Source organism: Zea mays, chromosome 4 (assembly GCF_902167145.1).
Source record: "Zea mays cultivar B73 chromosome 4, Zm-B73-REFERENCE-NAM-5.0, whole genome shotgun sequence".
In the NCBI taxonomy this organism is placed as follows: domain Eukaryota; kingdom Viridiplantae; phylum Streptophyta; class Magnoliopsida; order Poales; family Poaceae; genus Zea; species Zea mays.
This window is the reverse complement of record NC_050099.1, coordinates 61,552,725-61,696,903: the sequence shown is the minus strand read 5'-3', so window position 1 is coordinate 61,696,903 and position 144,179 is coordinate 61,552,725. Positions and strand designations below refer to the sequence as shown.

Genomic DNA, 144,179 nt, shown 5'->3' with positions numbered 1-144,179 from the left:
TCCCACAAAATGCGGAGAAAGCCCTCTCGTGCAAGCCCGTCAGTGTGGGACAGTGCATTTCCGTCATCTGAGGATCCGTGGGAAGTCATCTGTGTACGGTTAAGTGTAAGTAAAAGAAAAAGAATTATAAAAAGAACAAGAAAAATAAGACTCAGCCTTTCTCAAGTTAAATAAATTGGTACTGGGGACTTAGTTGGTCATCATCTTGTTTTTATGTTTTTACTCAAATATCCATTTGTTTAATTTAAGAATGCATGCATGCTCGTCCTGAACGACCTCACCAATATAAAGGGGATAGGGAAGAACTCCCATCCTTTAAGGTGGCCTGTAGGGCCTAATCACTTAGCCACCTAGCTACCCTTCTATCATCCTAAGGCTTCACGTCCTAGGTCTATCCTGCTCGTCCTACTATCTATCCAACATTGTTTCTATCAAGTTTTATTTTGGAAAATGATGGTATTACATTTTATTGATTCCTCTGTGGTGGTACAAGCTCCGATACCAGCTGTGGCGGAACTGCCCGAATTATTCCAACTTAAGTGCCTAAGCCCCGCCCTAGAGGCTAGACCACACTGAAAGGGAATTAGGCTTACACCTAGTTCCTATATAATTTTGGTGGTTGAATTGCCCAACACAAATCTTTGGACTAACTAGTTTGCCCAAGTGTATAGATTATACAGGTGTAAAAGGTTCACACTCAGCCAATAAAAAGACCAAGTTTTGGATTCAATAAAGGAGCAAAGGGGCAACCGAGGGCACCCCTGGTCTGGCGCACCGGACTGTCCGGTGTGCCACCGGACAATGAACAGTACCTGTCCGGTGCACCAGGGGACTCAGACTCCAACTCTTCACTCTCGGGAATTCTCGGAAGCCGGCGCGCTATAATTCACCGGACTGTCCGGTGTGCACCGGACATGTCCGGTGCTCCAAGGAAGCTCGGCCTCCTGAACTCGCCAGCCTCGGGTTCGCGCGGCAGCCGCTCCGCTATAATTCACCGGACTGTCCGGTGTGCACCGGACTGTCCGGTGTGCCAGCGGAGCAACGGCTCCCTGCGGCGCCAACGGCTCCCTGCGGTGCATTAAATGCGCGCGCAGCGCGCGCAGAAGTCAGAATCGCCCATACCGGTGCACCGGACATCAAACAGTACATGTCCGGTGTGCACCGCACACCCAGGCGGGCCCACAAGTCAGAAGCTCCAACGGTCAGAATCCAACGGCAACGATGACGTGGCAGGGGGCACCGGACTGTCCGGTGTGCACCGGACTGTCCGGTGCGCCATCGAGCAGACGCCTCCAGCCAACGGTCATGTTTGGTGGTTGGGGCTATAAATACCCCAACCACCCCACCATTCATTGCATCCAAGTTCTCCAACTTCTAACCACTTACAAGAGCTAGGCATTCAATTCTAGACACATACAAAGAGATCAAATCCTCTCCAATTCCACTCAAGCCTTTAGTAACTAGCGAGAGAGATTTGCCGTGTTCTTTTGAGCTCTTGCGCTTGGATCGCATTCTTTCTTTCTCTTGTGCTCTTGTGATCAACACTCGATTGTAACCGAGGCAAGAGGCACCGATTGTGTGGTGGCCCTTGCGGGGAAGTTTTGTTCCCGGTTGATTGAGAAGAAGGAAAGCTCACTCGGTCCGAGGGACCGTTTGAGAGAGGGAAGGGTTGAAAGAGACCCGGCCTTTGTGGCCTCCTCAACGGGGAGTAGGTTTGCGAGAACCGAACCTCGGTAAAACAAATCCGCGTGTCACCCTCCTTATTTGCTTGCGATTTGTTTTGCGCCCTCTCTCGCGGACTCGTTTATAACTCTAACGCTAACCCGGCTTGTAGTTGTGATTATTTTTGTAAATTTCAGTTTCGCCCTATTCACCCCCCCTCTAGGCGACTATCAATTGGTATCGGAGCCCGGTGCTTCATTAGAGCCTAACCGCTCGAAGTGATGTCGGGAGATCACGCCAAGAAGGAGATGGAGACCGGAGAAAAGCCCACTACAAGCTACGGGAGCACTTCATCGGAAGAGTCCCGCACCAAAAGGAGGGAGAAGAAGAAGAGCTCCTCCAACAAAGGGAAGGAGAAGAAATCCTCTTCTCACCACAAAGAGAAGAAGGAAAAATCTTCTTCCCACAAGCCGCATCGGAAAGGCGATAAGCACAAGAGGATGAGGAAGGTGGTCTACTACGAGACCGACACTTCATCAACTTCTACCTCCGACTCCGATGCCCCCTCCGTCACTTCTAAGCGCCAAGAGCGCAAGAAGTATAGTAAGATCCCCCTACGCTACCCTCGCATTCCTAAACATACACCTTTACTTTCCGTCCCATTAGGCAAACCACCAACTTTTAATGGTGAAGATTATGCTATGTGGAGTAATTTGATGCGATTTCATCTAACCTCTCTCCACAAAAGAATATGGGATGTTGTTGAGTATGGTGTACAGGTACCATCAATAGGGGATGAGGACTACGACATGGACGAAGTGGCCCAAATCGAGCACTTCAACTCCCAAGCCGCAACCATCCTTCTTGCCTCCCTAAGCAAGGAGGAATACAACAAAGTACAAGGATTGAAGAACGCCAAGGAGATTTGGGACCTACTCAAGACGGCGCACGAGGGTGATGAACTCACCAAGATCACCAAGCGGGAAACGATCGAGGGGGAGCTCGGTCGCTTCCGTCTTCGCCAAGGGGAGGAGCCACAAGACATGTACAACCGGCTCAAGACCCTGGTGAACCAAGTGCGCAACCTCGGGAGCACAAAATGGGATGACCACGAAGTGGTTAAGGTTATTCTAAGAGCTCTTATTTTCCTTAACCCCACTCAAGTACAATTAATTCGTGGGAATCCTAGATATCCACTAATGACCCCCGAGGAAGTTATCGGGAATTTTGTGAGTTTTGAATGCATGATTAAGGGCTCCAAGAAGATCAACGAGCTTGACGAGCCTTCCACCTCCGAGGCGCAACCAGTGGCCTTTAAGGCAACGGAGGAGAAGAAGGAGGAGTCTACACCAAGTAGACAACCAATTGACGCCTCCAAGCTCGACAATGAGGAGATGGCCCTAATCATCAAAAGCTTTAGGCAAATCCTCAAGCAACGGAAGGGGAAGGACTACAAACCTCGTTCCAAGAAGGTTTGCTACAAGTGTGGTAAGCCCGGTCACTTCATTGCAAAATGTCCTATGTCTAGTGACAGTGACAGGGGCGACGACAAGAAGGGAAGAAGAAAGGGGAAGAAGAAATACTACAAGAAGAAGGGCGGCGATGCCCATGTTTGTCGGGAGTGGGACTCCGACAAAAGCTCAAGCGACTCCTCCGACGACGAGGACGCCGCCAACATCGCCGTCACCAAGGGCCTTCTCTTCCCCAACGTCGGCCACAAGTGTCTCATGGCCAAGGACGGCAAAAAGAAGGTAAAATCAAGGTCCTCCACTAAATATGAAACATCTAGTGATGAGGATGATGGCAAAAATGAGGAGGAAAACTTGCGCATTCTTTTTGCTAACCTTAACGTGGAACAAAAGGAAAAATTAAATGAATTAATTAGTGCCATCCATGAAAAGGATGATCTCTTGGACTCCCAAGAGGACTTCCTAATCAAGGAGAATAAGAAACATGTTAAGGTTAAAAATGCTTATGCTCTAGAAGTAGAAAAATGTAACAAATTATCTAGTGAGCTAAGCATGTGCCATGACACTGTTGCCAACCTTAGAAGTGAAAATGCTAAATTAATTGCTAAGGTAGATTCTCATGTTTGCATTGATCCTAGAAATGATAATGTTGATTTACTTGCTAGGATTGATGAGTTAAATGTTTCCATTGCTAGCCTTAGAAATGAGAATGAGAAACTAATTGCTAAGGCTAAGGATTTTGATGTTTGCAATGCTACTATTTCCGACCTTAGAACTAAAAATGATATGTTGCATGCTAAGGTTGTTGAACTAAAATCTTGCAAACCCTCTACATCTAATGTTGAGCATATTTCCATTTGTACTAGATGTAGAGATATTAATGTTGATGCTATCCATGATCACCTAGCCTTAATTAAAAAACAAAATGATCACATAGCTCAACTAAATGCTAAGATTAGAGAGCATGACTTAGAAAATGAAAAATTTAAATTGGCTAGAAGCATGCTCTATAATGGGAGACGTCCTGGCATCAAGGATGGCATTGGCTTCCAAAGGGGAGACAATGTCAAACTTAATGCCCCACCTAAAAATTTGTCTAACTTTGTTAAGGGCAAGGCTCCCATGCCTCAGGATAACGAGGGTTACATTTTGTACCCTGCCGGTTATCCCGAGAGCAAAATTAGGAGAATTCACTCTAGGAAGTCTCACTCTGGCCCTAACCATGCTTTTATGTATAAGGGTGAGACATCTAGCTCTAGGCAACCAACCCGTGCCAAGTTGCCTAGAAAGAAAACTCCTAATGCATCAAATGATCATGCCATTTCATTTAAAACTTTTGATGCATCTTATGTGCTTACTAGCAAATCCGGCAAGGTAGTTGCCAAATTTGTTGGGGGCAAGCACAAGGGTTCCAAGACTTGTGTTTGGGTACCCAAAGTTCTCATTTCTAATGCCAAAGGACCCAAAACCGTTTGGGTACCTAAAACAAAGAACTAAACTTGTTTTGTAGGTTTATGCATCCGGGGGCTCAAGTTGGATACTCGACAGTGGGTGCACAAACCATATGACAGGGGAGAAAAAGATGTTCTCCTCATATGAGAAAAACCAAGATCCCCAACGAGCTATCACATTCGGGGATGGAAATCAAGGTTTGGTCAAAGGTTTGGGTAAAATTGCTATTTCACCTGACCATTCCATTTCCAATGTTTTTCTTGTTGATTCATTAGATTACAACTTGCTTTCTGTTTCCCAATTATGTCAAATGGGCTACAACTGTCTTTTTACTGATATAGGTGTCACTGTCTTTAGAAGAAGTGATGATTCAATAGCATTTAAGGGTGTGTTAGAGGGTCAGCTATACTTAGTAGATTTTGATAGAGCTGAGCTCGACACATGTTTAATTGCTAAGACTAACATGGGTTGGCTCTGGCACCGCCGACTAGCCCATGTTGGGATGAAGAATCTTCATAAGCTTCTAAAGGGAGAGCACATTTTAGGACTAACCAATGTTCATTTTGAGAAAGACAGGATTTGTAGCGCATGCCAAGCAGGGAAGCAAGTTGGCACTCATCATCCACACAAGAACATAATGACGACTGACAGGCCACTGGAGCTCCTACACATGGATCTATTCGGCCCGATCGCTTACATAAGCATCGGCGGGAGTAAGTACTGTCTAGTTATTGTGGATGATTATTCTCGCTTCACTTGGGTATTCTTTTTACAGGAAAAATCTCAAACCCAAGAGACCTTAAAGGGATTCTTGAGACGAGCTCAAAATGAGTTTGGCTTAAGGATCAAGAAAATAAGAAGCGACAACGGGACGGAGTTCAAGAACTCTCAAATTGAAGGCTTCCTTGAGGAGGAGGGCATCAAGCATGAGTTCTCCTCTCCCTACACGCCACAACAAAATGGTGTAGTGGAGAGGAAGAATCGAACTCTATTGGACATGGCAAGAACCATGCTTGATGAGTACAAGACACCGGACCGGTTTTGGGCCGAAGCGGTCAACACCGCCTGCTACGCCATCAACCGGTTATATCTTCACCGAATCCTCAAGAAGACATCATATGAACTCCTAACCGGTAAAAAGCCCAACATTTCATATTTTAGAGTTTTTGGTAGCAAATGCTTCATTCTTATTAAAAGAGGTAGAAAATCTAAATTTGCTCCTAAAACTGTAGAAGGCTTTTTACTTGGTTATGACTCAAACACAAGGGCATATAGGGTCTTTAACAAGTCCACTGGACTAGTTGAGGTCTCTTGTGACGTTGTGTTTGATGAAACTAACGGCTCTCAAGTAGAGCAAGTTGATCTTGATGAGATAGGTGAAGAACAGGCTCCATGCATCGCGCTAAGGAACATGTCCATCGGGGATGTGTGTCCTAAGGAATCCGAAGAGCCTCCAAGTACACAAGATCAACCATCCTCCTCCATGCAAGCATCTCCACCAACTCAAAATGAGGATGAGGCTCAAAATGATGAAGAGCAAAATCAAGAAGACGAGTCACCTCAAGATGATAGCAATGATCAAGGGGGAGATACAAATGATCAAGAAAAGGAGGATGAGGAAGAACCAAGACCGCCACACCCAAGAGTCCACCAAGCAATCCAACGAGATCACCCCGTCGACACCATCCTCGGCGACATTCATAAGGGGGTAACTACTCGATCTCGGGTTGCTCATTTTTGTGAACATTACTCTTTTGTTTCCTCTATTGAGCCACACAGGGTAGAGGAAGCTCTCCAAGATTCGGATTGGGTGGTGGCGATGCAAGAGGAGCTCAACAATTTCACGAGGAATGAGGTCTGGCATTTAGTTCCACGTCCTAACCAAAATGTTGTAGGAACCAAATGGGTCTTCCGCAACAAGCAAGATGAGCATGGTGTGGTGACAAGGAACAAAGCTCGACTCGTAGCCAAAGGGTATTCACAAGTCGAAGGTTTGGATTTCGGTGAAACCTATGCACCCGTAGCTAGGCTTGAGTCAATTCGCATATTATTGGCCTATGCTACTTACCATGGCTTTAAGCTCTATCAAATGGACGTGAAAAGTGCCTTCCTCAATGGACCGATCAAGGAAGAGGTCTATGTTGAGCAACCTCCCGGCTTTGAAGACAGTGAGTATCCAAATCATGTCTATAGGCTCTCTAAGGCGCTTTATGGGCTCAAGCAAGCCCCAAGAGCATGGTATGAATGCCTTAGAGATTTCCTTATTGCTAATGGCTTCAAAGTCGGCAAGGCCGATCCTACACTCTTTACTAAAACTCTTGAAAATGACTTGTTTGTATGCCAAATTTACGTTGATGATATTATATTTGGGTCTACTAACGAGTCTACATGTGAAGAGTTTAGTAGGATCATGACACAGAAATTCGAGATGTCGATGATGGGGGAGTTGAAGTATTTTCTAGGATTCCAAGTCAAGCAACTCCAAGAGGGCACCTTCATTAGCCAAACGAAGTACACTCAAGATATTCTTGCTAAGTTTGGGATGAAGGATGCCAAACCCATCAAGACACCCATGGGAACTAATGGGCATCTCGACCTCGACACGGGAGGTAAGTCCGTGGATCAAAAGGTATACCGGTCGATGATTGGTTCATTGCTTTATTTATGTGCATCTCGACCGGACATTATGCTTTCCGTTTGCATGTGTGCAAGATTTCAAGCCGACCCTAAGGAATCACACCTTACGGCCGTAAAACGAATCTTGAGATATTTGGCTTATACTCCTAAGTTTGGGCTTTGGTACCCTCGGGGATCCACATTTGATTTAATTGGTTATTCGGATGCCGATTGGGCGGGGTGCAAAATTAATAGGAAGAGCACATCAGGGACTTGCCAGTTCTTGGGAAGATCCTTGGTGTCTTGGGCTTCAAAGAAGCAAAATTCGGTCGCTCTTTCCACCGCCGAAGCCGAGTACATTGCCGCAGGACATTGTTGCGCGCAATTGCTTTGGATGAGGCAAACCCTGCGGGACTACGGTTACAAATTAACCAAAGTCCCTTTGCTATGTGATAATGAGAGTGCAATTAAAATGGCCGACAATCCCGTCGAGCATAGCCGCACTAAGCACATAGCCATTCGGTATCATTTTCTTAGGGATCACCAACAAAAGGGGGATATCGAGATTTCTTACATTAATACTAAAGATCAATTAGCCGATATCTTTACCAAGCCACTTGATGAACAATCTTTTACCAGACTTAGGCATGAGCTCAATATTCTTGATTCTAGAAATTTCTTTTGCTAGCTTGCACACATAGCTCTTTTGAATACCTTTGATCATATCTCTTTTATATGCTATGACTAATGTGTTTTCAAGTCTATTTCAAACCAAGTCATAGGTATATTGAAAGGGAATTGGAGTCTTCGGCGAAGACAAAGGCTTCCACTCCGTAACTCATGCTTCGCCATCACTCCGAGCAACTCTCTATTCCTTGGGGAGAAATGAGCATCAAAGAAAAGGACTCTATCCTTGGGGGAGAGAGTAAAAGCTCAAAAGCAAAAGGACCGTACTTCATCTTTGGTATAATCTTAACTCATTTACTTATGACCAAAGAGGAAGATAGTACTTCGAGGGCTCTATTGATTCCGTTTTTGGCGATTCATGCCAAAAAGGGGGAGAAATGAGCCCAAAGCAAAAGGACCGCACCACCACCACCAAATTCAAAAACTTAGTGCTTTCCAAAAGTCTTTATCATTTGGTATCCTATTGTGTTCAAAAGGGGGAGAAAGTAGTATTTCAAAAATGGTATATCAAAACCCTCTTGAACACTAAGAGGTGGATCTCTTTTAGGGGGAGTTTTGTTTAGTCAAAGGAAAAGCATTTGAAACAGGGGGAGGAAATTTCAAATCTTGAAAATGCTTTTGCAAACTCTTATTTATTTACCTTTGACTATTTGCAAAAGATCTATGAAAAGGATTTACAAAAGGTTTTGCAAAAACAAAACAAGTGGTGCAAACGTGGTCCAAAATGTTAAATAAGAAAGAAACATTCCATGCATATCTTGTAAGTAGTTTTATTGGCTCAATTCCAAGCAACCTTTACACTTACATTATGCAAACTAGTTCAATTATGCACTTCTATATTTGCTTTGGTTTGTGTTGGCATCAATCACCAAAAAGGGGGAGATTGAAAGGGAATTAGGCTTACACCTAGTTCCTATATAATTTTGGTGGTTGAATTGCCCAACACAAATCTTTGGACTAACTAGTTTGCCCAAGTGTATAGATTATACAGGTGTAAAAGGTTCACACTCAGCCAATAAAAAGACCAAGTTTTGGATTCAATAAAGGAGCAAAGGGGCAACCGAGGGCACCCCTGGTCTGGCGCACCGGACTGTCCGGTGTGCCACCGGACAATGAACAGTACCTGTCCGGTGCACCAGGGGACTCAGACTCCAACTCTTCACTCTCGGGAATTCTCGGAAGCCGGCGCGCTATAATTCACCGGACTGTCCGGTGTGCACCGGACATGTCCGGTGCTCCAAGGAAGCTCGGCCTCCTGAACTCGCCAGCCTCGGGTTCGCGCGGCAGCCGCTCCGCTATAATTCACCGGACTGTCCGGTGTGCACCGGACTGTCCGGTGTGCCAGCGGAGCAACGGCTCCCTGCGGCGCCAACGGCTCCCTGCGGTGCATTAAATGCGCGCGCAGCGCGCGCAGAAGTCAGAATCGCCCATACCGGTGCACCGGACATCAAACAGTACATGTCCGGTGTGCACCGGACACCCAGGCGGACCCACAAGTCAGAAGCTCCAACGGTCAGAATCCAACGGCAACGATGACGTGGCAGGGGGCACCGGACTGTCCGGTGTGCACCGGACTGTCCGGTGCGCCATCGAGCAGACGCCTCCAGCCAACGGTCATGTTTGGTGGTTGGGGCTATAAATACCCCAACCACCCCACCATTCATTGCATCCAAGTTCTCCAACTTCTAACCACTTACAAGAGCTAGGCATTCAATTCTAGACACATACAAAGAGATCAAATCCTCTCCAATTCCACTCAAGCCTTTAGTAACTAGCGAGAGAGATTTGCCGTGTTCTTTTGAGCTCTTGCGCTTGGATCGCATTCTTTCTTTCTCTTGTGCTCTTGTGATCAACACTCGATTGTAACCGAGGCAAGAGGCACCGATTGTGTGGTGGCCCTTGCGGGGAAGTTTTGTTCCCGGTTGATTGAGAAGAAGGAAAGCTCACTCGGTCCGAGGGACCGTTTGAGAGAGGGAAGGGTTGAAAGAGACCCGGCCTTTGTGGCCTCCTCAACGGGGAGTAGGTTTGCGAGAACCGAACCTCGGTAAAACAAATCCGCGTGTCACCCTCCTTATTTGCTTGCGATTTGTTTTGCGCCCTCTCTCGCGGACTCGTTTATAACTCTAACGCTAACCCGGCTTGTAGTTGTGATTATTTTTGTAAATTTCAGTTTCGCCCTATTCACCCCCCCTCTAGGCGACTATCACACACTTAAATGGGAATAACCCGTCAATCCCTCGGATCTAGTCCGACACGGCCACTGACAGGATCAAGTACCACAATCTCACTCGATGGTGAGTCACAGAGCAAATACAATAAAGCACAAAGCCATGCATTAAAGAGTATTAAATTATTACATCATCATCGGAGTTTTTGCAAAAGTAGTCATCATTGTTCGAAGTGCAGCGGAATAAAACTAACGGTAAATAAACAAAGAGATGGGGAAGCCTGTCCCATCACTCCTCATGCTCCTCCTCAGCCGAGGTGGGGTCCCACTCCACAGTCCAACCCGGTGGCAAGATGGACGGCCAAGTCACTCCAGCAACCATGTCCTCCAGAGAACCTGTAAAATTATGCCACAAGCAAGGCTGAGTATACTAATACTCAGCTAGACTTACCCGGTGTGAGGAGTCTACTCCTCTACCTCTAGACATGCAGCTGTTTGGCTGTGGGGTTTGGTTGCCAAAAGCACTAGCTGAGTTTCTAAGTCAAGTTTTAACTTTGCCAGTTTAAGTGTGACTCCCTTAAGGCTAAATGTGTACTATCTACTCATACATAGTAGCAAGCATTATTAGCAATCAACATCTTATATCAACTCATCATATTTCCACTTGTTACTCAATGCAGTACAATGGATCAAGCAGTCTCATTAGCTGCGAGAAGCACACGATTCGAATCGAGTTTTTATCCTTGCAAGGTAAACCTAAACACATGACATGTAGGGGCACTCCGTCCCCACACACATCAACTGTCCCCATCGATTCCCCGTCAACAGATCAGGGCTCACCGCCTTGGCGTATAATGCCTCACTGACCCCGACTGCCGTCGTGCAGTGACCGCACTTGTACCCACCATAACCGGAATGGGAGACCACGTCTCAGGTCGCGTGAGGGGATATGTCCACTGCAAGGTTCACTCAGCTACTAGGCTTACCGATTTACTATATTTCTCGGCATGTGCTTAGTACGTTCAAACGCTTGACACAGGTATCCGCACGTTAATCCTTATTCCAATTTCACCTCGTAGACCACGCATCCCCATGGATTCCGTGTCCACAGACCAACATCAGTATGATATGAAAGTGGGTACAATCAATGACCTGACCTCGCGCGAGTGCTAGAAAAATCACTCGACTTCTACCGAGATCCCTAATTAATAAAGCAACTACTCGACCTAGCATACTAGTATTCATCTCAACAGGATTCCTGAGATCATGCAACTAGGGTTTCAAACAACTCCTACACTTAAATGCACATTCAATCCTACAAACATTAAGTTAGTAAAATAGCATATATAAACGGTTATGCATAAAACCGGGGCTTGCCTTCCAAAGCAGTGGCACGCAGATCCTCTGGTGCAGGCTCTGGTGCTGGATCTGGGACTACCTCCTGAGCAGCTCCTTGCTCCGGCACGAGGATGTACTCTCCGTCAGCGAGGTTACAGTCTATCGAAATGTAATGAACATGTATGTCATGATTATGCAGGATTTAATAACATTATGCTAAAGAAGAAAACTAATTTAAGGAGTAACTTAGGGTTTCTTGGTCATGCGGGGCTTTTAGTGGTTTATGCTTATCACTCTAGGTTTAGGTCTTTGTTGAGGGTAAACATAGGGAATTGGTATTGCCTTTATATACTTCAGTGGACAAGTTATTAAGAATTTTAGGATGACACTAATTTCCTATTATTCACTTTTCCTTTTCTTTATTTTCTACTTATGGTTTCTAGTGTAGGTTTGAACTATGACAGTGGTTTAATATTTTCCAAAAATTCTGTAAAAATTACAGTGGGTTGCCATTTGCTATTCTAGCCTGTTTTAAGAATTTGAGGCTTAAAATATAAAGGCTATGCTTTAAACCAAAAATAACAAGAGTTGTGTAAAATAGGCCACTTTACACTACATCTCTTGATTAGGGGTGGGTTCTGTCCTAAAGGTTATTTTTGCTGGCAACTAATAGCAATAATAGGCTTCTGTGCCAAAAAGCACAGAAGGCTAAAGGATGGTCATTTAGTTATGATTTTCTAAAGTTAAATGCCAAAAAGGCACTTTCTACTACATTGTTGTTTGAAAAAATGTCAAACAGCAGATTTCATATTTTTCCTAAGTTCTTATTAACAAAACATTAGTTATCCCAAGGGTTGGGGTGTTTTCACCTTGGGGTTATTTTTGTAGGGTTTTTCTAAGTTTTCCTTGTTTTATTAAAATAAAAGGTAGCCTACTTATTTTATACTAAACTAGGGTATGATAGATTTTTCCAGTGAACTACATTGAATAAGTACCCTAACAAAAATAGGGGTGCCCTCTGGTTCATTATTTAAATTACATTTTCTATTTTCTTTAACCTTAAGCATATTGTAAAATAAGTGGTAAAAACTAACTTAATTGGGTTGACAGAGAGGTTTAGCATTTTTAATTAGGTCAGTAGGTGGACATAAACTTCTCCAAATTTTTCTAACCCTAGCCAAATAGTACAACTATTTTTCTTTCTATTATTGAGCTTTTAGCCAAAACTATAATTAAATCAGAACCTTAAAGTTTTCTATAATACATAGGGGGTTTTATATTTTTATTAAGTAGGTCACCTTATTTAGAGTCTAACAAAATTGGTTTGACCCAATTTGGATGAACTAAACAGAAGTTATGGATTTTCAAAGTTTCTGTTCAAATTTAAAATCAGGTTTAATAAGGTTTTCTGAAAAAGCAGTTTGCACCGAGGTCCCTGGGTTAAAACTAAATCAACCCACTCAAATCTACCCCTGTGCCACTATTCCCCTGAGTCGCTGACAGTTCAAAAAGCCCCCTGACTTTCTCTTCCTCTCACCCGCGGTCCCTCTCAGGTGTAAACAGTACCCGCAGAGAAGAAAGGGGTGGTGCGGCTTATCGGCGACGAGAGAAGTCCGGCGAGGGGTAGGGTTAGCTCGGGGAGGTTCTGGCGGTCACAACGACGTACGGCTCGCCGGCGGGGATGGCCGGAATCGCTCGGTCCACGTGCGCAGGCGGTTGTCCTCGTCAGCGGCGGGTGTGCCGGCCAAATCACGGCGATCTAGTTCAATCCAAAGGCACGGTGAGCTTCACGGGGTGACGTAGAGGCTGTGTGCACAAGGAATCGGAAAATGGTTCAGTGGATTACCCGGTCCACGCACTCCGGTGGGGTTGTGAACTCCGGCGACCGTGGACTGGCCTCTCCGGCGAAGCAGGCTTCGATTCCTCGCTCGGGGAGCTTCACTGGGGCGTGCACACTCATCTCCAAGGATCGGACGGGGTTGGGAAAGGCTGGGCTGGCCGGTCTACGGCGGCAGTGGCTCGGGTGGCCACGGACACGCCGCGTAAGGGCAAACGGCGGTGAACTGAGCTTCGGTGAGGTTTGAGCGTGCGCGGAAGAGTGTGGTCGACGCCTGAGTGGGCTTTATAGGCGCGGGCGCGGGCCATGGCGTCGGCTGACCGTTGGCGCGACGCGGGGCGCGCGCGGGCGTGCTCTGGCGCACACAGAGCGCGTCGAACACGTGGAGCTTTCCTTCTGCCCGTGTTCAACAGCTCGCCCAAGTCGCAAACGTGCGAATCTTGGCAAAAATCCGGCGCGAGTTTTTTCCTGGCAACTAGGGCTGTCTCTCATTCGTGAGCTGCCATGATAGATATGGCCTAGGTAGGGAGATCTTCGGTCGCCAAATCGGGTGTGTCACACTGCCCACCTCGCGACAAAAACCATGCCAAGGCATGTCAAACGTCAAGGTCTTGGGCTTAGCTTTTTCCAGTGGGTGCCCTAGGTGGTATGCCACATTTTTGGTATAGAACATAGGTGGATTTGGTGCCAGCTTCGAGGTGAACACGGCTAATCTTTAGTGTAGGTATAGTTTTTAACTTAGAGAGAATTAGAGAGCTCTAGCTCTCTCTCTACTTAGGGATTGGATTTGGGGTTTCTCCAGGGGTCTTTTTGCAATATTTCCTTCCCCTAATTGCTGGTTATAAGGTTACTTAAGGTTTGGTTAAAGATTACTCATGTTTTGCATACTTGCTCACCCTCTCCCTCCTCTTATCCATGGCTTTGGGAGATAGGGTTCAAGAGAGGTCTAGGGTTTCCCCCCCCCCTTGTCCAAAGTGATAGTTGCACTCAATTAGGGTAATGCTTTTGGTCATTCACATCTCTTGGTTAAAACCTAGTTTCCAAAGCCCTTACACTATTGCTCCTTAAGTTTCTTCCACATGTGATCATAGTCCTTAGCACCAAGTGTGCTCTAGCCATGGTAACACCTGAGGTGTTACAGTGATGAAGAGGTTCTTGGTACAACAGCGACCGAGACCTATAAGGCCTTGATTATGCAACGAGCTTTGAGTGCCACAGCTGGTGACAACGACAACAGACAGCGCCACAACCTATTCAACATGTTCCTCATCGTCAAGGACTACCGTGTACATACCATCATTGGCGGTGGTAGCTGCAACAACTTGGTGAACGTTGAGGTGGTCAAGAAGCTTGGCTTGACCACATGAGAGCATCGCCATCCTTATCACATTCAATGGTTTAATAACAGCGGTAAGTTCAAGGTAACAAAAACAGCAAGGGCGCATTTTTCTATTGGCTTTTACCATGACTTTGCTGATTTCGATGTGGTGAGTATGGATGCTTGCTCTCTTTTATTGGGACGTCCTTGGGAGTTTGATAATGATGCTATTCACCATAGTAGATCTAATAAATATACTTTCATGCATAAGGGAAAGAAAATTGTGTTGCTTCCTATGACTCCCACTGAAATTGTCCACTTTGAACATGAGAAAAAGACTAATGCTAAGCAAAAAGGTGTTTTGAACTCTGAAAATCAGCAACCTATTAAGTTAAAAACTCCTACTTTGCTAGCTACTAAATATGATCTTGATGAGTTACATGCCTCTGTTGGACTTTGCTATGCCTTAGTGTGCAAAAATGCTTTCTATTCCATTGATGATACGTCTATTGCTTTGCCACCGGCTATTGCTAACCTTTTGCAAGAGTATATGGATGTGTTTCCCTCTGAGATACCCCCTGGATTACCACCTGTGCGAGGCATTGAGCACAAGATTGATTTAATTCTAGGGGCGAGCTTGCCCAACCGTGCTGCCTACAGGACCAACCCCGAGGAGACTAAGGAGATTCAGCGCCAGGTCCAGGACCTTCTGGACTGCGGGTACATTTGTGAGAGCCTTAGTCCTTGTTCTGTTCTTGTTCTTTTGGTCCCTAAGAAAGATGGCACTTGGCGCATTTGTGTTGATTGTAGAGCCATTAATAACATCACAATTTGGTACCGATATCCTATTCCTAGAATGGATGACATGCTTGATGAATTAAGTGGTTCTATTGTTTTCTCTAAAATTGACTTGCGTAGTGGATACCACCAGATTCGTATGTCTTTAGGTGATGAATGGAAAACTGCAATTAAAACTATGTTCAGTCTTTATGAGTGGTTAGTCATGCCTTTTGGGTTAACTAATGCGCCTAGCACTTTCATAAGATTGATGAACGAGGTTTTACGTGCTTTCATTGGTAAATTTGTGGTGGTATATTTCGATGATATTCTTATCTATAGTAAGTCTCATGATGATCATATTGAACACTTACGTGCTGTTTTTGATGTTTTGCGTGATGCACGTTTATTTGGTAACCTTGAGAAGTGCACCTTCAACTTTGATCATGTGTCTTTTCTTAGATATGTTGTGACATCGCAGGGCATTGAGATGGATGAGGCAAAAATTGTTGCCATCACGAGCTGGCCACTTCCGACCACGGTCACGCAGGTTCGAAGTTTTCTTGATCTTGCAGGATTCTACAGGCGATTTGTGCGGGATTTCAGCACCATTGCGGCACCTCTCCATGAGTTGACAAACAATGGAGTGTCGTTTCGTTGGGACCAGCACAACAAGAAGCTTTTGATGCCCTCAAGTTGAAGCTCACACAAGCACCACTGCTGCAACTTCCTGATTTTGACAAGACATTCGAGCTCGAGTGTGATGCGAGCGGCATTGGGATTGGAGGAGTGCTTATTCAAGGAGGTAAACTTGTTGCTTTCTTTAGTGAAAAATTGCATGGTCCAACTCTGAATTATTCTACATATGACAAAGAATTATATGCTTTAGTACGAGTTTTACAAACTTGGCAACATTATCTATGGTCTAAAGAATTTGTCATACATCTGGATCATGAATCTTTGAAGTATATTAAGGGACAATCTAATCTAAACAAACGACATGCTAAATGGATTGAATTCATAGAATCATTTCCTTACATTATTAAGCATAACAAAGGAAAGGATAATGTGATTGCTGATGCTTTGTCTACACATTATACTATGTTGTCCCAACTTAATCATAAATCTTTGGTTTGGAGACTATAAAGGAATTATATGCTGCTGATTTGGACTTCAAAGATGCTTTTGAAAATTGCAGAGAGGGAAGAACGTGGCAAAAAATTGTGCTGCGTGAAGGCCTTCTCTACCGTGCTAACAAGTTGTGTGTTCCAGCTAGCTCCGTTCGTCTTCTACTCTTGCAGGAAGCTAATGAAGGTGGCTTGATGGGACATTTTGGTGTTAAGAAGACCGAGGATGTGTTGTCTACTCATTTCTATTAGCCTCGGATGCGGCGTGATATTGAGCGCTACGTCTCTCATTGCACCACGTGCAACAAAGCTAAGTCCCGACTTAACCCCCATGGTCTTTATTTGCCTCTTCCTGTTCCTCGTGCACCTTGGGAGGATATTTTTATGGATTTTGTTTTGGGATTGCCTAGAACAAAGAGGGGGAGTGATAGTGTTTTTGTCGTTGTCGATCGTTTTTCAAAGATGGCACATTTTATACCCTGTCACAAAACTGATAATGCTTCACATGTTGCTGATTTGTTCTTCACTGAGATTGTGTGTTTGCATGGTGTGGCAAATACTATTTTATCTGATAGGGATGCTAAGTTTTTAAGCCATTTTTGGAGAACCTTGTGGTTTAAATTGGGAACAAAGTTGTTGATTTCTACTACTTGCACTAGTAGAGATCTTATCATCGATGACGTTCGTAGTGCGTCACTGCATGTGTATATATCGTCACAGATAAAGGTTTGTGACGAATTTGTGACGAGTTCGATTTGGTCATAGGGGTCGCGTCACATTTGTTGTGTTGTGACGGACTACCCAGTTTCGTCATCGATGTGTATACATTCTGTGACGAAAGCCGCGTTGTCATGGAAGTGAATTCATTCTATGACGATCAGTTGTGGTTATAGAGGAAGGCACTTTTCCATCATAATTCGTCGTCTACCCGAGCAAACTGACGGCGTCGTTAACGCCGTTTGGTTTCTGTGACGGTACGGTATCGTCACAGATAGAGCCGTGGTTTGGTCATTAACAGCCGTTTGGAAGGTGCTGATGCGTATGACGTCAGCGCTGACGTGGCTAGTGACGTGGCAGCTGACGTCAGCGCTGACGTCAACGCTGACGTGGCTAGTATAGTGGCAGCTGACGTGGCATATGTTTTATTATATGCCACCAGTTTGGTCACAGATGTGCAGAGAATAATTTAATTGGAAATTGCAAAATATACTAGAACAGAGGAATGAGCACACAATTCCATATTCCATAGATGAATACAACTAGTATTCCAGTGCGCATACAAACTAAGTGGACAACACTAAACTCAGTTCACAGCATCACCACTTGACTTCACATTTCAGTTGAGTTTGCACAAACATAACATCATATAATCAAAAGTTGACACCCACGAGCAACTAGAGTTTTTGGGTACCCTCATGTCAAAGAACAGGCCAAAAACAGCAGCTCTGACTAGCAGCCCTCATGTCGAAGAAGAGTTACCATGCAAGGACAAGAGCTTCTTGATGAGCACATTGGTCTCCTCCATCTCCTTGTTGTTCTTCTCTGTTATCTTCTTGTACTCCTCCAACTCCCTTTGTGTCCTCGCCTGCTGTTCCTCAGCTTCTTCACATTTCTTCCTGAGCTGGTCGAGTTCACCTTGAACAGCAGCCGTCGCTTCAGCTGCAAGTTGTTCCCGAAGCTCACTATGATTTGATGATGATGCCTTGGAGGTTGCCGATGTTTTGATGTCGACGCTTTTCAGGAATTGGTGTGAGCTGCTCTGGGACAGCACATTCGACACAAGGTGCACACTGGATGTTGGCATCTCACCTTCAGCAACAGGTTCAGCCCTCAAAGCCTCCATATGAGACTGAAATATCATGGACAGAAACAGTAACATGTTAATGCTAATGAGCAACAGCAAGATGCTAACAATAATGTGAAAATAGTGACTTTCATTTCTAGTGCACATTATAGCAGATTATAGCAGTTACAAATTATAGCCTACAAGGCATTAACAAAGACTATGAAAAATAGACTGACAGACTCAAAAAGCTATACATTTGATGGCAAAATATAGCAGATTATAGCAGTTACAAATTATAGCAGATTTGCTTAAAAGCTATACATTTGATGGCAAATTAAAAGATATACATTTGAAAGACTCTATAAATAGACTATGAAAAATAATGTGAAAACAGTTACAAATTATAGCAGATTTGCTTAACAAAGACTCTAAAACCTATACATTTCTAGTGCACGGGTCCTACAAAAAATAGACTATGATATTTACTTTCATTTCAGAAATTTGATGGCAGACAAATGGCAGACAAAATAGACTATGATCTGAACTCCCCTGGGATGGGACAGGCGATCTCACTCATCGATCTCACTCCCCTTCGTTCCATCGACCCACAGCCAGCCTCCCTCATATGATCTCATAAAAATTACACTAAATAAAGCAAACAAATGAACTTACAAGTGCTTCTCTTGCCGGTTCACTCAGGCCACGTTTGGAGCTGGTATGACAGGTCTTGAAGGCGTCCACCGCATCTAGTTCTTCAGTCTGATCTAAGCTGGGTTCTTCTCGGTTTCTCTTCTGCTTCTATTTCGTGGATAAACAATCACAGCGAAGTTTGCTCAGATCAAATGCAATAGAAGTTGAGTGCAAAAGTGCAGGTAGTAGTACAAGGTAATAGTTACTTACATATGCATGTAAGTGTGCCACATAGCAGCGAGAACCCGTAGCCTGATGAAACTTGACTTGACTGCGGTTCTGCTTGTTCTTTTCACTTATTTCCTACAAGAGAATGAACATGTCAGATTAGATCATAGGTTCAATATGCGAAGATCCTTTGCAAACGTATAGTGAAAGAACAATATATGACAAGATACCCATACCATGTTCTTTGGATCAGACCACTTTGCAACTAATGCCCTCCACTGTTCATCAGTCATGTAAGATACAGGAGAAGTTGTGCTAATCTCATTTGCAGGTACACCATTGAAGTATTTCTGCTTGAGCCGATAACGCTGGTTTTTTACCGCAGAGCGTAGCATATCGATGCAAGCTTCCTTTGTTGCCTTGTCCTCAGTGTTAACGGACAAGCGCCCCTATGCATATGACAATTCCATAGTTAGTCAATTCAGGTTAAGCAGTATACAAGTGAACCATAGAATCAGTAATGCACTTACATTTAGCTGTGACACAAAGCTGTTGTAGTATTTCTGGTCGTCCTTGTAATCTTTCCAACGAGTTAGGATAGGCATGGTTTCCCGAATAATGATGCCAGCCTCTGATGCAAACTTGGCAGCTTGAACAGGTTCATGTGGCCTTTTTTTGCCTTCCTCAACAGCTATGGGCAGTCTCCTTTGCATAACTTTAGTCATCCTGTCCAGTTGTTTTCCCTTGGTTGTTGCCCTGGGTCTCCTTGGTGCTCGCTGTGTAGGAGCTACAAAATATAATTCGCTTTTATTGAATAATGAAATTGTTTTGTTTCATGCAAATCAGCAAAAGAGATGCCTTATTTGACTGAAAAAATAGAACTTGCCTTCAGTTTCTTCATCTCTAGCTACATTGGCTTGAGCATCGCCTGTACTGTCATGAGCAGCAGATGCCATGTCTTCCTCTTCAGCTCTGCTGAAATGATCAGCAAGTCCAGGTGTAGTACGGCTGTTGCCTTCAGCATCACTTGTACTGTCATGAGCAGCAGATGCCATGGCTTCCTCTGCAGCTCTGCTGAAATGATCAGCAAGTCCAGGTGTAGTATGGCTGTTTGGTATGTGATCATTTCCATCTGTTGGTTCCTGTACATTGTGGCCATCTGTCTCTGTAGAGTGAAGCCTTTTTGAAGATTGCTCCTCTGGTTGTGCACCTGCCCTCACTCTCTTGCTGAACCTAATGCCTGGAGCCATGTTGGGGTCTATCTTCTTCTTTGAAGCAAGGGTTGTGTTTCTACCTCTTCTAGGATACTCTCCACAAAAAAATAGTCATGTGCATTTAAAAGCAAGACCATATATTAATTAAGAGGTATGAAATAAAGAAGATGAATCTAAAAGCATGAGCATATATTAAACACCAGATTAAAAACATTGAAATGCAATGCAACTATTTGGCATCCACTACTTTGAAGATAGAAGGAGCACCTTCATTGCCAGGGGTTTTGGCTGCTCATAATATTCACTGTCATCATCAGTATCTCCTTGATCATCATCGTCAAGGAGATAGAAAGAGACATATGAATCCGAATCTGAACTATTATTTATCTTGTTTGCTGCATGTTTCCCCTTTGTTGATGCAGATGGTGAGACAGAATTATTTAGAACAGAAGTATATTTGTTCAGACCCAAATCTTGCATCTTCTTTATATTCTCCTCCACTTGTTTATCCCGTCTTCTCTCATAAGCAGTTCGCTCATGTTGAACTACTTGCAAGATAGATAAGAACAAGCATACTGTGTGTATTAGATAATGTAAAGGATTTTACTAAAAGCTAAGAGGTACTACTATTTGCAGGGAAGGATTTGACTAAAAGCAAATAGATACGATGTGTAGATTCAGTCATTATGAAGCTTGGTTATGATTGTGCAAGTTCATAATTGTGGTTGCACTATAACTGTAGTGTTTCCCCTGTTTGGTTGTGGAAATCTTTATGCAGGCTTAAACAATGTTCAAAGTACTAGCTAGTACATTGATTAGGCGATGTAGATTTACACAAGCTGATGAACAAAAAAAGTGAAGATATTCTCATCTCTTTCTACCAGCAAGGTTCAAGAAAGCACTAAGCGCTGAGCGAGCGGTATGGTGGTGAAAATGCTTAAGCGTGATTAATCGTGCTTAATCATTTTTGTTAAAAAGAGAAAAAAATACATGATATTGGGCCACCCTGCAGCAGCCCTTAACCCCCACCTCCTCTCTTCATGAGTCTGCAGCCCACTAGGCCCACCTGCCAGGAGGCTCAACGCAAAACCCCTCTCCCGTGATGACCTAGTACTCTGCTGCCTCCTTCCACGCCCCGCGCCGCCGCCCTGTGCTCTCCGCCTCCCTCTCCCGAAGCCTATCCTCCTCCGTGCCGTACGCTCTCCGGCTCCCTCTCCCGAAGCCTCTCCTCCCTCGTGCGATCTTCACCTCTACCGCAAAGCCGCTCCGCCTCTCTCTCACCAATCTGCTGCCTGCAGCCATCGTAGGTCCGTCCGCTCTCTCTCTCTCGTTGATCTGTCGATTTGCTGCCTGCTGGATTGACCCCGGAGGTGTTCCTCCTCTTCCTCTCCCTCCTCTTCTCCCTTAAACATGCCGAATGGGCACGATTAAGCAGGGCCAGCGCTTAATTGCCCGCTTAGTAGGTAAGCGATGCGTTGACCCTCTGCTCAGCGCTTAACCGCGCCTAATCGCACGCCTAATCGCGCTTTCTTGAACCTTGTCTACCAGTACTAGAAACATAAGTTCTCTACTAAAACATGGATGTGACTGCATATAACACAATGTAAGGAACCAAACACAACTGTATCAGTGCACAATGATTACATAAATCAATTTACAATATCTCTGATAACAACGAATGAATAATTAAACTAAATCTAGCGATGGTTAGGGTTTAGGGGTTGGACCTTTCTGACTTCTGTGCCTCCTTTTGTTCACCATCAAGGTCGTCTGCGATGACCCAAATCCAGCGATGTTAGGGTTTAGGGGTTAGCGAGAGCAATGTGGATGGGGCGTGTTAGGTGGAAGGGGCGAGAGAAATGCGGATGGCAATGAGATAGAGCGGGATGCGGCGAGTGAAGTCGGCGACGATGCAGCTCATCGACGCGATGAGAGGTAAGGGGGCGGCGGTGAGGTACCTGGTCGAGGGGGCAGGTCGTCGACGGCGGATGTGTCCCAGCGGCGGCGGTGAGGTACCTGGTCGAGGGGGCAGGTCGTTGACAGCCGTCGTGTCTCGGCGGCGGCGATTAGGTTTGGAGAAGTGGGGGAGAAAGAAGAGTGGGGGAGAAATAAGAGGAGTGCGGGAGATAGAGGATGAGAGCGGAGTCTGTTTTAGTGACAACGGCGAAAATGTTTTTGGCGCCCAATGTGTTTGGCAATGCGGAGTCTAATGCGTTTAAGTATACTAGCGCTGGGTATATATCACAAACATGTGCATAGCTCAATGGTTTGACCAGCTAACTATAAGATTGAGCTCCTAGGTTCAAGCACCTGCAAGGAGACTTTTTTGTGTTTTGCCTACCATTTTATATTAATTCTTTGTTTTTTATTTATCTCTATGTTTTTTTGCAATTATCTATTCATGGACACATTAGTTTGGTTTATGATCATGTTATAATATTTTGAAATATTTTTGACATAGTGGTACTATACATCTCTCACTTGCAATAGCATCTCTCACTTAGTAATTAGCCTTATATGAGAGATGTATGCCTTTCTTAGGATGTGTGTCACCACTTTGTCCGAATGAGTTGAAACTATTTTGTCAACATTGTACACCAAAATGAATGGTCCATGCAAGTTTTTTAGATTTTTCTAGCTAGGTTATGGTATTGTAACAAATATCTTTACGAAATACAACAAATAATTACAGTAATTAGTAAACTAGGTCTGAAAAATGCATAACTGCACACAACATCATAGGTTGGTTCAATAAACATGCCATTAAAGTTTAAAATGGTTTGGAGAAAGTGGTAGTATAGATCCATCACAAGCATGAACATCTCTCACTTAGTAATTAGCCTTATATGAGAGATTGTATGCCTTTCTTAGGATGTGTGTCACCACTTTGTCCGAATGAGTTGAAACTAATTTGTCAACATTGTACACCAAAATGAATGGTCCATGCAAGTTTTTAGATTTTTCTAGCTAGGTTATGGTATTGTAACAAATATCTTTACGAAATACAACAAATAATTACAGTAATTAGTAAACTAGGTCTGAAAAATGCATAACTGCACACAACATCATAGGTTGGTTCAATAAACATGCCATTAAAGTTTAAAATGGTTTGGAGAAAGTGGTAGTATAGATCCATCACAAGCATGAACATCTCTCACTTAGTAATTAGCCTTATATGAGAGATGTATGCCTTTCTTAGGATGTGTGTCACAACTTTGTCCGAATGAGTTGAAACTATTTTGTCAACATTGTACACCAAAATGAATGATCCATGCAAGTTTTTAGATTTTTCTAGCTAGGTTATGGTATTGTAACAAATATCTTTAGTAAAATAACAAATACTTACATTAATAGTTAAACTAGTTCTAAAAATTGCACCGGCACAAAACATCATGGTACACCTCCATCAACACCCCAAAAAAGGTTGTAATGATTTGGAGAAACTGGTGCTATACATGTAAATAAATAAAAGAAAAATACAAAAATGATTGAAAAATGTAAACAAAACCAAAAAAACCTACCTATCCCAAGCTCGAACACAGGACACAAGGGTTCACAGTAGCAAGGAGTTACCATTGGACTAGTCACATTTGTTCATTAGTAACAGAGAGCAGTTATATGTAAGCATAAACTGTTCTCTGTCCAGGATGTAACCGAGCGCCCAGTTCAGATTTCTGCATTTTTCTACCCAGTAACAGAGCGCACAGTAGCAAGGAGTTACCATTGGACCAGTCACGTTTGTTCATTAGAAGCATAAACTGTTCTCTGTCTAGGATGTAAGCATAAACTGTTCTCTGTTCACAGTGGCAAATTATAGCATTTTCAGATTGTAAACTTCCCAGTTCAGATTTCTGCATTTTTTGTTATGCCCAGTTCAGAGATCTGCCCAGTCCATAGTTAAGCATCAACTGTTGACAGTAATGCCCAGTTCAGATTGTAAACTTCCCAGTTCAGATTTCTGCATTTTTTTGTTATGCCCAGTTCAGAGATCTGCCCAGTCCATAGTTAAGCATCAACTGTTGACAGTAATGCCCAGTTCAGATTGTAAACTTCCCAGTTCAGATTTCTGCATTTTCAGATTGTAAAGTGCCCAGTTCAGATTGCTGGGTGTTCTGAGTAAACTCTGCTGCCCAGTTCAGATTGCTGCCCAGTTCAGATTGCTGCCCAGTTCAGATTTCTGCATTTTCAGATTGTAAAGTGCCCAGTTCAGATTGCTGGGTGTTCTGAGTAAACTCTGCTGCCCAGTTCAGATTGCTGCCCAGTTCAGATTGTAAACTCTGCTCAGTCCAAAGTTCAAAGTTGCCCAGTCCAGTATCAAATCAAAGGATCAACTGGCACTGGTGCTTTTGCTAAAGTATACAAAGCCACTGTTGACAGTAATGCGGAAGAAATGGTTGCCTTTCATAGTTTGGTCCACTTTTAAACACTGTTCATTATATGCAGATTCAGAATCCCTCATTTACTTTGGAATTTTACATGTATCGCCAACTTGATCTGCGTATATCTGATGTCAAGGTACATAATTTATGTTAAGAGCAGCCTCAACATTCTTTCATAAAGCACAATAATATTTAATAATATACATTGTTTACTTCCAGAGACCAAGCTATCTTGATCTGCGTATATCTGATGTTGGTTATCTATTTTAATGAATATGTAACTACAACCAGTCGATGTTGCTAACATGTAATGAGATATAAATCAAGCCTTCTGCAGGATGTTAAGTGTTCAGTAATAACCATGCAATCTTTTAGTCTGTTACCACTTTATGTCTCTCTATACCATATTGCCATATTGCCATACCATTACTGTTAGTCTGTTACCACTTTAGTCTGTTGCCATATTGCCATATTGCCATACCATTACTGTTAGTCTGTTACCCGAGGTAGCTATACCATATTGCCATTACTGTTAGTCTGTTACCACTTTATGTCTCTCTTTAGCAGTATCAGTAATAACCATGCAATCTTTTCTCTGATATTAAGTGTGCAGATGTTCAGTTCTGAAAATACAGAAAATACAGAATACACATTCAGTTCACCACAAGTTCAGTTCACCCCAAATTCAGTATTTCAGACACACATTCAGTTCTGAAAATACAGAAAATACATTGTATCATCTAAACATGAACTGAATTTCAGACACACATTCAGTATGTTGTACTAATATGAACTGAACAATTCATAAATCAACTATCAATACTAGAAATCCTCATCTTCATCTTCTATGGACATGTCATCATTGTTGTCGTCGCCACCATCATTAAAATATTGAAACATTGTATCATCTTCCTCCTCATCCTCACTATCTTCAAGAATAATAGCAGCTTCCTTCTTTTTTCTTATTAGTTCCTCTAAATTGCCTTCAATTAGACTGGCTTCTCCACCTTCAACATTGTGCAGAACCTGATTATCATCACCTTCTTGCACTATATGCTCTGTATCAGAACAATAATCATCCTGATGCACATCATTACTGCCCTCATATTTTTCAGCCACATCATAAATATTCCTATGTTCAAATTTCTGCACAACTCGGAAATCTTTACATTGTGGAGTTGTGTCTTGCAGGTAAAATATCTTTTTCGCTTGGTCTGCCAGGATAAAAGGATCGGACTTGTACCAAAATGACTGCACATTGGTGGATTTGAAATGGCTGTCATCTCGAATGCCCACAGTCTTTCCTACTTGGTTGTACCAATCGCATCGAAATACAACCACCGACCGACGAACTTGATAATTCGAGTTATATTGTAACTCAATTACCTCTTTAAGGGCACCATAAAAATCTATGTTCTCCCCATTATGTTCACCTTCAGTCATTACACCACTATTTTGTGTCTGCATGAACTTCTCACGATCCACTATGCTAAACCGCACTCCATTAATCTTGCAAGTTGTACTAGTCTTAACTCGCCGAGCTGGGCCACATGACAGTGCCCACAGTCCTTCGCTAACCAATTCTGGATTCTCATTACGCTTCTTCTCAACCTGTTGGAACAAAATTACTCAGCTGAGCAATTACATATGCATACCCAAAACTTTAGTAAACCTATAACATAAAAGTTTAGTGACTTACATGGGACATAAACCACTTTGCAAATCCTTGTTGAACCATTCGATCAACATCATTTGGACGTGCACCTTGCTGCGATAGCTCCTCCCTGTACAGACTGCATGGCATACTTTATTCATAAGCATATTTTCAAATTTAATAAACATAACATAAATTATGTAGCACATACCAAACTAACTTACGTCAAATATTCCTGTACTTCATCAGCATTATGTAGCACATACCAAACTAACTTATTCATGATAGCATCATCAATGTACTCAGTCTTAGTAGCTCCAACAAGAGTAGCACCATGCTTAAAAACAGACATGTCATTAGGCAATGGCATCTCTGTACCACTATCATCATCCTGGTTAAATCTAGTGTCAACATCCTTCATGTACCTAGAACAAAATGTTAAGGTATCACTTGCCATATATGCCTCAGCAATTGATCCTTCCGGCCTAGCCCTGTTCCTTACAAAATTTTTCAAAGTGCCTAGTCGCCTTTCTATTGGGTACATCCATCCATACTGAACAGGTCCTCTAAGCATTGCCTCATCGGGAAGATGGACACTCAAGTGCACCATGACATCAAAGAAGGCAGGTGGAAAGATTTTCTCAAGCTTGCATAGGATCAATGGAATATCTCCTTTTAGCCGTTGCACAACATCTATCCGTAGATTTCTACTACATAGTTCCCTGAAGAAGGTCCCCAGCTCTGCAATTGCTTCATATACATCCTTCCTCACCAGTCCTCTAAGGCCAGCGGCTATGATTCTCTGTAGGAGTATGTGGCAAGAATGTGTTTTTAGTTTTCCAACCACCTTTGAACCATCTTCACTTATGTATCTTGCTAGGTTATCCGCAAATCCATCAGGAAACTTGATACCTTTGAGGAACTTGCAAAACTCGACTTTCTGATCCTTCCCCAACACATATGGAGCAGGTGGAGCCCTGCAGGCCGAGTTGCCATCTTGTTGCAAGTGCAGTTCAGGTCTTATGCCCATATCATACAAATCTAGCCTTGCATTATGTGTGTCCTTGGACTTGCCTGGTATACTAAGTAGTGTGCAAAGAATATTTTCACATACATTTTTCTCTATGTGCATCACATCGAGATTATGTGGAAGCATCAAATCTTTCCAATATGGCAATTGCCACAACCCAGATTTCCGGCTATAAATCTTTGGACCGTCACTACTACGCTTCCTTTTATTTCCAGTAATGTCAGCCTGCTTCCCTGGCCTGACATCTTTCACCTTCTCTAGCTCTTGTAGGACCTCATCCACAGTGAACCTGCCAGGCACAACTTTGTTTTCACGCTTACCATTGAAATCCAAGCTATTCCGCCATGAATGTGTCCTTTTAAGGTAACGACGATGTCCAATGTAGCATAACTTGTTCCTTATTGCCATAGACAATGGATTCTTGTCGCAATAAATACATGCATAATACCCTTTTGTTGTTCGCCCAGATAACGTGGCCAGCGCTGGATAATCATGTATACACCATAGTACAGCAGCACGAAGGTCGAACTTCCTACCAGTACATGCATCATAGGTCTTGACACCCTTCCATAGCTTCAGCAGTTCTTCAATTAGGGGCTCAAGGAACAAATCAAAATCCTTTCCTGGACATCTTGGACCTGGGATGAGTAAAGACATAAAGCAGTTTGTTGGATTCACGCATTCCCATGGTGGGAGATTAAGCGGTGTCACAAGCACTGGCCACATACTGTACTGGGTACTCATGTTGCCAAAAATGGATTGAATCCATCGGTAGCTAAGGCTAGCCTCAGGTTCCTCGGATCATTTGCAAAACCTGGGTACTTTCGGTCAAAGTCCTTCCACGCTTCCCCATCAGCTGGATGGCTCATCACATTGGCGACTGGCTTCCTCACTTTCTTGTGCCAAGAACTCCTGCAAATCATGGCTCTTCTCCATCAGCCTCTGCCGCTGCAAACAGTTCACCGATCATCTCAGGTACTCCATGATCATCATCGTAAACATCATCGTCCACATCCATATGTATCCCAAAGTCATTATCATATCCTTCGACATCCTCCTCTATACCCTCAACTTCTGTATCTGCCGACTCCCCATGATGAATCCACCTCGTGTATGTAGCTGACATTCCATAAATGTGTATATGAGTTTCTACTTCACTCTGAGGTCGCAACCTTTGATTAAGACAATTCACGCATGGACAACGAATGTCTGTGTCTTCTGGGTATCTTTCAGTAACAAAATTCATGAACTCTTCAACTCCTTTCACATATGCAGGTGTGAATTGTTTCCCATAAACCCATCTTCTATCCATCTATTTTGACAATAAATTAAAACTTGCATTAACTCCATAACTATGACTACATTGAACAAAATTGAAAACCACATCAAACACATGCATATATGAAATAAAATTCAAACGCACATAGAACCTTATTGTCAAAAACACAACACATCAAACCTTATCTTTTCTCCCCGCCCTGCCGCTGTTCTGTCCACGCCCGCCGTAGCTATGCGCAAGACGCCGCTGCTTTGCCGCGCCCGAAGCTTCTCTGCCTCGCTGTTTGCAGACGACGCCGTTCTTCCAACACAGTTGGATCAATGGATCAGGCGACAAGATCGCTCGTTCGCTGCGACGCTACCCAGTTGCCGATCAAGCGGACGACGACAGACGCCAGCGTCATTGTGTGCCGTAACCTGACGGCCGATCGCAGAAGCGCAGATCGCAGCAGGAAAAAATCAGAACAGGCGAACCATGCAGATCGCAGAATGGCGGCTGGGAAAACCTGTTAACATAACGACAGATGGGAACACCTGTTAACAGACGGATAGTTTCTTTATATACACGAACAAGTGCGTAGTCTGGTGGTAGCAACGATTTAACGCAAGTCGCAGGTCCCTGGTTCGAAGCTCCGCGGGCGCACCTTTTTTGCCAAATAACTAACTGCCGCTTCGTACTGGGCCGGGTCCGCGTCGCCAGGTGGGGGCTGTGTCCCAAAAAACTGCGGCCCATGTAGGCCAAGGATCCCACGCCGTCAAGTGTTGTGTACATGTGGGCCGTTTTTTACTAAAACTCATCTGTGACCAATTTATTTCATCATTCCGTCAGCCGATCAAGCCAAATTAATCTGTGACGTTCCTTTCATTTTCGTCTATGACGTTCCTTTCATTTTCGTCTTTAATATTCAAGTCTAATCTTCGTCCCTTGTAATTGTTGACGAAGATGTCAATTTGGTCATAGAAATGTATCAATCTATGACTGAAGTCACCAGCGTCACTCGAAAATCGTCACTGATGATCACATTCTTACTAGTGTTGTCATCCCAAACTGACGGGCAAACAGAGGTTGTAAATCGCACTTTACCTACCATGTTGCGGGCTGTTTTGAAGGATAATTTGAGGTTGTGGGAGGAATGTTTGCCACATATTGAGTTTACTTATAACAGATCAATTCATTCCACAACCAAGCTTAGTCCATTTATGGTAGTATATGGTTTTAATCCTCGTGCTCCAATTGATTTGCTACCTTTACCAACTTCTGAAATAGTGAACTTGGATGCTACACAGCGTTCTGAATTCATTCTTAAGTTACATGAAACAACTAAGTTGCAAATTGAAAAGATGAATGAAAAGTATCGTATTGCTGCTAATAAAGGCAGGAAGGAAATGAAATTGGAACCTGGTGACTTGGTGTGGGTTCATTCGAGAAAGGATAGGTTTCCTGATTTGAGAAAGTCTAAACTCATGCCACGTGTTGCTGGTCCTTATAAAGTTCTTGCAAAAATTAATGATAATGCATAAACACTTAAGTTGCCAACAGATTTTGGGGTTAGTCCCACCTTTAACATTTCAGATTTGAAGCCATATATGGGTGACGAAGATGAGATCGAGTCAAGGACGACTTCAGTTCAAGAGGGGGAGGATGATGAGGACATCACTTCAATACATACAATGAATGGACCGATAACACGATCTCGTACACGACAGCTAAATCTCCAGGTACGTTCTATCCTAGTCAATTGTGTTTCAGAGCTTACGCTAGGGGCCATGGATGTTTTGATGATTAGGAACCTTGGAGAGGACCAGCAAGGACTTGGGAAAGGCCAAGGTGTTGAGGAGGAGGAGCAAGGGCGCCCACAACGGGAAGGAGATCAAGTCTGACTCGGTTGCGACTCCATCTCGGGTTCCAGGACCAATCTGCACTAAAATGGACACCCAGGACGCATCCAGACTCCGATTGCGACGGACTTGATATGGTTGGAAATATAAAGAGATTATCTAACCAACCCAACTAGTTCCACCTTAAAATTCATCTGGAGTCAACGGGAATCGTCGAAACAATTCAGTGTTCAAATTTTATTTTGGTGCTGCGTCACCGTCTGTTGGGTCGTTGGGCTGTGTATCACGTCGGAGCCCATTAGGGGCGAGACCAGGGGTCACACATGCCCTAATACTCTATTTATTCAGCAGCCACCGCCACATTAGGTTTTGGGTTTTGCTTAGATCAATCTGTCATCGAATAGTGTCGCCGTCATCGGTTTGTGAGACCCCATCCCATAATCAATACAATTTTGGTTGCGTTTCTTTCCAGTTCTTGCTTGTGTTCTTGATTGCACTTGCAGGGATAAGCCTTCGTGGCGAGGTCACTCGTGTATCACGGATGATAACCAACGGAGCCGTGGTGTAGTGATTGCGAGGAACCGCTCGCTCGAAGCCTTGGATCATCAACGTCGAGATCTCCACTCAATCAAGTTATCGTATCTCACGGAAGATCGGGCCTCGTTTACTATCAGGAGGTTTCCGGGTTGATTTTGCTGAGATGGTGATCAGACGGGGGATTCCTGCATTACTCTTCCTAGAAATTGTAGCGGGTTTTCTGAAGCTAGTGGAACTTTGTAAAGGCCTTGTAGTGTTACCCTGCCTCGCTTCCTTGGTAGAGGTCTATGGGAGTCGCGATCCCTTGGCAGATGGGTAGCATGACTTGTGGGTACAACGTACAACCTCTGCACAGTGTAAAACTGGTATACTAGCCGTGCTCACGGTCATGAGCAGCTCAGGACTCTCGCATGATTAAACTATGGTACTAAATTCAATTTGTCATTTGCATTGCATGGGATTTATTATTAATTTTGATTTATTATTATTATGGTTTGGTATTTACTTACATTTAGAACTGCTAATAAAATCTGACCAACTTATTAAAAGCAATGTTGAGCTTTAACCCCTATTATTGATCAACCTTACACTTCACATGAACTCCCACCTTTAGTGAGTTCATGCACATTATTCCCAAAACTTGTTGAGCTATGATCTTTTGTGAGCTCACATTTACGATATATAAACCCTCCCCCCACAGGCGAAGAGCAGGTGGTTGAAGAGGAGCCGCCCTATAATGAAGCATACAAGTTGATCTAGGTGGCGTCTCCCATTCGACTTTATGGCGCCATGGATGGACATTAGATCGCTTTATATTTATCATTTATTTTTGTAAGACTTTCGCTATGTAATAATTACTTTTATGATATTGTGACATTTATCTCTATACACTCTATTATTATATGTGTTGTTCTTCCTTGGCGCACATATGAGACACACCCGACTTTATCCCTTAAATCCGGGTGTGACAACAGGTAGTTAAAGCAAATTGAGAAAAAACACTTCTAGGCTCGAAAACAGGCATACTACAAATCGATGTGGTTCCAAGTGAAAAAGGTATGCTCCTAACACTTAGTCAATTGTTTTAGATACTAATCATATTTGTCTAAGTGTTAGGGATGATGTGAACTTGAGTCAGAAGGAGCAAAAGAGAATTGGCATGAAAAAGGAGCATCTAGACTGTTCTACGTAGCACCGGACGGTCCGGTGCCACCCACCGGACATTCCAATGTGCACATGACAGTCTGGTGCACAGTTCGGCCAAACAGAGTGCTCTCGGGAAAAGTATACTTCCTCGGTTATAACTCATCGGACGGTCCGCGCAGAGCGCCGGACAGTCCGATGTGTCAGCCGGTCAATGGCTACTTGACACATCAGCCACAGCCAACGGTCAACAGGAGCACCGAACAGTCTGATGCCCCCACCGGACAGTGTGATGCCCTAAGAAGCAGAAAGTAGTCAATCAAGTGATTCGTAGCTGTTGCACTGTGCAGTGTCCGGTGTGCACCGGATAGTCCGGTGCACCCGCGGATACAAGACAACTAGGGCCTTCCAAATGGAGCTCCAACAGCTCCTAGGTCCCTTGGGGCTATAAAAGGACCCCCTAGGCACCATGGAGCAGCATACAAGGACACCTTGAACACACTACAACTCTAAGACTCCGCGACCACATTGTTGATTCATTAGAGAGCGCTGTCGTTTTGATTCTTGCGCTCTATTCTTGGCTTGTGTGCGTGTTGTTGCTACGATTGTGTTCTTGTGTGTGTTTCTACTTCCATACTCCTTTTTGATTGTAAACAATTGTGTAAGGCATGAGAGACTCCAATTTGTGGAGATTCCTCACAACGGGATTTTGTATATAAGGAAGATATTATGGCACTCAAGTTTGATCTTTGGATCACTTGAGAGGGGTTGAGTGCAACCCTTGACCAAAGGAGGTCACCACAACGTGGAGTAGGCATTGAACGAACCACGGTAAAAATTGCTATGTCACTTGTCTCTTTATTTATTGTGATTACTATCTTCTTGAGTTCTCTACTCTCTTACAATATTTCTCCTAAGTTTAATACACATCTTAAAGGAGCAATCAAGAGAAGAGTCCTCTCTCCATCTCTCTACTCATACTGACTTGGTTTTAGTTCTCACTAACACTCATTATGAACCAAGTTTGTGTTGTTTAGAGTTGATTTTTGCAGGATCACCTATTCACCCCCTCTAAGTGCTCTCAATTGGTATCAAAGTCGTTCTCTTCATCAAGGGACTAACCTCTCGAAGAGATGGATCGTGTTCAGATTTTATTTTGGTGCTGCGTCACCGTCTATTGGGTCGTTGGGCTATGTATCGCGTCGGAGCCCATTAGGGGCGAGACCAGGGGTCACACACGCCCTAATACTCTATTTATTCAGCAGCCACAGCCACATTAGGTTTTGGGTTTTGCTTAGATCAATCTGTCATCGAACAGTGTCGCCGTCATCGGTTTGTGAGACCCCATCCCATAATCAATACAATTTTGGTTGCGTTTCTTTCCAGTTCTTGCTTGTGTTCTTGATTGCACTTGCATGGATAAGCCTTCGTGGCGAGGTCACTCGTGTATCACGGGTGATAACCAACGGAGCCGTGGTGTAGTGATTGCGAGGAACCGTTCGCTTGGAGCCTTGGATCATCTACGTCGAGATCTCCACTCAATCAAGTTATCGTATCTCACGGAAGATCGGACCTCGTTTACTATCAGGAGGTTTTCGGGTTGATTTTGCTGAGATGGTGATCAGACGGGGGATTCCTGCATTACTCTTCCTAGAAATTGTAGCGGGTTTTCTGAAGCTAGTGGAACTTTGTAAAGGCCTTGTAGTGTTACCCTGCCTCGCTTCCTTGGTAGAGGTGTATGGGAGTCGCGATCCCTTGGCAGATGGGTAGCATGACTTGTGGGTACAACGTACAACCTCTACACAGTGTAAAACTGGTATACTAGCCGTGCTCACGGCCATGAGCAGCTCAGGACTCTCGCATGATTAAACTATGGTACTAAATTCAATTTGTCATTTGCATTGCATGGGATTTATTATTAATTTTGATTTATTATTATTATGGTTTGGTATTTACTTATATTTAGAACTGCTAATAAAATCTGACCAACTTATTAAAAGCAATGCTGAGCTTTAACCCCTATTATTGATCAACCTTACACTTCACATGAACTCCCACCTTTAGTGAGTTCATGCACATTATTCCCCAAAACTTGTTGAGCTATGATCTTTTGTGAGCTCACATTTACGATATATAAACCCTCCCCCTACAGGCGAAGAGCAGGTGGTCGAAGAGGAGCCGCCCTATAATGAAGCATACGAGTTGATCTAGGTGACGTCTCCCATTCGACTTTATGGCGCCATGGATGGACATTAGATCACTTTATATTTATCATTTATTTTTGTAAGACTTTTGCTATGTAATAACTACTTTTATGATATTGTGACATTTATCTCTATACACTATGTTATTATATGTGTTGTTCTTCCTTGGCGCACATATGAGACACACCCGACTTTATCCCTTAAATCCGGGTGTGACAACAGGTAGTTAAAGCAAATTGAGAAAAAAACACTTCTAGGCTCGAAAACAGGCATACTACAAATCGATATGGTTCCAAGTGAAAAAGGTATGCTCCTAGCACTTAGTCAATTGTTTTAGATACTAATCATATTTGTCTAAGTGTTAGGGATGATGTGAACTTGAGTCAGAAGGAGCAAAAGAGAATTGGCATGAAAAAGGAGCATCTAGACTGTTCTACGTAGCACCGGACGGTCCGGTGCCACCCACCGGACATTCCAATGTGCACATGACAGTCTGATGCACAATTTGGCCAAACAGGGTGCTCTCGGGAAAAGTAGACTTCCTCGGTTATAACTCACCAGACGGTCCGCGCATAGCGCCGGACAGTCCGATGTGTCAGCCGGTCAATGGCTACTTGACACATCAGCCACAACCAACGGTCAACAGGAGCACCGAACAGTGTGATGCCCCCACCGGACAGTGTGATGCCCCAAGAAGCAGAAAGTAGTCAATCAAGTGATTCGTAGCTGTTGCACTGTGCAGTGTCCGGTGTGCACCGAACAGTCCGGTGCACCCGCAGATACAAGACAACTAGGGCCTTCCAAATGGAGCTCCAACAGCTCCTAGGTCCCTTGGGGCTATAAAAGGACCCCCTAGGCACCATGGAGCAGCATACAAGGACACCTTGAACACACTACAACTCTAAGACTCCGCGACCACGTTGTTGATTCATTAGAGAGCGCTGTCGTTTTGATTCTTGCGCTCTATTCTTGGCTTGTGTGCGTGTTGTTGCTACGATTGTGTTCTTGTGTGTGTTTCTACTTCCATACTCCGTTTTGATTGTAAACAATTGTGTAAGGCATGAGAGACTCCAATTTGTGGAGATTCCTCACAACGGGATTTTGTATATAAGGAAGATATTATGGCACTCAAGTTTGATCTTTGGATCACTTGAGAGGGGTTGAGTGCAACCCTTGACCAAAGGAGGTCACCACAACGTGGAGTAGGCATTGAACGAACCACGGTAAAAATCGCTATGTCACTTGTCTCTTTATTTATTGTGATTACTATCTTCTTGAGTTCTCTACTCTCTTACAATATTTCTCCTAAGTTTAATACACATCTTAAAGGAGCAATCAAGAGAAGAGTCCTCTCTCCATCTCTCTACTCATACCGACTTGGTTTTAGTTCTCACTAACACTCATTATAAACCAAGTTTGTGTTGTTTAGAGTTGATTTTTGCAGGATCACCTATTCACCCCCTCTAGGTGCTCTCAATTGGTATCAAAGTCGTTCTCTTCATCAAGGGACTAACCTCCCTAATAGATGGATCCTAAGGGAAAGGGGATTGTGATCAACGACAAGGAGAAGAAGACCTTCAACAACAATGAGCCAAAAGGAGACAAGCCCATCGACTCAGGCTCAAACAATAAGAAGGAAGGGAAGAAGAAGAGTTTCATCAAGAAGATAATCTACCACGATAGTGACGCCTCCTCATCTTCACCAAAGGACGACGATGATGAAGATTCTTCTTCAAAGAAAAAGACCGTTAATCAAAACTATTCCTTTTATTATTCTCGTATTCCATACAACTCCAATGCTCATTTATTATCCATTCCTCAAAGCAAGCCCCCTCACTTTGATGGGGAAGATTATTCTTTTTGGAGTCATAAAATGCGTAGTCATTTATTTTCACTTCATCCTAGCATTTGGGAAGTAGTAGAAAATGGAATGCAATTTGATAGTAGTGATAATGCCATAATTATTAATGAGAAAATTCATAAAAATGCCCAAGCTACTACTGTTCTTTTATCATCTCTATGCATAGATGAATACAACAAGGTTAGTGGTTTGGACAATGCCAAGCAAATATGGGACACCCTCAAGATCTCTCGTGAGGGTAATGATGCTACAATGGTCACCAAGATGGAGTTGGTGGAAGGCGAGCTGGGGAGATTCGCCATGAAAAGGGGAGGGGAGCCAACTAAAACATACAACAGGCTCAAGACCTGGTGAACAAGATTCAAAGCTATGGAAGCACAAGATGGACGGATCATGACGTTGTGCGCCTCTTGTTAAGGTCATTTACTGTTATTGATCCTCATCTTGTTAATCTTATTTGTGAAAACCCCAGGTATACTAAAATGTCGCTCGAGGAAATTATTGGTAAGTTTGTAAGTGGACGCATGATGGTAAAAGAAGTAAGGTACGTTGACGACATCGCCAACGGACCTCTTCCTCTCTACGAGTCACAACCCGTTGCACTCAAATCAATGACCAGCAAGGAGGCGCTCCCAACAAGGTGGCGCAAGTGGAGGCGGCTGGACTTAATGAGGAGGAAATGGCGCTTGTAATCAAGCGCTTCAAGACAACATTGAAAGGACGCAAGGACTACCCCAATAAGAACAAATCAAGGGGAAAGCGCTCATGCTTCAAGTGCGCTAAGACTGGTCATTTTATTGCTCAATGTCCCGATAGTGAGAATGACCAGGTACAAGACAAGAAAGGGAAGGAGAAAAAGTTCTATAAAAGACAAAGGGTGAGGCGCACATCAGCAAGGAATGGGACTCGGACTACTCTTCATTTGACTTCGATGATGAAGACTTGTTGCCTCCACCTTCGATAAATCCTCCCTCTTCCCCAACGAGCATCACACTTGCCTTATGGCAAAAGAGAAGAAGGTACATACACGCGATACTCCTAAGTATACCTCTTCTAGTGATGAAGAATGCAATGATGATGTAGACTATAGCAATCTTTTTCAGGGCTTAGATAGATCTAAGGTAGATAAAATTAATGAATTAATTGATGCTCTTAATGAAAAGGATAGATTGATACAAAAACAAGAGGATCTGCTTTATGAGGAACATGATAAAGTAGTAGAAGTAGAAAAATCTCTTGCTTTAGAAATAAAGAAGAATGAAATGCTTGCTTTTGAATTGTATTCTTGACATTTCTCTATTACTAGCCTTAAGAGTTTAAATGATGATTTGAATGCTAGAATAGAGAAACTAAGTGTTGCTAGTTCATCCATTGAGCATGTTTTAATTTGTGCTAAATGTAAAGGCCATGATTTTAATGCTTGTAGTTATCATGCCTCTACTATTGCAAAGTTGAATGATGAAATTGTTCAACTTAAAACTTGCAAAAATGAAGTAGAGAAATTTAAATTTGCTAGGGATGCCTTCACCATTGGTAGACATCCCTCTATTAAGGATGGACTTGGTTTCCAAGAGGGAACCAAGAACATTAAGAGCCAAAAACTCCCCAACTTCACAAAGGAGAAGGGGAAGACACCTATGGCTAGTAGATTGCATTATGTTCAAGAAAAGAAAAACCATGCTTATTTGTATTCTCATGTCAAGAATGCTTCTCATAATTCTTATCATGATACTTGCAATGATAGTTTTACTCCTTGCACTATGTTTGCTTCATCTAGTGATTCAAATAGGAGTAGAACTAGGCGCCATGATCCTCATGTTGTTTCTCATGTGCCTAAGGATAGGAATGCATCTCATGGACCTTCATTCTATTTCACACTTCTTTTGCATCATATGTAATTCATTGTAAAATGATAGAATTGTTGCTACAAATGTGGGACCAAAATGCAAGAAAGGTAAGACTTGCATTTGGGTTCTAGAAACTTATGTAACTAACCTGACAGGACCCAACACAAGTTGGGGACCTAAATCCCAAGCCTAAATACCTTGTAGGTTTATGCATCCGGGGGCTCAAGCTAGATCGTTGATAGTGGATGCACAAACCACATGACGGGGGAGAAGAACATGTTCACCTCCTACGTCAAGAATAAGGATTCCCATGACACGATCATCTTTGGAGATGGGAACCAAGACAAGGTAAAGGGGATAGGTAAAATAGCGATTACTACCGAGCATTCCATTTCTAATGTATTTTTGGTAGAATCGCTTGGATATAATTTGCTTTCCATTAGTCAGTTATGTCACATGGGTTATAATTGCTTATTTACAAATGTTGATGTAACTGTCTTTATACGAAGTGATGGTCCATTAGCATTTAAAGATGTATCTGACGACAAGCTTTATTTAGTAGATTTTACTAAAGAAAATGACGATCTAAATGCATGTTTACTTGATAAGACCAACATGGGCTGGCTTTGGCATCGCTGTCTAGCACATGTTGGGATAAAGAACCCTCATAAGCTTCTAAAGGGAGAACATGTGTTAGGACTAACCAATGTCTATTTTGAGAAAGATAGACCTTGTGCAGCGTGTCAAGCAGGTAAACAGGTGGGAACAAGTCATCTAAGCAAGAACGTGATGACAACATTAAGACCTTTGAAACTTCTCCATATAGATCTCTTCAGGCCTGTTGCTTATCTTAGCATTAGTGGAAGTAAGTATGGTCTAGTAATTGTTGATAACTATTCCCGCTTCACTTGGGTATTCTTTTTACAGGATAAATCTGAAACCCAAGAAACTCTCAAGCACTTTCTAAGATGGGCTCAAAATGAGTTTGAGCTGAAAGTAAAGAAGATTAGGAGCGACAATGGATCTGAGTTCAAGAATCTTCAAGTGGAGGAATATCTTGAGGAGAAAGGCACCGAGCATGAGTTCTCCGCTCCCTACAGGCCACAACAAAATGGTGTAGTGGAGAGGAAGAACATGACGCTAATCGATATGGCAAGGACGGTGATAGCAAAATACAAGACGCCGAAATGGTTTTGGTTGGAAGCTGTAAACACGACTTGCCATGCCATAAATCGTCTCTATCTTCATCGCCTCCTCAAGAAGACTACATATGAGCTACTCACTAGTAACAAACCCAATGTTTCTTACTTTCGTGTATTTGGGAGCATATTCTACATCTTGATCAAGAAAGGTAGGCATTCAAAGTTTGCTCCCAAAGCCGTTGAAAGGTTTTTCCTTGGTTATGACTCAAATATAAAGGCATCTAGGGTCTTCAACAAATCTTTAGGTTTAGTTGAAGTCACTAGTGACGTTGTATTTGATGAGACTAATGGCTCTCCAAGAGAGCAAGTTGATCTTGATGACATAGATGAAAACGAGGTTCTGATGGCTGCAATGAGGACTATGGCGATAGGCGATGTGCGACTACAGGAACAACAAGTGCAAGATCAACCTTCTACCACAACAATGGTGCAGCCCCCAACTCAAGATGAGGAACAAGTACATCAAGATGATGGCATGGATCAAGGGGAGCACAAGAACAAGAAGGAAGGGAGGAGGAAGGAGTACCACAGGCACCTCCAACCCAAATCCGCACCAACATTCAAAGGGATCATCTGGTGGATCAAATTCTTGGTGACATTAGCAAGGGAGTTACAACTTGTTCACGTATTGCAAAATTTTGTGAGCACTACTCTATAAAATGGACGTGAAGAGCACTTTCCTTAATAGGACAATCAAGGAGGAGGTGTACGTGGAGCAACCCCCTGGCTTCGAGGATGACAACAGGGTGATGACATAGAAATTAGAGATGTCCATGATGGGAGAGTTGACTTACTTCCTCGGATGTCAAGTAAAGCAACTCAAGGAAGGGGCATTCCTCTCATCCAAGATATACTAAAGAAGTTTGAGGTGAAGGACGCAAAGCCTGCTAAGACGCCAATGGGAACTGATGGACACTTGGACCTCAACGCGGGTGGCAAGTCAGTAGATCAGATATTATGCTTTTTGTTTGTATATGTGCTATATTTCAATCTGATCCCAAGGAATGTCACCTTGTGGATGTGAAGCGTATTCTTCAATATTTAGTTCATATGCCTTACATCGGGCTCTGGTATCATAAGGGGTCTACCTTTGACTTAATTGACTATTCAGACTTCGACTATGCTGGGTGCAAGGTTGATAGGAAGAGCACATTAGGGACTTGTCAGTTTCTGGGAAGGTCCCTAGTGTCTTGGAGTTCAAAGAAAGAAACATCTGTTACCCTATCCACCGCCGAGGCCGCGTATGTTGCCGCAGGCCAGTGTTGCGCGCAACTACTTTGGATGAGGAAAATCCTCCTGGACTTTGGCTACAATCTGAGAAAAGTCCCACTCATATGTGATAATAAGAGTGCAATCCGCTTGATGGATAATCTCATTGAACACAGTCGCTCTAAGCACATAGACATCCGACATCACTTTTTGAGAGATCACCAGCAAAATGGAGATATCGATGTTTGCCATATTAGCACCGATCACCAGCTAGCCGATATCTTTACCAAGCCTTTAGATGAGAAAAGGTTTTGTAAGTTGCGTAGTGAGCTAAATGTCTTAGATTTGCGGAACTTGAATTGATATATATCATACATGTCTTTCTATGTATTGATCATGTTATTTTAAGTTTAATTATGTATTTTGGTGTTCAAGTTGTAAAGCATCATCCCCGGACCTCACAAGTCCATGTGCAAATGATGCATATGTTTAGGGGGAGGATACACTACAACTTGGCCCTTTGAGACTAACATGTTTGCTTAAGTGGTCTTGGTATAGTCTTAAAGGTGAATGGAAAGGGAAATGGTGAACTTGAACAACGAACAAGGCTTCCACTGCATAATGATATCATGTTCAAGTTGCCCTTGGCGTTCATTGCCTTCTTGCTCTTAATTCAAATTTTTGGTGAGGCAATGAGGTTTAGGGGCCACTAGTTTTTCTGTTTTGGTGCTTAATGCCAAAGGGGGAGAAATTAAGGCCAAAGCAACTGGATCAACTACTAATTGCGAATTTCAAAAACTATTGTGTTAGTACTTGTCTTTTGATCAAAACTCTCTTATTGCAAAACTACTCTCTTGTGGGGGAGAAATCTTAATTATGGGAAAAGGGTGAGTTTTTGGCTTTTGATCAAAACTAGTCTTGAAAATGTTTTGATTTGCTAAAACTAAGTGTTTTTGACATAGAAGTAAGAAAATAAATTTGCTTTGCGAAAATAAACCAAGTGGTGGTAAAATGATACAAATATGCAAAATTCTAGAATTATTCTATTGGTGTTTCATTTGACTTCAATTTGCAAAAGTTGACTCATATTCAATCATGTTAGTACCTCTTTTGTTGCTTTTAGGAGTGTTGGCATAAATCACCAAAAAGGGGAGATTGAAAGGGAAATGTGCCCTTAGGCCATTTCTATTTTATTTTGGTGATTAAATGATCAACACATTGTTTTGGACTAACATCATCTTGTATGAGCATGAGAACAGGTAGTTAAAGCAAATTGAGAAAAATGCACTTCTAGGCTAAAAAATGGGCATACTACAAATCGATGTGGTTCCAAGTAAAAAAGGTATGCTCCTAGCACTTAGTCAATTGTTTTAGGTACTAATAATATTTGTCTAAGTGTTAGGGACTATGTGAAGTCGAGTCAAACGGAGCAAAAGAGAATTGGCATGAAAAAGGAGCATCTGGGATGTTCTGCGTAGCACCAGACGGTCCGGTGCCACCCACCGGACAGTCCGGTGCACAGTCCCGCCGAACGGGCTGCTCTCAGGAAAAGCATATTTCCTCGGCTATAATTCACCTGGCGCACGCCTGCTCGCGCCACCCACTGTGTGGCTCCGCCTCGCGTGGCTCGTGCCCCCGCAGCTCGCGTGCCCGCGTGGCTCTGCCCCTCTACGCGACTCGTTCCTAGCCACACGTTGGCTCCTCCCAAAACACGTGGCTCCCTCTGCACCACACAACATTAAGTCATTCTTGTTTTCAGTCATTGTTCATTCCAAGGAACATTAAGTCATTCTGGAGTCTAGATATTAAGTCATTCTAGTAAACATCTAGGTAACATTAAGTCATTTTTAGTTTGGAGTCATTTTTCATGTTTTCTCAGACATTCCTTTGTTTTTTAGTTCAGTCATTCTTGTTTTTCAGGGAAATATCAAGTCATTTTTAGAAAACATTAAGTTTTTTTGTTTTCAGTCATTTTTCAGAAAACATTAAGTCATTTTTTGTTTTAAGTCATTCCCCATGTTTTCTCAGACATTTCTTATTTTTTCGGTCATTCCAAAATCTAGAAAACTAAGTCATTTTTGTTTTTTCAATCATTTTTCATGTCGATTGGCTAGGTCGGCTCGATCGGGGCGGGCGCTACGGCTCAGGCAGTCGGCTTCGGGCACGGGCGTCGGCTGGCTCGGGCGGGCGGGTGGGCACGCCAACCGGCACGAGGCTGGTTCAGAGGGGCACGTAGGGTGGTCCAGTTGATGGACCGTTGGGTCCATCACTTAGGGTGATGATAGAGGGACTCCAAGTATTACTAACCTAGGTGGTGTTGATTGGGATGAAAACGATGACACGTAAATTGCAACATACCCGACGTAACCAACAAAAGGAGATGTTGTAGAAGATGAGGGACGAGATCTTCAATGCAACACATCCATTTTTCCTCCATTGAAAAATGCACCAAAGCCTGTAGTCCAAGAGAAACCGACCAAGCTGGTTTGGAATCGTCTAAGCTGATCCTGGTTACCCCTATATGCAAAACCAGCTTAGAAGGTTTGGAACTAACTAATCCAGTTCTTCAGCCCGCATCTTCGCCACCTCAAGAGTGACCAATGCACTCCTAGGTAATTTAGCCCATGTTATTTCTTCTATTGTTTCTCCTGTTGTATTTGGAGTTTCTGAGGAGCCACGAGATAATTTGGATGAGGAGATGGTTGATCATGAACTATCCCCATAGCGTTTGGACATCAATATGGTTTATTTCTCATATGAGGGTGATCTTATTGGATATGATGACAGGATGGCTCAATTTAATTTTGCTACTCAAAGTGCTGGCTTCAACAAGTTTGGAGGCACACACTAGCACTTAACATGTTGGTGAATAGAACAATATTGAAGTTTAAAACTTGATACCATATTATCTTTATAAGAAGCTTGGTGGCACAAATGCATAACTAGTCAAGACTAATATGTTGATCAACAACATTGGAAAAGGTGAGCCATTTTTTTTTGTTAAGATCGTTGCATCGATGGAGCTTTACTGTTGGAACATGGCCTGGGTTACCACTGTTTCTTAGTACCGAGGTGCAAGGAAGCTACAACTTCATTTTTTGGCTTTTAGTCGTATTGTTTCTTTATGCTAAGTTGCTAACTATTGTCAAATGTTTTATTCATTTAAAACTATTAAACATACATTAATTTACTATATATATCTAGTGTATTTCTAAATTTATAACAAAAATAAATATCTAAAATAGTTAAAATACCTTCAATTTAGGGTAAAACAAATTTTCATTCCAACCTTATCTCCTCCTGTCCGTACTACTAGCGGTCATTGTCCAGCCATCCTCAGGCAGCTTCGAGTTCCACGACGAGAGCACCGGCAGCCGCACACGCGTTTGTCTCCTCGCCGGACCTTCCCGGCACCGCCGCCGGCTCTCCCTCACGGTCCACTACACTCCACAGCACCGCCGTCGCACAACGACATGGCCTCCTCCGCTACCTATCTCATGCTCGCCAGCGCCCACGCTCCCCTCGCTCCTCTCATAAGGCCACCGCCGATGGCCCTTGTCGCGAGAACCGCCGCAACCTCCATCACTAGGCGCGAAAGAGCCAGTGTCCCTCTGTTAGTCAACCCCGCTGCGTGCCGGCCGGGACTGCGGCGCCGTGGCTGGGCCCATATCTGCAGAGACTCGTCCCTCCAGGGCCCTTCGGGCGCCGATTCTCCTGCTCAGGAGCAAGAGGATCTGAAGAAGAGCGAGGCGGTGTCAGAGGCTGCGGCTCGGATTGCCGGAGGCACTGGCGGGACGTTAAGCGACTGGAGCACGTCGGTGCTCATCTTCGGGATCTGGGCGGGACTCATGTACTACGTCTTCCTGCTCGCGCCTAACCAGACACCAGTACGGGACAATTGCCTGCCTGCTTGCTTTCTGTTATGCTGCTGTGAATGTGATTTGGAATTCGCTTGCTAATTTGTAATTCTTGCTTCCACTCTGGCTGCAGTACCGAGACACATACTTCTTGCAGAAACTTTTAAATCTGAAGGGCGACGATGGCTTTCGAATGAATGATGTTCTTGTTTCTCTATGGTACATTATGGGCCTCTGGCCACTAGTCTACAGTATGTTGCTCCTTCCTACTGGTAGAAGGTAAGAATCAGTTTGTATCGGATCAGTTTTTTGCCCCCTAGATATAAACATGAAATTTTAGGAATTTGGGAAGTATCGGATCAAGATTCAAACAACTTCAAATTGTTTTTTTTAAAATTTGGCATCATTTAACTAGAAATACTCTCCAAACTATTATGCATCACAGATTTATATAACACCAGTGAAATTAACACATCACAGAAGTAGAGCAGGGTTAATACGGTGAACTGATGGTAGGTAATTGGAATGAATTTGAAGACATTTAGGGCTTTGGTGAGCCTAGTGGACAGTGGCGGATCCATGATTCACTGAAGCCCTGGGCCAAATCTATGTGACAAACGTACAATAGAAAATAACATAGTTCAAACATTAAAAATAGAACATGGTGACCTAAATTGGATGCAGATCGGCAGATAAATAAATACTAACCGCGAGTATAAGCCGGGACTGAACAAATTCGTCCATATCATGAAGGCCAGTAACTTTAGTCACCAAAAAGAGCATTGGTGATGTCACCCTGCACTTGAATAACACCTTCTATTGGGGCCATTTGTTGCAAAACAGTTGTGATGATGAGAGGAAGGTGGCCTTCCCTAGTAGCATAACACAACCGAACCAAGAAGAGAAAAACAAGGCCACAAGATATCCACAATATGGGGGGCCATTTTAGTGTGGTTTGGTGTAATTTTAGGGTGGAAGGTGAATTCAACCGAATTTTTTTGGCTGACACAAAAAACCCGAACACCAGTAAAAAAAGAGAAATTTTGCCAAAATTGTGAACTCTACTCAGCTCATGCTTTATGAATGTTTTGTAGGAAACTAGTGATGATGGTTGTGGCCTACTTTCTTGCAGTTTTTAGTTTATTTGTCTGATCCTGAAGCTTTGCGTTAATCTTCTGGATAGTTCCTAAACACAAAGATAGTCTTTGCGTTTGTATCTGACAAAAACTGACCAGCAACAACAACAATGCCATCCCAAGCAAGTTGGGATAGCTGATAGGTGGTGTTGAGCACAAAAAATGACGTGCGGACGGTCCGGCCTTGAGGCTAGACAGCCGTTCGCCGTGGCGGCGTGGACCGTCCGCGCATGCGCATAACCAGTTAAGGTTCCAGATTTCTTGTGAGATATGTTAGGTAAACTGCGGGATTAACTCGAGAATCGACTTGTAATGGGTCCAGACCTCCTCCCTTTATATAGATGAAGGGTTACGGCCGATTAAACTCTCCACAATCGATTCAATCAACTCTACTTATCGTTTTTACCTTATGCATTAGGAGTAGCCTTAGTTTAGCCTCCCTCTACCTCGAATCTTCACCTCTCTTCGGCTCTACGTCGACTAGAGGCGTCTTGGGTGGCCTGCTGACGCCAAGACACACTCTAGGATCTCTCTCTGACGTGCTCCCTCACGGGAGATGAGATCTAGGTCTGCTGCGAAGAAGACGACCCTCTGCGCCACCGCGGACCGTTCGAGCCCTAGGCGCGGACCGTACAAAGGAGCTGCTCCTGTGCCCAGATCGTGGGTCGTCCGGCCCTATGCCGCGGACCATCCGCGCCTCCGTAGAGAGCACCTCCAGGCGGTTCATCTCCCAGTGATTAGCGCCCAGATCGGCGCCAACACACTTTTTGGCGACTCCGCTGGGGATCCAGGTGTCTAGATCTGCTAAAAATCTGGCCCTCAAATGTCTGGTTCCAAAGATCACACCGATATCTCCCCAATCAATATCCGGAAGTCAGCTGTTGAAAGCCTGACGACCAATGAGCAACAACAATACGAAGACTACATGCGTCAAGCGAAGGAGAAATTCTTGTCACAATACACGGTGGATCGCCACCAGAAGGTTGTCAAACATGGAGAGATCGATGTCGCATCTCTTATAACTTCGCTTCAAATACCCAACATAAGTAAATTCGACGACATTCAATCTATTAAACAGTATGTAGATCAGCAGCAGAATCAAATGAAACAACAGATTGAAGGGTTAGAAGAGTCAATTAGAAAACTAACACGTCCGTTGGAGAAATATGTTGCTCCTAGTTTTCCATCATTTGAAACTAATAATAGGATGTCTATGTCTAATAAATCGGCAACAAATAGGGATTCGCAACCCCAGCCATTATATGGTATGCCGATGGACTCATATCCAGGTCAAATACCACCACCGCTGTCCCTGCTTGGCAGATTGGCGCCCTTGGACATGGTTGGATCGTCCGAGCCTTTGCTCGGATCGTCCCGCTTTCCTTGTCGGACAGTCCGGGGCTGCACCAGGACTACCACGTGGCGTCTCGATAGTAGCGAATACAACCGGGCAGTCCGGATTTACCATCGGATAGTCCGGCATCGTGTCGGACCGTCCGATCGCCTGGGCCGGACAGTCCGGATACACATACACTGAACCTACTGTTGCACACTATGCACCAATTTATTACATACCACAACAACAATACATTCCACCCCTTACATATTTAAACCACAACACATCATATGATCACAGGCCGATCAATATTATCGATTGGTCACAGTAAGAAGGTCGACATAGCAACGCCCGACCGAATGAGCCCCACAACCCAGGGTCCAGTGGTCTACCACCGGACGCAATGGAGAAAATTAGGGAAGAGATGGTTGAACTATTTAGAGATAGGCTCTGAGTTAGTGTAGCCAAATTTGGACAACATATCAAAAGCTATATGATCACCGGTTCGACACTGTCCCATACTTGCAAGGGGCAAGGATATCAGAGTTTTCCAAATTTTTTGGTGAAGGTGGTAGAAGCACACACGAACATGTAGGCCAGTTCCTAGCACACCTAGTAGAATTGGCCGATGGGAAAGCCTTTTTTGTGTTCGTTTATTTTCATTATCCTTTACTGGTACCGCTTTTGCATGGTACGCCGTCCTGCCTCCTAATTCTATTGATTCCTGGAATGATTTAGAAAGTAAGTTTCATGAGCATTTCTTTTTCGGGGAATATGAATTAGGGTTGGCTGATTTGGCTTCAGTCCGACAAGGACACGAAAAATCGGTTAATGATTATATCTGAAGGTTCCGGGACACTAGAAACCGATGCTTCCAAATCCATGTCGCAGACAAAGAGCTAGCAGGGGTGGCTTTTAATGAATTGCTATGCTACTTAAGAGACAAATTGGATGACACTCAGTTCTTTTCAGTAGCTTAGCTACATCAGCGGGCTTTGGCCTATGATAGTCAATGTAAAGAGACATTAAAATCAGCCGGCCATACTATACATCTGGTGGAGCCTGATAATTTGAATGTCGAATCCGCAGATATATGTACCGCTAAACTTATTTGGCCAACAAAGGCCAAACCTTTACCTTGTTCTTCTTTACAGTCGGTTCAAAGGAATCGACAAGAAGTTAAATTTACTTTTATTGTTGCTAAGTGTGATAAAATATTTGACGAACTAGTGAAAAGTGGCAACATTAAAGTAACTCATAAGCTTCCTCTAGCTGAATTAAAGAGACGTGCTTACTGCAAGTGGCATAATTGTTTTTCCCATCCCACTAATGATTGTAACGTTTTTCGTCGATAGATACAATCGGCCATAAACGAGAGTCGGTTGAGATTTCAGGAGATGTAAGTAGACACACAACCATTTACTGTCAATGTAATAGAACTAGCAAGCAAAAAAGTCTTGGTTCGGCCGGAAGTGGCCGATAAAGGCAAAGACAAAAACATTGTCATTGGTGATACTCGCACGTCAAATCTGTCACAAGGAGGGATTGCTCGAAAAGCACCGGACAGGAAGACTAACAAGTCCAGAGGCGACGGGGGGCAAGCTCAATCAAGCAACCGAGTAAAGCTCCCTGACTCGAGCATCGTGGACGGTCCGACACTTGCGCGCGGACGGTCCGGTGCTCAAGCAGACGGTCCGGCTGACTTAGTTGGACAGTCCGCCCATGGCCAGGGGTGTCGGCCTCCACACAAAGCGCAAAAGGGGACGTAGGGGCAAAGTACATATAATGCACATGGTTGGCTGGTCAAAGCTGGTCCTACTTTTGATCAATTGCTCTCCAAATATTTTAGCAAGAAGGCCATTCTATGCGATCGGCCAACAAAGAAACCCCAATCACCCGCTAAAACAAAACAACCGAATAAAACAGCCCGAAGGGCGACACAGCAAGCATCACCTATTCATCCAGTGATGCCAGGATACTTTCCACCCGTCTACTCATCGTCGATATATTGTCCTGTTCAAATGTGGAATGGTACGACGATGAAACTGTGGTACATTTATAGTCCCTTTGCCTATTCAGGCTGGAGGCACCTCCATTCTATACCTTTTGACCCATTTATTAGATGGTCATGGCCGAGAAAGATGCAATCCGAAACGGCTTGAGCTCTTTTGAATGATCACCGTATTGGATTGAAAAGCCGATGACTTGCATTAGGCTTAGTTGTTACTTCGAGAACAAGATGACTTGTGAGATCTATTGTTTCCCAAAGAGTGCTGGCAGTGCATATGCTTTTGGTTCGTCAACCTCCACCAAAAGGGGGGGCATATGTTGAGCATAAAAAATGATGTGCGGACGGCCCGTGGTCCGGACCGTTCGCCGTAGCGGCTTGGACCGTCCGCTCGTGCGCAGAATCAATTAAGGTTCTGGATTTCTTGCGGGATTTGTTAACTAAACCTGCGCAATTAACTCGAGAAGGTATTGACATCCTCCCTTTATATAGATGAAGGGTTACATCCGATTAAACCGCCCACAATCGATTCAATCAACTCTACTTATCGTTTTTACCTTATACATTAGGAGTAGCCCTAGTTTAGTCTCCCTCTACCTCGAATCTTCACCTCTCTTCGGCTCTACGTCGACTAGAGACGTCTTGGGTGGCCTGCCGACGCCAAGACACACCCTAGGATCTCTCCTACCCGACGGGGTCCATCCCGGGAGACGAGATCTAGGTCTCCTGCGAAGAAGACGACCCTCTGTGCCATCCCGAACCGTCCGAGCCTCAGGCGCGGACCATCCGGACATACACAGAGAAGGAGCCGCTCCTACACCTAGGTCGCGAACTGTTCGACCCTGTGCCGTGGAGAGCACCGCTAGGCGGTTCATCTCCTAGTGATTGACGCCCAGTTCGGCGCCAACAGGTGGTCTGACCAATGATGATCCTAACCATGAAAATTTTCTGTAGTTTCTTTTGCATGCTACAATAATGGCACCTTGTACTGTAAGATGATTTAAAAAATTATCTTGTGTGCAGACAGTGATACGTGACGTCTTCTTTATTTTGTGTAAATAACACAACAATGAACAAAGTTTTTGTCCAGCATGTTGTTGAACTAGTCTACAGTGTGTTGCTTTTTCCATTGAAAGAAGGTAAATCAATCTGCGAATTTGTAATAAACAAAATGTTCACTTTATTTGACTGCTAAAGTTGTACAAAAGCACCACATAATATTTCATCTATTGAAGGGAATGGCTCGCGCCTCCTCGGGTCCTGCGCGCGACCCTTCGTCTCCCGCGCGCGACCCCTCCACTGCCCACAGCACCGCGCCTCCCAACGGTCCGGTTGCCTACCACCCAACTCCGGCCGCCGTACACTCCATAAACGGCGGCGCCGCAGCCCCCCTCCGCCCGGAATCGTCAACCTCCGCCACCCAGGCACGTTCGGTTGGCCGCCATCCCGCTCCGGCCACCATCCACACCATATACGGCGCCGCCACTGCATCTCTCCGCCAGGTCGCCTCACCATCGGCCCCTTCCTCCCCTTTCCCAGAATCGTCAACCTCCGCCACCCAGGGGCGATCCAAGTTCCAGAGATGGAATGAAGGTGCGGCGGGTTCCCCAGACGACGGTCTGCAGCCACGTTCTTGGGCTGGCCGGCCTCTGTTCAGTGATACTCTGCTTCACCCGCGGGTTCCTCTTGTTCCAGCACTGACTGCTTCGTCTCCAAGGGAGCCCTCCCCACTTGAGACCGGGACGTTGAACCCTCATCACGAGCATCAACATCACTGGTTTCGTGGGTTGGAGAGTGCGCCGGAGACAACACTTGGTGGTTGGACCAGAGTTGAATCAAGGAAGGCGAAGAAGCGTCGCCTTCGTGCACTGCGGGCACGTCGCCCGGTGCCAAATGACTTGAAAGGTCGCTGTTTCAATTGCTTCGCGGATAATCACCTCGCTGCTTTCTGCCACCTTGAGCCAAGGTGTTTTCGTTGCAAGACAGTTGGTCATCGCTCCTACTACTGCCCCGGGCCTGTGAAAGCTGACAGGAAGGTTCCTGTACATCGACGGCTGTTGAGAGGAACGGTTTGGAACAGACTTTCGACAGTTGAGCCAACGATCGCTGATCGTGTTCCGCAGTATCAGTTGCCTCGGGTCCCGGTCTGGAAGAGACTTCAGCCTTCTGTGCCCCTTTCATGCAAGAAGAAGGTCTGTATCTGGCGTAGAATCTCCCCTCCAGGCATTGAGAAGGGTCCAGCACATCACATGATGATAGCAGGGGGAGTGGATGCACATGGTTCTGATTCTCCACCCAGGGAGGTTGGAGCTGCGGCTAGGTCGGCTTCGCTGGGCACCCTCCCGCCTCGCCCGCGACGCAGGCGCCATCGGAAGCGCAAGTCATCTTCTAGGGGTGGTTCTGATCCGGGTTGGATGCAATCTGATCAACCCGGAAATGACGAGGCCCCTCTGACTGAAACTGGGTCAGCGCATCATCAGCAACCTTGTGTGATTGGTTGGAACAGTTTGATGGAAAAAGCAGAGGAGGACTTGAAGTTCGCAGTATCTATCTTTGTGGTCAGTGATGTGCCTGTGTCAGATGCTGATATTGCAGATGCGGTTGCTCAAAAGCTTGAAGTCAGTTCTGATTCGCTAATTCTGAGGAAACTGGCTCATGGACATTTCCTACTCATGCTTCCCTCCCTGCAGTTTGCTGACCAGTTGACAGTGAGATGGAACACTATTCGTGCAGGCGCTTTTTCCCTGCATTGTAAAAAGTGGTCCAAGTTCTTTGGGTCTTCGAGTGCAAGTTTGCCTATCCCCGTGGAATTTGAGCTACGTGGCATTCCAATACATGCCTGGGAACTGACCACTGTCCAACAACTTTTAAATCCTTTTGCTTGGGTCCAGGAGGTGCATGATGATACTTTACAACTCAAGAATTTGGATGTCTTTCGTTGTTACGGTTGGTGTTATGACCTGGCTTTAATCCCTCAGACTAGAGACCTCTGGATTACCGAACCTCTGGGAATTGGACCAGGTGTTGGTAGGCTAGCTCTTGCCTATCATGTTCAGATTAAAGTGTTGGTGGGACAACGTGCTGTTCCAGATCCCACCCAGGTCCCTTCTGATTTGGATGATTCTGCACGGCGGAGGAGGCGCTTCCGTTCACGTTCGCCACCTGGGGACCGTGATGGTAGGAGGGGCTCTGCAGATGACGGTGTGCATAAGGGCAGACGATCTGCTCTTCAACGTCTAGGCCCAGGGTCTGCGGTTCAGCCTAGGGAAGAAGACTTGGCTGCTGTTCGGGCATATTCAGTGCTTGGTTCCTCCCCACCTCAGGCGAGCGCGGACCATCACCTTGCGGTTCTTCAGGCCTTGGATGTGGAAGTCCCATGGACTCCATCTGAGGCCTTATTATTGTCTCCTCCGGTTGAGGCTGTCATGTCTACTACTGCTATGTTGGGGGCCATGGCTCCGGGCCCTGAGCATATCCAGGGTCCCTTGGACCCTGTTGATGAGCCAGGGACCGTGGAGCAGCTGGCGCCCAGTACTGAGGATTCTATAGCTGTCACCTCTATTCCTTCCACGAATTTACCTCTGCTTACTTGGGAAGAGGATAGACTTGGTGCTGCTGTGGTTCCAGACATTGTGTCTAACCAGGGTATTCCTCACCCTGTTGAGAGGCATAGGTCTGTTGAGCCGCAGGATGCTGCCATTAATCGCAGAGGTGGCCTCCCTTCCAACCTTCAGGTATATTTTAGGCGAAAGCGTCACTCTAAGAAATGTTCTGCGCCGGATGCGCCTGCTGTTTCTTTCAATGACCTGGAGAAAATCATCAAGCCAGTGGTACAGCTGCTGCCCATGCCGGTTGCCAAGATTAGAAGCAGTAAGACTGTTGTTGTTGTGCCTCGTCGGAGTAGGAGGGTGGCTGGTGTCAAGCCTTGTTCTCCAGGTCCGATCATCACTGAAGCCCAAAAGAAAGTCATCAGGAGTCTGGGTCTCGCAGCCACGGAAGAAGCCATTGATCAAAAAGCTCAAGACAACTATTTTAAGCTGTTCGAGGGGCGCCTCACGGACTCTCATCTTGCTGCACTTGCTGCTATTTTTGGCTGGCAGGCTGAGCGATTTGATGATTCCAGCAGCCCAGTTCTCCTGGCAGGCTGTTAATTCCTGCTGTCCTTGGTCGTGTTTATTTGTTTTTCAATGAATCTATCAAACATTCTTGTATGGAATGCCCGTGGCCTTAATAATAAGGCTAGGCGAGATTATGTAAGAGACACAATTCTATCCTCCAAAGCTGATATTATTTGCCTCCAAGAGACTAAAGTGGCGTCGTTTTCTTCCCATCTGCTCCTATCTGTGTGTGGTTCAGATTTTGATAAGTTCTTGACCCTGCCTGCTGTTGGTACTCGTGGTGGCATTCTAATTGCATGGAAGGGAGCAGTTTGTCAAGTCATCTCCTCTCGTATTGATAATTTCTCGGTTTCAGTTCAGTTTGCTGGGATGGATGGTATGAATTGGTGGTTCACTGGTGTTTATGGTCCGCAGGAAGATGATAGAAAAATTCAATTCCTTCAGGAGCTTCTTGATTTCAGAACCCTCTGCAGTGGTCCTTGGCTGTTGACTGGGGATTTTAACATGATCTATCAAGCTGCTGACAAAAATAATGCTAACCTGAATAGAGCTTTGATGGGCAGATTTCGAAGGTTTCTTGATGACTGCCTTCTTAAGGAAATTCCACTGCATGGTCGCAAATTTACATGGTCAAATGAAAGGTCTTCTCCAACTCTTGTACGACTTGATAGGGTGTTCTGTTGCAATGATTGGGAAGATTTCTTTCCTAATTCGTTCTTGCAAAGTGCATCCTCGGGGGTGTCGGACCATTGTCCTCTTATTCTCAGCCTTAATGTCCAAACCCATAAGAAGAGGCGTTTTCACTTTGAAAGTTATTGGCCCAAATTGCCGGGTTTCCTTGAGGCTGTCAGCCATAGCTGGAATGCTCCGGTCTCCACTGCTTGCCCTGTTGAGGGTATATTCTTAAAACTGCAGCGACTTAGCAAGGGGCTGCAAAAATGGAGCCATCACAAGGTTGGTAATGTAAAGCTGCAACTTGCTACTGCTAAGGAAATTCTGCACCGCCTTGAGATTGCCAGGGACAATAGAGTGCTCTCACCCGGGGAGGAATGGCTTAGAAAAAAATTGAAACTGCATTGCCTCGGTTTGGCATCATTGGAACGCACTATTGCGAGGCTTCGCTCTCGCATTTTGTATCTACAAGAGGGTGATGCAAATACTTCTTTCTTTCATCAGCAAGCCCGCTACCGCAAGAAAAAGAACTTTATTGCAAAATTCCAGGTTGAGGAACGTATTGTCACCTCACAGGAAGAAAAACAGCAAGCAGCCTTGGATTTTTATGATAACCTGCTAGGTACAGCTGAACATAGGGACTACACCCTGGACCTGCACAGCCTGGGCATTCAACAACATGATTTGGGGGATCTTGAGCTTGTTTTTTCTATGGAGGAGGTTTGGTCAGTTGTAAAAGATCTGCCTTTGGACAAGGCTCCTGGGCCAGATGGTTTCACAGGTCGTTTTTATAAGGTTTGCTGGGATATCATCAAGGAGGATATGATGGGTGCTTTGCTTGCTGTGCAATGTGGGCATGTCTCCAAACTCAAACTCCTCAACACGGCTTTTATCACCCTCCTGCCTAAGAAGGTGGATGCCCTGCTGGTCAAGGATTACAGGCCAATAAGCCTTGTTCACAGCTTTGCTAAGTTGGTGACCAAAGTGCTAGCAGCTCGGTTGGCACCCCACCTGCCAAGTATGGTCTCTATCAACCAAAGTGCCTTTATCAAAGGAAGGAGTATACAAGACAATTTCCTACTGGTGCAGCAACTTACCAGATCATTACACCACTCAAAAGAGCCTCACATCCTGCTGAAGTTGGATATTTCAAAGGCCTTTGACTCGATATCCTGGCCATTCCTGCTTGACATGTTACAACACTTGGGTTTTGGTCGAAGCTGGTGCAACCTTATTAGTCTGTTGCTTTGCACTTCCTCTACACGGATCCTTGTCAATGGCGAGCCTGGGGAATACATTCTGCATCATAGGGGTCTTCGGCAAGGCGATCCTTTGTCCCCCATGCTGTTTATCCTTGTCATGGAGGCTTTGAATGCTATGGTCAGTTATGCTTTCAGGGAACATATGCTGCAGCCGATTGCAAATCAACATGCCAAACATTGTATCTCCTTTTATGCTGACGATGTTGTTTTGTTCATGCGGCCCTCTCATCAGGATATCTCAGCAATTATCAGCATTTTAGACATCTTTGGTCATGCTACTGGGTTAAAAACGAACATCTCCAAAAGTTCTGTTACACCCATTCAATGTGGAGCGAATGAGCTGACCACCATTTCTGCCTTATTACCATGTGCTACAAAAAATTTTCCCTGCACTTACTTGGGGATTCCTCTATCAATCCATAGGCTTGCTAACTCTGATCTCCTGCCGCTTGTTGATAAAGTTGCTGATAAACTTCCAGGATGGAAAGCTAATCTTCTCAGCCGGGCTGGTCGTCTTGTCATGGTTAAGACAGTGTTGTCTTCTGTCCCTATCTATCTTATGCTTGCTTTAGAACTCCCTAAATGGGTTTTTAAGGCAATCGATAAGAGGAGACGAGGCTTTCTTTGGAAGGGGCAAGGTGATGCAAATGGAGGTAACTGTCTCGTGTCCTGGGAAGCTGTCCAGCGGCCTCTCAAGTATGGTGGTCTGGGTATTCTCAACCTGGAGATGTTTGGATGGGCCCTACGTGCCAGGTGGCTTTGGTTACAAAAGACTGACGCGTCAAGGCCATGGGCTGGTCTCCCTATCCGAGTGCACCGTAATGCAAAGGCCCTCGTTGATGTGGCTATTACCTCAGTGGTAGGCAGTGGTGAATCTGTGAAGTTCTGGTCTGATCGTTGGCTCCTTGGTAAAACTGTGGCTGAACACTGTCCAACCCTTATCCAAGTGATTTCTAGAAGGGCTTTAAAGCGAAGAACAGTAGCTGAGGGGCTCACAAATCGTCAATGGGTGTCAGATATTCGGGGAGGATTGTCTGTAGCGGTACTAGTAGAGTATCTGCAGCTATGGAACTTGGTTGATGGGGTAGTTCTGCAACCTGACATCGCAGACCAACACATCTGGCGCCTCTCTGCTCATGGTACTTATTGTAGCAAATCGGCCTATGATGCTCTCTTTGTTGGCTCTATCCCTTTTGGCCCTTGGCGACGTGTCTGGAAGACCTGGGCCCCCTTAAAATGCAAATTCTTTGTATGGTTGGCAATCAAAAACAGGGTTTGGACAGCTGATCGACTTGCAAAAAGAGGTCTGCCCCATCCAGTTGCTTGCCCTCTGTGTGATCAGGCTGAGGAAACCATCCAGCATATTCTTGTCTCCTGTGTGTTCGCTCGGCAGATATGGACGTCCATGCTACACAATTTAGGCCTCCTTGCCATTGTGCCTCAGCATGGATGCACTCGTTTCTCAAATTGGTGGTGCCAAAGTATCAAGAAAGTGGAGAAGAGTTTAAGAAAAGGTCTTAATTCCTTGATCATTTTGGTTGCTTGGGAGATTTGGAAGCACCGTAATGCTTGTGTTTTTGAGGGGGTTGTGCCCTGCACCCAGCGAGTTCAGAGTGCTGTGATTGAGGAGGGCAACGTCTGGTGTTTGGCTGGTGCATCAGCTCTGCAGGACCTCCTGCTGCGCCAGCTCCCTAGGGGACCTTAGCAGTTTTCCTGCTGGTAGTCGTTTTTTGGTCGGGTTGTTACCTTGTGTGTGTGTGGTGCGTTGTGTTATTGCCGGAGGGGTCTCGGCCTAGGGGCCTTTGTAATTAGGGGTTGACATGTCTTGTCTCTCCTATGTTCTTTTTTTCTTCTTAATTTAATGACACGCAGCTCTCCTGCGTTTGTTCAAAAAAAAAAAAAAATTTCATCTATTTTTTAGTCCTTTTGTGGGATTTGTCTCATGTATTCATCTCAAATTCGAAAAATAAATTTATGCTACACCCTTTTACTAATGCTCCTAATTGTTTTTTGTTTAGAATAATATTGTATTGATTTTGCTCATAGCGCACGCGCACACTTGTTTTGGGCAATTTGTATAATGCATGGGGTATTATTTTTGAGATCATGGGGAGTCCCTACTCCCCTTGTTAAAAAAAGCCTCGACCTGCAGGGTAAGACCACCCTGCGTTAAGAAGACGACCTTCTCACGCAGGTCCAGTTTTTTTTAACCCGGCCTAAAATTCGCTCCCATGGGGAGCAAGCTCAGGATCTGAGGAGTACACCTAACCAACTAAGCTAGAGGCTCTTTCGCCCCTTGTTTTATCCATGTTGTATTTGAAGGTACACGCCACCTTTGTGTCCTATTGTCTTTAAGGAAAGCTAGACTAAGTGTTCTGTTCATACAAACACTGGTACATAGATGGCCTCATTGTCTGTCACATTTCAGTCATTCAATAGATTACATTTACATCTACTTGCTAATAGAGGCCTTTGTGTTACATATTATGCACTATATTGTACATTTGTGGTTCTTTCACAAGCTTAAGACTAGTAGAGTACATTTGCAAAGGAGAATTGAGACTGCCAGAATTTTGGAATTGACTGCAAATGGATGATCATTCGGAAACATAAAAAGTGAATATACTTATGTCCAAAATGTTGAGAAACTAATCGTGATTTTGCACTAGCATTTTTCTCCTCGCCAGTTTTCTTAGTATACATATAATAACAAAATATGTGATTGTAGCAATAATTATTTTCTATGATTACTGTCTTCAATATTATTTTTTGTAACAATAAAATTGTATTGCAGTTCCAAAAGCAAGATTCCTGTGTGGCCATTCCTGGTTCTTTCATGCATCGGAGGAGCATATGCTTTGATTCCTTACTTTGTCTTATGGAAGCCTCCTCCACCTCCCATTGACGAAGATGAAATTGGACAATGGCCATTAAAATTTCTCGAGTCAAAGTTAACTGCAGGAGTAAGTTTTAGTTTTATTGTATTACATTTCAACCACTATTTGCTAATTATTGACTATAATTCTCTCATGTCACAGCTAGTGTTTGCCCTGGGCATTGGACTGATCATATATGCTGGCAAAGCTGGTGGCGACGATTGGAAGGAATTCATTCGATACTTCAGGGAGAGCAAGTTTGTAAGTTATGCAACATGATTCAGTGTTATATCTAGAGTAAATGGCTGCACATGATATCATGTATTTAATATTTACACTTCTTACATGTTCTTGCATTTGAGTTAGTTGTTGCTTTAACAACCCCTAAACAATCTTGCTATTCAGTGTGATCACAAATACAAACATGTTAAAAGTTTAAAATTTTAAAATAGTTACTGATCAAGTTTCCTCTATCTTATAAAGTTCAAAGATCATAAGTGAATATGTTGATCATACCATAATTTGATTACATGCCATTGCCACACATTTCATTACTATGAATCTAATTAGTGTGTGGGTGTCAAGTTAATTTTCTATTTCTTTTATGTCACGTGCCAGATCCATGCCACCTGCCTTGATTTTACTTTGCTATCAGCCTTCTCACCATTTTGGGTCTATAACGACATGACAGCAAGGCGATGGTAAGCACTAATGTTTAATATTGTGTAGAGAAGTTGCATGATAGACTTTGCAATGCCTAAGTTAAACATTGCAATAGAAACATGCATCGCATGCGATTAATTAGCACTTGCTTAACAGGAAAAATGGTTCATGGCTTCTGCCGCTTGCACTGATACCTTTTGTGGGGCCCTCACTGTATCTTCTACTGCGCCCATCACTTTCTTCCTTGCTGGAAGCATCTGCTTCAGCATCTGATGAGTTCAAAAAATAATTGGTATCTAACTCAGAACTGATGGAGAATTTGGTTGTGAGCACATGACATGGGTAGAGAAATGGTTATCTGGCAACTGCATTTGTTAGCCCAAATGCTATGTCAATTGCTGATTTGGAGGAAATCCACAATTTTGCATGCCACCTCCCTGTTCAAAATGAAAGGACCCAATGAGATCCTGACAATGAAGATATTGTCAGTATTATCATCACCTGGGTGCCTCACAAATTTTGTCAGTGTTATATTTATGTGTAATCCACAATTTTTTAATCACTGATGAAGCAGTGTAAGTATGCAACAAACTACTAGGATATTATACTTGTATACATAGGTGGTTCAGAGTATAGAATATTTTGCTCCTGTTACAGTGGAACGTAATAAGCCAAAGTAGTATCACTACACCTTTGAAGCACGAATTTCTTCGTGTGTCGCCCTCCCTCCCGTGCTAATAATGCAGTGTATGTATGCAACAAACTACTAGGATATTATATTTGTATAAATGGAGATGAAATCCAATAGAAAATCGTTGGAGCATAACCCCTTTAGCGACGCGTCATATTGGAACTCGGGTATGATGTTCAATGGGTAATGGCCAGGCCGTCACCCCTTGGTGGCGCGTTGTGTGGTGATGTTGTAGATTCTTTTGTTGGAAGGCATTATGCTAGGCGCCAGATTTAGTTTGTTAAGAAGTACTAAAAGTTAGGCAATAATTAAGGAGGCTTATCCTCCCGGGAGAGTTATCTTATCCCCTAGAAAATCTGTAGTATGGTTAGGCACCTAAGCTATAAAGGTGGCCTTAGATTGTACTAGGAGATTTATCAAAGAAGTTGTGCCTGTGGGTGCGGCTGCTTGATCACCCTGGTAGAACCTACGCCATCTGGTGATCTTAGCTCCCAGCCGCCACACAGCATACCCTATTCCCTGCGTTCTTCTACTCAATCCACCTTAATATCCCACCCTTCGTGGTGCACTCCTCCCCGCCCTGCGCATCGCAGCCGGGTTCACAACAATTTGGTATCAGATTCCAAAGCTGCAGCGACATCCATGTCCGGCAGCGACGAAGATCCTGGGAAGATGACTGACTCCGAGAAGCTGGACCGTATTCTGGGACAGCTGGCCACAATGAACAACCGCCTGGACGCCCACGCTCAACGGCTCGCTCTCCTAGAACAGGAACCTGTTCAGCCGACAGGATCACCGCTAGCGCCACCTCTGGCCGCGGCTACCCTGTCCACGGGTCCTGCCCTGGAGAGTCACGCAGGTGCAGAGCTTCCCAGTTCTGGCGCTTACAATGGCGGATTCGGCGGTGGTCGCCGAGCTCCACTGCACAGTAGCCACCGTGATCGCTATGAAGACGGTGGACCACGGCGACCAAATTTTACCTTTCCACACTTTGACGGTGAAGCTGACCCCTTGCCTTGGATCAACAAATGCGACACATATTTTCGCGGCATGGGCATTGTAAGGAAAATGGACCCCGGGCCATTTGGCTAATTGAGTTTTGGTGTTTGATGAACAACACAATCCGTGAACTAATAAGTTTTCTAGTATTTGTGTTTGTAGTTCACAGGATGCGAAGAGAATTGGACCAAGGCAATGAGGATGCAACACCTCAAAAGAAGACATAAAAAGATGTATAGGAGTCCAATACTCAAGAACAAAGAAGCCCGAAGAAATCAGCGAAGAAATCCAAGATAAGGGCTGTCAGCCAGCGCCTGGTGGCGCACCGGACATTGGTGTCCGGTGTGCACCGGACTGTCCGGTGAGGCACCAGACAGTCTGCGCAGAGAGGCCACAGACAGGCGCTCTCTGGCTGTAGCACCGGATTGTCCGGTGTGCACCGGACTGTCCGGTGTGCCAACGGGCAGACGGCAACGGTCGGATCCAACGGTCGACTGCTACAGGCGCCAACGGTCGGCTGACGTGGCGTGCACCGGACATCTACTGTGCAGTGTCCGGCGGTGCACCGGACTGTCCGGTGCACCCGACGACAGAAAGCTGCTGCTTTCTGTCCAACGGCTAGTTTGGGGTGTGGAGGCTATAAATACCACCCCAACCGGCCATTCTCTAGGGTGTGAGAGCCCAAGCAACATACCAAGACACATAGTGCATATTTCCAAGTGCTCAAACACCCAAGTGCTTAATAGAAACACTCGGTGATTAGCGTAGGTGCTTTGCGAAGTGCTTAGGTTAGTTAGACCGCTTTAGCGCTTGCTCTAGGTGAACCCTAGATTGTTGAGTGAGTTTAGATAAACCTCACAACCCCTCGGCTCTTGCGTGAGCCATTGTAATTGTACCGAGTGGGGCGAGAGTCTTGCGAGACCGTGACAACCGCGTTTGTGTCACGGCCGCCACCGTGTACCGGAGGGAACGAGGCCCGCGGCGTTTCAGCCGGAAGCTCGATAGTGGAGACGGTGGGGAGCGTCCGAGAGGAGCCGGAAGCGGAGCACCACTTGCGCGTGGAGAAGGCCCGCGGCTCTCTACGGAGTTACTCGACCGTGGTGCTTGGCCCTCGCGTGGGCTTCCCTTTGCGTAGGGGCACCAACGAGGATTAGTCGGGACCTTGCGCGGTTCCGGATACCTCGGTAAAAATACGGCGTCATCCACGAGAGTTTGCTTCTCTACTTAGCTCTTTACATTCCGCATTTATATTAAGCATTTAAGTTTCAATCTTGTAGTCATACTTATTTAATGTAGATTGAAACTTAGCCTTTGCGGTAGAGATAGCAACACTTAGACAAAACCTAGTTTGCACATTCTAGTTTTGATTATTTGCATATGTTTTGCTCTAGGGATTTAATTGTGGCCTAGTTTAGTAAAAGTTTTAGAAGTCCTAATTCACCCCCCTCTTAGGCGTCACCTGTTTCCTACAAGTGGTATCAGAGCCGGTTTGGCTCATTTGAAACGCTTTAGCTTCACCGCTAAAAGAGCCGACGCTTTTTAGAGGAAGGGATGGATACCCATAGGCCACCACACTTCGACGGCACTAACTTCCCATATTATAGTGCTAGAATGGCTTGTTACCTAGAGGCCGTTGATCTAGGTGTTTGGAGAGTCACTCGTGACAGGATGAAACCCCTCAAGAATCCCGAGAAACCCACCACGAGTGAGGAAAAAGAAATTCATTTAAATGCTAGAGCCAAAAATTGCTTGTATGAATCTCTTAGCATGGATATTTTTAATCAAGTATTTACCTTGAAAACTGCTAATGAGATTTGGCTAAAATTGCATGAGCTCCATGACGGCACATCCAATGTCCGTGAGCAAAAACATTGCCTAGTCTTAAATGAGTATAATTCTTTTGCCATGAAAGATGATGAGCTTGTTAGAGACATGTATTCTCGTTTGAATCTAATAATTAATGAGCTCAACTCTATTGGCATTAATAAGCTAGGTGATGCGGACATTGTGAGGAAGATTATCTCTCTGCTACCACAACAAAGATATGGGAGCATCATCACCATCCTTCACAACATGGAGGATTTGAGCAACATGACCCCGACCATTGTGATTGGGAAAATCGCGGCCTTTGAGATGTCGCGAAAAATGAGTCGGGGAGAGGAGCCAACTTCCTCAAAGCCATATGCTTTTGCATGTGATGAAAGGAAGGGCAAAAAGAAGGCTCCCACTCCAAGTTCCTCAAGCGAAGAAGAGGAAGAAGAAGAAGAAAGTGATGATGATGAAGATAATCAACCATGCACATCATCCTCCGAGGACGAAGAAACAATCCGACGCGTCGGAAAGGTAATGAGGATGATCCGCAAGATTAATCTAATGAGTGTGCCCCTGCAGGTCGAGGATCTTCTCTTTAACATTGACAGGAAAAAGCAAAGGAAGAGAGGATGCTTCGCATGTGGGGAGAAGGGCCACTTTAGGGACAACTGTCCAAATATGGCCAAACCCAAAAAGGAGAGGAGCAAAGGCAAGGCACTCACAAGTGTTAGAACTTGGGATGATTCTTCAAGTGAAGATGAACCTTCAAGGACACGCAGCCACCGGTCCTCGTCACGATCATCACGGTCATCACACAAATGCCTTATGGCAAGAGGTAACAAAAGCATTCCATCCTCTAGTGATGAAAGTAGTAGTGATGATGAAGGTGAGGGAAAGGCCTCTCTAGATGAGCTTGCGGAAGCCGTAAAATTTTTTCAGGATGTTTGCACTAAGCAAAAAGCTCAACTTAAAACTTTGAAAAATAAGTTGGTTAGCTCTCAAAATGATTACAAAGGTTTGCTAGAAAAATTTGAAACTTTTGCAAACTTAAACTGTGAGCTATCAACTAAAATTGAGCTATTAGAATCTAGTGCTCCATCCACTGCTACCGATGATAGCCTTATTAAAAAGAATGAAAAACTTAAGGCTAAGTTAGCTAGCTCCCAAGAAGCTATTGAAAATTTGCTAGAGAAAATGGAAATTCTTAGCATACACAATAATGAGCTAACTACTAAGCTAGAAAACATTGGTAGCACCCCAGCAGCATCTTTAATTGAAATGCCTGAAATAATTAAGAAAGATGCTTCTACTTCCTGCTTTGATTTAATTGATGATTCTAACCCCTGCAACCAAGTTGTTGTTGAGAATATTGTTGTAGAGACATGTTCGGATGAGGTTGCAAAGGAAAATGAACAATTAAAGCAAGAAGTGGCTCGCCTTGGCAAGACTTTGTATGACAAGAAAGGCAAAGCCAAACAAATCCGACCTCCACAGGATAACACCACTGTGGGAGTGAACAAGCCTGTAGAGGGAGAAACTGTGATTTGTAGGCTGTGCCACATGGAAGGCCACAAGTCTTTCCAATGCAAGGCGATGACCGGGGATAAACAAAGGCAAAAGCTCAAGCAAAAGCCATCAAGCAAAATCTCCAACACCTACATCAAAAAGGTGAACAAAAAGGATGCTACACCATATTTGATCAAGAAGAAAAAGAATGGAAAGGTGATAGCAATCAAGGCCAACAAGCAAGCCAACAAAGGAAAGGGGGCCAAACGTATCTGGGTGCCAAAGGAAATAATTTCAACCATGAAAAACACCAAGAAGGTTTGGATCCCGAAAGGGAAGTAAGTGGACCGAAGGTCTTCGGGAAATTTGGAGACTTGGCAAAGTTGGGATGTATATCATGGGGTACATCATACTGGATCAAGTTTATTGCCAAGTGGGTTAGTGAAAACTTTGGACCCAAATTTCCCACCCATGACTGAGGTAACTAGCTTTATTGTATTCTTCATTTTTAGATATGCGTATCTATTTATCTTTTATCTAGTTTACCTTCCTTGCCTAGTATTGCATTTGTTATGTACTTTTGTTTAAAATCATGCATACTAGGTAAATCATATGGTAGGAGTGCTTGTTCTTAATTCATATACTTAAGCAAACCTACATGGCTTAAAATGTTTATTTAAGCACGGCACATAGCTTCTATATCACTCCATAGTAAATGATGCATCAATTGAAAATTTTGATATCTACAAATTGTATCATTTAACCTATATGTGCCAAAGTTTGGATTATAGATAATTTACCCCTCTTGATATCAAATCAAAGTGCATGTCTCCTACAAGTATTCAAAACTTGTATGCACATCTTTATGGGGAGGTTACTCTATAATCTAACACTTTGAGACTAACACCTTTTCAAGTCTATTTCTTGTGATAGTCTCATTGTAAGGAAAATGAAGTCCCCGGAGAAAGACAACAATCTTCCATTGCAAAATCTCCAAGAACTCTCATGTCTCTCAAGCTCACCATTGACTTTCAATTGGTATCTTTTGAGACTACATTCAGTATCATTTACATGTCTTCTCCAATATTTGATTAGACTATATTTCATATCATATACTTCCATGTTGCTAAAAATGCATAAGTGGTTAACTCATATTCTGTTACCTATGTATAAGGGAAGTTAGTCTTTTCAAATCATGTCTTGCACCTCTAATTTTCACATGCTTTTTCCTAAGTAGAGGATCTCTGTCAAGGGGAGTATTTCTTCGTCTCTAAAGGGGGAGAAAAACTCTTTCTAAAGGAGACAACTCATTTAGGGGGAGTAATCTTTTGAGGACTCCTTCAAGTGGTATCATTCACATAGTTCAATTTAATATCCTTCTAGTGATATCATTTGATACAATTCTTGATGAGGGCAAGCTTTTATTTACTTCCTACATGCTTTTAATGTCTTCCTTTTCGGTGGTTGATGCCAAAGGGGGAGAAGTTTAGGGACCAAAGCAATGAAAACTATATCAAACACCAAACACCAATTTAAAATTTTATATCTACAAATGGCTTTTCAAGTGGTTTTGGTTATTTGGTCCAAAAATAGGAAGTCAGTGAATTATGGAGTTAGGGGGAGGCTTAAGTCCATAATATCACATTGTGGGGACAATCATGCATCTTAGCAAGTAGATTGCATATTTTCACTCAAATAATTGTATTATTTGCTTGCTTTGGTTGTGTTGTCATCAATCACCAAAAAGGGGGAGATTGTAAGGAAAATGGACCCCGGGCCATTTGGCTAATTGAGTTTTGGTGTTTGATGAACAACACAATCCGTGAACTAATAAGTTTTCTAGTATTTGTGTTTGTAGTTCACAGGATGCGAAGAAATTGGACCAAGGCAATGAGGATGCTGATAGTCGCCTAGAGGGGGGGGTGAATAGGGCGAAACTGAAATTTACAAAAATAATCACAACTACAAGCCGGTGTTAGCGTTAGTAATAATAAATGAGTCCGCAAGAGAGGGCGCAAAACAAATCGCAAGCAAATAAAGAGAGTGACACGTGGATTTGTTTTACCGAGGTTCGGTTCTTGCAAACCTACTCCCCGTTGAGGAGGCCACAAAGGCCGGGTCTCTTTCAACCCTTCCCTCTCTCAAACGGTCCCTCGGACCGAGTGAGCTTTCCTTCTTCTCAATCAACCGGGAACAAAACTTCCCCGCAAGGGCCACCACACAATCGGTGCCTCTTGCCTCGGTTACAATTGAGTGTTGATCACAAGAGCAAAAGAGAAAGAAAGAATGCGATCCAAGCGCAAGAGCTCAAAAGAACACGGCAAATCTCTCTCGCTAGTCACTAAAGGCTTGAGTGGAATTGGAGAGGATTTGATCTCTTTGTATGTGTCTAGAATTGAATGCCTAGCTCTTGTAAGTGGTTAAGAAGTGGGAAAACTTGGATGACAATGAATGTGGGGTGGTTGGGGTATTTATAGCCCCAACCACCAAAAGTGACCGTCGGCTGGAGGCGTCTGCTCGATGGCGCACCGGACAGTCCGGTGCACACCGGACAGTCCGGTGCCCCTGCCACGTCATCACTGCCGTTGGATTCTAGCCGTTGGAGCTTCTGACTTGTGGGCCCGCCTGGGTGTCCGGTGCACACCGGACATGTACTGTTTGATGTCCGGTGCACCGGCATGGGCGATTCTGACTTCTGCGCGCGCTGTGCGCGCATTAAATGCTCCGCAGGGAGCCGTTGGCGCCGCAGGGAGCCGTTGCTCCGCTGGCACACCGGACAGTCCGGTGCACACCGGACAGTCCGGTGAATTTTAGCGGAGCGGCTGTCGCGCGAACCCGAGGCTGGTGAGTTCAGGAGGCCGAGCTTTCCTTGGAGCACCGGACATGTCCGGTGCACACCGGACAGTCCGGTGAATTATAGCGCGCCGGCTTCCGAGAATTCCCGAGAGTGAAGAGTTTGAGTCTGAGTCCCCTGGTGCACCGGACAGGTACTGTTCACTGTCCGGTGGCACACCGGACAGTCCGGTGCGCCAGACCAGGGGTGCCCTCGGTTGCCCCTTTGCTCCTTTATTGAATCCAACACTTGATCTTTTTATTGGCTAGATGTGAACCTTTTGCATCTGTATAACTTATACACTAGAGCAAACTAGTCAGTCCAATATTTGTGTTGGGCAATTCAACCACCAAAATTATTTAGGAACTAGGTGTAAGCCTAATTCCCTTTCAATCTCCCCCTTTTTGGTGATTGATGCCAACACAAACCAAAGCAAATGTAGAAGTGCATAATTGAACTAGTTTGCATAATGTAAGTGAAAAGGTTACTTGGAATTGAGCCAATATAACTACTTACAAGATATGCATGAAATGTTTCTTTCTTATATAACATTTTGGACCACGCTTGCACCACATGTTTTGTTTTTGCAAACTCTTTTGTAAATCATTTTCAAAGTTCTTTTTGCAAATGGTCAAAGGTGAATGAATAAGATTTTGCAAAGCATTTTTAAGATTTTGAAGTTTTCTCCCCCTGTTTCAAATGCTTTTTCCTTTGACTTAACAAAACTCCCCCTAAAGGAGATCCACCTCTTAGTGTTCAAGAGGGTTTTGATATACCATTTTTGAAATACTACTTTCTCCCCCTTTTGAACACAATAGGATACCAAATGATAAAGACTTTTGGAAAGCACTAAGTTTTTGAATTTGGTGGTGGTGGTGCGGTCCTTTTGCTTTGGGCTCATTTCTCCCCCTTTTTGGCATGAATCGCCAAAAACGGAATCATTAGAGCCCTTGAAGTGCAATCTTCCCCTTTGGTCATAAATAAGTGAGTTAAGATTATACCAAAGACGAAGTCCTTTTGCGTTTGAGCTTTTACTCTCTCCCCCAAGGATGAAGTCCTTTTCCTTGATGCTCATTTCTCCCCCAAAGAAGAGAGAGTTGCTCGGAGTGGTGGCGAAGTATGAGTTACGGAGTGGAAGCCTTTGTCTTCGCCGAAGACTCCAATTTCCTTTCAATATACCTATGACTTGGTTTGAAATCGACTTGAAAACACATTAGTCATAGCATATAAAGGAGATATGATCAAAGGTATTCAAAAGTGCTATGTGTGCAAGCTTAGCAAAAGAAATTTCTAGAATCAAGAATATTGAGCTCATGCCTAAGTCTGGTAAAAGATTGTTCATCAAGTGGCTTGGTAAAGATATCGGCTAATTGATCTTTAGTATTAATGTAAGAAATCTCGATATCCCCCTTTTGTTGGTGATCCCTAAGAAAATGATACCGAATGGCTATGTGCTTAGTGCGGCTATGCTCGACGGGATTGTCGGCCATTTTAATTGCACTCTCATTATCACATAGCAAAGGGACTTTGGTTAATTTGTAGCCGTAGTCCCGCAGGGTTTGCCTCATCCAAAGCAATTGCGCGCAACAATGTCCTGCGGCAATATACTCGGCTTCGGCGGTGGAAAGAGCGACCGAATTTTGCTTCTTTGAAGCCCAAGACACCAAGGATCTTCCCAAGAACTGGCAAGTCCCCGATGTGCTCTTCCTATTAATTTTACACCCCGCCCAATCGGCATCCGAATAACCAATCAAATCAAATGTGGATCCCCGAGGGTACCAAAGCCCAAACTTAGGTGTATAAGCCAAATATCTTAAGATTCGTTTTACGGCCGTAAGGTGGGATTCCTTAGGGTCGGATTGGAATCTTGCACACATGCAAACGGAAAGCATAATGTCCGGTCGAGATGCACATAAATAAAGCAATGAACCAATCATCGACCGGTATACCTTTTGATCCACGGACTTACCTCCCGTGTCGAGGTCGAGATGCCCATTAGTTCCCATGGGTGTCTTGATGGGTTTGGCATCCTTCATCCCAAACTTAGCAAGAATGTCTTGAGTGTACTTCGTTTGGCTAATGAAGGTGCCCTCTCGGAGTTGCTTGACTTGGAATCCTAGAAAATACTTCAACTCCCCCATCATCGACATCTCGAATTTCTGTGTCATGATCCTACTAAACTCTTCACATGTAGACTCGTTAGTAGACCCAAATATAATATCATCAACATAAATTTGGCATACAAACAAGTCATTTTCAAGAGTTTTAGTAAAGAGTGTAGGATCGGCCTTGCCAACTTTGAAGCCATTAGCAATAAGGAAATCTCTTAGGCATTCATACCATGCTCTTGGGGCTTGCTTGAGCCCATAAAGCGCCTTAGAGAGCCTATAGACATGGTTAGGGTACTCACTGTCTTCAAAGCCGGGAGGTTGCTCAACATAGACCTCTTCCTTGATTGGTCCGTTGAGGAAGGCACTTTTCACGTCCATTTGATAGAGCTTAAAGCCATGGTAAGTAGCATAGGCCAATAATATGCGAATTGACTCAAGCCTAGCTACGGGTGCATAGGTTTCACCAAAATCCAAACCTTCGACTTGTGAATACCCTTTGGCCACGAGTCGAGCTTTGTTCCTTGTCACCACACCATGCTCATCTTGCTTGTTGCGGAAGACCCATTTGGTTCCTACAACATTTTGGTTAGGACGTGGAACTAAATGCCATACCTCGTTCCTCGTGAAATTGTTGAGCTCCTCTTGCATCGCCACCACCCAATCCGAATCTTGGAGAGCTTCCTCTACCCTGTGTGGCTCAATGGAGGAAACAAAAGAGTAATGTTCACAAAAATGAGCAACCCGAGATCGAGTAGTTACCCCCTTATGAATGTCGCCGAGGATGGTGTCGACGGGGTGATCTTGTTGGATTGCTTGGTGGACTCTTGGGTGTGGCGGTCTTGGTTCTTCCTCATCCTCCTTTTCTTGATCATTTGTATCTCCCCCTTGATCATTGCTATCATCTTGAGGTGGCTCGTCTTCTTGATTTTGCTCTTCATCATTTTGAGCCTCATCCTCATTTTGAGTTGGTGGAGATGCTTGCATGGAGGAGGATGGTTGATCTTGTGTACTTGGAGGCTCTTCGGATTCCTTAGGACACACATCCCCGATGGACATGTTCCTTAGCGCGATACATGGAGCCTGTTCTTCACCTATCTCATCAAGATCAACTTGCTCCACTTGAGAGCCGTTAGTTTCATCAAACACAACGTCACAGGAGACTTCAACTAGTCCAGTGGACTTGTTAAAGACCCTATATGCCCTTGTGTTTGAGTCATAACCAAGTAAAAAGCCTTCTACAGTTTTAGGAGCAAATTTTGATTTTCTACCTCTTTTAATAAGAATGAAGCATTTGCTACCAAAAACTCTAAAATATGAAATATTGGGCTTTTTACCGGTTAGGAGTTCATATGATGTCTTCTTGAGGATTCGGTGAAGATATAACCGGTTGATGGCGTAGCAGGCGGTGTTGACCGCTTCGGCCCAAAACCGGTCCGGTGTCTTGTACTCATCAAGCATGGTTCTTGCCATGTCCAATAGAGTTCGATTCTTCCTCTCCACTACACCATTTTGTTGTGGCGTGTAGGGAGAAGAGAACTCATGCTTGATGCCCTCCTCCTCAAGGAAGCTTTCAATTTGAGAGTTCTTGAACTCCGTCCCATTGTCGCTTCTTATTTTCTTGATCCTTAAGCCGAACTCATTTTGAGCCCGTCTCAAGAATCCTTTTAAAGTCTCTTGGGTTTGAGATTTTTCCTGTAAAAAGAATACCCAAGTGAAGCGAGAATAATCATCCACAATTACAAGGCAATACTTACTACCGCCGATGCTTATGTAAGCGATCGGGCCGAATAAGTCCATGTGTAGTAGCTCCAGCGGCCTGTCGGTAGTCATGACATTTTTGTGTGGATGATGGGCTCCAACTTGCTTCCCAGCTTGGCATGCGCTACAAATCCTGTCTTTCTCAAAATGAATATTGGTTAGTCCCAAAATGTGTTCTCCCTTTAGAAGCTTGTGAAGATTCTTCATTCCAACATGGGCTAGTCGGCGGTGCCAAAGCCAACCCAAGTTAGTCTTAGCAACTAAGCAAGTGTCGAGTTCAGCTCTTTCAAAATCTACCAAGTATAGCTGACCCTCTAGCACTCCCTTAAAAGCTATTGAATCGTCACTTCTTCTAAAGACAGTAACACCAGTATCAGTAAAAAGACAGTTGTAGCCCATTTTACATAATTGGGATACGGAAAGCAAATTGTAATCTAAGGAATCTACAAGAAAAACATTGGAAATGGAATGGTCAGGAGATACAGCAATTTTACCAAGACCTTTGACCAAACCTTGATTTCCATCCCCGAATGTGATAGCTCGTTGGGGATCTTGGTTTTTCTCATATGAGGAGAACATTCTTTTCTCCCCGGTCATGTGGTTTGTGCACCCGCTGTCGAGTATCCAACTTGTGCCCCCGGATGCATAAACCTACAAAACAAATTTAGTTCTTGACTTTAGGTACCCAAACTGTTTTGGGTCCTTTGGCATTAGATACAAGAACTTTGGGTACCCAAACACAAGTCTTGGAATCCTTGTGTTTGCCCCCAACAAATTTGGCAACTACCTTGCCGGATTTGCTAGTAAGCACATAAGATGCATCAAAAGTTTTAAATGAAATGGCATGATCATTTGATGCATTAGGAGTTTTCTTTCTAGGCAACTTGGCACGGGTTGGTTGCCTAGAGCTAGATGTCTCACCCTTATACATAAAAGCATGGTTAGGGCCAGAGTGAGACTTCCTAGAGTGAATTCTCCTAATTTTGCTCTCGGGATAACCGGCAGGGTACAAAATGTAACCCTCGTTATCCTGAGGCATGTGAGCCTTGCCCTTAACAAGGTTAGACAAATTTTTAGGTGGGGCATTAAGTTTGACATTGTCTCCCCTTTGGAAGCCAATGCCATCCTTGATGCCGGGGCGTCTCCCATTATAAAGTATGCTACGAGCAAATTTAAATTTTTCATTTTCTAAGTCATGCTCTCTAATCTTAGCATTTAGTTGAGCTATGTGATCATTTTGTTTTTTAATTAAGGCTAGGTGATCATGGATAGCATCAACATTAATATCTCTACATCTAGTACAAATGGAAATATGCTCAACATTAGATGTAGAGGGTTTGCAAGATTTTAGTTCAACAACCTTAGCATGCAACATATCATTTTTAGTTCTAAGGTCGGAAATAGTAGCATCAAAATCCTTAGCCTTAGCAATTAGTTTCTCATTCTCATTTCTAAGGCTAGCAATGGAAACATTTAACTCATCAATCCTAGCAAGTAAATCAACATTATCATTTCTAGGATCAATGCAAACATGAGAATCTACCTTAGCAATTAATTTAGCATTTTCACTTCTAAGGTTGGCAATAGTGTCATGGCACATGCTTAGCTCACTAGATAATTTGTTACATTTTTCTACTTCTAGAGCATAAGCATTTTTAACCTTAACATGTTTCTTATTTTCCTTGATTAGGAAGTCCTCTTGGGAGTCCAAGAGATCATCCTTTTCATGGATGGCACTAATTAGTTCATTTAATTTTTCCTTTTGTTCCACGTTAAGGTTAGCAAAAAGAATGCGCAAGTTTTCCTCCTCATTTTTGTCATCATCCTCATCACTAGATGTTTCATATTTAGTGGAGGACCTTGATTTTACCTTCTTTTTGCCGTCCTTGGCCATGAGACACTTGTGGCCGACGTTGGGGAAGAGAAGGCCCTTGGTGACGGCGATGTTGGCGGCGTCCTCGTCGTCGGAGGAGTCGCTTGAGCTTTCGTCGGAGTCCCACTCCCGACAAACATGGGCATCGCCGCCCTTCTTCTTGTAGTATTTCTTCTTCTCCTTTCTTCTTCCCTTCTTGTCGTCGCCCCTGTCACTGTCACTAGACATAGGACATTTTGCAATGAAGTGACCGGGCTTACCACACTTGTAGCAAACCTTCTTGGAACGAGGTTTGTAGTCCTTCCCCTTCCGTTGCTTGAGGATTTGCCTAAAGCTTTTGATGATTAGGGCCATCTCCTCATTGTCGAGCTTGGAGGCGTCAATTGGTTGTCTACTTGGTGTAGACTCCTCCTTCTTCTCCTCCGTTGCCTTAAAGGCCACTGGTTGCGCCTCGGAGGTGGAAGGCTCGTCAAGCTCGTTGATCTTTTTGGAGCCCTTAATCATGCATTCAAAACTCACAAAATTCCCGATAACTTCCTCGGGGGTCATTAGTGGATATCTAGGATTCCCACGAATTAATTGTACTTGAGTGGGGTTAAGGAAAATAAGAGCTCTTAGAATAACCTTAACCACTTCGTGGTCATCCCATTTTGTGCTCCCGAGGTTGCGCACTTGGTTCACCAAGGTCTTGAGCCGGTTGTACATGTCTTGTGGCTCCTCCCCTTGGCGAAGACGGAAGCGACCGAGCTCTCCCTCGATCGTTTCCCGCTTGGTGATCTTGGTGAGTTCATCACCCTCGTGCGCCGTCTTGAGTAGGTCCCAAATCTCTTTGGCGTTCTTCAATCCTTGTACTTTGTTGTATTCCTCCTTGCTTAGGGAGGCAAGGAGGATGGTTGCGGCTTGGGAGTTGAAGTGCTCGATTTGGGCCACTTCGTCCGTGTCATAGTCCTCATCCCCTATAGATGGTACCTGTACACCATACTCAACAACATCCCATATACTCTTGTGGAGAGAGGTTAGATGAAATCGCATTAAATTACTCCACATAGCATAATCTTCACCATTAAAAGTTGGTGGTTTACCTAATGGGACGGAAAGTAGAGGTGTATGTTTAGGAACACGAGGATAGCGTAGGGGAATCTTACTATACTTCTTACGCTCTTGGCGTTTAGAAGTGACGGACGCCGCGTCGGAGCCGGAGGTAGATGTCGATGAAGTGTCGGTCTCGTAGTAGACCACCTTCCTCATCCTCTTGTGCTTGTCCCCACTCCGATGCGGCTTGTGAGAAGAAGATTTTTCCTTCTTCTCCTTGTGGTGAGAAGAGGAAGATCTTTTCTCCTTCCGTTTGGAGGAGTTCTTCTTCTTCTCCCTTTTCTTGGTGCGGGACTCTTCCGATGAGGTGCTCCCTTGGCTTGTAGTGGTCTTGTCGCCGGTCTCCATCTCCTTCTTGGCGTGATCTCCCGACATCACTTCGAGCGGTTAGGCTCTAATGAAGAACCTGGCTCTGATACCAATTGATAGTCGCCTAGAGGGGGGGGTGAATAGGGCGAAACTGAAATTTACAAAAATAATCACAACTACAAGCCGGTGTTAGCGTTAGTAATAATAAATGAGTCCGCAAGAGAGGGCGCAAAACAAATCGCAAGCAAATAAAGAGAGTGACACGTGGATTTGTTTTACCGAGGTTCGGTTCTTGCAAACCTACTCCCCGTTGAGGAGGCCACAAAGGCCGGGTCTCTTTCAACCCTTCCCTCTCTCAAACGGTCCCTCGGACCGAGTGAGCTTTCCTTCTTCTCAATCAACCGGGAACAAAACTTCCCCGCAAGGGCCACCACACAATCGGTGCCTCTTGCCTCGGTTACAATTGAGTGTTGATCACAAGAGCAAAAGAGAAAGAAAGAATGCGATCCAAGCGCAAGAGCTCAAAAGAACACGGCAAATCTCTCTCGCTAGTCACTAAAGGCTTGAGTGGAATTGGAGAGGATTTGATCTCTTTGTATGTGTCTAGAATTGAATGCCTAGCTCTTGTAAGTGGTTAAGAAGTGGGAAAACTTGGATGACAATGAATGTGGGGTGGTTGGGGTATTTATAGCCCCAACCACCAAAAGTGACCGTCGGCTGGAGGCGTCTGCTCGATGGCGCACCGGACAGTCCGGTGCACACCGGACAGTCCGGTGCCCCTGCCACGTCATCACTGCCGTTGGATTCTAGCCGTTGGAGCTTCTGACTTGTGGGCCCGCCTGGGTGTCCGGTGCACACCGGACATGTACTGTTTGATGTCCGGTGCACCGGCATGGGCGATTCTGACTTCTGCGCGCGCTGTGCGCGCATTAAATGCTCCGCAGGGAGCCGTTGGCGCCGCAGGGAGCCGTTGCTCCGCTGGCACACCGGACAGTCCGGTGCACACCGGACAGTCCGGTGAATTTTAGCGGAGCGGCTGTCGCGCGAACCCGAGGCTGGTGAGTTCAGGAGGCCGAGCTTTCCTTGGAGCACCGGACATGTCCGGTGCACACCGGACAGTCCGGTGAATTATAGCGCGCCGGCTTCCGAGAATTCCCGAGAGTGAAGAGTTTGAGTCTGAGTCCCCTGGTGCACCGGACAGGTACTGTTCACTGTCCGGTGGCACACCGGACAGTCCGGTGCGCCAGACCAGGGGTGCCCTCGGTTGCCCCTTTGCTCCTTTATTGAATCCAACACTTGATCTTTTTATTGGCTAGATGTGAACCTTTTGCATCTGTATAACTTATACACTAGAGCAAACTAGTCAGTCCAATATTTGTGTTGGGCAATTCAACCACCAAAATTATTTAGGAACTAGGTGTAAGCCTAATTCCCTTTCAGATGCAACACCTCAAAAGAAGACATAAAAAGATGCATAGGAGTCCAATACTCAAGAACAAAGAAGCCCGAAGAAATCAGCGAAGAAATCCAAGATAAGGGCTGTCAGCCAGCGCCTGGTGGCGCACCGGACATTGGTGTCCGGTGTGCACCGGACTGTCCGGTGAGGCACCAGACAGTCTGCGCAGAGAGGCCGCAGACAGGCGCTCTCTGGCTGTAGCACCGGACTGTCCGGTGTGCCAACGGGCAGACGGCAACGGTCGGATCCAACGGTCGACTGCTATAGGCGCCAACGGTCGGCTGACGTGGCGTGCACCGGACATCTACTGTGCAGTGTCCGGCGGTGCACCGGACTGTCCGGTGCACCCGACGACAGAAAGCTGCTGCTTTCTGTCCAACGGCTAGTTTGGGGTGTGGAGGCTATAAATACCACCCCAACCGGCCATTCTCTAGGGTGTGAGAGCCCAAGCAACATACCAAGACACATAGTGCATATTTCCAAGTGCTCAAACACCCAAGTGCTTAATAGAAACACTCGGTGATTAGCGTAGGTGCTTTGCGAAGTGCTTAGGTTAGTTAGACCGCTTTAGCGCTTGCTCTAGGTGAACCCTAGATTGTTGAGTGAGTTTAGATAAACCTCACAACCCCTCGGCTCTTGCGTGAGCCATTGTAATTGTACCCAAGGTTATTAAGGCGTTAAGGCGAGACATGGCGACCGACCCCCTTCCAAACGCCTAGGCGAGTTAGGCGTGCGGCGAGGCGACGCCATATGAGGATCGCCTAGGCGAGGATATGCAAAAAAAATCCTAACAATCTAACACTTGCAATAACAAAATTGGTAAGGTTAGAGAATACAATACAAGCTTTTTTGTTGTCCATGATTTGGTATGTACTCTGCCCTTCTCTTTGTTGTTCTTGTAGCATCCATGATCCATCTCTCTTATCGAAGATCCAACCCCTCTTCTTTTCTTTCAAGCTGCAAGCTACATTAACCTTTGAATATTGACATATTAAAACAGTAAGCAGCAGACATGTATATCAAATTAAACCCACAATACATTGGTGGGAATAAAATAGCAGCAGCAACATATGCTAGACTGCTAGTCTTAGTGGCATAATTAAATTAGTTCCAGTCCAGCCCCATAATGACTTAGCGACATAGATCAATCAAAAGATTAAAAGACTAGTTGATTAAGAGCACAAGCAGTGAAGCATTGAAGCACTGCACAAAATTAGGTAAGCTGCAAATCTGAAATCAGCCAACTCTTAGTGAGTCAATATCCATCTTCGAACTCATCTGGAGCAGCCTCAGTGTTTTCTCCACCAACATCATCATGTGCATCTTCAGAATCAGTCACATCAACATCATCATGTGGATCTTGGTCCTCCTCTTCTTCATTGGCTGAACCAAAATCTTCTTCAAAGTCAAACCTTGAGTGTGAAACTCTTGCACGCTTGTTGGCATTCCTTGGAAGATTTCGGCCTCGCAGCGAGCTTGATGCACCCACAGCTTGATCAACAAGTTCCCATGTAAGGCCATTCTCATCCTCACCACAATCACACCCACGAGCACCTTGAGGCTGCACATAGGAGGAATCAGCCCACTCATTATCCCAATCAAACTCTTCAATGACCAAAGGGTCAAAACCTTTCCCTTTCTTCTCACGCCTTATTTGAAACCTAGTCTTCATCCTTCGGTTGTAGGAAACATAGACAATATCATTCAATCTCTTATGCAGCAACCTATTACGTTTCTTTGTATGGATCTACAAAAGAATAATTTGTTGGCTTAAATTCTAGACACAAGCTAAGAATTAAACAATTAGACAAAGACAACAATACTCACAAACTCAAATCTACTCCAGTTTCTCTCACAACTCGATGATGAAGCACAAAGACCAACAATACACCTAGCAAACCTTTGAATCTCAATAGCACGCCCACCATATGAACGCCACCAATCAACTTGATTGCCAAATGTGAAATACAACATAAATTTAGATGTTAATGTATAAAACCTGCTGCAATTACAAGACAATTAGACAAGCATCACTTACGTGGGTTCATTGTCTCTAGGTTGTTCTTGGCCATTTTGTTTGAGAAGGCCTCTCCTCTAAGAGCTTCATAGTCTAAGGATTGAGCATCAATCTTGGCTCTTGTTTCTTCATCATCCACCATTCTTGCAAGCACATCAAGGAAACAACCTCTTAGTTGGCCAACAGTTGCATCATCATCATCTCGAATGAGAGGATGCAATTTTCCTGGATTCAAATAAAGAGCAGCCCCATACAAAGGATGGTCCATTTGTTTCATCCATCGTTTCTCAATGATGTCTATGATTCTCTTAAGTAAGCTTTTCTTGCTATCAATAGCAAAGCTTAGCTTGATCTTCTCTTTTGCATGTTTCATTAGTGCCGCGACCTCTGGCATTGCAGGTTTCTCATCACCATCAACCACTCTAAGTACAATGAGGAGAGGGGCTGAAGCTCTAAGACAATCTTCAACTTTATTCCAAAACTCCACAGAGAGCACAATATCACAAGCCTCCTTACCTGCAGCAGTTTTTGCCAACTTGTTTTCATTCCATTCTTCACTAAGAAATAGGGCCTTCAAAGGATCCTTGTGCTTGTACAAACTTTTCAAAGTAAGGAAAGCAGTGGCAAATCTAGTGGCTGCAGCTCTCACAAGATCTGCCCCACCTGTCTTCTCTCTCATTAAACTAAGAATTCTACCGTGCCTATAGATGAAAGTTGTGACACGTCTTGCACGTACAATGGGCTTCTTAAATTCCTTCAAGTTTCCTATGTCTTCTAGCATAAGATCTAAGCAATGTGCAGCGCATGGGCTCCAAAAAAGTGAAGGAAACCTCTCCATAAGTATCCTACCTGCTGCCTTGTAGTTAGCCCCATTATCAGTGATAACCTGAACCACTTTTTCTTTCCCAATCTCTTCAATTTTCTTCCCTAATAAATCAGCTAGCATAAATGCATCATGAACTTCACTTGATGCATCCACAGACTCTAAGAAGTATGTCCCCTCTGGACTATTCACAAGAAAGTTGATCAAATGCCTGCCCCTCCTATCTGACCATCCATCCGACATAAGCGTGCAACCATAATGCTTCCATGCCCTCTCATGTTCCTCCCTCATAGTACTTGTCAATTTCACAGCATCCTTTAGCAATGGCTGCCCAAGTTGATATGGAGATGGAGGCTTATAGCCTGAACCAAACTGGGCAGTTGCCTCAACTGCAACCTGAAATTGTCTTGCTGCTGCAGCATTAAATGGCACACCACATTCATAAAACCACAAAGCCCATTGCATATCCACATAATTCTTCTCCTCTTTGGACTTCATCTTGGATGGAATTGTGGGTTGAGAACACCCTTTACGCCTTTCATCAACTACATCTTCAGGTGATTTCCGAAGCATCTCCACAATTGACTTTTGCTTGCTTGCTTGATTTGCCTTGGTCTTGATTGATGTTGTATCCTTGTACAGATAGGTTGCACACCTGTGTTTGGCTGCAGTCCCTGAACTTGGTTGTACCTTAGAGCCTTGGGATTCTATAGGTTCATCTTGTTGAACTTGAACAGATTCAGCTGCTGCATCCACCACCATTACTTCCTCTTCCTCCTCTTGCTGCTCATTATCATCTAGGAAAATAACTCTTTTCCTTCTTTTGGATTCCAAGTAATCCCTCATCTCCTTTCTAATTGCAGTAGTGGTCTTTGAACATATCTTTGTATCTCCATAACCACCTGCTAGATGCTGCTTTAGCCTTTTTATCCCTCCAGAAACTATGGTGTCACAAAGGGTGCATGTCACTTGATCTCTATTTGCCAAATTTGCCCAATAACCATACTTCCAACCTGGATCATTTGAGCTAGCCTTCCTTGCTTTGTCTGTCTTTGGATCATAGTTGACATTGTTGACTGAAGATGGGCTAGCCATTGATGATGAGGGTGCTGCTGCCTGCTGGCTGCTGTAGTGTTGCTGGCTTGCTGCTATAGTGCTATGCTGCATAAAAATAGGAGATTAGGGAGAGCAGCCAGCAGCAGAGCAGAGGAACTGGGGAAGTTCAAGAGCAGACAGCAGAGGAATTGAGGAAGAAGAAGCAGACAGCAGAGGAAAGAACTGGACCGGCTGGAGCAGAGGATTTCCGCTTGGGACCGGCTGGAGCAGAGGATTTCCGCTTGGCTGGAGGAGGCAGCAGAGGAAAGAACCGGACCGGACTGGCGCTTGCCGCTTGGCTGGAGGAGGCGGCGGCCCGGCGCACCGGCTGGAGGAGGCGGCGGCGCGACGAGTGGAGGACTGGAGGTGGAGGAGAGGCGGCGGCGCGACGAGTCCAGTTGGAGGAGAGGCGGCGCGGCACTGGAAAGGCTTTATCCGCGCGCTGCGCGCGATTGTAAACCCAAAACTACGCGCGCAGAGGCGCCAGCCGCTAGCCCTAAAACAATTCCGCGGCGTCCGTGGCGAATTTTGGACGCCATGGCGACGCCTAGGCGAGCGCGGCGACGCCATACGCATCCATGGCGCGGCGAGCCCGACGCCAAGCTTCTACAGCCGCCTGGACGCCTAGGCGTCGCCTAGGCGACGCCTAGGCGACGCCATAATAACCTTGATTGTACCGAGTGGGGCGAGAGTCTTGCGAGACCGTGACAACCGCGTTTGTGTCACGGCCGCCACCGTGTACCGGAGGGAACGAGGCCCGCGGCGTTTCAGCCGGAAGCTCGATAGTGGAGACGGCGGGGAGCGTCCGAGAGGAGCCGGAAGCGGAGCACCACTTGCGCGTGGAGAAGGCCCGCGGCTCTCTACGGAGTTACTCGACCGTGGTGCTTGGCCCTCGCGTGGGCTTCCCTTTGCCTAGGGGCACCAACGAGGATTAGTCGGGACCTTGCGCGGTTTCGGATACCTCGGTAAAAATACCGGCGTCATCCACGGGAGTTTGCTTCTCTACTTAGCTCTTTACATTCCGCATTTATATTAAGCATTTAAGTTTCAATCTTGTAGTCATACTTATTTAGTGTAGATTGAAACTTAGCCTTTGCGGTAGAGATAGCAACACTTAGACAAAACCTAGTTTGCACATTCTAGTTTTGATTATTTGCATAGGTTTTGCTCTAGGGATTTAATTGTGGCCTAGTTTAGTAAAAGTTTTAGAAGTCCTAATTCACCCCCCCCTCTTAGGCGTCACCTGTTTCCTACAGGCGTTCATCAAGATGAGCGGGTTTGGCAGGCATCCTTGCACTTGGAAGGTGTCGCAGCGGAGTGGTTTTATGCCCTGGAGCGTGACATTGGTGGCGTACTCACTTGGTCAAGGTTTATAGAATTTCTCCAGATGCGTTTTGGGCCACCACTCCGTTTCAATGGCATGGCTGACTTGAAAGCATTACAGCGCACCGGCACCGTCGAAGACTACACTCGACAGTTTTTAACAATCCTGTGCCGCTGTGATGACATGACTCATCGGCAGCAGACCAACATGTACACAGCAGGATTGGGGGAGCCCCTGCGCACTGATGTGGAGATGGAGATGCCAGAGACACTTCAACGGGCAATGCATTTGGCCCGAGTGTATGAAAGACGTCTGCTGCTATCTGCCAGCTCCAACACCACCTCATATCAGGCACCAGCAGCGCCATCCAAATCCCCAACAACTGCAGCAGCACGACCAACATCATCGGCCTCCAGCAGGCCTCGCTTCCGACGTCTATCTCCTGAGGAGATTGCTGCTAAGCGAGCCAATGGTGAATGTTACCATTGCAAAGAGAAATATTCTCCTGATCACAAGTGTACTGCTCGCGGCGTGTTCCTGCTAGAACTGGAGGAAGATGACACCACCACAGAAACTGGCTTACCAGAAGACTTGGGTATTTCACTGCAGGCTATGACCGGAATAGGAGTCGCTGACACCCTCAGACTTCCGGTCAGCATCAATGGCATCACACTCACTGCATTGGTTGATTCAGGTTCCACCCACACTTTTCTTTGTGACGCTGCAGTATCGCGCCTAGGCTTACAAGTGGTTCCTCAACCCGGTCTCTCAGTAAAAGTGGCCAATGGCGAGCGCATATCCAGCAGGGGCAGGGTCACTACCACACTCACCATCGGCACTGAGGATTTCCCCACAACATGCTACTCCTTACCATTGGACGGCTTCGATCTAGTTCTGGGGGTTGAGTGGTTGCGGTCTTTAGGACCCGTCATATGTAATTTTGACAACCACACCATGGCATTTTGGCGCCAAGGACGGCTGATCCGCTTGACAGGCATGGGGGACCCGATTCTCTGCAGCACAGCCATTGACAAAAGCCGAGAATGCATGGAGGAACTTCTACAATCATTTGCTGCTTTGTTTGAAGAACCACACGGTCTGCCGCCTTCGCGTCGCCATGATCATCATATTCGGTTACTGTCTGGAACAGAACCGGTGGCAGTGCGACCGTACAGATACCCCAACTTCTGAAGGATGAAATCGAGAGGCAGTGTGACCAAATGTTGCAGCAGGGGATCATTCGTGAGTGCACATCAGCATTTTCATCGCCCGTCTTGTTGGTAAAGAAGGCAGACAATACATGGCGGTTTTGTATAGACTATCGTGAGTTGAATGCAAAAACAGTAAAAGACAAGTTTCCAATCCCAGTGGTTGATGAACTTCTAGATGAGCTACGGGGTTCATGCTTCTTCACCAAGCTTGATCTTCGCAGTGGATATCATCAAGTTCGAATGCATCCCAGCGACATCCACAAGACAGCTTTCCGAACACATTGTGGTCATTTCGAGTTTCTTGTAATGCCATTCGGCCTTACCAATGCACCATCCACTTTCCAAGCTCTCATGAATGACATCTTGAAGCCCTTCATCCGAAAGTTCACACTGGTTTTCTTCGACGACATCTTAATATATAGTTCGTCCTGGACAGACCACCTGAGGCATGTAAAGCAGGTGTTCCAGCTGCTGAGTGACAACGAGCTAGTTCTCAAGCGTTCCAAATGCTCCTTCGGTGAACCGGCAGTGTCATATCTTGGACATATTGTATCAGCACAGGGGGTCGCTATGGATCCATCTAAAGTGGATGCAGTGGAGTCGTGGCCAATACCACGTACACTCAGAGCTCTCCGCGGTTTTCTTGGTCTTATAGGATATTATCGCAAGTTCATAGCTGGTTATGGGTCTGTTGCAAGCCCTCTCACTGCTCTTCTAAAAAGGGATGCCTTCCAATGAACAGATGAGGCAGCAGAGGCTTTTTGCCAGCTGAAACAATCACTATTAACAGCACCACTTCTTCAGTTACCCGATTTCACCAAAAGATTCTTCATTGACTGTGATGCGTCGGGCTCAGGATTTGGGGCAGTTCTACACCAAGGGGATGGAGCCATAGCATTTTTCAGCAGGCCTGTGTCTCGCCATCATCAGAAACTGCCAGCCTATGAGAGGGAATTGATTGGGTTGGTCAAAGCAGTTCGGCATTGGAGACCATATGTATGGGGTCGACCATTCACAGTCCGGACTGACCATTATAGCTTGAAGTTCCTGCTCGATCAACGATTGTCAACGATTCCTCAACACACGTGGGTCAGCAAGCTTTTTGGATATGACATTACGGTGGAATACCGGCCAGGCAAACTCAATGGCGCAGCAGATGCGCTGTCCCGTCGGGATGAGGATATGGGAACTATGTACACCATCTCCTCGCCTTCCTTTGATTTATTTGCTACTTTAAAGGCAGAAGCTGAAACTGATTCACAGGTGGCTGCAATCTGCAAGCAGTTGGCTGATGGCACTGCTAGCCCGGGTAGGACTACAACGGATGGTCTGCTACGGTTCAAGGGCAAAGTATTCATTCCAGAGGCGTCATCATTATGGTCTGTACTTCTTGCCCAAGCTCATGAATCTGGTCATGAAGGCGTGCAAAAGACAATTCACAGGTGGAGAACATCTTTTTACAGTCCAAAAGCACTCCACCGGGTACGTGAGTTCGTGCGCAGTTGTGCAGTTTGCCAACGCAACAAGACTCAGCACCTTCATCCAGCTGGTTTGCTGCAACCCTTGCCCATTCCTTCTATGGTTTGGGCTGACATATCAATGGACTTCATTGAGGGCTTTCCAAAGGTTGGTGGCAAGTCAGTAGTGCTGACAGTTGTAGACCGATTCTCAAAGTATGGCCATTTCATTGCCTTGGGCCACCCCTACACAGCAGTCTCAGTGGCGAAGGCTTTCTTCGATGATATTGTCAAACTCCATGGTCTACCATGTTCCATTGTAAGTGATCGGGACACAGTTTTCACTAGCCAGTTTTGGACTGAACTGTTTCACATGGCCGGGGTTAAGTTACAGATGAGCTCAGCCTTTCACCCACAATCAGATGGTCAATCAGAAGTGGTGAACCGGATTATAACTATGTACCTCCGCTGTCTCGCTGGGGATCAGCCTAAATCGTGGTTGAAGTGGCTTCCATGGGCTGAATATTGCTATAATTCATCATATCAGTCGGCTCTAAAGTGCTCGCCATTCAAAGTAGTGTATGGCAGGGACCCTCCTCCTATGGTTTCCTACCAGCCAGGGAACTCCAAGGTAGCAGCCGTTGATGTCCAGCTGCAGGACAGAGATGCATTTCTTGAGGAAATCAAAGCACGTCTAGTGCAAGCTCAAGTCACTATGAAAAGCTACCAGGATCAGCGTCGCAGAGAAGTGGAATTCAGTGTGGGAGATTGGGTCTGGCTACGGCTACAACAGCGAACGGCTGTAGGGGTCACTACGGCTTCTCCCTCCAAGTTGGGACCAAAATTTTATGGTCCATATCAAATCACACAAAAGATAGGGGAGGTGTCCTACAAGCTGCAACTACCACCAAATGCACGCATTCATGACGTTTTCCATGTTGCTCTCCTGAAGAAGTTCGAAGGCACCGTGCCAACACAGCTGGTTCCCTTACCACCCTTGTTACATGGGCGGGTTATTCCATCGCCTGAGAAGGTCCTCCGAGCAAGGCTGAATAGAGGAGTCTGGGAGCTGCTGGTAAAATGGGTAGGGCGCTCAGAAGCAGATACGTCATGGGAAGAAGTTGAGGCATTTAAACGCCAATATCCACATGTGGCGCTCGCGGACGAGCTGTTTGTTGGGGAGGGGGGAAGTGTTGTAGATTCTTTTGTTGGAAGGCATTATGCTAGGCGCCAGATTTAGTTTGTTAAGAAGTACTAAAAGTTAGGCAATAATTAAGGAGGCTTATCCTCCCGGGAGAGTTATCTTATCCCCTAGAAAATCTGTAATATGGTTAGGCACCTAAGCTATAAAGGTGGCCTTAGATTGTACTAGGAGATTTATCAAAGAAGTTGTGCCTGTGGGTGCGGCTGCTTGATCACCCTGGCAGAACCTACGCCATCTGGTGATCTTAGCTCCCAGCCGCCACACAGGATACCCTATTCCCTGCGTTCTTCTACTCAATCCACCTTAATATCCCACCCTTCGTGGTGCACTCCTCCCCGCCCTGCGCATCGCAGCCGGGTTCACAACAGGTGATCTGGATCGGTGTCAAGTGAGCAAGGACTTGGTCGTTGCTCGCTTCCTTAGTGACGTGCTACATCGGTGTCGGGGTGTAGTGACAAATGTGCAAGGGTCTTTGTATCTATCTCAACGGGTGTGAGGGGTAAGGAAGTAGTTGAGTCGACTAGGATCTATGTAGGTAGTTAGAACGTAGGGTCCCTTACAGGTAAGATAAAAGAGTCGATGCAACAAGTAGGAGGCATGTTAATATCATATGTGTTCAGAAGACAAAATAGAAGGGCAAAAAGCAAAGGAGGTGGAGAACACTGGTTTCAAACTTTGGTACTCAGGAACAGTGGCAAACATAAATGGAGTAGGTACTCTGATTGGAGTAGGTACCCTGATTGATAAGAGCCTTAAAGATGGAGTGGTGGATGTCAAAAGGCAGGGAGATACGATTATCCTAGTCAAACTAGTTTTGGGGATGTAGTCTTCAACACTATAAGTGCATATGTCCCTCTAGTTGGTCTTAGTGAGAGCGAGAAGAGGAAGTTCTGGGAAGACTTATATGACATGGTTAGAGCAATACCCACCAATGAGAAGTTTTTCATAGGAGATCTCAATTGTCATGTAGGTTTAACAAATGCAGGTTATCACGATATCAGCGATAAGCAGAGGAAGCAATCATGATATCACGATTGATGAATTTTTAGAGATATGAGAAAATCAAAGACAATGATGAAACTCATGGAACCAAACAGATATATACTTTATAGTCAAAAGTTGATAAGGCAACATCGCGATTATGAGCAAATGATGATGCGATGCGGAATAGAGACACGGTACAAAAGGGATACATATTAATTGTCAAGAATGCAAGTATGAGATTCTGGTGTTAATCCAATATGACGTTTTCGTCAAAGAGATCTTCAAAGCATCCCCTTGTACGAATAGGGGTACTAGGAAACGACAACAAAAGATCTAGGCTAATAAACATCCAATACTTAAGAAGACGTTGTTGCTTGCAACAAGACGATAGGGTAGAATTAATCAATGATCAAGAGATTAGGCACATTAAGTCGCAGCTAATTCATAGAGAAAATTTTTGCTAGGTCTAGGTGAAAAGAGATGTTCTCCACCTAGATGGATTTCTAGAATGAAGAGAGGGGAGATCAACAAGAGTTTGGGGCAAAATATACAGGAAAAATATGGCTTGGGTTCGCATTGGGCAAACAAGCAACAAGCATTCTACAGGCATAAGCAAATACATGAGGAAACTTAGACTGGACTAACGATTAAATTAAAAAGATCTACGAACCATATAGGCACATATCTCCAGGGTTCAACTACAAAGGCTAGAAACCACATGCACGAGCATAGGACTTCTAAATCAAGGTTTCACTCAAGAATCACCAGATTATTTGATTTGGTTCAAGTTATTAAAACGTTAAAACGTTGTGAACCAACTTTTCAACGTTTAAACGTTTAAACGAACGTTGAAACGTCTTTTCAGACTTGACATAGACTTTCAAATATAGAATAAATTCATACATAAGTTGAGTTCACAACCCAAATAACATTAGCATAAAAAGAAACAGACAATGCACAGAGCCATAACTGAAAAAGCTTAACTGAGCAATCCACATAGCATTCAACTATTGTAGGGCCTATAACCAGAATTTTCTGTTTAATGTTAATATATCATAAAAAAGCGAAACTAGTCTGATAGTGTACAATTTTTCCCTCGATTTTTTCCTCCCATGAAAAAACAGTTTATAGCCGTTTCACATAGCCCTTTAGCGTCTTGCAGAAGGTACCATCCAGGCATCCAGCCCTTTTAGATAAGTATATAAAAAATGTAGATTGCTCAGCAGAAGTGAGGCAGGCAGAGCAGCGCAGTGACAGGTGAGGCTTGCGCAGAGCAGCGCAGTGGGCAGCGGCTACTGGCTGGGAGCAGCGAAGAGGTGAGGCAGAGGCGTAGAGCATTGGAGGCTGGCGGCTCTGAAGCACTGGCGGCGGCGGCACACTGGACTTTGGAGCGGCGGCGACGCACTGGACTTTGGACTGTGGACGGAGGGAAGAGGGAGGAGGGGGCCGGCGGCATACCTGGCGGCTGGCGGCTCTGGACGACGGTAGCGGCTGAGGACGCGCACGACAGTAGTGGTTGAGGACGGCTGGGCGGCTGGTGGCTTAGAATTTAGGGTTTGAGGATGGCTAAAGGCCCAGGAAGGCCCATTAACATCTAGAACGCCTAAAACGCCATAAAACGCGTTTCAGACGCTCACAGGACGCTTAAACGTCCAAAACGGACGTTCTAGACCATTTCTTAAAACGTGCGGACGTTTTAGTCCCTAATCACGTTTTACCGCTTAAACGACGTTGTTTACTTTTCATAAACAGAACAAGCAACAACTCTTGCGGGTTAAGGTCAAAAAGGTTGAACAATTATGAGACTCCTTATCAAACAGGGCAAAGAAACACATAACCCAATTAACGAGACTAACTTAAGACATACAAAAAGAAATCTCTTGTGGCTCACAGAACAAAGGGAAGAAGGGTAAGGAAAGCATGTTAGTGCACAAGCAACAAACATGATGCAACAATTATGACATATGCTCGTTTTATTCGTCCTCACAAGTTTTGCCAACTTAATGTGGCAATAGCGTTCTATATCGATGACATACCTACATCTTTCTCGGTATATTGATAGTCGTCAGCTATACATACATTTTTGAGGTTAGTATACCTGCAGAAAATTCCATCACAGCCTAATTCCCCACGATGCAATTCACACACTTTGTCACAGTTCAGACTCCATATATTTCTATATTGAGACTGGCACCACAATTAAGCGTCTGGCCACGCATAGGCGCCGCTGCCACACTTTACCCACATGCCAGCCCATTGTGGTACCTTACCTTCTTACCTGACGTAGGTGCGTCGTTACAAATATATTACACTTCTTAGTATTCACATATTTGTATACCCATACACACACATGGGGTACTAAATCCCAGAAAAGTAAATACTCCACATCGCAGCCTTCATATATACATATGTAGAACATTTATATAATCCAGTTCCACATTTAAGCACTCCCCTAGACCAACATTAGTTCGGTCATGCTCTCACATCTCACCTTACCTGAGCGTCGATACATTCAAGACTGAATGGCCCAAAAATAACATTACACATGTATGCAATTCCCCCGGGCTGTGGGTTAGGGTTTTGACCTGAGCCACCTGATAGTCCTTAATTTAGGGCTTAACATAGGATGTCACTAGCATTATAGTTTTTCAAATCTATAATTTTTTCAAAACCAAACACTATGTTTAGTTGAAAATAGGTTTTTCAAAATGAAAACTTTGTTTTGAAAATACGTATGTGATCGTATTATACTTAATCCTGCTTCGATACTGAGAGCACCTAGAGGGGGGTGAATAGGTGATCCTGTAAAACTTGAAATTTAACTCACAAAACTTGATTAGGAGTTAGCACAAATAATGCCAAGTGGCTAGAGAGGAGTCTCAACAAAACACAATAACCACAAGAGATGAATCACAGAGATGGCACAGTGGTTTATCCCGTGGTTCGGCCAAGACCAACGCTTGCCTACTCCACGTTGTGGCGTCCCAACGGACGAGGGTTGCAATCAACCCCTCTCAAGCGGTCCAAAGACCCACTTGAATACCACGGTGTTTTGCTTGCTTTACTATATCCCGTTTGTGAGGAATCTCCACACTTTGGAGCCTCTCGCCCTTACACTTAAAGTTCACAAAGAAGCACGGAGTAAGGGAGGGATAAGCAACACACTCAAGACAAGAAATCACAGCAACACCACGCACACAAGTCGCAACAAGAGCTCACAACACAACTCAATGAGTTCACAACTCAACTAGAGCTCTAATTGCTATCGCAAGGAATCAAAAGCGCGGAATCGATGTCTTAGTGCTTAGGGATGCTTAGAGAATGCTTGGTGTACTCCTCCATGCGCCTAGGGGTCCCTTTTATAGCCCCAAGGCAGCTAGGAGCCGTTGAGAGCATTCCTGGAAGGCAAATCTTGCCTTCTGTCGCTTGGCGCACCGGACACTGTCCGGTGCAGATTTCTTTCCTTCCTTGGCGAAGCCGACCGTTGGCGCCTGGGAGCCGTTGGCGCACCGGACACTGTCCGGTGCACATCGGACAGTCCGGTGCACCCTCCCGACCGTTGGCTCGGCCACGTGTCTTGCGCAGATCGCGCAGCCGACCGTTGACCCGGCCGACCGTTGGCTCACCAGACAGTCCGGTGCACACCGGACAGTCCGGTGAATTATAGCCGTACGTCGCCGATGAAATCCCGAGAGCAGCGAGTTCGCACGAGCCAGCCTGGCGCACCGGACACAGTCCGGTGCACCACCGGACAGTCCGGTGCTCCCAGACTGAGCAGAGTCTTGGCTGCTCGAGCCAAGACATTTCCGATTGTTCTTTTCCTGTTTCCAGCACTTAGACACAATACATTAGTCTCTAAAACAATGTACTAAGTCTGAGAAACATACCTTTTGACATGATTTGTACTTTGTCCACCACATTGCATAGATCAACACAAAAGCACTTGCGTTGGCACTCAATCACCAAAATACTTAGAAATGGCCCAAGGGCACATTTCCCTTTCAATCTCCCCCTTTTTGGTGATTTATGCCAACACAACATAAAGCAACTAGAACAAGTGCAATATCAATGCAAATGAGAATTCAAAATTGTTTTGATTCATATTTGGCATATATGGATCACTCTTTGCCACCACTTGGTTTGTTTTTTGCAAATCAAACTCAAATTTCTATCTCTAAGTCAAACACACTTGTTAAGACATGAAGAGAGTCATTCCAAGAGAAATTTATCACAGTATCAAAAACTCCCCCTATTTCCCATAATTAACCATTCTCCCCACAAGAGACTAACTTTTGATAATAAGAGGCAAACAAGAGTATTTTGACAAACAAAAACTCTAACTCTACTTTTTCAAATTTAAATTATCAAGTGGTAGCTGATCCATTTATTGCTTTAGCCTTATTTTCTCCCCCTTTGGCATCAAGCACCAAAACGGGATCAATCTTGACCCTTTAACCCCATTGCCTCACCAAAATCTTCAACTAAGAGTAACAGGCAATAAGATCATAAGGATGAACTTGGAATAAGTTACCCTCTCATCGGAGTGCAGTGGAAGTCTTTGCATGATCCAAGTCCACCTTTTCCCTTTCAATCCTCCTTAGAGACTAAATCAAGCAAACTCAAGCACATAGTTAGTCTCAAAGGGTCAAGTTGTAACACATCTCCCCCTAAATATGTGCATCACTTTGCAATGGACTTGAGAGGTCCGGGGAGTGCTTGTACAACTTGAGCACCATAAATAAGCAACAAAATGCATAAGGAACATGATCACAGGCATAAACACAAGTATGCTATAAATCAATCCAAGTTCCGCGAATCTAAGACATTTAGCTCACTACGCAACTTGCAAAAGGTCTGCTCATCTAAAGGCTTGGTAAAGATATCGGCTAGTTGATTCTCGGAGCTAACATGAAACACTTCGATATCTCCCTTTTGCTGGTGGTCTCTCAAAAAGTGATGTCGTATGTCTATGTGCTTTGTGCGGCTGTGTTCAACAGGATTATCAGCCATGCGGATAGCACTCTCATTATCACATAGGAGTGGGACTTTGCTCAGATTGTAGCCAAAGTCCCTGAGGGTTTGCCTCATCCAAAGTAGTTGCGCGCAACACTGTCCTGCGGCAACGTACTCGGCCTCAGCGGTGGATAGGGCAACGAAGGTTTGTTTCTTAGAACTCCATGACACCAGGGACCTTCCTAAGAATTGGCACGTCCCCGATGTACTCTTCCTATCGACCTTACATCCAGCATAGTCGGAGTCTGAATATCCAATCAAGTCAAAGGTAGACCCCTTTGGATACCAGATCCCGAAGCAAGGCGTAGCGACTAAATATCTAAGAATTCGCTTCACAGCCACTAAGTGACACTCCCTTGGATCAGACTGAAATCTAGCACACATGCATACACTAAGCATAATATTCGGTCTACTAGCACATAAATAAAGTAAAGACCCTATCATAGACCGGTATGCTTTTTGATCAACGGACTTACCTCCTTTGTTGAGGTCGGTGTGTCCGTCGGTTCCCATCGGAGTCTTTGCGGGCTTGGCGTCCTTCATCCCAAACCTCTTGATCAAGTCTTGTGTGTACTTCGTTTGAGAGATGAAGGTTCCATCCTTGAGTTGCCTCACTTGGAACCCAAGGAAGTAGCTTAACTCGCCCATCATTGACATCTCGAATTTCTGAGTCATCACCCTGCTAAACTCTTCACAAGACTTTTGATTAGTAGAACCAAATATTATGTCATCGACATAAATTTGGCACACAAAAAGATCACCATCACAAGTCTTAGTAAAAAGAGTTGGATCGGCTTTCCCAACCTTGAAAGCATTAGCAATTAAAAAGTCTCTAATACATTCATACCATGCTCTTGGGGCTTGCTTAAGTCCATAGAGCGCCTTAGAGAGCTTACACATGTGGTCGGGGTACCGTTCATCCTCGAAGCCAGGGGGTTGCTCCACATACACCTCCTCCTTGATTGGCCCGTTGAGGAAGGCGCTCTTCACATCCATTTGGAACAACCTGAAAGAATGGTGAGCGGCATATGCTAGCAAAATACGAATGGACTCTAGCCTAGCCACAGGAGCAAAAGTCTCCTCAAAGTCCAAACCTGCGACTTGGGCATAACCTTTTGCCACAAGTCGAGCCTTGTTTCTTGTCACCACCCCGTGCTCGTCTTGTTTGTTGCGAAACACCCACTTGGTTCCCACAACATTTTGCTTGGGACGAGGCACCAATGTCCAAACTTCATTCCTCTTGAAGTTGTTGAGCTCCTCTTGCATGGCCAACACCCAGTCCGGATCTAGCAAGGCCTCTTCTACCCTGAAAGGCTCAATAGAAGAGACAAAGGAGTAATGCTCACAAAAATTAACTAATCGAGATCGAGTAGTTACTCCCTTGCTAATATCACCCAAAATTTGGTCGACGGGATGATCCCTTTGAATCATTGCTCGAACTTGGGTTGGAGGTGCCGGTTGTGCTTCTTCCTCTATTACATGATCATCTTGTGCTCCCCCTTGATCACACGCCTCCTGTTCATCATCTTGAGTTGGGGGTTGCACCATTATTGAGGAAGAAGGTTGATCTCGTTCATCTTGTTCCTGTGGCCGCACATCTCCAGTCGCCATGGTGCGTATTGCGGCTGTTGGAACTTCTTCTTCATATATATCATCAAAATCAACAACTTGCTCTCTTGGAGAGCTATTAGTCTCATCAAATACAACGTCGCTAGAGATTTCAACCAAACCCGATGATTTGTTGAAGACTCTATACACCTTTGTATTTGAGTCATAACCTAACAAAAACCCTTCTACGGCTTTGGGAGCAAATTTGGAATTCCTACCCTTCTTCACTAGAATGTAGCATTTACTCCCAAAAACTCGAAAATACGAAACATTGGGTTTGTTACCGGTTAGTAGCTCATACGACGTCTTATTGAGGAGGCGATGATGATAGACCCTGTTGATGACGTGGCAAGCCGTGTTCACGGCTTCCGACCAAAACCGCTCGGGGGTCTTGAACTCTCCAAGCATTGTCCTCGCCATGTCTATAAGCGTCCTGTTCTTCCTCTCTACCACACCATTTTGTTGTGGTGTGTAGGGAGCGGAGAACTCGTGCTTGATCCCTTCCTCCTCGAGGTACTCCTCCACTTGAAGGTTCTTGAACTCGGACCCATTGTCGCTCCTTATCTTTTTCACCTTGAACTCAAACTCGTTTTGAGCTCTCCTTAGGAAGCGCTTGAGGGTCCCTTGGGTTTCAGATTTATCCTGCAAAAAGAATACCCAAGTGAAGCGGGAAAAGTCATCAACTATAACAAGACCATACTTACTTCCTCCTATACTTAGATAGGCGACAGGTCCGAAGAGGTCCATGTGAAGCATCTCCAAAGGTCTTGATGTGGTCATCACATTTTTGGTGTGATGTGCTCCTCCCACTTGTTTACCTGCTTGACAAGCTGCACAAGGTCTATCTTTTTCGAATTGCACATTAGTTAAACCTATCACGTGTTGTCCCTTTAGAAGCTTGTGAAGGTTCTTCATCCCCACATGTGCTAAGCGGCGATGCCACAACCAGCCCATGCTAGTCTTAGCAATTCAGCATGCATCTAGACCGGCCTCTTCTTTTGCAAAATCAACTAAGTAAAGTTTGTCGTCTAATACACCCTTAAAGGCTAATGAACCATCACTTCTTCTAAAGACAGACACATCTACATTTGTGAATAGACAATTATATCCCATATTGCATAATTGACTAACAGGTAACAAATTATATCCAAGAGACTCAACTAAAAACACGTTAGATATAGAGTGCTCGGATGAAATAGCAATTTTACCTAACCCTTTTACCTTACCTTGATTCCCATCACCGAATATTATTGAATCTTGGGAATCCTTGTTTTTGACGTAGGAGGTGAACATCTTCTTCTCCCCCGTCATATGGTTTGTGCATCCGCTGTCGATAATCCAGCTTGAACCCCTAGAGGCATAAACCTGCAAGGCAAATTTAGGCTTGGGTCTTAGGTACCCAACTCATGTTGGGTCCTACAAGGTTAGTACAAATATCCTTAGGGACCCAAATGCAAGTCTTGTCTCCCTTGCATTTTGCCCCTAATTTTCTAGCAACAATCTTCCTATCCTTTCTACAAATAGCAAAGGAAGCATTTAAAGCATGGTATATTGTAGAAGGTTCATTAACTTTCCTAGGAATATTAACAACATTTCTCCTAGGCATATGAACAACATTTCTCCTAGACATATCTCTACCATGCATATAAGAAGAACTAGAAGGAAACATAGCATATGAATCATAAGCATGTGAATCATAACTTCTATAGTCATTTCTAGAATGTCTCCTATCATGATACATAAAAGCATGGTTCCTTTTAGCATTACTAGCCATAGGGGCCTTCCCTTTCTCCTTGGCGGGGATGGGAGCCTTATGGCTTGTTAAGTTCTTGGCTTCTCTCTTGAAGCCAAGTCCATCCTTAATTGAGGGGTGTCTACCAATCGTGTAGGCATCCCTTGCAAATTTTAACTTATCAAATTCGCTTTTGCTAGTCTTAAGTTGGGCATTAAGACTAGTCACTTCATCATTCAAATTAGAAATTGAAACTAGGTGTTCACTACAAGCATCAATGTCAAAATCTTTACACCTATTACAAATTGTAACATGTTCTACACAAGAGTTAGATTTACTAGCTATCTCTACCTTAGCATTCAAATCATCATTTATGCTCTTTAAGTTAGAAATAGAATCATGGCATGTAGACAACTCACAAGCAAGCATTTCATTCCTCTTAATTTCTAATGCAAGGGATTTTTGAGCCTCTACAAACTTATCATGTTCTTCATACAAAAGATCCTCTTGCTTTTCTAGTAGCCTATTCTTATCATTTAAAGCATCAATCAATTCATTAATCTTGTCAATCTTAGATCTATCTAAGCCCTTAAATAAGCATGAATAGTCTATTTCATCATCATCACTAGACTCATCCTCACTAGAAGAAGCATAAGTAGAATTTCGAGTACTTACTTTCTTCTCCTTGGCCATGAGGCATGTGTGATGCTCGTTGTGAAAGAGGGATGACTTGTTGAAGGCGGTGGCGGCGAGTCCTTCGTTGTCGGAGTCGGACGTGGAGCAATCTGAATCCCACTCCTTTCCAATATGTGCCTCGCCCTTTGCCTTCTTGTAATTCTTCTTCTTTTCCCATTTTCCAATCTTCTTTTCCTGGTCACTATCATTATCGGGACAATTAGCGATAAAGTGACCAATCTTACCACATTTGAAGCATGAGCGCTTCCCCTTCGTCTTGGTCTTGTTGGGATGCTCCTTGCGACCCCTTAACGCCGTCTTGTAGCGCTTGATGATGAGGGCCATTTCTTCATTATTAAGCCCGGCCGCCTCAATTTGCGCTACCTTGCTCGGTAGCGCCTCCTTGCTTCTCGTTGCTTTGAGAGCGATAGTTTGAGGCTCTTGGATTGGGCCATTCAATGCATCATCCACGTATCTAGCCTCCTTGATCATCATCCGCCCGCTTACGAACTTTCCAAGTATCTCCTCGGGCATCATCTTGGTGTACCTAGGATTCTCACGAATATTGTTCACAAGATGAGGATCAAGAACAGTAAAGGACCTTAGCATTAGGCGGACGACGTCGTGGTCCGTCCATCGCGTGCTTCCATAGCTCCTTATCTTGTTGACAAGGGTCTTGAGCCGGTTGTATGTTTGGGTTGGCTCCTCCCCCCTTATCATAGCGAATCTCCCAAGTTCGCCCTCCACCAACTCCATCTTGGTGAGCATGGTGACGTCGTTGCCCTCATGTGAGATCTTGAGGGTGTCCCAGATCTGCTTGGCATTGTCCAAGCCGCTCACCTTATGGTACTCATCCCTGCACAATGAGGCTAGCAACACAGTAGTAGCTTGTGCGTTTTTATGAATTTGTTCATTGATAAACAAAGGGCTATCTGAGCTATCAAATTTCATTCCACTCTCTACGATCTCCCATATGCTAGGATGGAGAGAGAACAAGTGACTACGTATTTTGTGACTCCAAAATCCGTAGTCCTCTCCATCAAAATGAGGAGGTTTACCAAGTGGAATGGATAATAAATGAGCATTTGTACTTTGAGGAATACGAGAGTAATCAAAAGAAAAGTTTGAATTGACCGTTTTCTTTTTCTCGTAGTCGTCGTCGTCCTTTTGGGAAGAGGAAGATTCATCGCTATCATAGTAGACTATCTCCTTGATGCGGCTTGTCTTCTTCTTCTTCCCGCCTCTTCTTTTGTGGCTTGAGCCCGAGTCCGTAGGCTTGTCATCTTTCGACTCATTGAAGATAGACTCCTTCTCGTTGTTGTTGACCACCATCCCCTTTCCCTTAGGATCCATCTCTTCGGGCGATTAGTCCCTTCTTGAAGAGAACGACTCCGATACCAATTGAGAGCACCTAGAGGGGGGGTGAATAGGTGATCCTGTAAAACTTGAAATTTAACTCACAAAACTTGATTAGGAGTTAGCACAAATAATGCCAAGTGGCTAAAGAGGAGTCTCAACAAAACACAATAACCACAAGAGATGAATCACAGAGATGGCACAGTGGTTTATCCCGTGGTTCGGCCAAGACCAACGCTTGCCTACTCCACGTTGTGGCGTCCCAACGGACGAGGGTTGCAATCAACCCCTCTCAAGCGGTCCAAAGACCCACTTGAATACCATGGTGTTTTGCTTGCTTTACTATATCCCGTCTGCGAGGAATCTCCACACTTTGGAGCCTCTCGCCCTTACACTTAAAGTTCACAAAGAAGCACGGAGTAAGGGAGGGATAAGCAACACACTCAATACAAGAAATCACAGCAACACCACGCACACAAGTCGCAACAAGAGCTCACAACACAACTCAATGAGTTCATAACTCAACTAGAGCTCTAATTGCTATCGCAAGGAATCAAAAGCGCGGAATTGATGTCTTAGTGCTTAGGGATGCTTAGAGAATGCTTGGTGTACTCCTCCATGCGCATAGGGGTCCCTTTTATAGCCCCAAGGCAGCTAAGAGCCATTGAGAGCATTCCTGGAAGGCAAATCTTGCCTTCTGTCGCTTGGCGCACCGGACAGTCCGGTGCACACCGGACACTGTCCGGTGCAGATTTCTTTCCTTCCTTGGCGAAGCCGACCGTTGGCGCCTGGGAGCCGTTGGCGCACCGGACACTGTCCGGTGCACACCGGACAGTCCGGTGCACCCTTCCGACCGTTGGCTCGGCCACGTGTCTTGCGCAGATCGCGCAGCCGACCATTGGCCTGGCCGACCGTTGGCTCACCGGATAGTCCGGTGCACACCGGACAGTCCGGTGAATTATAGCCGTACGCCGCCAATGAAATCCCGAGAGCAGCGAGTTCGCACGAGCCAGCCTGGCGCACCGGACACTGTCCGGTGCACCACCGGATAGTCCGGTGCTCCCAAACTGAGCAGTCTTGGCTGCTCGAGCCAAGACATTTCCAATTGTTCTTTTCCTGTTTCCAGCACTTAGACACAATACATTAGTCTCTAAAACAATGTACTAAGTCTGAGAAACATACCTTTTGACATGATTTGTACTTTGTCCACCACATTGCATAGATCAACACAAAAGCACTTGCGTTGGCACTCAATCACCAAAATACTTAGAAATGGCCCAAGGGCACATTTCCCTTTCAGATACCAGCTGTGGCAGAACCTCCTAAGTTATTGGGCCCACATGCACCTGTCCTTGTCTCAAAGACCTTAGACAACTATGTATGTGCACCGGATAACATAAAAGGATCTGATCGAGAGACCCAAGGATCCCGAATAAACCACTTATAACCAAGATCGCAGAATTAAATAAACACAAATCACACACCAACATTTGTAGCCGAAATTCTTTATTACAACATGTTACAAATTACAACAAGTTTACGTTATATTTATCGGAGTGATTACAAAAGTGATTCAAAGAAATATACTTTGAAATATTATAAAATATTTGTAATTTTCCAATATATGCTAGTTCAGTGACAACCCTCAATAAGAAGTATAGCCCATCGGCACTTAGCACCATCCACAACAGCACAAATCTAGTACCTACAACAACATGGGTTGAAAGAACCCTGAGTACGAAGGTACTTTCGCAAATCTTACTCGACTAAAGAAAAATACTCTCAATAATATGTTGGCTTTTGGAAATCAAGGTAAGGCTTTAGCAAAAATCAAGCTTACTCATTTGCATAAATAAGCATCTAACAGTGGATCCTTACTTTCAACATTTTAATGCCAGATTAAGCATTAATTGATCTTGTTTGCACCTGGTTGAATTTCATCATCACATTAATCAATACACCAATATTTTTTACTCATTATGATTCCATCCATGACCTACGATGCAAGTTAGTGAACAAGTCTCCATTATCCGAGGATGTAACGACGATCCAAATCGATTTACCCAGCTGGAGATCTCTAACCACACGACGTATGTAGCACCTAACCCTTGCATATGTCAACCCGTCCCCTACTATCTCAATACCAGAACATGTTCACGCTAACCGAGAGCACAATTACTCCACCGTCCAACCACTTGCCACGGAGGGTACACGCTACTCTCACCAACTCTTCATTCCCATTGTGTGGTAGTCTTTCTGGCATTTGTCAAGCTAAGATTAGGCTTACCCTATCCCATACCAGGGCACGTGGCTAGTTAATTAGTCCTCGATCATCAAGCCTACACTCGATATAATCCTTACTTAACCTGGGCGAAACATCACATGTTTTTGTACTTGGCCAAGTTTCAATTTAAGTACTTCCATCCTTAGGACTTATTTTTGTACCTTAGGATGAAAAGAAGATCAAAGGGAATCTTGCAGTAAGATCCGTGGCAAGCCGGGCGGCGTTGGGGGCAGGGGAGCCGAGAGGAGGGGATGGTGTGCTCTGCTATTGGATGGAGAGGGTGGTTGGGAGATGAACCCTAGTGAGCGACGTCGCAGGGATAAGGAGATGAGAACAGCTAGAGCTTAAGCGGTGGGGATATTTTTAGATTTTCCCTCTCCAAGCTTTTACTAACAAAAGAAATTGCAAACAATTCCTGGGTCCAAGAATTAGAGTTTGAGATAGATTGGAATGGTCCGAATCAAAACAATACTGACATCGATATTTTAGTTAGTACTTGATTTAAATGAAATCAAACAAAAATGTATTCAAGAACGCGCACTCGACTAGATATCATTTGGATTAACAACTTTGCGCCTTGTTTTTCAGGATATCGATCTTGGTCAAATTTATAAAAATCAAACCCTTTTTGAAATCTCGTTCGTCTATTAGACGCATCCGAACAACATAGACTTGACATCTCAGAAGATTTCTAAAGTCCAAACTTTGTGAAACATTTGGGATAGTCCAAATAGATAATTATAAAAATGATGTCGAACTAAGGAGAGACAAAGATGATTAGGACATATAAACTGATATCTCGTCATTATCTCGTGCTTAATTCCATCCTCGTTATCGAACGGGACATAAACACCTGGGGTATTACATTTGTGTCTTAGGTCAATGTCTTATTGCTGGTTTAGATTTGTTTTGGTTCATTTTAATCCATTTCATCCACTGCGATCCCACAAATTCAATTTCCAAAATAGATCCCATGAATGTTCATCTCATCATTTCGTCCTTATCAGATTAGTTTCTGTCCAGTTCGTTATTTTGAGCATAAATCTCACATACAGACTCAGAATTCAGTATTCTTGTACTTCCTGGAAAGCTTAGAAAACTATCTACAACTTTCTTATTTACGAGATTTCCAGAAAATGTAAGTATTAAGAAGTTATTTGTATTGGAAGTAAATCTGTTTGTGATCCTGGAATATCGGACCAGTCTATATTTCAGGGTCAATATCCCCCACTTTCTTTATCCAAAATAGCCAATCCATATATCTAAAAGAAAGATAAAACAAAGACCTACAAGTTTCGTGTTCTAAGTTTTTATGTTTGAGGTCTCTAAATTTGTCAAATGATATGTTGAAGTTAGAGCATAAAATCTATGACAGACAGACAAGAATTTTTTGATACTCTTGTGTTATATCCTGTTTTGGCGGCACTCTTGTGAAAAAAAGAATATAAAAAGGCAAGTGTAAAAAAATCCGCACAAAACAAAAAAAAAATCAAAGAGAAAAAAAGTGCATATAAACACAAACACCATTGATATGTGCACATTTGTGATTGTTTTTCATTCTAACTTGTTCCCTTAATGTTCCTAAATTCTTGTCACCTCCTTTGCGTCTTCCTCCAGCCGTGTTAATACACTTATTCACCATTGTTATCTGTTACTGACACTTTGCAATCACACCAACGTTCTTTGTGCAGTCACACCAGCTACCATTTGGCACCTACAGTGCTGGTAAGAAAATTGTAAGAGCAGGGTAAGACACTTTCATAACCTGTGTTCTACCACCACCCCCGAGAGTAGTTGTTGGATTCACATAGTTTGTTTGTTGCATTTTATCTTTTTTTGTACTAACAATGATAGGACCAAAGACCCAAACGAACAATAATAAGGGTCCTAAGCCTACTAACGGCGAGTGTGACTTCTATCTGGAATTGAAGGAGATGATGCTCGCATTGACTAAAGCCTTTGAGAGCCACACCATTGATGATGATTCGTCTCCCTCAGGTTCGCTATATCCATCCTTCTCTTCTTTTGATGAAAATATTGCAAATGAGTATAATGAATGGGAAATATCAATGGATAAGATTTTTGCACGACGTCGTATATGTGATAGGCAAAAAATTAAAACTGTGGCTAGTACTTTAACTGATGATGCGCTAGTTTTGTGGAATAATTTGCATGACTATGAGAAACTACAAACGTGGACTGATGTGAAAGCACTTATGAGAGAACAATTTATTTCTATGGATGATACTAAAAATAATTTGAGTAGTTCTACTAAAGTGATGCCTTCAGATAAATCTGAGTTGCATTTGTTACAAGAGGATTGCCTTGTTGTTCCTTGTGATAAATAAGAGTTGTGTGATGATAATACTATTATTTCTATGCCACAACTAGAGAACAAACTTGATGTTGTTGCTTCTGATCCTATTAATTGTGCCAAAATTAGAACATTCAATCCTATAACTAGTGTGCATTATGAGCTAAAATTGTTATCGTCTTTCAATACTTTGGGCTATATTAAATTTGATGTTCTATGTAATCTAAATAATTTAGAGGAGAAACTTTCTTTTAGTGCTGATTTGTCATGGTTATCTAAACATACATATCATGTTATTAGAAGATATAGATGGAAAGGAGAATATATGGTACATCGAGTATATATTTGTTCAAATATGAAATCTCCATTTGTCATGAAACAATATGATCAATTAGAGAATTGTGTTAAAGATAACCATATCACGTCCAGTTCCACTTATTCTTCTTTGTATGTTTTACAACAACAGGGTCAACTTCAAGAAGGGGAGCAAGGTTGGACGACATCAAGCAATACATCAACACCTTTTGCCGGCACCAACGACTTTGAGTCGAGGACGACTCAAAACTAAGAAGGGAAGAATGATGAGTACAAGGATGTCAACTATATGGTCAAGATCCAATCAATCATAGAGTCCAATCAAGTCTAGTTTAATCGCGAATCAGGTTAGGACTACAGGAGTGGTCCTCACGAAAATAGATGCCCAGACCACATACGGACTCGAAAGCTAAGGAGATAAGCTTTCCAACCCAACTGGTACCACGTCAAAATATGCTTAGAGCTGATAGGAATCGTCATAACAAGATAGCGTTCAGAATCTGCCACAAATCAGTAACACCGGCTTTTGGGTCTAAAGGCCATGTACATCCTTGGGTTGCTCGGTCACCCCCTTGGCCACCGCCTAAGTCAAGAATGACTCCAATTCAAGTGGAGGAAGATGATGAGGACATCAACCCCATACAAACAATGCATGGACCGACAACACGAGCACATGTACGACAACTAAATCTCCAGGCTCATTCTAACCTAGCCAATTGTGTTTTAGTGCTTATGATTGGTGCTATGGATGTTTTGATGATTAGGAACCTTGTAGAGGAAAAACAAGGACTTGGGAATATCCAAGATGTCAAGGAAGGGGAAGCTAGGATTTTCACAACAAGAGAAAGCCAAGTCCGATTCAACTTCGTCTCCACTTTGCAGTCCAGGACCAGTCTGCACTAAAACGAATGCCTAGGATGCATTCGAACTTCGATTAGGTTGGGCTTTACATGTATGGAAAGCTAAGGAGATAAGCTTTTCAACCCAATTGAAACCAACTTAAAATTCATTCGGAGTTAACTGGAATCGTCGAAACAAGTCAGCGTTTAGATTCTGTTTTGTTAATGCGACACCATCTATTGGGCTGTTGGGCCTTGTATCATGTTGGAGCCCATTGGGGGTGCGACCAGGGGTCACTGTCACACTCGGGTTTCGGGGCACCAAGACCCGGGCGCGAACATAATCACCAGGTGTGCTGGGACCAAGTCTCACACATCTGATGAATCATGGCACAGGATCGAATGTCACATCTTTACTACATAACAGGAGTTTTATACAAAATAAATAATTACATTATCAGGAGACAACAGTCCAGCAACCCAAAGTTGACTGGGAGACGACGGCCTAGACCTCTCACGAACACATCACAGCATCCTCCATGCGCCTCATCCTGCGGTACCTGTTCTTGACCCGCGGGGGGGGGGGGTGTGAGACAGCAAGAGTGAACTCACATACGTTCATCGCTCAACAAGTTGTGGGGAATAATGTGCATGAACTCGCCAAAGATGGGAGCTCACGTGAAGTGTAAGGCTTACCAAAGAGGATGGTTAGAGCTGAGCATTGCTTTTAAAGTTGGTCAAAATTTTATTAGCAGTTACTAAGTAAAATTAAATACCAACCCAATTAAGTAGTAGAACGAAAATAACAACCTCACCTGCGATGCAATGCATATGACAGATTGAATTTAATTCCATAATTTAATCATGTGAGGGTCCGAGCCGCTCATGACCGTGAGCACGGCTAGTATACCAGTTTTACACTCTGCAGAGGTTGCGCATCTTTACCCACAAGTCATGTTACCCATCTGCCAAGGGATCGCGACTTCCCATACACCTCTACCGAGGAGGCGAGGCAGGGTAACACTACGAGGCCTTTACAAAGTTCCACTAGCTTCAGAAAACCCGCTACAGTTTATAGGAAGCTCCAATGCAGGAATCCCTTGCATGACCGCCATCGCAGCAAAATCATCCCGAGGGCCTCCCTACAATGACCACTCCCCTACTGCCCTTACCCCTTTCGGGTAAGGTAGTCCTCCACTAGCTTTCCTAATTAATCAGCCAAGGGCGTCCCATTATACCCTTGTGGTAGCACTGTTTTCCCGGGTGGTCGCTCCATGTTCCAATTAACATAATGATCTTATCATGAACGATAAATAACAACGGATAACAAAAGTATAATCATGAGTAATGTATCTTCATACCCAAAACCACATAAAGCACTAGCAAGTACTACCCAAAAAGTTCAGTGGTAACAAGGTATAAAGATAATCAAACTAGGGTAACCTATTGGGTCCCATCAAAATTAACCTATGCAGATCATTATGATTAATTAGAACATGGATGGGTAAAAAGAAGTGATCAAGGGCACAACTTGCCTGGGACTTGAGATTCCAGGTACCAACTTGCTCTTCAGGTTCTCGTTACCTCGCGCTAGTCGTAGCATTACAAACAAACAGTGTATAGGCAAAATTAACATTACACCAAACATATATGCAAAATACATAATAATGCTCTACATATTGAAATAAGATCACAGGAACAAGAATTATTAATTTTGGAGTTATAGATTTTAAGTTATGGATTTCTAAAGATTTTATGTGCTTTGTACAAGATTAATTAAGATAACAATTTTAATGTGGCTTTTATGTCAAAACAGTGGCACTAAATGATAAACAACAATATTACAAAATTATAGGAACTGAAATGGGTTAATTTGGAGTTAGAATGAATTAAATACGGATTAAACAAGTTTATGGACTTATTTTTATACTAAAAACCTATTTCTAGATTTTATTTTATATTCATTATGCTTCCCCTGGACAGCGGCCAATATTTACAATAAGCCTAGGGTCTTCTACGTAAAGATCTGGGCTCATTCGCAATTACTTTGCACACGCCAAGGATGGCGGGTTCATTCAAGCAAAGTCAGGGGACTCTTTTGTAAGATAGCCGTAGCGAAGGGGTATCGATCACATAGAGCCGTTGGACCATGCATCAAGGGCCACGATTAAATCAAGTTATCTGCGAACCGGTACGCAACGACAACCGTACGATCAGAGATCCACGGTCCACGAATGCCCACGATCCAATCCACCCCGAACCACACGATTAAAGTCCGACGGCTCGGATTTAAAATGGCGAAGGGGTAAGCTACACACGATCATGGCCGTCCAACACGGGATCGACGACGCACAAACGATTTTCTCTACTCTAATCTTGGCCGACCACGCATGGATCCACGGTCCACAAACGTTCTTCTACCCTCAGACAACACCCAGGCGGCGGCGCCAGATACCGAGCGGTGGCGAACCCGCCGGAGCTCGGCTCCGAGCCAACCCGATAGCCCCGCCCAACCCGAAGTCCCTACACGCACTGAGGATGACATGGTGAGCATGCACGTAGCCGACTTACCGGCCGTTTAAGCAGTGGAGGGAGCTCGCCCAACGTCCAGCGGCATAGCTGTCCAACCCAGCCCTTTCGACAGCAGACCACGGCCAGGGATGGCGGCGCACCAAGCTCACGGTCGACACCAGCACCCGCGACACTCCCCAGACAACCGCCCGTGGCCGAGTGGTGGCGCACAATCGACCACAAGCCATGGCGGCGGATCTCCCCCACGGCGCCCACCGGTTCGGATGGATGAGGAAGGAGGTCGCGGAGCTTCGGCTTTTATGCACCATGGCGAAGTCCGTGCGGAGGGAACCGAACGGCGAACAACGCGGCGAGGATCACACATGCGGTCTACGCCGGTTGTTACGGTAGGGAAGAACAGTCTGGCCATCCGAGCCCGGCTGCCAGTGACTTTAGCGGGGGACGCGGCACCAATCCGCGCACGTGTAAGAGGTAGCCCACGGAGCGGGCCCCACATGGAAGTGTCTCCAAATAAAAAGAAAAAAGGAAGGAGCGTAGAGTGGGCTGGCGGGGAAGATTTTCAGCCCAAGCGGTCGTCAGAGGGGGCAGATGGGTGGGCCGAATTGAATGAAGTTAGCCCAGGTGCAGGTTTGCCCTTTTTTCTTTCTTTTATATCTTCAACTTGAAGTATTCAACCCAAATTCAAATTCCTATTTTGATTTTTTTTAGATTCCCAATCTCAACAAAATTCAAATATTAATATAAATCTTACTATTTTAATATTATTATTTATTTATTGTTATTATTATCTATTATTCTCCCTATTGCTTAATTAGGGAAGAAAGGAATGACTTTATCAAAATCCCCTTTCTTTTGTTTTATATTTTTATTTATAAGTTGAGGTTAGTTTAAATTATGATTCATTGATTCAAATGCATCGCAGAAATACCATCAGGATGAGATGCACATTTCTTTCTTTATTTATTTGTTATTTGCATAATTTTAATGCCATTAGTTGAGTAGGAAAAAAAATAAGGAGGAATTCAAGGAATACCCAAAACACCCACATTTTAAATTTATTTATTTATTCATTTTATTATTATTATTATTATTTTCTTATACCAATTTTGGGCTTTACAAATCCTACCCCCCCTTAACAGAAATCTCGTCCTCGAGATTTGTAAGAAAAGGGATATAGAAAGCCAAATGTTTGGTTGTAGTTTAGCTTCGAGTTTTTTTTTCCAAGTGGTTTTAAGCACAAATGTTTTCTATATACTTTTTTTAAGTCATTAAATAAGGGAATGATTAGGAACACATGGGTATACTATGTTTAGCTATTTAGGCAGAAGTAGAGAAGGTTGCAGTAATAAGGATTAGGGCAAAGAAAGATTCCATTATGGATGGTGAATCTTGACTCATCCGGTGATTCCGTTTTGCCCTTTGAAGACTTGAGTTGGTGCTCATCCTTTCTTGATGAAGTTGATCATCTTCTTCGGTCTTGTCTCATTGATTAGGAGTTAGTGTATATTATCGGGCTGGAGAATATGGTTAAGATAGGTATGGATGAGATAGACTACATGATGTAGGTCAAAAGTTTGTTTGATGTTAGGTGGGGATAGGCAGATCATGCAATCCATCAAAACTCTATTGGTTGGGTTGGTCTCTCATTCTTTATTTAGTGTAGGGTGAACTAAGTTAAAACATGTGGAGAGGGTCTAATCTATTTCACAAGTATTAACTGGTCCATTAAGTAACTCACTTTAGATTAGATCATATTAGGTTAGATGGGATCTAGATTAGATTGGTATGACTAAATAGGATCTCATTAATTAGGTCATGGTTGTTGCTTTAGGAGGAGATAAGCAGGGTGGTTAGGATAAGACGAATCTTTCAAGATAAGATGAATCTATTAAGATAAGAGAGTATCTTTTAAGATAGGGTGGATCTATTAAGCTCGATACATTTTTAATGACGAACAATCTAAGTTTGATTAGTTATCTTATATATTTTTTTATGCCTAAGTAGATGCAATTGTGAACACTACTCCACAACTCACACTCAATCAAAGATCCAAATCAAACAAGTATCATAAGAACAAACATTCAAGTTAATAGATACATAAAAATAGTTTTGTTTTTTTTGTTCCTAAGATTAGGTCTCCTATTCCTAAAGTCACTTTAGGCATAGGATTTCAAAGTGTGAAATCCACATTAGTCTTTAGAAAGAAAAGGTAAGAACAATCAGAGTAAAGCGGAAATAGATGAGAAAAGATTAAGAAAAGTATAGAAAAGAATCAGAGTAGCAGAGGTAAGTAGATAATGGTTGTCCAGTTCTATCTAGGTTTCGTCCTACAGTCAACATTCCTCTGATACCACTTCTGTCACACCCGGGTTTCGGGGCACCAAGACCCGGGCGCGAACATAATCACCAGGTGTGCTGGGACCAAGTCTCACACATATGATGAATCATGGCACAAGATCGAATGTCACATCTTTACTACATAATAGGAGTTTTATACAAAATAAATAATTACATTATCAGGAGACAACGGTCCAGCAACCCAAAGTTGACTGGGAGACGACGGCCTAGACCTCTCACGAACACATCACAGCATCCTCCATGCGCCTCATCCTGCGGTACCTGTTCTTGACCTGCGGGGGGGTGTGAGACAGCAAGAGTGAGCTCACATACGTTCATCGCTCAACAAGTTGTGGGGAATAATGTGCATGAACTCGCCAAAGATGGGAGCTCACGTGAAGTGTAAGGCTTACCAAAGAGGATGGTTAGAGCTGAGCATTGCTTTTAAAGTTGGTCAAAATTTTATTAGCAGTTACTAAGTAAAAGTAAATACCAACCCAATTAAGTAGTAGAACGAAAATAACAACCTCACCTGCGATGCAATGCATATGACAGATTGAATTTAATTCCATAATTTAATCATGTGAGGGTCCGAGCCGCTCATGACCGTGAGCACGGCTAGTATACCAGTTTTACACTCTGCAGAGGTTGCGCGTCTTTACCCACAAGTCATGTTACCCATCTGCCAAGGGATCACGACTTCCCATACACCTCTACCGAGGAGGCGAGGCAGGGTAACACTACGAGGCCTTTACAAAGTTCCACTAGCTTCAGAAAACCCGCTACAGTTTATAGGAAGCTCCAATGCAGGAATCCCTTGCATGACCGCCATCGCAGCAAAATCATCCCGAGGGCCTCCCTACAATGACCACTCCCCTACTGCCCTTGCCCCTTTCGGGTAAGGTAGTCCTCCACTAGCTTTCCTAATTAATCAGCCAAGGGCGTCCCATTATACCCTTGTGGTAGCACTGTTTTCCCGGGTGGTCGCTCCATGTTCCAATTAACATAATGATCTTATCATGAACGATAAATAACAACGGATAACAAAAGTATAATCATGAGTAATGTATCTTCATACCCAAAACCACATAAAGCACTAGCAAGTACTACCCAAAAAGTTCAGTGGTAACAAGGTATAAAGATAATCAAACTAGGGTAACCTATTGGGTCCCATCAAAATTAACCTATGCAGATCATTATGATTAATTAGAACATGGATGGGTAAAAAGAAGTGATCAAGGGCACAACTTGCCTGGGACTTGAGATTCCAGGTACCAACTTGCTCTTCAGGTTCTCGTTACCTCGCGCTAGTCGTAGCATTATAAACAAACAGTGTATAGGCAAAATTAACATTACACCAAACATATATGCAAAATACATAATAATGCTCTACATATTGAAATAAGATCACAGGAACAAGAATTATTAATTTTGGAGTTATAGATTTTAAGTTATGGATTTCTAAAGATTTTATGTGCTTTGTACAAGATTAATTAAGATAACAATTTTAATGTGGCTTTTATGTCAAAACAGTGGCACTAAATGATAAACAACAATATTACAAAATTATAGGAACTGAAATGGGTTAATTTGGAGTTAGAATGAATTAAATACGGATTAAACAAGTTTATGGACTTATTTTTATACTAAAAACCTATTTCTAGATTTTATTTTATATTCATTATGCTTCCCCTGGACAGCGGCCAATATTTACAATAAGCCTAGGGTCTTCTACGTAAAGATCTGGGCTCATTCGCAATTACTTTGCACACGCCAAGGATGGCGGGTTCATTCAAGCAAAGTCAGGGGACTCTTTTGTAAGATAGCCGTAGCGAAGGGGTATCGATCACATAGAGCCGTTGTCTCCTGATAATGTAATTATTTATTTTGTATAAAACTCCTGTTATGTAGTAAAGATGTGACATTCGATCCTGTGTCATGATTCATCATATGTGTGAGACTTGGTCCCAGCACACCTGGTGATTATGTTCGCGCCCGGGTCTTGGTGCCCCGAAACCCGGGTGTGACAGTCACGCATGCCTCTAATCTCTATTTTATCAGCAACCGCCATCACATTAAGGTTTAGGTTTTGCTTAGATCATATCTGTCATCGAACAGTTTGACGTTCATCAGTTTGTGAGATCCCAACTCGTAATCAACATATTTTGGTTGTGTTCTCCCTGTTCTTGCTTGTGTTCTTGATTGCACTTGCGAGGATAAGCCTTCGTGTCGAGGTCAATCGTGTGTCACGGGTGATAACCAACAGAGCAATGGTGTAGTGATTGCGAGGATCCGTTCGCTTAGAGCCTTGGATCATCAATATCGAGATCTTCACCTAATCAAGTTATCCTACCTCACGGAAGATCGAGCCTTGCCCTCTATCACTTTCCAATTCTACAATATGATGATGATACCGTGCTGATTATGGAGGTTAGCCAAACTCAGTTATTCTTCTTAAAATTTGTTCTGTATAATTATGAAATGACATCTGGTTTAAGGGTTAATTACTCAAAATCTAGTATCATCCTGATTAATGTCAGTGATGAGAAAATGAAAATATTGGCTAGCACCTTTAACTGCCAAATTGGATCCCTCACATCACATATTTAGGCTTACCTTTGGGGATTCCACAACCTATATTGCAGGATTGTCTTCCCTTAATCAATAGTTCAGAAGAGGTTCTCTAGCATTGCAAGACTTCTGAGCCTAGGGGGGAAATTACAAATGGCCAATGCCTTGCTTTCATCACTACCAACTTACTACATGTGCTCCATCAAAATTCCTATTGGTGTCATAAAGTAGATTGATAGATATAGAAGAAATCGTTTATGGAGAGGTTCAGATTTAAATGATAATAAGCCTTCCCTTGCATCCTGGAGGGTGGTTCAGAGGCCCAAGGCCAATGGTGGCTTAGGAATTATAAACATAAGATGTCAAAATGATGATCTTCTCATGAAGCATTTGCATAAATTCTATAATAAAGAAACACATTCCCTGGCTACTCTTTTTCTTTGAAGTCAACGAGGTTTTCTCCTTGGTAGAAGATTTGGTCTCTGAATGTAATGTACAAAGGAATTGCTTGTGCGTCCCCAGGAGATGGATCTACTATTTTGCTTTGGAAGGATTTGTGGTCTTCTCAGCCCTTGAGTTTCTCTTCCTGGAACTTTGCTCTTTCTCAGTTACAATAATATCGCATTGAGCAGTTTCAGATCACTACATACTTGGCAGGATCACTTTCACTTGCCCATTTCAGCTCAACCAGTCACTCAACTGATGCAACTTATATTAACTCCATTCCAGAGAAAGACATTTGGTCTTATATTTGGGATCTCATTTTTTTCGTCAAGGAAGCCTATTTATTTCTTTTGGGGGACTTTTCGCTCCATCCATTGACCGGATGGATGTGGATGTCTGTAGCTCAATTAAAGCACAAAGTTTTTTTTCTAGTTATTAATTAACAACAGGCTGAACATAAGACACCTCCTTCAAAGGAATAAATTTTCTCTTGATTCTTATGATTGTGAAATGTGCATTCGGCAAAAATGGAATCAGTAGAACATCTATTCTTTAGATGCAATTTTGCCTGAAGGTGCTGGAACAAATTGAATGTGTCATATTCTCGTCATGCAGTGGTCGCAATGGGAGCCAAATTAAAGGTGCCCTTTGCTTTGGATATTATAATTCTTATGTCCTGGTCAATATGGAGGCAAAGAAATGAATGGTTTTTCCGTGGCACGGATCCTTCTATTCAAGCTTGTTATTTGCACTTCAAGGAGCATTTTTGATTTACTTTTACATAGTGTAGAATGGAGTGGATTGTTGTATTGATAATAGATGGAATACAATATATATAGAGACTCAACCCTAACCCTAATGGGCCGGCAGTCCAACAGTGGTGCCAGCCCACTCACACACACAGTCTAACATCCCCCCGCAGTCGTAACGGGGGCACCACACACGATGAGACTGGAGTAGAGGCCGAAGGTAGGAGCCGACGGGTTGAAATCCCCCCGCAGTCGTAGCGTCGTGATGGTGCGAATGTTGTGACTGGAGTAGAGACCGGTGTGTGCTCCAAAAAGACAATAGCCCCTAGATGCCGAGGTAGCCGAAGTCGAGGTGGCCGTGGTCGGGAAACACGCAACAGAAGCCTGTTCTTCGGGAGGAGTCGACGTTCGAGCGTCAACGATCGGCGAGGGCGACACAACAAAAGAGCACCAGCAGGTCGGCCCTCCTTGCTTCTTCGATCGGCCGGACGTCGAGGAGCCCCGCCATGGAGGCCGACAGCAGCGCACACGTCTGCGCCGGTCATAGTGTCCGCGCCCGCGGCAGAATAGAAGGGGAATGACGGATCCGATCGGGAAGGCCACGGCAGCGACGGATCCAGCCGGGAAGACGCGATCCGGCCAAAGGGACGGTGGATCGAGCCAGGAAGGTCGCACCAACGGGGATCCGACCGGGAAGGCCGCGACAGCGACGGATCCAGCGAAGGCGATGACGGGGGTGGCCGGCAAGGTGGGTCCAGCCGGACAGGGGCCTGCGCCGGACCTGGCAAGGGATGGGTGACGTCGGTGACAGGAGAAGCGTGAAGAGGAGGCGCTGCTGGGCGTTGACACAGTCAGGGACGAGGTGGACAGCGCGACAACGGGGACTACATAGCACATGAGCGGGTAGGGATGCCGATTGACGACGAGCGGGACGCCGGCGGACGACATCCCAGATTGGTGAGACCGAGCTGGGCGCTGGTCACCGGAGGAGGCCGAGGGGGAGGAGGTCGCTGTCCCTGTGCTGCGACATTAGAAGTTGGTGCCTCCTAGACAGAACAGAGGCGAGCTGCTGAGGAGTGAGCATCGGCCATGGGAAGGAGATAGAGATGCCCGCACTTGGGAGAGGGAGATGCTGAGTAGAAGAGCGCGCAGGGGATGAGGGAGCCGAGCACCAGGCCACCCCGGCCCTGCACCACCCCTGCAGCGGCACCACGATGCGCAACGAGGAGTTGCGGCGAGGGCTGCGTAGGCCGGGGCAGGATCTGGGGGAGGAAGGGGAGGGCCAGCGACTACCGGGGCAGCTTGCTGAGGAGCTGCTTCCACATCTTGCACAAGATCTGGGCGACGGATGGGAGGCCAGCGGCCGGCGGGCGTGCACCTAGCCCGCGCGTCGGCCATCCGGGATATGGCCCTCCGCCGAGCCGCCGGCGTCGCTGCGCTCAGCATCTCCAAGCGGGCTCGGGCGCAGCCATAGCGCGGCTCCTCTGGCCGGGGGCGGCCCTGGCGCAGGCTCGCGGCCTCCAGCCAGGTGCCGCCAAGCGCGAGCGCAGCCTAGGGAATGGGAGCCGCCGGCGGGAGGGGTGGGCGCGCAGGTGAGCCCGAGCGGGGAGGGGCTGTCGCGGCCGGTGCGGCCAGGGCCAGCGGCAGAGAAGGGAGCCGAGCTCGCCGGCTGGAGGGAGCACGAGCTCGCCGGCTGGAGGGTGGCAGCGGCCAGAGGCTGGCAGCCGGCTGGGGAAGGGGTGGGGGGTGCGGCTGCCTGCCCAGGGAGGCAGCAGCGGCGGCTGGGAGGAGAGAGGCTGCCCCCGGGAGCGAAGGTGGAGCCTCCCGAGGGCAGCGATGGTAGGCAGCGGCTGTGTGGTTGAAGCAGCCGGCGGCTGCTGTGGGAGGTGAAACCCTAACCCTAATCCTCTGATACCATGTAGAATGGAGTGGATTGTTGTATTGATAATAGATGGAATACAATATATATAGAGACTCAACCCTAACCCTAATGGGCCGGCAGCCCAACAGTGGTGCCGGCCCACTCACACACACAGTCTAACACATAGGATGCGGCGGAAGAAATGTTTCCCAACTGCTGAACAATGAAGAAATCTCTTATCATAATTTTTTGTAATAGGATTTTGTAATAGTTCAACATTTATTGGTTTTAATATATTTCAGTTGTGACTCGTTCCACTCCTGTTTCTTCAAAAAAAAAAGACTTAGCGTTCGTCTTTTGCCGGTCCATCGGTACGAATCCGCATTACCTTCACCTTTATCGTCGACCATTGTCTTCGAACTCCACGCCTACGCACCACACGCCAAGAGACATGTTGCATAAATAACCTCACACCCTAGTTAATAAGAGGCACGTATCAATCTTGTCTGTGAGACCTTTTGAATCCTGGTTGAATAGTAAGAATGCTTTCTGCAGAATTGATAATGTGTTGAGTAGTGAGTTAGAATGCTTTCTGCAGAATTGATAATGTGACGGTGGAAATGGCTGTCGTTGGATGTTGGAACATATCAGATGGTATATATCTTTAAAATCCGCACTCCAAACCAGCAACGCTTATATTCGTCAGGCACAAAAGTGGAGCATGGTCTCCATGGCTTCGCTCAAAGCAGCACAGTATGGTAATTAAACTGATCAATTTACAGCATGATGTATCCCCAAATCCAGGCCCCCAATGTCGATTCAACATGTAACTAACATTTGCTGCTACAACATTCTACCCTACAACATTGAAGGACACAAAAGAGCAAAAAGAAAGAAAAAATGCCTTGGATGACACTTTTATTGCTCCGATGATCTCCAACAGACTGATCTGCAGATCACGCATGTAACCAGGTGCTGATCATTGTCGAATGTCGAGACACACAGCTGCATGTCGCACGTTCACCTGCAGCGCAGCACAAAACAAGGATGTTTTCAACAGGCAAGCTTGCAAGTTCGAGCAAAGATGTAGCATTTGCAACCTAGTTGACAAATGTTTCAAAGGCTTCGCAAGTGAAACTTTACTGACAGCAGTTTGTGTAGGAATAGGGGGAAAGCTTACTTCATATAACTGTTCCACTAGGGAGTAAAGCATCCTTGATCACTGTGACAATTCCACCTTTGATGAAGTACCCGTCTGTCTCCATTGCAGCTTCTTGAACATTGTCAGCATTGAGTATCTACAAGATCGAGTCTCATGAGAAATGCCGCTGCCATAGAAAATTTGTGGCAGGAAAGTCTAATAATGAAAGTTTCCTGTTTAATCCTATGACAAGCGAAGATTTATGAATAGTCAAGTGCAACAGGTCTATCAAACAATGCCGATAACAGAGCAAGGTTTGCTGGATAGTGGCAGCCCTTTCTGGGTTGAACTTGAATGTCATCCGCATGAGCAGTATTGGAAAGCCAAATAAAGAACTGATATGAAGCTCTGCATTTCAGGTTTTATTTTGTATTTTTATAATAAAAAGTGATATATGACTTGTTGACAGTTTTTTATCTTGTGGTAAACAGAACCTCATCTTGATTACCTCAGTTAAATACAGACAAAACTGAAGAATGAAAATTTATGCAGGCAATTAGGGAAAGATAAGTATAGACAGTCATATTTAAAAAAGAGCATGCAAGCCTATTCATATTTTCAAGTTAATATTTTCAAAAATAAATGTTAAAAATAAGAGGACAAAATGGCATATCAAGTATTATGTAATATCCTAAGGAAAAATCTAAATTAATATTCTTGACCGTTGGAACATCAGTTTGGAATACCTTAACATTGTCTCCAATTCGAGCATTCTTGTCAATGATTGCTCTCCTGATGCATGAATTTTTCCCAATACCAATAGGAATGCCACCTTTTTCGGCAAGGAGTTTTTTATCAGCTTCTGTCTGGAAAAAAAGAACACAGCTGTGTGAGCTCTATTGTTGCATTGACAGCAGTATATACTTGTACGTATATATTTACCTCATAGTAGTCCGCACCCATTAGTAAACTGTCCTCTATGATAGCACCTTCAGATATGCAAGATCGGAGTCCAACTACAGAATGGTTTATCTTGCAGTTCTGTGTGCACAAGATCAAGGCATAAACGTTTTAGTAAATGAATTATGAGAAATTACTTTGGAGAAAATAAAAGAAGTATAGAAAGGTTTTCAAATATGCTACAGTAAAAGCACTGCTTACTTTAATAACACATCCTTCACCAATAACACTGTCTGTCACATCAGCATCAAGAACCTTTGAAGGTGGCAGGTGTCGAGGTTGTGTATAAATTGGAGCAAAACGGTCATAGAAGCTGTATTCAGATTTAAGGGGAACACTAAATCAGTAGGAACTAATTGAAATTGTAAGACTTGATATGCATGCAGCGTTGCAACTTCCAACTGCAGCACAGTGAGAAGTGAAAGCATACCTGAAATCTGGTATTGGCTTCTTGGTTATTCCCAAGTTTGCATTATAAAATGCCGCAATGGTACCGATATCTTCCCAGTAACCATCATACAGATAAGCCTGAACCTGCAAACAAAAATAAGGTCTTAAATTCCATTCTGAAAGGCAACCCTTCCTTCCATCCTGCCTTGAGACAACCCAACCTGCCTAGGCTTTCTAGTAAGCTGCTCCTAGGCAGCATTTGATGCACATAAAACTTCAGATATGCACTTTTTCAGAAATGAAATGTCAGGGTACCAACTTATGGCATAATGACATCTGTGTTAAAAGGTTATATAGTACCTTTTCTATTAAAAAAAGAAGCATCAGTAAACAGAAGAAAACAAACAGCTAAAAGGTTAAAACAACTTTGCATACCCTCTTTCCAATGCTGGTTGCACCTGGAATAACCTCACTTCCAAAGTCATTGGCTTCAGGAAATTGTTCACGGAGGAGCTGAAGCATTACATCTTTGCTGAAAACATAGATACCCATGCTAGCAATATAAGGCATTTCCTTTGCCCTCACGTCATCAAGGCCAAGTATGGTGGTGTCAACCTACATCAATCAAACAACAATATGATGTGAATGCATTTTAAGGGCTCCTTTGGAACAAAGAAAAAATGGAGGAACTTTGAAGGATTAAAATCCTATAGAAAATTTTCCTATGTGACTCTTTGGAACAAAGGATGACTTCCTACAAATCCTATAAAATTCCTATAGAATGGACCATTGTAGTGAGATTTTGGATGATTTTTAAAATGAGGTCCAACCTCTTAGAAATTTTCCTATGGAATTGCAAGTGTCATGCAACTCTATTCCTACATTTTTTCTATCCCTATGTTTTACTTATCCTACAATCCAAAGGAGTAAAATGGAATATTGTAGGTTTACAAAATGATTGTCCACAAATGTAAATCAAGTTAGCTTGAAAGGAAAGCATATTATGTGTACCATCATTGCTTTCAACTGCTCTCCTTTCGGTTTCTCAGCAAACTCAATGATCCTCCCTTCTTCATCAATTTTCATGAGGCCAAATGCAGTTGCACGTTTCTCATCCATCGGTAGGGCAGCAACGGTAATATCAGCATTTGTTTCTCTGTGTGCCTGAATGAACTTTTCATAGTCCATCCGGTACAGGTGATCGCCAGCAAGAATTAGAAATTCCATCACATTATGCTCCTCAAACAACCACAAGTACTGCCTTACAGCATCTGCAGTACCCTGAGAAAAAATATAAAAGAAAATCAATACATGACGTAAACTAGTGAAGTGGGCTAGCAAAACTTCATGTAGAGTAGCATGCATTTGCTTATGGCATGATGGTACACTTCAAACTCATTGTTATGGTTGCCGATTGGTGAGGGATTGGAGCTGCTGGCGGAGGCGGCGGGGTACTGTTCACACCCACCAATGAACAGTAGACACGTAGAGGGGATTGGAGAGGGGGATCGATGGGCAATAACGCCGGCCGGGGGCCTCTGCCCACGGCCGAGCAAAATGAGAGTTTCTTCCCTCTAATTCTTGTCTACTTTATTTCTCATCTATTGATTATATAAATACGTCGGCTGACCATCCCTATCTAGCTAGAGATCCTTATCTCCTTAAAATTCTCCTAAAAACTCTAAACAAACTACTAACTGATAACCTCACTAGATAATCCCAACTAATCTTTTTATCCTTTGACTTGCGCTCCTTGCTGCCGTCCCCTTGGGTCCTGACACTCATGTTCAATAACCAACAGAAAATGCAGAATTGCTCAAATATATCAAGAAGATTAGGGACAAACTCCCTGGATGGAATGCTGCTCTCATGACCACGGCAGGGAGAGTTACCTGGGTCAGATTTGTCCTATCAGCTATTCCTATTCATGTCTTGATAGCGATTAATGTGCCCAAATGTTTTTTGCCAGATGCCAGCCATTGATAAGATAAGAGCCTTTCTTTGGAAGGGAAGAGAGCAAGTGAATGGTGGTGTCTGTTTGGTTGCTTGGATAAAGGTCCAGCAGAACGGTCAGGTCCCACCCATTTTTCAGTTGTCTGTAGTTTAAGTTCATTGATTTAAAGAAAACAACCCCTCCCTCCCTCCCTCCCTCTCTCTCTCCCTCTCTCTCTCCCCCTCCCCCTCTCCCCCTCCCTCCCCTCGCGCTCTCTCTTTCCCTCTCCCTCTCCCTCTCCCTCCCTCCCTCCCTCCCTCTCTCTCTCTCTCTCTCTCTCTCTCTCTCTCTCCCCCTCCCTCTCTCTCTCTCTCTCTAATACAATGATAAGTAGCCCCCTGTGTATTTGAGAAAAAAATGATGTGTGTATTCGAGAAAAAAATGATGTGTGAAGCGAGAAATGCAATGAGAAAAATGTGAATATGGTGTGGAATGTGCATGTTATAGAAATGGCAGATTTTGCATTTGAGGAAATCAGAAAGACACAACAGTAGTAGGGATACCTGAAACCAGTTTGGATTATCTGGGCTCTGCTGTGCAGCTAAGACTTCAACAAACCCTTCATTCTTGTACCCTCCAATGTTGCTCCCGTAGGCTCTTGAGAGGTGACGGTTGAGGGAAGCAGAGTTAAATTGCGTTAGCACATAGATCTTGGATATGTTGCTGTTGAGACAATTGCTGACAGGAATATCAATCAGTCTATAGTTGGCACCCAATGGCACTGCAGGCTTGGCACGCTTCTTTGTCAAGGGGTACAATCTAGTCCCAGCACCACCTCCCAGAATGATTCCAAGAACACTCTGAACCAACAACAAATGTGTGTTATTGTATACAGCCAAGAGTGAGTAAACTAATGGGCACCACAGAAGGACAAGGACAGCTCTGAAACTGAAAAATTATTAGCTCCACGGAAACCAATAACATAATCTCTGCATTATGACAAATTCAAAATACAAAATTCAAAAGACGGGGCAAGTTCAAACAACGCAGGCCACTCGAGTCAAGGATAATAGCAAATGGCCATTATAGTTTCTGCATCAGATCCAAAAACTAATAAGTATTATATTTGTATGGGAAGAATAGACGATTAAACCATAAATAATGATCCAATACCCACAACTACAACACTGACACCATCTTCATCAAATTCTTATTGGCTACTAGCCTACTACAAGGAATCATATTTAACAACATGAGCCTCACAACAAGTGGCATCATAAAATTGCCACATTCATCGGTACCTAGTACATACAAAAAGAAAATACTGTCTAAGCAGCAACTACGAAACGTGCGCATGGAAAGGCGACAAACCCAGCCGCCAATTTACGCATCAAGATGAGCAACGCGTTATTCATATAAAGTTTTTTTTTACAAAAAAAAACAATCTTTTCCGCGCGCGTCCCAATTTCCCACGGAGAACGGCAAATGCGCCTCGGAGGCGCGACCCGACGGACCAGAGGCAAGGCCAGGCGAGAGACGGCCAGGCGCTCCAAGAGAACCCTCCGCATTCCCCGTGCAGGCGGCGGGCGGCGGGGCATACCGTGCTGGCGTCGGGGTCCAGGCAGGTCTGGGAGCTCTTGGAGTCAGCCACCGCGCGCGGGGAGAAGACGAACGACCGGCTCCGCGCCACGGGCATCGAGATGGACACTCCGCGGCTGCGTCGGACGTGGCGCGGGTGCGCGCGGAGGAGTCGGAGCGAGGAGACGTCGGAGGTGGATGGGGAGGGCGCGGCGCCGTGGTGGCGCGGCCGCGGAGGGATCAGGGTCCTGGGCGAAGCTGAGGCTATCGCGGCCATCCTCCTGCGGTGAGGAAGGACGAGGGAGGCAAGACGCCCGCGTGGCCGAAGAGCTCACGGCGGGGAGCCCGTTGCCTCTGGCGTGGAGGTGGAAGCGAGATCGGTGAGTGAGTGGCCATCTCCACACTGACACACGGTCCGGCCGGGAAGGGGTGGTGGTCAGACTGCTCGTGTGGCTGTGCGATTTTAACTCTACTTTCAGTAATATCGTGGCAAATGATCTCGCTTGACATGATGTTGATGGCACGTGCAAGAGGAAGAAGATCACTCATGTACTCACAGCTGATACGTAGAAAAGGTTATTAGGAGGATATGAGTTCCTAACACTATAACAGTACTGTTAAGGCCAAATAAAAATAGAACTTACATCATGAGCTTGAGGATTGAGGTATGTTGAATCATTTGCAGCGGCTTTGTCACGCTTTGGAATTGGCTGCTCGGCGGCGGTGGCATTCCATGGCGGAGGGGAGGCTTTAGACGCCAAAGCCATGTCCATGGTTTGCAACTCGAGAATTATGATTGATCTTACGAATTAAGTTTAACTGGAATTTATAGAATGGGGAATTCGAGGAAAGTAGTTTTGCGTATACAATTATCCATCATGTTGAGGTGTCTTCTGCAATTTATAAACAATAGCTACCCGTACACGTGTACATAAAATAAAAGATTCCATTTCTTTGCTTGATGGGAGGTGTAACAAGCTGTAAACATTTGTTCTTGTATCAATCAACTTTTTTTTAGGTAAAGGCGTGGGGTTCTAAAGTGTGATATTTTGTCATTTTAAGTGTAATACCATTCCTTAACGCGAAGATAAGCGGAGTTTGCTTTCAGAAATGTAGCATATTATTGTGCAAGTTTGTTATATAGCGCTGTATAGCTTGCTGTTCCAAGGCAGAAAGGTTGCGTTGCTGTTTTCCAGACCATGGGGTTACAGTAGTAGTGCACTGCACCGTGAGTATAAGGACAAATGTAAGAGCTGTGTGTCACCATGTGAGGCAATAAACAATGCGAGATTGTCATTAAGAAATCTATATGCCCGAGAAGATGGTTTATATGCTTTTAAGCGGTTGCGCTTCACACGCAGAAGAGAAGAGTGAAGCCATAGCAAACCATTTGCGCGGCACAAGATTACGTAAGATGGTAAAAATGTATTAAAACCATGATATATAATATGGAGTTCATCATGTGATGCATGCAAGAGAGGTTGTACAGGCTAACTACTTCTTTATCTCTTAGAATAATCAATTAGTAATCTCTCTATGCGCGTAAAATCCAATCCTCGGTTTAAACATGAGTCTCTTTATATATTAGGCTACCAAGATGTGAACATATATAATAAAAAAGAATCTAGATGGCTAGAGAATGATGAATGGACTATGTAGAGACTCAGACTACTTGCATTAGCACTAGTTTACTCTATACAAGCCTCTAAAAAAATTCTAGTAAGCTACACTTACAACAGCACTGTACATCATTTTCGGTGGCCACTGTAATTTTTGACGGCCAGGGCGTGGCCGCCGAAAATAACGATTTATTTTCGGCGGCTCCCTGGGCCGCCAAAAATAGCGTTATTTTCGGCGGCCACTGACACGACCGCCGAAAATAGCTCAGTCGCGCCCCGCCGAAAATAACGGATTTTAAACTGCATCGGTCGAGCTTCTTTCTCATTCTCTGTTCTCTCTTTCTCACCGCCGCCGCGCCCACACCCAGAGCTGCGCCGCCACGCCCGCCCTAGCCCCGCGTACCGCCACGCCGCCCCTGCCCCTCCCTTCACCAAGAGGTTAATTAAATTATTTTTTGCATATTTTATTCCATATTTTCAGCGGCCGTTATTTAATTACTGCCGAAATTAGTTTATTTTTGTAATTGTGTTTGTTTGATTAGTGTGTGATTAGTATTATTATTTAGTTCGATTTCATTAATGTATTAGTGGTACATGTGGTTTAGAGATTATGGGCATATTGTATTTGTGGCATTAATTACGTATTAATATATGGTACTATTATATTATTAGTTTTATAAGTACATTATATTGGTACGTAGTACAGTTGCATTATTAGTGGTATGTGGTACTTAGTTTGATTTGATTAATAGTGTATCTTTCTTTATTTTATATATAAGTAATATATTGTTTAGTGGCAGCGAGATTATGCTGCCGAAATTTTATTCGGGTCCTGCTAGCTAGCTTGTGGGTTTAGAACCTATCCTTGCTTATACATGTAGGACCGATACCCTTGACGAAGTTGAATAATGTTTTCACGATATGGTCCGGTTTAACAGTCTCAGGCATGGCTGAAGATCGTGCATGGATGTATAATGACTGCAATAGGAATGGATGTCATTCTGATGATTGGGTAGCCAAGACCAAAGATTTTGTGGACCACGTATTCTCCTTGTCATTAACCGACATTGTCAGATGCCCTTGTAGGCGGCACGAAAACAGTATGTTCCTTAATAAGGAAAGAGTTAGCCTAGATCTTTATCAGTTTGGATTTATGCCTAAATATGATGTGTGGGAACATCATGGTGAGGTAGTACTCAACCCAAATGTAGAAGAGGAGAACAATGATTGGGCTGGCGATGATGCGATGTATGAGATGCTAGATTCACTACATCCAAAGTTGAACCTAAGCTCCAAGGATCCTTCCACGCCACTCGCTTTTGTGACCTGGCTCATGGCCATTAAGTCCAAGTATTTTTTTCTCGAACAACTGTTATAATGAGATTTTAAAGTTATTAGAAGATGTGCTGCCAAAGCTCAATAAGTTGCCTAAAGACATGTACCATTCAAAGACAATTATCAAAGGTCTCGGGGTGGATTATGAAAAGATTGATGTGTACAAAAATAATTGTATGATTTTCATGAAGGAACATGCGGGAGAGAGAAAATGTCTGAAATGTGGACAATCTAGATTTGTGGAAGTTGTTAATGATGAGTATGACAAGGTGATGACAGATGTTGCACATAAGCAGCTTCACTACTTGCCACTAACTCCTCGAGTGAAACAGTTGTTTCTATCTAAAAACCGCTATGCACATGCGATGGCACAAAGAAGGTGTCCATGAGAACGATGAGCTGATCGTGCACCCTTCAGATGGGGATGCTTGGAAGGCTCTCGACACGTTTGATCCAGACTTTGCAGTTGATCCGAGGAATGTTCGAATCGGCCTCGCGACCGATGGCTTCACACCTTTTGGTCAAATGGCATCATCATACTCATGTTGACCCGTCTTTGTTATTTCATACAACCTTCCAGCTTCTCTTTGTATGAAATATGAATTTATATTTCTTTGCTTAATCATTCCTGGCCCAGACTATCCTGAAAAGAAACTCAATGTCATGTTAAAACCCTTGATTGAAGAGTTGAAGGAGCTTTGGAAAGGAAATGAAGCATACAATGTTTTTAAAAAACAGATATTCAAACTTCAAGTTGCGTATTTGTGGTCGGTGCATGACTTCATGGTGTATGCTATTTTTACTGGTTGGAGTACACATGGTAGATTGACATGTCCATATTGCGGTTCAGATGCAGATTGATTCTGTCTTGCTCATGGTGAAAAGATCACTTACTTCAATTGTCATCGATGTTGGTTGCCCAAGAAACACCCCTTTAGGAGCGATAAGAAAAACTTTATAAAGAACATCGTGGTCACCAAAGGACCGCCTAAACATCTGAACGCAGCAGAAATATATGCTCAGCTGAACAACCTTGTCCTAAATGAAAAGGGGGACAATTACGAAGGATTCAGAGTGGACTACAACTAGACACATATATGTGGTCTGTGGGAGCTCCCTTATATGCCGTCATTGATTCTTGTGCACAACATTGATGTCATGCACCAAGAATGTAATGTTGCTGAAGCTGTCATACACACCTGCATGCATTTTGAAAAAAACAAAGGAGGGGCACTCGGAAGGGCCACTTTGTCCTACCTCTGTCAGCGCCTGCACAATCCGAAGCTCGGGTACTGATCATCTCGATTGGTGATAGGTACTCATGTTTGGCCACTTTGTTCTTACTTATTTGTTTATTTTATTGTACACTATATATATGACACGACTTCCTTGTTTTTTGTCATGTAGCCAATGGGATGACACGTCTTTCGACGGTCGAGGTCACCATAGACATGTTAATCAAGTATTAGGTAACATGTATTGTCTACATAATCCAGGAATTGTGACCGACTCGAAAGGTGTGGTGGTTTCTTGCACTAGCTGGTCGCACTTCGCACTAGCTCCACATGCATCATATGGAACAACTTAAGGTGCCGTCAAGCACGACTTTTGGGTAAGAGTAATGTTTCACACTAACATTTTATGATTTGTTCCAAACTAACTTTATTTTCGATGTTGGACAGAGACGCTATCGTGTGGAACCTGAGGCTCAAGAGCATGCAGACGGAGTATTAGAGAAAAATGCGAAGAAGGTGTGCAAGGATTGTCACACCCGGTTTTAGAAGGTAAACCGAATGCGAACCATGTACGTGTCAGGATCAGAAATTCACGTACACAGCGATTACATAAATGACTCATCATAGCACAATGCTTCGAATTACAAGAAAGAGTAAGTAATGATATTAAAGACTAGAGTCATTTACATAATATAAATCAAAGTACACAGAATTGAAACGTAGCCAACGTAAATAAACCCACCACAGGCAGCTGACTGGGAGAGGCCACTAGCCTAATCCTCGAACTCATCGAAATCCTAGAACTCCTGGAGATCCGCCTCGACACCTTCTTCTTTACCTGAGCATAGATTGCACCAAAGGCAACCTGGTGTTTTGTGAAAGCAAGGGTGAGTACACATCAACGTACTCAGCAAATGCCCCGTTTGGCTGTAGTGGACTAGCTTTGTGTGGAGTTAAGGTCAAGCAGTTGCTTTTAGTTGATCATGTAATTATTACTAGTAGAGAGCCAGGTTTTAACATTAACCCAAGTTGTTAACCCAAAAGTATTCTTTCCAAACGGAAAGAATACCAGAAACCATAATCATAATCATAATAGAAACCAACATTATCCTCCTCCTCATCTGTACACAAAGTATCTCTGATCAATGTGTCTCTAATCAATGGAGCTCCCTTAGCCGCTCATAACCGCGAGCACGGCTGATATATCAGTTTCATAACACTCTGCAGAGGTTGCGCACTTTACCCACAAGTCGTGATTCCCTTTCTAGCCCGGGCTTGCAAGACCCTTATTCACTCCCAAGGTGAATGGCCAGAGATTCACTATGAAGCCTTTACATAGATTCCCTGAGGCTGTAGCCACCCGTTAGGTTTCCTAAATGCACCGCACTCCTCCCCAAGGGGAGAACCAACCTTGGCAGAGCGAGCCGCATACACTGAGTCCCATTAACGACACGACGGTGAAGCGAACTACACCATAGTTCCTTTAATTATTCAGCTAAGGGCGTCTCATTCCACCCTCATGGTTGCACTGTTGTCCCAGGCGGTCATCCAACGAACCAGTCCTTACAGAGAGGCACTCGAGAAACAGCTCGAGTCCCCTAAAGTATCACCAGTCCAACATCATAATCATAATGACAACATCGTATCATAAGTGTTCACATCATGTTCATTGATTAAAGTAAAGCAATAGCATGAAGCTAACCATAATAACCCAAAAGGTAATCAAGGACAAGGTAAATACAAAGCTAGTCAATTCTTAGGTTGATCATGGTATGCAGGTTGATGAAATATAAAGTAAATGGGACATAATAGGTCAGAGGACACTTGTCTTCACCAAATAGATGCTCAGGATCTTCAGCCTTGTAGAACTCGAAGAGCTGGGTCATTTGGTCGACGAAGCTTGACCGTCGATTCCTCGAAGCTCAGAAACGAATCGCGATCTAATCGCAACGTGACACGAAGACGAACAGGCACAAGCAAACAAACATATACATATGCATAAGAACATTACACCATACAAGATAAAATATTATAAAAGCGAGCAATATAAAATAGAGAGCGCCTCTACGGTTACGCGAGGAAAAGAACCACGATAGTCGAAGCTAGAGTCGAGAGGTTAGCGCGTTTACACTAAACAAGTATTAATTAGAGCATCCAATTCGACATAATTATATTAATGGATATTAATCAAATGTAAATTAATACTACTACTTAGTTTTGACTAACTTACTATTTTAATATTTGACAGTTAAGCAAGTAACTTAATTAATATGAGCGATTCTAGTCGAGACGAATTAACGACGCACGGCGTGCAAAAACGATGTGCGCGACGCTCGGACACAAATGACTTAGCGCGCGGACAACGCGCGATACGCGCAAACGGCACGCGGCAAGGCGTGCGACAACGCGTGCGAACAACACAGGCGACACTCGCGAACGACACGCGACGACGCGCGCGAAACAGCACCGCGGCACGCGCACGGTACGCGCGGACCGACACGATACACGAAACTAATAAATAAACAATATGATCAAACTAAACAATTATTAATGAGAAACATTTCAGTTAAGTTTAATCATGTTGGTGACTAATTATAAATGAGTAAATCGAATTTCTAAATTAGATTTAAAATTAAATTGTCGTTCCAGTAGCCATTGGTTAAACAAACGTTTAAATAAATTAAATAAAATATGCAACAGTGAGAATAAATATTTCTAAATTAAGATAATTTTAATACGAATCTAATGCAACTTGAATGGATTGAATCGGGTTTAAAACGCAAAAGTTATGAATGTTTTAAACCATACTATAATTCGCGCGTACTAAATTTATAGAACTGCCATCTTCTTCCTCCCATCCATGGAAGAGAGAAGAGGGGAAGAGGAGGGGGCTGTGCAGGGGAGGACGAGGTTGGGCCGGCCGGGGGCGGACGTGGCCGCACGGGGCGCGAGGGGCGCGGCCACCGCTACCAGGGAGGGACGCGCGCGGGCGTGGGGCGCGTGGCGCCGCCGCCGGCCACCGCCGCCGCCGCCGAGGAAGGGGAAAAGGGCACCGCCGGGGAGGAGAAACTGAGGGGGGAGGGGCGCCGCCGTCGAGGAAGGTGAGGGGAGAGTGAGGGAGGCCCTGCACGGACGGTAAAACGAAGAACACGAAGAAACTCTAGGTACAACAATGGAGGTTCTCACCGGAGAAGAAGACCCTCGCCGGAGCCGAGAGGAAATCTGTCGATTGCCGGAGATTCAGGGATCCAATCGATGAACCGAACACGCTGCGACGAAGCCCTCGACGAGACGAACGTAGCGGTACCCTTGGATTCGGCAGACGATGCACGGATTGGGAGTAATTGCTCGCCGGAGTTGTCGCCGGAGTTGGAACCGCACCGAACTTCGGTGAGCAATACCGGGAGCTAGGGATTGTATTTGAAGAAACCGTTTCATGTTCTTGAACGGGCTCGACGAGATGAAGCCGGATATGTATATATACCTAGGGTTCGGACGAGATAAAAATTCGGCTAAAATTCGGATTTTACCCTTTTTAAAATTCGAAAAAAGCCTAGAAATCCATATTTTGTGCTCAAAATATTATATATGCTTTCAAAAATTCCAGAAAAATTTCTATAAATGTTTTGGCATCTAATTAACTCAAAAAACATAATTAGAATTTCTAAAAACATTTTAAGTTCCTCAAATAAATAGATTTTGGTTTCCAGAAAATAGAAAAATATTTTGAAAAATATGAAAATTTACCGAGCGCTTCTATAAGTAATGTTAACATGTTTCAAACACATTTTGCACTTAGAAACACCATGCAACGGCATGAATGCAACAACCAAAGTGCCTCTAGGGCTCATTGCACTAGGTTTACGCTATTATAAAACAAAATAATTTTATAGTTTTAGGAAAAAGAGAAAGGAAAGCGAAGAACTAAGAGAGTAACACCTGAATTTGGTGAATATTAGAAAAGAAATTTTATACCCCCAAATTTAGGGTGTTACAAGGATGCATTTTTCAATGCTCATCTATAGGTTGTGAACGCGTACATGAAGCGCCGAGGGCATTCTATTCAATAATATTTGGATGTCTACTTGACTGTAGACCAGTACATGGAGGTAAAAATCTAATTTAGCAACTCATTCAGATGTGAATGTAATTTTGTGCTAACGCTTAGATGCAGGAACACCGGCCACATTCTTACAAGGCTTTATGTGAGATATGGGCTTCGCTAGAGTGGATTGAGAAGTCAAACATGAATTGACATAGACAGCGCCATCAACAGGACGGGGACAATGATGAGGTTGTAGTCAACCATACCTATGGGGCTGATGGACACATTCGGTTGGCGAAGCGAATGGTGAGTATATAGTATTCTATTTTACTTAGAAATAGAATCAGTTTAAACTCATATATTTGTAGGAGGCTCAAACTGGAGTTGTCCCAAGCCCAATCGATGTTTATATGAGAGGGCATAGAGCGAAAAAACAATGAAATCTCTGATGAGCTATGTAGTCAAGCAGCCATTGAGCGTATGATTAGGATTAATGTTTTCTTGCCATATAGCTATAAATTACATGTGTGATGAACCTTCATATTGTATTGCAGGAGTCTTACGGGCAGGAGATGGTTAGGAAGTATGGAGAAGACTACGATTGGCGAGGAGCGCCTACCATCGACGCTGAAGTTGTGCATTCTATTGGAGGAAAGGCGCATGGATGGTATTAACTTGTGAATTTTTTCAGTAATATTGGAACTATGACCGAATAGCTAATTTTCTTGTTTTTCAAGATATTCTATATTTACCGGTGTGATGGATCGACGAAGTTGCGTTCTCGTGGCGGCTCTTCGTCACAGGCGGGTTGTGGTAGCAACCGTAGTCGGCGCTCTAGCATGGAGGACGCTATGAGGGAGCAACAATAATGGTTTCGTGAAGAGCTGTGACAACAACAAATGACATTCCTCCAACAGCAATCAGAGTACATGGTTGTTTACAACGCACAGACGCAACAAGCAATGAACGTGAGTGTCTTATTTATTCTAAACACAGTCGATATTTGTCCTATAACTAATATATTGTATTTGCAATAGTCTTGGTTTCCAGAGCAGGCATAGCAGCAACCATTCGTTTTCCCTCAATTTCAACCGTTGCCTCAGTGGGGATTACATGCTCTGCCACCTCCACCTCAGGTGCTTCAATTTAGTTTAGACTTGTCGTTTATATTAACCTTTCAAATCTTGACTAAACTTAATTTTGTAGGGATCCGGGGTTATGGGTCACAACACGCCACCACCGGTGATACCAGCACCAGGAGGAGCTTATGCAGGGGAGGGAGCTACTACAAGAGAGGTTAGTTTGACAAACAATTTGTTTGAATAGTGGTCATGCAAACAATGACGTTATTAATGTCTTCTTTTTTCTTTAGAATCCAAACCAGTTACACAACTTCGTCAACGAGTTGTTCGCTTCTGGAGGTAGTGGTCACAACTCCAACGACCCCGATATGTGATGGTTTGAGTCTTGTGCCGAATTGTTTGTTTTATGTTGTAATGGACTATTTGATGTATTTGTGAACTGTGATGTGGTGAACTGTGAACCATTTGTGGACTATGAACTTGATTTTGGTGAACTGTGATGTGGTTGTGAAGAATTGTGATACTTTGTGTTAAATGTGTGTAATTCTGGAATTACTGTTTTTGTCATATTATTGTGATTATATTGTTGCTGAAATTGTTGTTTTTGCATTTATTTTAATTTTTTCTCTGAAATTGTTAATTTTCGGCGGCCAACTTGTGGCCGCCGAAAATAATCATGGCACATTTTCAGCGGCCTATGAGCCGGCCGCCGAAGATAAATGGTTATTTTCGGCTAATTTTTTCTGGCGGCCATAGACCGCCGAAAATAGGCCTAAAACCGCCGAAAATAAGCCCGAAAATGATTGTAGCTGCCGTAGTGTCTTAAGGTTATGTTAATAAAATACAAGATACTAGCTAGCAAGGTAAAATGCAATTAACTACAATTATCAATAAAAAATAATTACCACTAAGAATATTTGGGCAAATGTCTTACAACAGCTAAATGAATATAATTGGAAGAGTAATTACAGTGATCAAACCACACTGAATAAGAGACGACAAAAAATATATATTCCTAAGGTTCGATTGCTTATCGACAACCTATGTTCTAATTGTGACGATTTGAAGCTAGATGGTTCACACGTGTAAGGAAAATGTACTTTGGCCCATTTGACTAAGTGATTTTGGTGTTTGATGATCAATGTGGCGGAACCGCCCGAATTATTCCAACTTAAGTGCCTAAGTCCCGCCTTAGAGGCTAGACCACACTTAAGTAGGAATAAAACGTCAGTCCCTCGGATCTAGTCCGATAAAGCCACTTATCCAGGATCGAATACCACTAACTCACTCGAAGGTGAGGCACAGAGAAATACAATAAAACATAATACCACAATTTAATAGGTATCATTATTGATTACATTATCGGAGTTTCAAAAAAATGATAAACATAAATTTATTGCAGCGGAAATAACTAACGGAGAAAACCGAGTAACATGGCGAAGCCTGGCCACGCTACTCCTCCTGGTCCTCTCCTGCGGAAGCAGTAACCCACTCGACCATCTACCCGGTGGCAGGGATGAAGGCCAAGTCACACCATCAACAAATCATCCTAAGGAGTACCTGCAAAAATTATGCCACAAGCAAGGCTGAGTATACTAATACTCAGCTAGACTTACCCGGTGTGAGGAGTCTACTCCTCTACCTCTAGACATGCAGCTGTTTGGCCGAGGGGTTTGGTTTGCCAAAAGCACTAGCTGAGTCTAAAAACAAGTTTTAGCTTTTCAAGTTTTAGTAGAATCCTTTAGACTAGATGTGTACCTAGCCAAGCATACATGGTATCAAACATTATTGCAATCAACATCTTTTTGCCAGTCACCTCATTTCCACTTATTACTCAATGCAGTACAATGGATCAAGCAGTCTCATTAGCTGCGAGAAGCAAACGAATCAAATCGAGTTTTTATCCTTGCAAGGTAAACCTAAACACACGACATGTAGGGGCACTCCGTCCCCACACACATCAACCGTCCCCATCGATCCCCCGTCAGCAGATCAGGGCTCACCGCCTTGGCGTACAATGCCTCACTGACCCCGACTGCCGTCGTGCAGTGACCGCACTTGTACCCACCATAACCGGAATGGGAGACCACGTCTCAGGTCGCGTGAGGGGTAAAGTCCACTGCCAGGTTCAATCAGGTACTAGGCTTACCGATTTACCATATTTCTTGGCATGTGCTTAGTACGTTCAAACGCTTGACACAGGTATCCACACGTTAATTCTTATTCCAATTCCATCTTGTAGCCCACGCATCCCCATGGATCCGTGTCCACAGACCAACATCAGTATGATATGAAAGTGGGTACAATCAATGTCCAGACCTCGCGCGAGTGCTAGAAAAATCACTCGACTTCTACCAAGATCCCTAATTAGCAAAGCAGCTACTCGACCTAGCATACTAGTATCCATCTCAACAAGGATTCCTAAGTTCATGCAACTAGGGTTTCAATCAATTCCTACACTTAAGTGCACATTACAAACCTACAAACATTAAGTGTAGTAAAATAGCATAATAAACGGTTATGCATAAAACCGGGGCTTGCCTTAATTTTAACACTTAGATAGTGTTTGCTGGGGAAGGTACTCGCTTGGCGAGCATCCACTGGTTATGTCCATTCTTCAGGTCGTCCACCAACGGCATCTTGTGGTTGGCACCACACCACTGGCTCGATCATCATCTCTCGGTCCTATATGAGGTGCAAGATGCATATGTATGAATATAATGAAAGTAGCACAAAAATAGCACAAGATATACCAAGACACAGTGGCGAACTAGACATTAATTAGTAAGACACTGCAACAACTATACGCAAACACTAGTTATTTATGTGTCATTGGGCACACGTAAACACTACCACTAGAAAGACAACGATCACTACCTACAATTAACCAACGCAACACGATATCACTCGTACAAGCATTTATTTAGTTGCTATGGCTTTTCATTAGTTCTTCTATTGATCACACAAAAGCATCACAAACAGAAGTTTAATAGGGGACCGATGTATCAATGTCGATGGAAATTCTATATCGCAATGAACTAGAGGAAGAAACATATAAAACATGACACACAGGCAATATTAAGCTTAGTCATTACCAGTCTATGTCATGTTAAATGCTAACTAAGCATTTTTAGCCAAAAGGGTGAACTAAACAATTAATTGCGCACTTGCAGATTTTTGGACAGCAATACAGCAGTTACTTGTTTTAATCATAACTCTTCAATTATTAGTCCAAAAATACCAAACTAGGATTTTCTGGAAAGTTTAGAAAGTGTTCTACAACTTTGGTATTGTCATCACAACATTATTCAACAGTTAGCAAGGTTGAACAGTGCTAACACAACAGTTCTGTCCAGATTTGGACAGATTCAGACTTGCAACTTCAAAAATTCACAACTACAGATTCAGACATCCAAACAAGGTGACCCTAGACTTTCTGGAAAGGTAATAAAATTGTCTACATATCATTTATAAACATCTCAAGGTGATTCAATATTTAACTAAGGATAAACATCACTATAAGACTTTGCGGTCCAGAACTGGACAGATTCAGTCTTCATATTTGAAACATTCATAACTTAAGCTTCAGACCACCAAAAAGAGTGATCTAAGACTTTTTGGAAAGCTCAGCAAAAGCACCACATAACTTTTATAATCACTAAGAAGTGATTCAATGTTTAACTAAATCAAACAACACAGTTTTCGAAATCTGTTCTGACGGTGGACAGAACACAGCAAGCAGTTTGTAAAATTCATAACTCTTAAACTATCAGGCCTGTGGTTATGAAATTTTAACACAAGCAAGATCAGAAAAGCATCTACAACTTTCTTATAACGACCATGAACATATTACAACACTAAATTGAACAAACAATACAGTTTCTGAAATCTGTACAGAATTTGGACAGATTCAGTTACTGAATTTGTGAACAGCATAACTCCCAAACTGTCAAACCTATGGCTGTCAAATTTTAACACCAGCAAGATAATAAAGTTATCTACCACTTTTCTATAGCACATATCTACAGAAAACACAATTTAGTTCATCAAACATACAACACAACTAAAACAGTGCGTGCAGTCCAAAACAACAATCAATAAATTTCAGCTCCTATATAATTCAAGAATCGCCGCGTTCGAGAGATTTGAATTACTCTAACGCTTTACTATTTATTCGAGTTAAGACAATCAATTAGAACAAGTTGACTTGCAAATTTTATTCAAGTCATTTAGTGCACTAAAATTACTACAACCAATTAACAACGCATTCTTCACGACAATCACTCAACAATTTGCGTTTTAAATTAGACATCACATGAGCACTACTACTTTTCATCCGCGACCATAAACATACACATTTAGACTACAATAAGCAAATCATCGTGACTACGAGCTTAACCAAGTCATCTATTAATTCGGCTAACTAGCGCAACAACATAGGCCGCTATACATCCTACACGTCGGCTTGCCTCTTATCATCGCAATCCGAAACAACACATATATAACAAACACTTAACGAAATCGACTCCTATTTAACATGAGTTGGCTAATCACAGTAGAAGACCTAGCGAACCATTTTAGACATCGTAACTCAAGAACATGGGTTGGAGCCGATTGATCAGTGTTTCTCAACCATTGCTCAACTTCAATTAGTTAACACACAAGTCACCTAAATAGCACATTTTTGGGGTATATCGTGGAGGCATTTACACACGGCGTAAAACTCCATAAGACTACATTTGCTATAGGCATCAACAATACCTACCGACCTATTATTCACCATACGAACGCAGTTACACACCGCCTACTAGTTTTTAACATAATCCTCATATAGCTCGGAATTCCAACTACTCACTAACAATAAATCACGCACGACCACTACCACATCGACCGGTTAATTTATTTGGACACCGCCTAGCGTACCACTAGTACCCCGCATTTTGACTCGACATATAAACATAGAGGAAGCGATGACTACTTCGGCATGTCACCACCTCTCTATTTAAGCAAAGACAATTTCCACCTACAACGACTGAACATCCCCATCGAGCACACCTTATTTTACTATGTCTCGCATACAACCATATTGTGGCGTGCACTCGAGACACTACCGATTAACTTAACGCAATTACCACTACAATGCACTTCGATATACACGTTCGACATCACGGTGCTTCGACAAACTCACACTTCTAATCTACTTATCACATCCAACCAACACCACATGCCCACTGCACTCTTATGACCAATTTTTAGCGCAAATATTTATAACAACTATCGACTAGACGAGTGAACCACCAAACTGATTATTTGCACATCTCATCTTCAAACAACAACATGTCGCATAACTTATATTTTCAATCTACTCTAACCTACACCAACGATGAATACATAAAATATAATTATCTTAGACTAACTCATTAGCCGACTACGGAAGTCACCGAGCATGCTTTAGGCTTTATTTAAATTTGCCGCACGAACACAATATTTTACGACGAAGCATTTTAACAATCAATTAATACATCCGCGACCAATTCCTATGACGTACAAAATAACTATCGCAGCCACACATATTCAACATCAATATACACCATATTTATATGCATGCCATCAATCGAAACACATCAATAGTAAATCATAAATCTATCAACCTGTCAAACTCGGATTCGGGTTGCACATGCGTCCACGGTTTAGGGGCTTCACCGGAACAGGCATCGCGCGCGGCTCCGCGACAACGTCTAGCTGCGATTAACATCACTCAGTGGTTCAACAGTTTTACCGCGCTGCGATTAACATCACTCAGTGGTTCAACAGTTTTACCGCGCACAACAAAAAAATGACAGCAGTAAGGGCAGCGAGGAATCTCACCGAGGACTTACGGCGTCGCGGATGGGGCTGCGCAGCGAGCACGAGAGCGACGACACGCGACGAGGGGAGTGGAGATCGAACGGGAGGGCTGCTGCAGCGCGCGGCTTGCTGCGCATTTTGTCGAACAGCCGGCGGGCACCACGACGAACAGCGAGGAAGGGGGCTCGCTGCTGGAATTTCTGGGCGTCCATGGGAGGAGCTAGCAGGGGGAAACGCCAGGGCAGTGGGGAGCGCGTTCAACAGGCCGACGGTGCTCTGTGCGATGGTTTATGGCTGGGGCGAGCAGGGAAGGGAGGGAGCTGAGTTGAGCTTCCTGCTGCTGCGCGTGGAAGAAAACAGGGAGTGCCCATGGAGGAGCAGGACGCCGGGCTGGGGGCAGCACGCCATGGAATCGGCTGTTGGCGTCCATGGAGGCTAGGAAAAAAGGAGCAGGGGAACAGGGGCGCTGCGCAGAGGAGGGCGCAAGGATTGGCGGCCATGGACAGGGAGGTTCGCAGGAACACCATGGATGACGGCGAAGAGGATGTCGCTGGGGAATGGGAGCTGCTGCTCGCCTGCAAGGGGGCAGGGAAGGGCACTGGCTTGAGGAAAAAGAAGGGCTTGGGCGCCATGGCTGAGAGCGCGAAAAATCTGGGCGCCATCCATGGGGGCGGCTGCTCCCTGCTCGCTGCCGTGCCCTGAACAGAGAAGAGGTCGGCATGGGGGAGAAGAAGGCTGGTGGCGGCTAGGGGAAAAGTGAGGGGTGGGAGTGAAAAATTGCCAAGTACAAGAGAGGGGCACTCCTATTTATAGAAAATTGCTAGGGTTAGGGTTTCTTAGTGGGCCTATTGGGCTGGGTTGGGCTGGCCCAAAATGCGAAATCGGGCTGCGCTAAATATTTTCCGGAATAAATATGCTCCTGCGGAATTCGTCGCTACGGAAAAACAGAGCGAAAAGAGTTCGGACGAACGCAAGGTTGAGCGATTAATTCGGTCAAGAGTCTAATTTGATTTCGCTCGAAAATAATTACCTACGCGTGATTCGAAAATAAATCGTCCTGAGATTTGATCGGCTTTGGATTTTTAGTCGGAGAAGGCGAATCGTGATATTTAAAAATCGCTGTCGATACGGGGTTTTGAGTTTGGTTCGGACATGAGATAATTGGCCGAGTAGGATAAAATTGATTAGAGGACGACATATTGAGCATTCCGTTTGAGAGTACGGACTTGGATAAAATAGTTGGGCATCGATCGAAGTTCGAGGAATTGGACTCGGGCTCAGATCAAATAAAAGTCGTCGAGAGCTTGATTTAAAGAGCTTCAGATGAGATTTATAAATCGAGATTGACCATCGAGTCTGCATTCGTTCCGAGGATTAAAACTTTTAACACGCTCCAAAATTGGTTGTTTCTCGCGATCAAATAACTCCGAATTCGGTGAACTTCCATGAGAAAGCCTGATAGACAGAGATAGACACGATCGAGAAATAGAAATTTTCACTGAGCATATGAGATTAGGATAACTCTCCCGACATAACGCGAAATAGACACCTGGGGTGTCACAATCAACATAACCTGTGGACTAATGTATTTGCTAGTGACAGTGTTTTATAGTTCACGGGATACAAAGTGGATTAGGCTGAGGCTCTGAGGATGCAACACCTCAAAGAAGAGACCAAAAAGACTTATAGAAGAACTTTAAGTATCAAGCAAAGTCCAAGACACAAGCCAAGAATAAATCCCAAGCAAAGAAGATTGAAGAAATCAAAGCGGGGCTGAAACTGGGCGCACCAGACCATGCGGGTGTGCACCGGACCAAGGCACCAGACCGTTTTGCCAGAGAGCTCTTCTTGGGTCTCTAGCGAGCTAGGGCGCTGAACCATTTTGCTAGAGAGCTCTTCTCATATTTTCTAGCGAGCTGTGGTACCGGACTGAGGCGCTGGATCATTTTGCTAGAGAGCTCTTCTCAGATTTTCTGGCGAGTTGGGGCACCGGACAGTGTACATCGGACCGGTTTCAATGGTCGACAATGGCTAGTCCAATGGTAACCTAGGCGCCAGACCGTCGATCTATTGCACCGGACCTCAACACTATTGCAGACATACTATTAGGCCGAGCAACGACTAGTTGACAAGGAGGTCACCAGACCTGGTCTGGTGTGCACAGGATCGGTCTGATGCAATGCAGAGAATCTGCTTTCCTCCAACTGCTATAATTGGGGTTGGGCTCTATATATACCCTCATAGTCGGTCGTTTGTAGGTGTGGAGAGTTGGGCAACCTTGCTATTGAGTTGATACACATATCCATTGCCCCGTGCAACCAAGTTCTTAATAGAATCACTCAGTGATTAGGGAAGGTGCTTTGCGAAGTGCTTAGATTAGTTAGACCACTATTGTGCTTTCTCTAGGTTTGTTCCTAGTTGATTGAATGAGGTCAGACAACCCACAAACCTCTCGGCTCTTGCGCGAGATGTCATAATTGTACCGAGTGGGGCGAGAGTCTTGCAAGACCACACCAACCGAGTTTGTGGTATAGCCACCATTGTGTACCAGAGGGAATGAGGCCCACGACATTTCGACCAGAAGCTCGATAGTAAAGACGGTGGGGAGCGTCCGTGAGGAGGCCGGAAGCGAAGCACCACTTGCGCGTGGAGAAGACCCACGGCTCTCTACGGAGTTACTCGACCAGGTGCTTGACCCTCATGTGGGCTTCCCTTTGCGTAGGGGCACCATCGAGGATTAGTCAGAACCTTGCACGGTTCTGGATACCTCGGCTAAAATACCAACGCATCCACGAGAGTTGGTTTCTCTACCTTTATCTTTAAGCTTCCGCAATTATTGTATACTTAAGCTATAATCATTGTATTCTAGTTTAGAATATAGGATTGGAACTTAGGTAGCTAAACTCCTTTTTGCGATAGAGATAGCAACACTCAGTGAAGGACCAGTGAGACAACGAGAGGGGGTGAATGGGAGCCACTAAAATTTCTCTGATCGAGAACAACATCGTGACTTTGATCCCAACTTCAACACAACCCACGGGACAACTAAAACTACGTAGCACAGTAATACTAAATCTAGTGTCAATTGAATATACCAAATTGCTACTTAGAAACATGCACAATTGTCTACAAAATTTCAGAACAAATAGACCAAAGTAGGAGATGCAACAGTGCTACTCGGGGTCCGACAGTGCGGGCCAGCGACAATGCTGCTCGGACTAAAATGCATAGAATGGCCTCAAACTTCATAGGGAGTTTGCGTGAAGGGAAATAATATTTTTTGTGAAGTTTCACCCAGAGAAATCAAAACTCAAAGCGTAGATCAGATTTCCTGAGAAGTTTGGAGTTTTGTTGGGGTTTTCTCAAATGAACTCAAAACGAGACCAACTCAGATCACAACCACAAACTGCTCAAACTGGGTACTTGTAGTGATCCAAAGAGTCTATCTCATTCCACAATAGTTCCCAAACCAAATCCCAACTCAAGAACTTGAAGGTTCTTCATAAATTAAGAAACAGGAAGAGGGGAAGAAGCGGAGACAAAAACGAATAAAAAACTACAACACATACAAACTGAGGATGATTCAATCAACGCTGGCCCGCGGGTGGTTACGGCCAACTTTATGGAGTTCACAAACACATACTACAGAAACAAAATCACCTTCAGATTTCGTCTAAACTATTGCAACCTAGAGGAGTAAAACTAGGAGTATCTAGAAGGCCAAAACAAGTAGCCAAAGAGAGCCAAAAGAGATAGTTGTAACAACAGCCCTACCACTCTATAGAGGGGTTTTACTACTTCCTAAACTACTAAAAGTAGCCTAGAGGGGGTGAATAGGCTACACCTGCAATTCTCAACACAAACTTTGAACTTTTGTGAGAAAGGACAGTTCGGTTGGGGAGGCCGGTTCAACCGCAATTCACCTGTTCAACTACAAACTTAAATGAAACCACTTAGAGCTACCAACAATAAACGCAGCGGAAGAGTTGAATTAAAACCAACTAGATAGATCAAAGATCTGAGATGATGAGAGACAAAATCACGCCCACAAAAGCACATAAGACACACAATTTTTACCGAGGTTGGGTCACACCACCAAGGTTCCCTACTCCTCGTTGCGGTGCCCACAAAGGGTCGGGTCTTTCTTAACCCCATTCCTCATTGCCGACCACACAGGTCAAGGCAATCACTTACTCGATTTGCCCACATAGAACTAGTGAGACAAAACGTTCTCGGGGTCGTCCACAAATTGGAGACTCTAAAGGCAAGATTACAAGTGTACAAGGAACAACACGTTCCAAGAACAAAGAGATCGCAAGTAAGAACGATTTGCACCAACTAGAGAGAGACATTGAAGAACTTGAGTAAAAACATGCTTTAGAATCGAAAACTTATCTCACACCGAAGAATCTTCCCACCGATCGAAGGGGGAAGGACTTGGGGCACGAGATCGGAGTTGAAGTGCTTTGAAACGAAGGAGAGCAGTGTCACAGGGTTTAGGTTCGAGAGCCTTAGGGTTTAGAAGTAGGGGAGGAAGGTTTTTATAGCCCCACTAATTAGATCTGGCTGATTCTGGGCGACTGCGCAAATACCGATTGAACCGGTATTCAACAGAGAACTCTCTGTAAATTCTCGGTTGAACCTAAAATTTCTAGAGAAGAACCTAAAGAATTCTGGTTGAACCAGCATAGGACCCGGTTGAACCGGTATGCACAGGGAAACTCGGGTTTTGAAGGGGAAGGGGGAAGCAAATGGTGACTTTGCAACTTTTCAAAACAAGAATTTTGAAGCAGATAAACTTAGTTGGTGCATACCATACTTACTGTTAGGAAAATGGACTCTGGCTCATTTGTCTAAATGATTTTGGTGTTTGATGATCAACATAACCTATGGACTAATGTGTTTGCTAGTGTTTGTGTTTATAGTTCACAGGATGTGAAGAGGATTGGAGTGAGGCACTGAGGATGCAACACCTCAAAAGAAGACCTAAAAGATGCGTAGAAGTCCAAGACTCAAGAACAAAAGAAGCCCAAAAGAAACGGTGAAGAAATCTATGAAATTGGCAGTCAGCCAACGCTTTGGTGGCGCATGGGTAGTGAACAGTACTTGTTCGGTGTGCATCGGACTATCCAGTGAGGCACTGGGCAGTCTACACAGAGAGCCCACAACCAGGGGCTCTTAGGGTAGTAGCTCCGAACAGTCTGGGCAATGGTCAGATCCAACGGTCGACTGCTATAGACCTCAACAGTCCGCTGACGTGGCCAAAGAACTGGACTATCTAGTGCGCCTGACGACAGAGCAGTCAGCTTTCTGTCAATGGCTAGAATTGTGGGGGAGGATATAAATACCCCATCAACCGGGCATTTGAAGGTGTGGGAGCCCAAGCAACATAACAAGACATATTGTAGACCTTTTGAAGTGCTCATACACCCAAGTTCTTAATAGAATCACTCGGTGATTAGCGTAAGTGCTTTGCGAAGTGCTTAGGTTAGTTAGACCGCTTATGCGCTTGCTCTAGGTGAATCCTAGTTAGTTGAGTGAGTTTAGAAAAACCACACAACCCCTCGGCTCTTGCGCGAGTCTTTTTAATAGTACCTAGTGGGGCGAGAGTCTTGCAAGGCCGTGACAACCGAGTTTGTGTCACGGCCGCCACCATGTACCGGAGGGAATGAGGCCCGCGGCGTTTCGGCCGGAAGCTCGATAGTGGAGACGGCGGGGAGCGTCCGAGAGGAGCTGGAAGCGGAGCACCACTTGTGCGTGGAGAAGGCCTATGGCTCTCTATGGAGTTACTTGAACGAGGTGCTTAGCCCTTGCATGGGCTACCCTTTGCGTAGGGGCACCAACAAGGATTAGTCAGAACCTTGCGTAGTTCCGGATACCTCGGTAAAAATACCGACGTCATCCACACATCTCTACCTTGCACTTTACCTTCAACATTTATATTAAGTATTTAAGTTTCAATCTTGCGTTTCGAGTTAGATTATTTAGGATTGAAACTTAGGCTTTGTGGTAGAGATAGCAACACTTTGAAAAAACCTAGTTTGCGCATTCTAGATTGTTTATTTGCATTGGTTTTGTTCTAGGGATTTATTTGTGGCCTAGTTTAGAGATAGTTTTTAGAAGTCCTAAATCACCCCTTAGGCGTCATCGTTTCCTACACTTACCTCGTGAAAGAACTAAGCATACAGAGATCCCTATTACTAATCAAAGATAATCAAAATACTTGGGGATCTTTGCCAGAAACCACTTGTAGATCTTTACTTTTCATCACTTGGTTTCCTGTTAGTTCATTTATATTATTCATGTGCATCCTTTTATGATTTCAAATTGAAATACACTAGGAGCAAACTCATTAGTACGTTTTTATTCGTTTTGTCCATTAACCACCAAAACCCTCATGAGGTTGATTGCACTTACAACTACCCATAGATACATAGAGCTTATCCACTCTGACGGGAGCAAATGTACCAACTCCTGGGATATTGATTTGATGGCCATTGTCACACCCGGATTTTAGGGGTCCAAAGCCCGGGCGCGAACATAAACACCAGGTGTGCTGGGACCAAGTCTCACACATATGATGCATAGTGGCACAGGATCGAATGTCACATCTTTACTATATAACAGGAGTTCTATAAAATAATTAAATAATTACATCATATGAGGAAACGATCCAGCAACCCAAAGTTGACTGGGAGACGACGACCTAGACCTCTCACGAACACATCGCAGCATCCTCCACGCGCCTCATCCTGTGGTACCTGTTCTTGACCTGTGGGGGAGTGTGAGACAGCAAGAGTGAGCTCACATACGTTCATTGCTCAACAAGTTGTGGGGAATAATGTGCATGAACTCGCCAAAGGTGGGAGCTCACGTGAAGTGTAAGGCTTACCAAAGAGGATGGTTAGAGCTGAGCATTGCTTTTAAAGTTGGTCAAAATTTTATTAGCAATTACTAAGTATAAGTAAATACCAGCCCAATTAAGTAGTAGAACAAAAGTAACAACCTCACCTGCGATGCAATGCATATGACAAATTGAGTTTAAGTTCCATAATTTAATCATGTGAGGGTCCGAGCTGCTCATGACCGTGAGCACGGCTAGTATACCAGTTTTACACTCTGCAGAGGTTGCGCATCTTTACCCACAAGTCATGTTACCCATCTGCCAAGGGATCGCGACTTCCCATACACCTCTACCGAGGAGGCGAGGCAGGGTAACACTACGAGGCCTTTACAAAGTTCCACTAGCTTCAGAAAACCCGCTACAGTTTATAGGAAGCTCCAATGCAGGAATCCCTTGCAGGACCGCCATCGCAACAAAATCCTCCCGAGGGCCTCCCTACACTGACCACTCCCCTACTGCCCTTGCCCCTTTCGGGTAAGGTAGTCTTCCACTAGCTTTCCTAATTAATCAGCCAAGGGCGTCCCATTAAACCCTTGTGGTAGCACTGTTTTCCCGGGTGGTCGCTCCATGTTCCAATTAACATAATGATCTTATCATGAACGATGAATAACAACGGATAACAAAAGTATAATCATGAGTAATGTATCTTCATACCCAAAACCACATAAAGCACTAGCAAGTACTACCCAAAAAGTTCAGTGGTAACAAGGTATAAAGATAATCAAACTAGGGTAACCTATTGGGTCCCATCAAAATTAACCTATGCAGATCATTATGATTAATCAGAACATGGCTGGGTAAAAAAAGTGATCAAGGGCACAACTTGCCTGGGACTTGAGATTCCAGGTACCAGGATGATCTTTAGATGACTCGTGACCTCACGCTAGTCGTAGCAATACAAACAAGCAGTGCATAGGCAAAATTAACATTACATCAAACATATAAACAAAATACACAGTAATAATCTACACATTAAAATAAAATTCTAGGAACAGAAATCATAATTTTTGGACTTATAGATTTTAAGTTATGCATTTTCAAATGTTTTATGTGTTTAAAATGGGATTAAGTAAGGAATTAAATTTATTACTGTTTTCATGACAAAACAGAGGCTCTAAGTGATAGAGAATAAAATTACAAAATTTTAGGAAGTGGAATGAAGTAATTTGGAGTTCATATGCATTTTCTTTGAATTATTGAAGTTCTAGCCATTATTTTCCTATTAAAAATTCATTTATAAATCATTTTCTCTGGTTTCATAATGTTCTGAACTGGGCCTCAAATTTAAAGAAACCCAGGGGGCTCGGGGTAAATGTTTTTAAGACACAAGCTAACCCCGGACTGGACCGCGGGTTGATATATCAGAAACGGAGGGATTCTTTTATAAATGTGTACAACGAAGGGGTACGGGAGGATCGTGGCCGCTTGATCTAACACGTGCGCCTCAGATTAGAACTAGGTTTTCCCCAAACCGGTACCGAATCCCAGCCGTCAGATCAAGATGAGCGGCTACGATCTAACACACCCAATCGTTATTCCCCCCTTCTAATCTCGGACGTTGGCTATCCAATCGACGGCGCTGAAGCCATCTGCGACCTCAGGCGAAAAAATACACGGCGGCGTGCTCACCCGCGACGAACACCATCGCCGGTCACAGTCGATTCCACCATCCACGCCCCCATTCACAAATCGAACCCGAGCTACAGCATTACTAGCCCATGGCGGAGCTATAGGAGAAGTTCTCACCGGCTGTTGAGGAGGTTGCGAGCTCGCCCACGCTGCGCGGCGGCTCGGCCGCGAGAGTCGGAGTGCGGCGACAAATTCGTGGGATCCCCGTCGAATTGGTGGCCGAAGTAGTTCCCACGCTAGGGAGGGAAAAGGGAAAGCCGAGTGTGGCCATGGGGAGGCGGCGGAGAAGCCCGGGCGCAGGAGGGAGCTCGCCAAGGAGGACTGGTCGAGCGGACCTGGCAGGGAGCCACCCGCCATGGAATGAACGGCGTTGAGTGGCGAGGGGAAAAGGGGGTGCCCAGCTTTTATAAACGCATGCGGATTCCGAACTGCGGACAATCCCTTCCGAAACGCGCGCAGAGGTCACAGCGGAGACCGCGGGATTTACTTGAGTTTGTTACGGAGTTCGTTTGCTGCAAGGTTGGTGCTGAACCCGCCAGGTGGGGCCCGCAAGGAAGTGACCAGGTTTGAGTGATGGGCTACGCGGATAGAAAATTGCGAAGCGGGCCGCCCGAGCGAGACATGGGCTGGTAGGGGAGATGGGAGTTTGGGCTGCGCGGGATAGAATCCGGAAATGGGCAGAGACAGGCGAGGTTTGGCCCAAGCGCAGGAGATTCTCTTTTTCTTTTCTATTTCAATTTCAGATATCAAATTCAAATTCAAAACCCTGTTTAAACTTTCAGATCTCAACTTTCAATATATAATTATAATGTAAAGATGAATCCTATTTCCATTATTAATTATTCTTCTACTTATTATTTAATTATAACTAGCTTGATTAGGATTTCCTTTCTTATTTTCTATTTTATATTTTCATTTATGAGTTGAGGCAAAATTAAGTTATGATTTTCTGTATTCAATGCATAACATGAGCATGGGATGCACTTTTATTTATTTATTTATTTGTTATTTGCACAAATTAATGTCATTAGTTGAGTATGATGGTAAAGAAAAAGAAAATCAAGGAATCCCAAAAACACCCACTTATAATTTTTTTTGTCTTTAGACCAATTTTGGGCTTTACAAATCCTACCCCCTTAAAAATAATCTCGTCCCCGAGATTACTAAGGGATACAGAGAGATTGGTTTGAAGTCTATGATCTAGTTGGTTTTAATACCAAAAGATTTTTTTTCAAGTCCTTAACACAATTAGCCGGTGATTAAGAATGCATAGGTATATATATATATGTATAGCCACCTAATTATGTAGGATAAAAGATGGGTAGGTTAGGGCAAGAATCGTTTGAGTAAGAAAGTTTATGGTGAGAAAGAACTCCGTGATGGGTGGTAGTGCATCCAAAGATCGAGTTTGACTTCTCTCCTTCCTTGACGGGGTTGATCTTTTCCTTTTCCGGTCTTGAGCTCATTGATTCGAGGTTAGTGTATATTATCGGAGTTGGGGAAATATGGTTAGAATAGTTATGGGTGAGATGGACTACATGATGTAGGTCAAAATCTGGTTGGTCAGGTGGGGGTTAATAGATTATGCAATCCATCAAGACTCTATTGGTTGGGTTAGCTCATGGTTGTTATTCTAGAGTGGGATAAATACGCTAATTAGGGCAAGATGAATCCATAAGGATAAGGTAGAATCTTTTGAGGTCAGTTAGTTCTATTAGAATAAGATAAAATCTTTTCAAGATAAGATGAGTATCTTTTAAGATAAGATGGATCTATGAGTGTAGGAAAGAATCTTTCAAGATGAGATGGATATTGTTAGGCTAGATACTTTAATGAGGGATAATCTAGTTTATCTAGTTATTTTATAAGTATTTTTCCCTATATGTATATGCAGATGTAATTGTGGACATTACTCCACAACTCATCACACTCAATCAAAGATCCAAATCAAACAAGTATCATAAGAACAAACACTCAAGCGTAAAGTTAACTATAAAAATAGTTTTTTTTTGTTTTTGTTCCTAAGAGTATGTCTCCTATTCTTAAAGGTCACTTTAGGTATAGGATTTCAAAGTGTGAAATCCAAGTTTGTCTTTAGAAGGAAAAAGGTAAGAGTAATCAGAGTAAAGCGGAAATAGATGAGAAAAGATTAAGAAAAGTTTAGAAAGAATCAGAATAGCAAAGGTAAGTAGATAATGGTTGTTCAATTTTATCTAGGTTTCGTCCTACAGTCAACATTCCTCTGATACCACTTCTGTCACACCCGGATTTTAGGGGTCCAAAGCCCGGGCGCGAACATAAACACCAGGTGTGCTGGGACCAAGTCTCACACATATGATGCATAGTGGCACAGGATCGAATGTCACATCTTTACTATATAACAGGAGTTCTATAAAATAATTAAATAATTACATCATATGAGGAAACGATCCAGCAACCCAAAGTTGACTGGGAGACGACGACCTAGACCTCTCACGAACACATCGCAGCATCCTCCACGCGCCTCATCCTGTGGTACCTGTTCTTGACCTGTGGGGGAGTGTGAGACAGCAAGAGTGAGCTCACATACGTTCATCGCTCAACAAGTTGTGGGGAATAATGTGCATGAACTCGCCAAAGGTGGGAGCTCACGTGAAGTGTAAGGCTTACCAAAGAGGATGGTTAGAGCTGAGCATTGCTTTTAAAGTTGGTCAAAATTTTATTAGCAATTACTAAGTATAAGTAAATACCAGCCCAATTAAGTAGTAGAACAAAAGTAACAACCTCACCTGCGATGCAATGCATATGACAAATTGAGTTTAAGTTCCATAATTTAATCATGTGAGGGTCCGAGCTGCTCATGACCGTGAGCACGACTAGTATACCAGTTTTACACTC

The 144,179-nt window shown here is 44.1% G+C and overlaps 3 protein-coding genes and 1 long non-coding RNA gene across 5 annotated transcripts; 3 read left to right on the top strand and 1 right to left on the bottom strand.

Moving 5' to 3' along the window:
* The first annotated feature begins 43,764 nt into the window (after positions 1 to 43,764).
* LOC100277966 (uncharacterized) lies at positions 43,765 to 59,245 on the top strand. The gene is made up of 6 exons (NM_001151399.2): positions 43,765 to 44,378; positions 44,482 to 44,627; positions 57,675 to 57,843; positions 57,919 to 58,017; positions 58,375 to 58,457; positions 58,576 to 59,245. The coding sequence occupies exons 1-6, from the start codon at positions 43,965 to 43,967 to the stop codon at positions 58,706 to 58,708; spliced, it is 1,044 nt and encodes a 347-aa protein (NP_001144871.1). The 5' UTR covers positions 43,765 to 43,964; the 3' UTR covers positions 58,709 to 59,245.
* An 82-nt stretch (positions 59,246 to 59,327) lies between these two features.
* On the top strand, positions 59,328 to 84,265 carry LOC109945734 (uncharacterized). Its single transcript, XM_020552074.3, has 2 exons — positions 59,328 to 60,164; positions 80,051 to 84,265. The coding sequence occupies exons 1-2, from the start codon at positions 59,753 to 59,755 to the stop codon at positions 81,307 to 81,309; spliced, it is 1,671 nt and encodes a 556-aa protein (XP_020407663.2). The 5' UTR covers positions 59,328 to 59,752; the 3' UTR covers positions 81,310 to 84,265.
* Positions 84,266 to 96,686: 12,421 nt separating this feature from the next.
* Positions 96,687 to 101,291, top strand: LOC103653302 (uncharacterized). The gene is made up of 3 exons (XR_565392.2): positions 96,687 to 99,640; positions 100,423 to 100,946; positions 101,036 to 101,291. It is a non-coding gene; the product is annotated as an uncharacterized lncRNA (long non-coding RNA).
* Positions 101,292 to 112,306: 11,015 nt separating this feature from the next.
* On the bottom strand, positions 112,307 to 118,384 carry LOC541902 (Glucose-1-phosphate adenylyltransferase). 2 transcript variants are annotated; one of them, XM_008679551.3, is made up of 10 exons: positions 117,629 to 118,247; positions 116,592 to 116,888; positions 115,107 to 115,376; positions 114,531 to 114,710; positions 114,136 to 114,239; positions 113,907 to 114,018; positions 113,688 to 113,786; positions 113,492 to 113,611; positions 112,785 to 112,902; positions 112,307 to 112,628 (listed from the first exon to the last, which is right to left on the bottom strand). In XM_008679551.3, exons 1-9 carry the CDS (start codon positions 117,881 to 117,883, stop codon positions 112,786 to 112,788), a joined length of 1,554 nt encoding a protein of 517 aa, XP_008677773.1. In that variant the 5' UTR covers positions 117,884 to 118,247; the 3' UTR covers positions 112,307 to 112,628; position 112,785. The 2 variants fall into 2 exon arrangements, with proteins under 2 accessions (XP_008677773.1, NP_001105038.1); NM_001111568.2 differs by lacking the exon at positions 117,629 to 118,247 and adding an exon at positions 118,251 to 118,384 and having other exon boundaries at positions 112,310 to 112,628.
* Between the last annotated feature and the right edge of the window lie 25,795 nt (positions 118,385 to 144,179).

Coding starts and splice junctions, on each gene's coding strand:
- LOC100277966 (NM_001151399.2), top strand. CDS start 43,965: ATGGCCTCCTCCGCTACCTATCTCATGCTCGCCAGCGCCCACGCTCCC. Junction 44,628..57,674: donor CTCCTTCCTACTGGTAGAAG/GTAAGAATCAGT, acceptor ATTGTATTGCAG/TTCCAAAAGCAAGATTCCTG. Junction 58,458..58,575: donor GACATGACAGCAAGGCGATG/GTAAGCACTAAT, acceptor CTTGCTTAACAG/GAAAAATGGTTCATGGCTTC.
- LOC109945734 (XM_020552074.3), top strand. CDS start 59,753: ATGTCCGGCAGCGACGAAGATCCTGGGAAGATGACTGACTCCGAGAAG. Junction 60,165..80,050: donor CACATATTTTCGCGGCATGG/GCATTGTAAGGA, acceptor TGTTTCCTACAG/GCGTTCATCAAGATGAGCGG.
- LOC541902 (XM_008679551.3), bottom strand. CDS start 117,883: ATGGCCGCGATAGCCTCAGCTTCGCCCAGGACCCTGATCCCTCCGCGG. Junction 115,377..116,591: donor ATAATCCAAACTGGTTTCAG/GTATCCCTACTA, acceptor ATTTTTTCTCAG/GGTACTGCAGATGCTGTAAG. Junction 113,787..113,906: donor GTGAAGGATGTGTTATTAAA/GTAAGCAGTGCT, acceptor TTGTGCACACAG/AACTGCAAGATAAACCATTC.